The 144,179-nt window shown below is 39.4% G+C and overlaps 1 protein-coding gene across 1 annotated transcript; it reads right to left on the reverse strand.

Annotated features, from left to right (window-relative positions):
* Positions 1-585: 585 nt before the first annotated feature.
* Fam83b (family with sequence similarity 83 member B) lies at positions 586-73,857 on the reverse strand. Its single transcript, XM_003462299.4, has 5 exons — positions 73,718-73,857; positions 57,795-58,313; positions 13,214-13,378; positions 12,451-12,575; positions 586-3,999 (listed from the first exon to the last, which is right to left on the reverse strand). The coding sequence occupies exons 2-5, from the start codon at positions 58,242-58,244 to the stop codon at positions 1,698-1,700; spliced, it is 3,042 nt and encodes a 1,013-aa protein (XP_003462347.1). The 5' UTR covers positions 58,245-58,313; positions 73,718-73,857; the 3' UTR covers positions 586-1,697.
* Positions 73,858-144,179: the final 70,322 nt, after the last annotated feature.

Consider the following 144,179-nt stretch of genomic DNA (forward strand, 5'->3'; position numbering starts at 1 on the left):
ATTAAAGCTTTCCTCACTGATTGCTCTTGAGTCAGGATGCACAGCGTGATTGCCCTTTAATCCTAGCACTATGGGCAGGGTGGGCGCCCTCTGGGAGACTATGACAGGAGATTACAGCAATCTAGAGCCATGACATTAGTTATGCAGTGGGCACACTGTCTACCTGAGTCTTGAAGCTTCATCCATAAAAATGAGGACAATGTTACCCATAAAACTTCCTTTTGGCAACTTCAGTTCCTGGTTCATGACATTGCCTATTAGTTAAATGCTCAATAAATATTAAGCTGCTTTTTCCCACTATCACACTTTCTTCTCTCCTGCTTCTTTTCATGGTGTTTTAGTACTACAGGAAATTATTTTAATGGTACAGATACTGTAATGCCATTATTTTAATTATTTTAATAACATAGCTATTACTACTGGACTGCATCTTGCATTTTTACAATTTACTGCCACTCAAAGCAACTGAAAGACATTAAATGATGTATTTAAAGTGTTGTAAAAGCACTTGGTACTTCTCACGGGACCCTTTGCTCCTTGAATTGCTTAATTTGTGCATGAATCAAAGCAAAGTTAAAGTCTCTGTAATGTATATAAAATTTTTATTTCATTTCTGTGAGTAAGGCAAAGTATCTTCAAATTAGAGTATCTTCTAATTTGAATGTCATCAACAAATTAAGATCCAGGCAGCTGAAAAATGACCAGGTTATATTAAGTGTGGGAGCATTCTCTGCTCATTCTTTATCACCCTAGGCTTTGACACACTCTTTGGCTCAAATTGAAAAAGAACAAACCATTTTGCAAGTAAAACATCTCAGTATGTTAATTTACAATAAAAATTTAGACAGAAACTTATATCTCTTGCAGGTTTTGATATATTAGATACAAAGGCTAAAAATAACCCATGTGTTCCAAATTTCTGCTTCTTGTCAATTTGAAGAAGCAAATAATTGCAGAAGATGGACAGCTGCTGGGAGAGCACAGGTGGGCTTCTGGGCCCAGTCAGGAGAGAGGCGCTGCCTGAGACGCTTTGCAAGGATCTGAAGAGCGCTCTGTGCCTGTCACTGTGGGGACAGGGTGTGGGGAGGTGGGGATGACACTGTTTCACTTTGCTGGAGTGTTGAGCTAAAGTTTCAATGATACCCTTCTTGCCCACACAGGTACAAAATGCTCCATAGAAAACATTCATAAAATATTAAAAATATAACAAGTTATCCTGTAGAATTTAAAATTAGTTAAAAATTTAAAAAGCTTTGTCCTGTTTCTTATATTTTTTGAAAATTATGAAAACACCACAAACATGTATTATAAAGCATCACTTCAGAAATATGACACTTTTTTAAGAGGAAGGACTTTGGAATGAATGGTTAAAATCCATACACTATATTTTCACTAGAGTTTCTAATTAAACACTTAAGTCTCAGTATGAAGAAAATAGTTTAACCACATCTTTTTTTTTTCCTTTTTACCATTACCACTTAAAAAGTTTACAAGGAAAGTCCATCTCTGAGAAATTAAGTGTAACTAATTTTAGCACGTGAAATGGTCACTTTGCTGTACACTACACTATGCACTGGAGAACATGAACATTGTTCCACAGTCTGTACCTAAGAAGTCTGCTGGCACAGTACAAAACTTTCTGCAGCATTCCCTGGGCAAACATCAGTAGTCACATGGCTAACTGAGATCGTAGTATTTCATTTGTTTTTGTGTATGAAGTTCCCAAACTTTTGCATAAACCCTCGAAACTTGTTTTCGTTGGGTTGATATGCCTGATAAACACCAGCATTGTAATTAAGCATTGGGCTGGACCTGCCGTAACTGTTGCCTATAGATGTGCATTTTCTTTCTGGGTGGTTTAGACTGGCGTTTGGAACATTGCCTGCTGGCTGAAAGGCGCTCTCGATCTTACAAAATGGCTCAAAACGACTATAAACACGCTGGTTTGTGGAGTGAGACCTCAGCAGCTCGCTGGGCTTCGGCCTTGGGGAAGAGGTTAATCTTCTTTCAGGAGCGACAACCCCACGATTTTCCCTTGAATCCCGGTACTGGATCTGCTCAGTGTTAAATCGTGGGGTGGAGGCATCGGCTTCCTTCTCCAAGAACTTTCTCCCAGTTGGACTTGGAGAAGGTATTATTCTATTGCCTTCATCTGATGGAGAAGTGATGTCCTGAGATGGGCAGACTGTCGTTACATCTTCCTTACTCTTGTGGAGGCTGCCTTGCGAGTTTGATGAAGAAGAATGCTTCCTTCTGGGAGACAAATCAGCTTTGCGTTCTGATTTCTTTGGTTTTTGATTCTCTCCACCCTCGGACGCTAATGTGTCGGAGCTACTGCACATTCTGTAGAATGCAGATGTTTTATTTTTGGATAGATTTTCTTTCTTTTCTGGGGTAAGGCTAAGTAAGGACCTTAACTTCTGAGATCCCTTTTTCAAAAAACTCGGAGATCCCTTGACGTCTTTCTTTGAAGTGAGTTCCTTATTAGGGTCCTCTTTATTCACATCAAGTAAAGCAGCAATGGAAACGGACTTGGTAGCGGTGCTGCCAGCGGGGACCCTCCTGGCCGCCTCCTCCTCTACTAGGTTTTGGGCCACATTGTGCATACTTTTAGAGCTTTTCAGCAAATCCTCTTTGGGTTTTTCTGGTTGTCTAACTTGATTCCTTGTGAGTGTACTATATACATAATTCTTACTGTTTCCATGACCTAAATTGGATTTTGAGTGGTCAAAGGATGGAAAACTTCGTCTTTTAAGCAGATTTTCCTGTTGTTGACTCTTGAGTTTTTCTGTCTGCTTATCGACACTCAAGCCTGCATGCATATAGTGGTTTGCTTCTGTGTGGCTCTTTGCTGCTTGGTTTAAAACTACTGACTGGTGTTCAGGAACTGGCAGCATGAGGGGTTTTGGTGCCTCTGACTGTGTCAGGGTCTTGGGACCTGATTCGGGCTGAGGTTTCTGTGTCAAACGCTGTGCATCCTTAGGGGTGTCTGGGACCTTCTTAGGTGTGTCACTTCCCTGGGAACCAATGATGGTTGAATTTGAAGAGTCCGTCGTACAGCTGTTAACTTCTTGCTGCTCAGGTAAAGTTGGCTTAAATGCAAAAGAGGAACGAAGGCGAGAATGCGTGTAAGGGGTGCTGGTTTTCAGGTTCTCAGGACCCTCACAGCCTTCGCAGCGCTCGCCTAAGGCCGAACCATTTGAATCCAGCACAGCTTCTGACTTATCATTTAAGTAGGACTCAATCCTCCAGCTGCGCAGGAATGACTTGGTGGTGTGCTCCAGGGTTGGCATTCGTTGCTGCAAACAGCGAATGTGATTGTCTGTCCCATTGAAAGACCTGCGCACGTTAGAATTCCTTTCGGGGAGATTGACTGTCTTCCTCTGGGCGAGCCGGTCTGCAAAGCTCTGGGCAGGCGTGTTGTAGAGGCCTGCATAGCCCCCTCGCGAGGAAGACGCTACACTGAGGCTATCTGACGGCCTTTTCCAGCTCCCAGGTAGGTTATTGGCTCGATTCAGAGCCCGGTTAAGCAGCAGGTAGGGTGTTGTTTCCGGCTGCTCCCCAGCGTAACTATGCCTTTTCCAGTTTTCATTTTTCTGACTTGGTTGCAACTGACGCACTGTACTTGGAGCATTAAAGTTTGGCACGAAATGAGGTTTGTATCCGTGATTTCTGATGCTATACTTGTCATACTCATTGAGGGCATAGATCCCCCTGCCTTTGTAGTAACTAGAATCCAGGTTATGAATTTTGTCTTGTCTTCCAAAAAAGTTTCTCTGGCTGGAAATGGAAGCTAAGGAAGAAACCGAGCGCTGACACATGCCGTTCTCCCAGGGCACACTGCCTTGCCTGGACCTCGACAGCTCCTCCTGGGCAAATGGGCTGGGAACACAGGACCTGGCGTAGAGAGTTCTGAATTCCTCATCAAAGGACTCGACAAGCTGGCCCGTGATTACCTGAACCATGCTGAGGTGAGCTTTCTCAAAGGACCACATGTAGCTGAAAGAAAAAAGAGAAAATTTCACTTTTGCCAAGTTGAAAGACTGATCACAAACGATCCTCCTAAAAACGGCTCATTTAATAATGAGAAATTTGTGTTCCTGCCTATGATAATTTAGAGTACTTCTAACAATCACAAGTCCATAATTTGTGTGCCTTTGTATCCCCATGTTCATGAATTAAGTGACAAGGCAACCAAACTTCTGGCTATCGGCCCCTCAATTTCTTACACCACTCTTTAGAAGCTCAAAGAAACGGGGGCTATGCATTTTACATCTGCCCCTAATAAAAGTGGACAGAGTCAAAATCCTAACAGTGACACTGTGTTTCACATATCTGCTCCTGGCATTGTGCAGAAAAGTCAGCATTTGAGGAAGAGTTGGAAGTCTGGCTTCTGGAGAGCTACAGCCACATAAATGTGGGCTTCTCTTTCTCCATACAGTAAAGAAGGGCATGGATAGCATGAGGGGCACAATCACCCAGAGTTCCAACTTGCAACAATGCCAGGCAGATGTGTGCGAATACATGCATTTTAAGAGTCTCGGTGCCTCAGACTCTTGTTATCTCCAAGGTCTACACAGTGAGCATCACTTAGGCTCCAGACAGCTGTAAACAGAAGCCACAGGAGCCGCCCCATCACTTCTGGAAGACTTCACTGTACTCAGTGAACTCAGGGCTGCTCACTGGAGTCTCATAAACCTGCTCAAAATGCCAAGCAGGATCTTTCAACAAACATAATTTCTGGAAATTAAAGTTTGTAATGAGTTCACAGTACTTTGTGGAACTTTCAAGTCCTTCCCAAAAGTTTGGTGTTGACAGTCACCTTGCAGCTTCATATATAGTTCCAAGTATAATTTTGAAAAACCTATATGGTGGATTCGAAAGGAACAATGAGCTAGAAAGAATGCCCTTCAAAAACGGTATTCATCAAGCAGCACATATGATGCAATGAGAGTTAATGTAAGAGGAAAATGAGAGAGATGCTGTATAGCCAAGGAGCTCACTGTTTATGCAGGGGAAGTGGGAACACAAGCAAAGGTAAAGATTTTTAAATGTACAGAGTAACCATTCGAGATACCAAGAGTGTTACAAACTGAAACATACAGCTTAAGACTCTTCTTATTCTGGCAATGCCCAAAGTATGATCTGCTTCGGGAAAGCTCAGCCCAAGGGAAGTGTTCACAAGGGCTCTTTAGAGGAGGCAAACAGGAAACGGCGTGAGTATGGCTGAAGACTAAAAAACTTCAGCCTAGGCAAAGATACACATATAAAATGTTAGAACATCAAGTAACTGAATAAACACTCATTGTGCAAGTATGTGGGAATCCCAAGAGAAAGTGGGAGCTTGACAAAATTATGACTGTGGCTAGACACTGGATAGCTCCAACAGGAAAGACATGGAAAGACCACGGTATGGAAAAAGAAACACACAAAGCAAAGGAAGCCTTGAGAATTACGCTCTGGTGAAACACACGGAATAGACTGTGTTAGCCGAAGTAAATACTAGGCAAGGTTTTGTGAACTAGAAGGAGAAACCTTGAAATCAAAGCAGAAAGTTTGATTGCCTAGGGTTTTTCCCCAAATTTGAATACATTATAGTAGAAAGGGATGTGAGAAGAATTCCTTTTTTTCTAATAGTAAATTTTAGTTTTATAAACTTGAATGACAAAGAATTTTTTGAAAGAAGAAAAAGAATTGTTATTACAATTCTTATAACCATAGGAAATAAAACCATGTTATGAAATAAAAATAATCCCGGGTAGTAACCTTAGGAGACTGAGACAGTAAGGATACAGATGACTGTGTGGCAACTGGGGAAAAAAGTTACCTGCTTTGATAAATCCAAACATCGCAATAAAATTTCAGGTGACAAGAAGACATTCAATGTAATATGTTCCACAGGCAGATCTGAGGCTCTGGAGATGTGAGACAGGCATCAGGATGTCATCCTGAGTGGTTTGTTATGCTCCAGGAACTGTCAGCATGGTATCTGTGTTGTCATCTGTGACCTTTCACACCTCTCAGGGTTAATGTCTATCTCTACTTGTAATTTTAATGCCTCTCATAACCTAATACTCTGAAACATTGGTTGTCAAATATAATGTGTTCCAAATTTGTGTCCAAACACCCAAAAATTCAAGAACTGAAAGTATTTTTCCCATAAAAAATAATAGAACACCAAGGAATTTGAGGCCCCCAAATTACACAGAGAAATTCATCTTGTGAATTTCTGCAATGATTTCCTTCTTTCACTCTCCTGTGGTTCTCATAGTTTTCCTCCGAGCTTTACTCTGGTATGACTACCTTTGGAGCCACCCGGAAAGCAGGATGACCAGGGTTACGGTGAGGCCCAGCACTGCTGTCAGGGAAACTGTAAAACTGCAGGCCTCAGGGCTGCAAGGAGACGCCACCCTTGATTCCCTCTCTCGGGGTTTTGAAGTCAGGTTTTTCAGCTCAGTTTGGTTGGAACACGCAGCAAAGTCCTAAATGCTGAGCAGAGTTTTTCCAACTTCGTTGCTTGAGTGTGACAGGGTGACCTTGGAACCACCGGACAAGACACCCACTGTATCACTAGACCTCCCACCCACAAAGGCTGCACTCCTCATCCCCTCCCACTTCCTCCCTTGTTTTATTTACTTAAGTAGGTGGCTCAACCATCTTCCTAAGTGACACACACAAAAACAAAGTGTGGCTTCTCAACCCTCACTTTCCCTAAACCAGTGGGAAGCAGCAGGACCCGCTGCCTGACCCGCAAACCCCTAGCAAACTTCCACCCCGCTGCTAATCTGAGGCAGAAGCTGCAGCGACCCCCGGCCCTGTTTATTGCTGATTTTTCACTTAACAGAACAACAGAAGTGATCTTTTCCAAATGTAAATCAATTCATGCCACTACATAGAATTTTCCCTTTTATTTAAAATAGAACTCGAGCTCCTTACCCGGCCTAACACAGTGGCTCCCCTGCCCAATCGGGGGGACAGTAGGCAAGCACTCCCCTTGCCGAGGCTCTCCTGTGGCACTGGCCTGCCTGTCCCCCAGGGCCTTTGCAGTCTCTGTTCTCTCTAAAATACCTCCCTTCCCTCTGTCAGTCCCTGAATATGTCCTCCAGCATTCAAGTGTGGAAAACCGAACCCCCAAATCCTCTGTGCAGGGCCTTTGGGAGGTAATCAGGATTAGATGAGGTCCTGAGAACAACACCTTCCATCCCCCCATGGTGCAATCAGTGGTTTCTGAGAAAAGGAAGAGACCTGAGCTACCAAGATTCACCCCCATGTGGTGCCCTGCAGGGTCCTGAACCCTGCAGAAAATTTCCACCAGGGGGAAGCCCCTCACCTGCACAGTTTCCAGCACAGTGTCAGACTAGGGAAAGGGTAGGGGAAGGGAGATGCAGGACGGTGCGGAGAAGACTGAAATCATGCAGATTGTCTTTCTGAATTATAAGTGTGCAAAGAAAACTGAAAAACTCACATATACTTGTATTAACAACTCAATAACAAGTTTTAAACAACCAATGGGTCAAAGAGGAAGTCACCAGGAAGTTAGAAAGCACATGTGAAACACATAGAAATGGAAACACAAAACAACTACAGATTGAGACAGAGCACCGCTGAGAGAGCTCTAGGAAAGTATACTGAAAACAGCAGAAAGACTGCAAATAAATAACCCAATAAACAAACAAAAGAGAGACCGCTAATAGGAAAAAAGTGAGGTTCAAGAAACCAAGAAACAAAGAGTTATACGAAAAGATTGGCAATAATAATTATTGATACTTTTCTGCGCAACTTTAACTGGAAGGCAAAATCTTCCAAATCTGGAGGAAAAATGATTTGGCTTCAATGATTTCAAGTTAAGCTATATATGTAGAATTATAAATTTTGGTCTGAGAATGTACTTTTATATAGTTGGGGGAAAGAAAGAAAATATGCAAACAAAAACAAGAAAATGAGATTTTAAAAATCAGGAATATGGGATATACTAGAAATCTAGCTGTGACTGCAGCTTAGTTTAGACTGGACATTACAGGATGTTTGCAGTAACTGAGCATTTGGAAAAGTTACTCATATGCTACAAAATTAGTGTTATCAACCAGAAATAAAGCAGTTAATAAAAAACAGGAAGCATGATAACAAACTAGCTATTAAATTTGTTATGAGATTGAAATGTCACAAATCACTCCAAGCCTTATACATGATCAATGCTGACAATTAAAATATACTTGAATTTCTAATTAAGTGCAAAATTGAGATACAACTATGTTGGAAGCTGAATGATATGAAAGGAAAGTAGATGAGTAGAAAATATAATTCCTCAATTACCATTATGAAAAGCCAAGACACAATAATAACTGTAATTAATAAATTGAGAAGAGCAGCATAATCAGTTCATGTAAGACAATAAAATAAAGATCAGAAAAACAACTGGCTAAAAACAAGTGCATAGGAGCCACACACGTAACGATGAACACCTGTAATTCCAGCTACTCGGAGGCTGAGGCAGGAGGATTGTGAGTTTGAGAACAGTCTGTGCAGCAATAGGAGATTTCATTGTGGAAAAAAAAAAAAAAAGGAATTGAATAATTGCATCTAGATGTCAGGACCAAGAAAGGCTATAGACACAGCAGAAAAACTATTGTTTTATATTGCAAATCGTTCAGTGATGTTTAATTTCTTTATATGTAAATATATCTAGTGAGAAAAATATTCACACCTCCCCAAAAAACCACTCTGTCATATTAGTCATAAAGCTGTAGTGTGGTTTTGAACTCACATACTAAAACAGTGGCCTTAAAACCTCTGCCTGGCGATCAGATTTTAAGAAGCAAACCTGAGGGGTGCAAGCAGAGACCTGAAATGGGTTACCGCACCAGTCTCAAATGTGACAACCTGCCTATCTGACCTTAACTTAAAAAGAGTCTTTCGAAAACAACTTTTATAGAGATACAAATGTAAAACCTTTACAATTTTCTCAGTTCAATCTGTGGGAAAAGCTTGATGATGCTCCAGATTTTCACAAACAATATCAAATGAGGATATCAAATAAAACTTTTATACACACTAGTTAGCCAGTATGCAAGAGTCTCATCTCTTCAGTGTTAGTATCATATTATGGTAAAACTCCTATTGTATGTACTTGACAAAACTGTTTGTCATGGTTGATACACTGTGTCAACTTGGAAAGTTCAGAAGTTTAACTGAGAGACTCAGCAGGGAACCAGGGTTCTTACTTTGTAGATATGCTTATACTGCATAAAGGAGAGCAAGGAGATTTTGTGAGTGCTGCACCCACCCTGAAGTTGGGGGATGTGAGCGAGGGGGGGTGTTGCCTGTGTACAATATTAGCCAGGAGAAGAAGTTTGTTTGCTCTCCTTTTGCTCTGGCTGCTGCTTTGAACTGTTGCCTCAGTGCTATGCCACCCTGCCTTGAAGCCAGCTGATTATGGACTGAAACCTTCACAAGAGTGAGCTGAATAAACTTTCCCTTCCCTAATTTTGGGCATCAGGTATTTTGTCCCAACAACAAAAGAAAAGTAACTAAGACAGAATTTGGTACCAGAGGACTGGGTTCTTTGCTGTGACTGTTCCTGACCATGGGATTCAAGAGCCTTTGGAAATGGGTTGTGGGAAGAGTTTAGAAAGGTTCAGAGCTGTCACCTGAATGCATGGAGCTGGAACAGGTTAGGAGAGATTCTGGGTCAGAGCTCAGGAGACCAAAAGACTGATAGAAAGCCTGCCTGTAAAGACCAGGTCCAGGAAGATTCTGCTGGGAAGAAGGACTGAATTGGTTGTTAGACTTCACACAATGTGAGTTATGGCTTGGCAGAAAGTTTGTCTGCATTCTGCTCATGTCCAGAGACTTTGCCTGAGACTCAGATTAAGGGCAGCAGATTGATTAATCTGGCAGAAGAAATTTCAAGGCAGTTGAATGTTGAGATTGTGGCATGGCTATAGTTGAGGGCTTTTAGCCAGATTTATGTTGCAAATCAAGAGTAAAGAGCCCAGCAGGGTGATTTAAACTGTTGTGAGTTTGGCCAGAAAGGAAGCTCCAATAAAGCTGTGGACTACAAAGATAGAGCTGAGATCTCAATTGCTGTGAAGAAATACGAATAGAAAAGATGGCCTGAAGGCATCATAAAAAGCAGCCAGTGTTTAACCTTTGCAGCCTCCAAACTGCAAAAGTGGAAGACTCTGCTTAGAGGGGAAAGCTTCAGAGCACCATGATCCAAAATGGTGGTGGCGGCCACACCAGGTTCCAGAATGGAGACAGCACAGAGAATCTGCTTCTCAATCAGGTTCAGAGAGCCCAGTGATCCAGGCACTCCACCCCTAGAGCCAAGAGAGAGGGAAGCTTGGCTACTGCTCCAACTGGCAGCAGACCTCAGCAGCATCCACGTGGTGCCAGTTTTAGGTGCCTACAGAATACAAGGGATCTGAGTAGAGGTTCTGCTCCAATCTCAGAAGGAGGGGCCAGAACTGAACGAGAGCCCTCAGATCACACCCCAGCCCAGTGTCTGCCTCTTCTACCCAGTCCCCAACTGCCAAGAGCACTCAGCTGCCCAGCTCTGATGGACTCCCCCGTCCATGAGCCCAATGCACAAGCCCAGTCGCTGCCCAAAGCACTGTTTCAGAACACCTGAGCCTCTGGGAGATGGTCTGCACTGAAACATCTAATAAATGTCTGAATTCATGTCTTCATGCAAGAGTTCCTTCTTTATTTTCAAGACAGCTCTAAGCCAATTGTATTAAAACCTGAAACTATTTCAAAATGAACTTGAAATAACAAAGAACAGAGCTGGGAAAAGAGGAGTTACAGTGAACTGTGCAATAGAGATAGAAAGGAAAGACACAAATTTTTTTTTTTGTCCCTGTCAATCTGAAGTTGCTCAGCAACAGTCATGACATACTTAGCACTGATTAATACCTACTAGTGGCAAAACTAATTTGAGGTGAATACTATGAAAATATCTTAAGAGGCAAGTTAAGTAATACAAATAGAAATCATTGATTATGATGGGCTTAATAAGAAACACCATTCTATGTCAAATAAACTCAATTTTAATTACATTTTCAATGACAAATTCTCTAAAACTAGAATTAGAACAAATATAGACTCATATCTAAGACATTAAAAGGACTCACTAATTGTAAGCACTAGCTGCAAGTTCTCCTCTTAACAAGGCTCCACCTGGAATACTAACCAGTTTTTAAAAAATAAAAGGTTCCTGAGCTTAAAGGGACCATGAGGAGAAGCCCTGCCTCACAAATCCTAGCAATGCTCGGAGTTTGGGATGTGTTCACCTGTTTACTCCTCACAATAATGGTGACAGGTACGTTCTATGATTTTTCTCATTTTACAGCTGAGGAAGACAAAACAACTGGATTAAGGAACTTGCTCAAGGCTGTGCCTTCAATATGGGGCTCTTCTCCTCATGGACTGAAGCTATCTATTCAGGAGATAGAAGGGTCACCTCCCACCATCCCGTCACATCCAGCGTCCCTCCCCGAGACTTTTTGTACCTTTAAGAAGGTGCAGCACCGGTGACTGAGCAGTCAGTGCTGGCTGATGTCTTCACCTATGTGTTTATGCAGCCTTCCTCTGTGGATCACTCAGGACGGAGTCTAGGGACTTACGAGGGATGACCGGGCAGTATCCACACGCTGGACCACACTCACCTGGACTGCACTGCAGTCTTTGGTTTGATTCAGTTCTGAGTAATAAAACCTTGTGGCCTGTTTAAATGTCCCCCTAAAGCCTCATGCAGTCATGAAGGTGGCTGAATGTAGCATCTGTGATTGGTTTGTTGTCTAACACTGGGATTGGAGGTGTGGGTGCTGCCCCTGCCCAGGGACAGAGCCGGCATACATATACGGGAGGGAAGAAGGGGTGCTTTCCCTTTTTGCTCTTGTCATCTGTGCCCACCCTGAACAGCTGCCCCTTAAGCTGTACCACCCTGCCTTGGAGACAGATGAACATGGACTGACACTTTCAAAAACTGTAAGCTACATAAACCTTTCCTTCCTTCATTTTGGGGGTCAGGTAGTCTGTCTCAGTAATGAAAGAAAAGTAACTGAGACACGAAATGAGAAAAACCCATTTGATAAGCTCTTCAAAGAAGAAGACGGCTTTGATTTTTATGAGCTCACTGTTATTACAGCCACACTAGGCAGCATTTGCACAGAGAAAACCTCACTTACGGCACTGTAGAGCCAGGGGTGCTTTAGCTCTGAGTCAGCCCTTGTGTTCTGGGTGAAGAACTCAGAGCTTGGGAAGTGATGTGATTTGCCCAGAGTATTAATGTTGTTCTTCAGAGGCAGAGCCTAAAGCCCAGGCCTCCCAGCTTCATGCAAGAGTTCCTTCCTTATTTTCAAGACAGCTCTAAGCCAATTGTATTAAAACCCGAAACTAATAAATTATTTAAGTGGCTGATAATGCTAAACACAAACGCAATGTTCTTACCTGTAAGAACCGTATATGACTTTCTGACAGTCAACTAACAAAAATTTCTGCTCCATTTTTCCATGGAATTTTATTCCCAGTTTTGAAAGATAATCTTGGCCTCTCACAGTCCGAACTCGAATGTTCTAAAATTATATGTACATAGAAAGGAAAAATTATGGCGATTAAAGAATAATGGCAAAGGAGACATTTTGAAAAGTAAAAAGCATATCAATATAAACACTTACTATCAAAAATATTAACCTGAAATTAACTTTTAAAACACATAAAATTCATGGAAAACAATTTCAAAACTTATCTTTGAAACTCAATACTAAAGAAATATAATCATCTAAATAATACATTTTAACATAGTGGAAAGCAGGAGATAATACTTCATGCTGACACAAGATGTTTCATAAATATCTTGGATCTTTGGATCCTACTATGAGAAATCTTCATAGCTCTTAGTACATGATAACGAAATAGCTAAAATTAAAGTCTGTTCTTCTTTTCAAAAGGGAAATAGAACTGCAGGCCGATGCTTCTGCGCAGGACACCTGCTGAGTCACAGAGTCGCGAGGGTGCTGGTGGCCCTCACAGCAAGATTAACTCTGAAAAGCACATACGAAGGTGTGTATTTTCAGGAACCTTTGGTGATAAATCATTAACTCACTGTACACAGACATACTTTCGTTTCTACTTTTGGAAGAATCTTAACATGGCAGAAACTTAAGATGAAAATGATGCACAGAAGTACGTGAGAAAGAAAGAGAAATATTACCCGAAGACGTTGAATCTGACAGCCCTGTTTTTCAGTCATACTGAAAAAGTGATTAAAGTTGAACTCATCAAGTAAAATGTACACAGATACGCCTCGAGTTGACGCCTCCACTATTTCTTTGAAAATGTCCACGTCTGTAAATATATCCATAACTAACGCAATGACCTGTTAGAGATAAGAATAAGAAGCAATTAGGGTACTTTATTGGTACATTTTAGGTACACTCATTGATCACATTCATCACAGGGAATTTGTATGTGTACATGATATATCTTGGTTTTTCCTCCAATTTCCTCCTCTTGGTTTAACCCTTCGTCGCCCTCCCTATTTGCAAAAGCTTTGTTTCTATTTTTTATGCTTCTTTTTAAATTCTTTTCCCTCCTTCCTTCTTTTCCACATTTCCCCTTCCTAGTTTCCCAACTAAGCATTTTCTTCCTATTTCATAATACATATTAAACATTTTGGCTCTAATTTATGCTTTCTGTCTCTTACACCGGAGAAACAATATGGTATTTATACTAATGTGTCCAATTTATTTCACTTAAGAGTATGATCTCAAGGTGAATCCATTTACCTAGAAATGTCTCAAATATATTCTTCTTAATGGTTGGGTAGTACTCCTTTGTATTAAAAAAAAAAAACATCTGCTTTATTCACTCATTAGTTGATGGGCATTTGGTTTATTTCTAAGATTTGTCTATTACAAACTGCTGCTATAAACACGGGTCTCCATACACTTCTTAAACTGCTGTAATATGATGCTTTTAATTCTTTTAGGAAAATACCTAAAAAGGGGAAAAAGCTGGCTCAAATGGAACCTCTCCTCCTACAAAGCTACCTTGATAAAAGTGTGGTACTGGCAAAAAACAAACAAACAAAAAACAGATCCGAGGATCAATAGAACAGGTTAGAAAATGCAGAAACAACTCTAGACACACTAAGCCACCTTATTTTTGACAATTAAGGTACTTAATAGAAATAGATAAACAAATGTCATAGCTTCAATAGATACTAAACACAAGATGCTACGGGGAATTCTCATCCAGGTCGTTCACCACATTTGGCACTGTGTGACTTCCCGCTCTTCCCCAAAATAAAAATGGCCATTAAGGTTATAATTTGATTAAGAACATTCACAATCGAGGATTCCCTGCTGCAGACACAGGGGAGGATGATGGGATCAGGGAGGTGAAGGGGGAGGTTTACAAGGACTAATGGAAACATGTACTTCACTATAATTTTTGAATTTTTTTTAAATCGATACCAGGGATCAAACTCATGACCACGCACTTGCAAGGCAGGTGCTAATGCCGCTGAGCTAAATCCCCAGCCCCTAATTTTTGAAAATTTAAAAATTCCTCCTGATAAGACCAGGATGTCCACTGTCACCTCTGCTACTCAGTATAATCTGGAAACATTAGCCTGAGCAATCAAACCAGAAAGAAAAAATAAAAGGAATAAGGATAGGAAAGCAAGAAGTCAAATGTCATTATTCATAGATGACATGATGATAGAGAGGACCCCCAAAACTCCACCAAAAGACTGGATCTGATAACCAAATTCAGTACCAAAGCTGGATACAAAGTCAACATAGTCAAAGTCAATAGCATTCCTGTACACAGATCACAAACTCAATGAGAGAGAAGTTAGAGGAGCCACACCCTTCACAATAGCTTCCAAACTAATGAAATATTTGGGAATCAATCTAACAAAAGAAGTAAAGGATTTATATATTGAAAATCACAGCACTTTGTAAAAGGAGATCAAAGAGTGTATCAGAAAATAGAAAGACATCCCTTGCTCATGGATAGGAAGAACTAACATAGTGAAAATGACCATTCTCCCAAAACTATTAAATGGGTGTAATGCAATCCCAATCAAAATGCCATTAACATACCTCACAGAACTGGAGAAAACATTCTTAAAATTTATCTAGAAACAGATTAGACCTAGAATAGCCAAGGCAATCCTGGACAGGAGGCATCACAAACCCTGAATTGAAATTATACTTCAAAGGCACTATAATAAAATCAGCATGGTACTGGCAAAAAATCAAAGCTACCAGTGGAACAGATTAGAAGATGCAGACACAACTACAAACACACACAGCCACCTTATGTTTGACAAAGGGGCCAAACATATTCACTGGAAGGAAGATAGCATCTTCAATAAATGGTACGGCAAAAACTCTCTACATGCCGAAGACTTAAACTAGACCCATGCCTATCACCATGTACTAAACTAAAGTCTAAATGGGCCAAAGATCTAAAACAGAAACACTAAATCTACCAGAAGAGAAAGTAGGTAAAAATCTGAAGACATAGGGGTAGGCAGAGACTTCATGAACAAAACCCAAATGGTACAGGAAACACTTCAAAGCATCAACAACTAGGATCTCATTTTATTAAAAAGATTTTGCAAATCAAAAGAAATCACTAACAGACTGAAAAGATAACCTATGGAATAGGAAGAGATTTTAGCCAGCTGTCCCTCAGAGAAAGATCTTTTATCTAGAATTTTTATCATATAAAAATTGAAAAAAAAATCAGACACCTCAAATTCAAAGACCCAGTTCAAAAATGAGGATCTGAGATAAATACACAGTTCTCAGATGAAGAAATACAAATGGAATATAAATATATGAAAAACTGTTTGACATCATTGGTCATCCAAGAGATGCAAATTAAAAAAAAAAAAAAAAAAAGAATGAGATTCCATCTCACTCCACAAAGAAGGGCTATCAGCAAGAAATCAGCAAATGATGGAGGGCCTGTGGCAAAAAGAGGAAGACTTTTCCACTGCTGGTGGGAGTGTAGACTGGTGCACCCACTGTGGAAATCAGTGTGGAGATTCTCAAAATCCTAGGATTGCAGGTCCCATTCAACCCAGCTATTCCCCTTCTGCGTATTTTCCAGAAGAACTGAAAACATCATACGATAGTGATATATGTCCACCCATGTTTATAACAGTACAATTTGTAACAGCTAAATCCTGGAAGCAGTGCAAATGTCCATTAACTTAGGAATGGATAAAAAATATGTATTTTTATACAAAGGAGTACTACTTAGCTACAAAGAAGGATAAGCTTGAGACATTTATAGGTGAATGGATGCAACTTGAGACCATACTCATAAGTGCAATAAATCAGACTCACATGTGTGAACACTGTTCCACCTCCCTAGTGTAAGAAGCTGAAAAAAGTAAATGGGATTCAGTAAACAGATATTATGAAGTGGAACGAAGCTGTCCACAAGGAAAGAGAAACTGGGGTAAGAGAAAGGAGAGAACAACGAAAAGGAAATATACATATAAATAAATAAATATATATGCCTACATTGCCAATCAGTTTTTCATGCCTATAGCTTGTAACAGACGCCAAGTACTTTGAAAATAATACAAGATGCCTTAATCACTGTTACTCTCATGCAGTCTTATTTTGAAATTTTGTACCATTGTCTTTATTTTCTTTAAAATAAAATTAAAAAAAAATTCCCCCTGTTTTTCAATCACAAGCATGTGTAGCTTTGGACACTAATAAGTTTCACAGCAGTGAGTTAAAGGAAGTCTGCATTTCAGTAGGGTTTTGAGTGATGTATGAACCAAACTACAGATTGCATAGCGGAGATGAGGGAGTAATTGTTCTTGGGAGACATATCCAGGGACAGCCAGGTTTCCAGGACTAGATTCCCTTCAGCTTGTAGTTGTCATTAGTACGTGTTCACAGTGCATAAGCATTCCATGCCTCGTGTGGAGTGGCATATATGAGTAAAGGTCCCTTCTGTAGTGTCCTGGGGACTGTAAACTAGTGCAGGCACCTACGGAGATTCCCCAAAATTTAAAACTAGAAATTCCACTGAACCCAGCTATTCCCCTGCTAGGTATCTTCCCCAAAGGGCCAGAACCAGCATTTTGATGTTTGCTTGTTTGTGCTTTTGAGACAGGATCTCACCGTGTAGTGCAGGCTCACTTTGAACTATGTAGCTTAAACTACTGCAGATCCTCCTGACTCAGCCTCCAAAGTTCTAGATCACAGATGTTGCCACCACGCCCAGCTAGAACTAGTTTTTACAAGCTAATAACATAACCGGCTGATCAACTAGCATGTACCACACATCGCTTAAAATTTTACAGACATGAAGTCACAGTCCCTGCTCTCAGCCAACAGTTTCTCCAGGCAGAAGACACGATGTAAAAGTTAGGAGCAAACTAGGTAATAAGTTACAAGTTGATAGGCGATACGTGGGGAAAATCAAGGAATACAAAGGAGATTCTGGGTTCCAGGGACTGAGGAGGAGGACCATGGGTACGCAGGATGAATTCCGGGAGGGCTTCTGAGTTTGAAATCAGCCCGGGGATGTCAGGAGCAGGTCAGGCCAGGGCAGCAGCATCCTGTGAGGGCGCATTCTGGAAACAGGGAAGGACGACAGAAGGAAATGGGAGGCAGAGCGACCGCCAACCTCAAAGGCTTTCTCAGAACTCCAGTGTTTCTTTCTAAGTGAGACGGTGACACATTAGAGGGCGCTAAGCTACAGTGATGCTCTGATCAGACTGTGACTTAAAGGACTGTTCCGGCTTCGCACTGAGAACAGACCTGAGGAGTCACAGCATGCCTGGAACCAGGGAGGCCACTTGGAAGGAACCCCCAGTGAGCTCTGAGAGGGTGGGCAGCCGGCCTTGGTGTGGAGCAAGAGTGACCAAAAGCAGCAGCGGGTGGATAACAGATGTCCCGGCCAGGAGGGGAGGGAGCCTGGGCTGCAGGAACCCGAGTACAGCTGCAGTAGATTCTAGGTCCACATAAAGCAGGGCAGTTGAGCTTGCAGGGCCCAGGTACCCAGCTAGAATGCTGAGCATACGTGAACTGGGGGTCAGCGACACAGCCACGCTAAGTTCGACAAAGAGACCAAGTTAATAGAAACAGGAGGAAGCCCGACAGCCACGCAGACAGGGCACCAGGGACCGCAGCAGGACAGACTGGCTTTGCCCTGCCAAGCGACAGGGAGGCTAGTGAAGAACTAAGAGCAGAGGCTTTGTGGATACCAGATAGAAGACGTCAGTAACCCCAGCACTCCGCAAGACTGAGGCAAGAGGATCCCACATTCAAACCCAGGCTGGGGAATTTGGTGACCCAGTAAGACAAACAAGCAAATTGGCTAGGGACACAGCTCCGTATCAACCACCAGTACTGACATTTTTTAAATACCAAAAAAAAAATCCAGACTTAGACAACTATTTTGTGTAATCGGGCTACAACTGGAACCAAATAGGACAACAGCTGTAGGTAAAGTTGGGTAAAGATGAATTGTACTTCAGTTTTAGGGAAAGAGAAATAACAGCACGCGTGTCCTTATACTGGTGAAATGTCGCACTGTCAAGTGAAGACTGACAAACACAGGGTGGGAGGTGAGGTAGGTTTCTGGAGCAGTATCTTTCAGGGGCAGTACGAGCTAGAGCTCAGTACCAAAGTAAAGGAATTTCGGTACTGGGAGAAAGGACCAGTACGGAGTAACCTATGACAGAAAGCCCAGAGCCATGCGCCCAGGGCCACGAAGACGAGATGTGCAGCACGCAGCGGCAGTGCTGTGTTCTCGGTGGCTGCGGCTATGCACTGTTGACATCAAATATGCAGCAGTCTTCAAATCACATCCACAACCACTAACTTGATGCATATTCTACTCACTAATGAACGGTGAGATCACACATGGGCATTAACATAAGGAAGAGAAAGCATTCCCGCCACAAATTTATTTCACAAACTTTTTCCTAAAAATGCATTGATGGTTTAATCTAGCAGTAACTTTTTAACTAGAAAGGATAAATCTTTCTTAACTACAAAGCATAATTACTGTGCAACACAGTATTCTTTAACCTATATAGATAAGTATTCATTTTTAATTTATGAGTCTCATGTAATGAATCACTTTAGACTTTGAAAAGAAACAACACACACACACACACACACACACACACACACACACACACACACACCCCAACACGCAAAGAATTTGTTTGCAAAAAACAACTGAAGTCTCTCAGTCAGTGGATGATTCTATGGATGATTCTATCACTCTAAAGGTCAAACAGACAGCAGTCTTCCTCGCCTGACAGATAATACCAGAAGCCAGGATCCAAGAGAACAGCGTGCATCTCCAGTGAGCTTATCCGATGCCCACCAAGTCCCGCCGCTTCTCGGGACTGGTGTTTTCTTCGTGCTCACTGAATGTGCTGGTAAGTTCCACACTGTAGGAGGAGCTACAGGAGGTTTCAGTGGTGTCATGAAAAAATAAACTGTAGCTCTTTCTTATGGTGGTTTTATCCTGGGAAAAGAGTAATAATTAGAAATACTGTGTGCCAGGCCTGATCTGAGATAATTCCAGGGCAGTTAGTTATTTAAATCACACTCTGCTCTAGAGATTAGCACAATGACAATGAATCATCAAACAAAAAGTAGCCTCTGATTGGAATAAAGCCTTCAAAGAAGGACATTAACTGATTACACTTCAATACCAAAACCATTTAAAGGGCATTCATTAAACTATCATGATTTTATGATTTATGTTTTCCTCTTGATTTACATTATTTTATTCTTAAACATTTTTAAAAGTTAATAAATGTGTGGATTCACCAGCAATATCAGATTTGGAAAAATTTTAGACGGATTATCTTTGAGATTTAGATGGATCGTTTTGAGATCTCAATGAAACTTCATGCCTGCACAGTTTCAGAGGCCCTGACTCAAGGGTATCAATTATCACTTCTCTTTCTTACTGTGCAATGCCAAATGCTATCAAGTGGCTCAAACACAGCAGCTCACATGGAATTCAAGTGACATCACTGCTGTCTAGTAATACTGGCAAGGTCACATGCATAACACGACAGAAGGCCATTCAGAGATAAAAATGTATGTGCAAGGTTGCCAGGAACGGTCATACAATAGAATGAAACAGACAAAAAGGCTTCAAGGATAAACCTTAAATAAAGAGTAAACATTTATTCAGCTACTTAAGCTGCAAGGCTCATATAAAAAGACACAGAGGAAAGTAATATTTAACAGTAATATTTAACAAATGTTTAATGAAACAAACTAAATATAAACACAAAGATCATGGCTACGGGCATGAAATAAATGTAACCAAAATAAATTTATATGAATTGTGAAAGATTTACAAAATCTGATGCATGTCTGATGTTATCTGGAGAGCAATATAAATCCTGAAAAAGAGAGTATCAGATCAAAATCCTGATGGGAAAATGGTGATGTAGCATGCATAATCTATCATGATTTTATGTATTACTTATGTTTTCCTCTTGATTTACATTATTTTATTCTAAAACATTTTTAAAAGTTAATAAATGTGTGGATTCACCAGCAATATCAGATTTAGAAAAATTTTAGATTATCTTTGAGATTTAGATGGATCGTTTTGAGATCTGAAAATAATCTTTATGAAAATAATCTAATTCTGCTGAATGATATAACTGAAGATGAAGAATCCTTTATGACTCCTATAATACTGTAATATTCATACTTATAATAATGTTGACATACAAAAAATTAAACAAACCAGTGAAAATAAAAAGAAATGAAGCTTGATGGGTTTGATAGAAAAATATTCATTACAATTTTGACGATGAAACCATGCATTTCCAAAGAAATGTGCTGCACAACCGCCAGCTTTATTTTTGAATCTTCCATTGTTTTTCCCTTTGTAATCTATTAAGATACAAAGCTATTAGCAATACGCTTTTGTAAGACCGAGATATTTGATGCAACATAGATATCCTTTGCAACAAAAGGAAAACTACTACGGATTTCAAATGTTAAACAAAAGAGTAATGGATGCTGTAGTAACTGTACTTACAAGAAAACCTGAATACAGTTTTCAAAAACTTGGGTAACAGAAGCATGGTAAGAAGAAATGAGTACTTTAAGGGACATATATGTCAAAGAATATAAAAATATGCAAAAAGTAATATGCTAAATGGATTTTTAAAATGTAGAAAAGTAAGTCTCTTGGGCCCTAATATTCCTGAGGCCTAGGTAAGTTATAACTATGTATCAGTAATTCTGGCTGGCTATAAATTAAGAGATTTTGGGGTAGTCACAGAAAAGGCTCTGCATAATAAATCAATGAAACCAGAGGACATCATGCATGGGCCTGGTTCTAAAGTTCCATCTTGCAATGATTTTTCATTCCCTGTTCATTATAACTAATATAATAAGACTAGATGGAAACAGCTCTATCATAAACATATATTAGAGAATTTTATTTTTATACATAAAAAAACAAGAACTGAGTCACTCCAGGTATCTTACAAGCGTATTGCTTAAATTTAATCTGCCTATTACTATGGACATACGAGCAAGTCTTATACCTAAAACCCAAATTACCTAGGATATGTAAATAGCTATTTTTCACTGTTCTTCAGTAACTGGAAAACAAGATGCACTCACTGTACCTAGCTTTCAAAAACCTGCTCAAACACCTCTTGATGAAGCGGGGTGGAAATCTCGGATACTATAACAGAAGTCACTGAAGATGTAAAGAAAGTGTTAGCGCTGTTTCATAGCAGTCGCGGAAATTTACAGAATCAATACAAGGGTGCTCAAAATTGTTTAAATTATAAAAAATTCTGACACTAAAAGAAATGTTGGAAAAGCCCCCCCAAACATTCACCTTTGCTCTGAAAGGACTCATCCTGTCATTTCTGTCAAGAAACTCGGAAGCCCTTTTCCGTGAGCTTTGACTGAAGAAGGATAAACACTGCTGCCCAGAGACACGGGAGAAAGGGGCAGGCTCCAGAAGTGCACGAGAGCACCCTCATGCGCCTTCTTCACCGGGCTCGCCTCAGCTGGGATGGCTTGAGGTGCTGGCAGAACAGAGTAACCCTCACTCGGTGTATGTTCCACATCTATGGGGATCACAGCAGTTATAGGATTCAAACTAAAATGGATTGCAAACTTGTGTGTTTAGATCCAAAACAATAGAACTATCAGACGAAATCTGAGAGAAATACTTCTGAACAATGGAATGAGTAATACTTCTTTGGATAAAACCTCCAAAGTACAAGAAAACGGACAGACAAATGACACTGCATTGAACCAAAAGGCTGAGAACAAAGGACACTGTGAGGAGAGTGTATAGAGTGAGATAAAAGGTTTGCCATCCAGACATCTGAGGGACATGGGTTAACATGCAGAATACACAAGGAACCCTAAACACTCAGTAACCAAGATGATAACCTCATTTAACATGCACAGTAAAGGCAAACAATCATTCACAAAAGAAGACACAAGAATAGCCAGAGAAGCACAAAGAACTAAAATATCACCTCACCCCCGACAAAACTGCTATTAGAAAGACTAAAGATAACAAGTTCTGGGGAAGATGGAGAACAGTAGGGAAACTTTGCATACTATTCTGGGATGTAAGTTAGTACAGCCCCAACAGAAATCTGTACAGAGGATCCTCAAAATGTTAAAAATACAGCCACCTTACAAGCCAGCAATCCTTCCACTAGGTAGATATGCAAAGGAAGGGAAGGAAATCAATAGTGAAAGAGACACCTGCACCATTCTGTTCATTGCAGTGCTATTCAAAACAGGAAGGAAAGGGAACAACCTAAGATCGGACAAGGAAGGTGCAGAGATGCAGGCAACAATACAGACAAACAAGACATCACCCTCTTAAGTGAAATAAGCCAGTTTAGAAAGACAAATGGCCCGGCGTGGGGCTCAGAGAGGATCTGAAGGTGCTGATTCATGCAAGTCGGCACAGTGGGAGACAGGATGTGGAAGCTCCATAGGTGGGGACGAAGCCAGGGCTACAGAAGAGGAGGACTTTTTAGTTTGCTACGGCGTCATTAGATGGCCATGCATGGACTGTGCATTTCCAAAACTAGAAGAAAGCCTTTCCATATTGTTAGCATAATGAAACCATAGGTGTTGTAGGAGGTAAACATGTTTAATCTGGTTACACAACACACACACACAGTATAGCAAAACATCACACGGTACCCCACTAGTACGCACGTATTATGTGTTTCAGTAAAAGTACATTTAATAAAAAATAAAGATCGCTTCTATATCATTTTCTAAAAAAGACAGAGCTACGTTTTGAATTTTAGTACCATGTGAAAAAAAGACAGAGAAAAACTTGTATTTTCATTCTAAAGTTTACATAGACTTTACTAGGAATTCATGATACATTCATGATTTTTCAAATACACAGGACATGCTACTGTCCTTTAATATTTTGAGGAATATATAGGAATAATTTTAAGTGTCAAAATGTAGTATTCATGTATACCTCAACTTAATTTGTAGACGTTATAGAAATTGTAAATCAACAGTAAAGTTGAAAGAATAGTGCCAACCCCTACACCCCGTCATTCACCAACATTTTTACAGGGCTGACATTCTACTGTATTGAATTTTATAGATAGATGCTGTGTGAGTTGGGATCAGCATTGAGTGAAGACCAGGATGAATTTGATTATGGCTATGATTTTCAACCACGCTTAGGCAGTGGGCACAGAGCAGATAAGTCAACTTGCTAAAGCAGAAGACTTTAGACCAAAAGCCACTCATTAAAATAATGAATATTCCTTTAACTGATTACTTAATAGCTCACTGTTAACCTCTCAATTTTGCACTATCATTATATGTATAATTGGTTATTTTCAAAAGTGGTACTTAAAAGAAAATTTATTAATGGGAAAATGAATGTATTATAACTGTTATTTCAAACCACTGATTTGAACAAAGCAACCACCACTACTCAAAATTCTGACCAAGGAGGTGAAAATATAGAAAAGAGCAGGTTATTATTTCATTTTCTCTTTTTAATTTTCATGAATTATGTGTATAAACAACATTAAAATGAGAAACGATTAAGGAATTCATTCAAATATTACAAAAAGCCACTAAGAAAAGAATATTTGGATGTGGAAACCTCTTAAAAACCATTTTAGAATTATTGAAAACTTTCTACGTAAAACTTTCACATGAGATTAAATTATATCTGACCTTTCTAGATTTCTACTTTGCAGTTACTGAGTCACATCCTCCCACAGAGAGATTCACACACCTCAGGTATACTTACTTTGCTAGGCCTGGCTTCTCGGCAGGACACGTAGCAGATTTCAGGAATGCTTTGCTGGATGCACTGTTAAGCGCTTTCTGTTCTCAAGGGTACCTCGCTTTGTGAGATTTGTTCACTGAACGCTAAAGTAATACGATACTTATTGTCATAAAATTACAAACAAAGTACTCCACGGGAACAACTGCTTCTACAAATGACACGTTCTGGGTCCCTGGAGTGTGGCATCTCCAAGGCTATTATTCGAAACAAGGCTGCCTTTTGCACTAAACATCAATAGACAGTGGATCAGCAGTGGGATGCGCAGGCCCTCAGCAGAGACGATGGTGTATGCAACTAGGACCGCAGCGAGCATGGGTGCAGCACACACAAAGGCAGGTCCTTCAGCAGGACAGCGTGGTAGCTGGTCGGTCGCCCACACAAATGAAGCAGAATCATAGATTCTACACCCACTACCCGTGTTCATCTAAGCGCTACCCGGAAGAGAGAAGAGACGTATGCATGCAAAGATCTTTCTGTACCACAGGCCAGGCACAGTAACAGCATCTAAGCCAGAAGCATCTTCAGCATCACTGATGTCCTTGTTCTGATCCTGATGGCCTTTAGGTGTATTGGGGACCACTGTATCCACATTTCCATGAAGAGAAAAGGAAGCAGCCAAAGGACACGAGCCAGGTAGGCCATAGAGCCCATCCACGTGGGCCTGGAAAGGTCAGAAATCAGCGGTGCACAAGTGGCAGGTGATACTAATTCATGGATCAGGTTTTGAGTCCCAGGACTCAAATAGAAGTTAGAGCATGGGAACCTGAGCAGGGCACTCCTTTTTCCTGAGGCCCCTTGGGGGACAGCCTTTGCTTGGTGGAACCCATGTCTTCCTTGAGGTTCAGCGATATAAAGTGTCATCTGTTATGAAGAAAGCTCCATGCAGGCAAGGAGAGAAAGGCGGGGGGGGGGGGGGGGGGATCCAGGCTTCCCAGAAAGACCGCAAGGGGGCGGGCTGGGAGCAAAGTGGCACCAAAGCCTGTGCCAGGCTCTTTCAGGAAGTGGGATCCTGTGAGGGAGGAAGAGAAGGGAGGTTTGATCCAGGAAGATGTGATCCAGGCTGAAGATGTCTGGCAATGCCAGGCTAACTATGAATTTCATAATTAGATATATGGATGAGTACAAATAGCTACCACCCAGAAGAAGAAATGGGAAGGCACCATAAAACCCCAATGCGGATGAGGTATCATCAATAAAACAGGCCCCTGGTGGTAGAGGCCTGTAATCTCAGCACTTGGGAAGCTGAGGCAGGAGGCTCTCTTGAAGCTGGCATGGTGAGTTTATGGCCAATCTGGAATGCACAGTGAGATCTTCTCTCAAAAGAACAAAACAAACTAAACCTGCCACACATCCTAAATAAATAAGTAAATGAAAAAGAATAAAAGCATAGAAGTAAAGTTCAAAAAGATGATTTGACCAGACCCAGTCACTGGCTGCCTATGGAGGACAATAGAGAAAGAACGCACAGCGATTTCCAAGATCTGCATTATACATGGAATTACTGTGCTAGGAGGAGAAAACCTAAAATTTAAAATTAATGCTTTTTTTGTATATCAGGAAAGTCACCAGACGAGGTCAAAATGTGATAAAAAGTTGTATTTTTTTCTTTTCTATTTTGGTGCCAGGGATCAAACTCATGACCTCGCACTTGACAGGCAGGCGCTTGTGCCACTGAGCTAAACCTCTGGCCCCAATTTTTCCTTCTTTTCTACTTACCAATCCATCCCTCTAGACACCCACCCACCCATCTTTTATGTTTCTCTTTTAAGGGCTGAAACCTAAGAACTTTAGGCTCACTCAGAAGCTGGGTGCACAGCACTGGGTGAGGCGGGAAGGGACAGCGCTGGCCCCAGGTCTCAGCGGGGTCAGAGGGGGTGTGACACGACCAGCAAGGGAGAGGGCACTTTAGAATTAGCACAGACAAGGCTGAGGGGTGAGAGAGGAGGAAGAGCAGGAAAGCAAGCCTGCTGGTAGTGTCAGACGTGCAGAGGTCACAAGGGGTGGCAGGCGGAGGAGGGCACCGTCCTGGGCTGTCCTCGCCTCTGAGTGTGCCGTCCAGGCTGCTGCAGGCGCTGGGCCGCGCAGTGCAGCTACGAGTTCACAGGGCCAGCGCTGAGAGCCCCGCGGGCAGTCACTGTCCTGAAGCTCGCTTTCAACAGGTTCAGAGGCGTGGTCCTGGACACCTGAGAAGCTGGGCAGAGGGGGCGGCTGGTGAGGGTCTCCAGGCTGACCAAGAGGTGGGTTCGAAGCATCTGACCAGACCAACAGGTTGAGCAGGAGGACACAAAGGCCAGACTTCAGCATCCAGCAAAAGGAAAGCCCAGTGAGTCCCATGCAAGTGATCCTTAACGGTGGGACAACATAAGTGCTAGGCTCAAGATATAAACAAACAGGCTATTTTTACTACACTTTACAACTCGTGTTATATAAAATAAACCAAAAGTTCATCCTTTCCCTAGCAATGACACACACCGTAGGAATACACCTAACTTAACAGAACATCGCTAAAGTTAAGGTGAACACATCAGTTAGCTTCTTCCATTCAAAAGACACCAGAAAATGCTAAATATTCAGCCACTGTACTAAAGCAAAAGATACAAATGCCTGGAGATTAAAAGCCCAAGTTATATGAACCAAATGCAATAGAAGGAACTATTCTTGTTTAGACTTCAACAACATGATCTCAAAGAGATGTTTGTGCAACAATCAGGGAACTTTCAACCCTGACTCATTACTTGATGATGAATGGCTTGTTTGTTGTTGTTTAGGTTTGATTTACACAGGTGTTGTTTTGTAAAAGTTCCTTGTTTTCGAGGTCATCTTGAAACAGTTCAGATGACATAAAATGATCTGATGCATACAACTTGCTTTCAGCAAGGAGGATTCAGAGACAACAAAACTGCCAGGATAAAACTTTCCCATTTATAGTGACCTTAAAATTCTCCCAGCTACTAAAACAAAAAGTGAAACTATGTATTGTCACCCTAAGAAGATACGATATATCCTTCCCACAACAAGAACTGTTTCACTTTGATATCAACCAGGAAATGTTAATTAAGTTGGCATGAAAAATTCCAAAATACACCACATACGGTGAAAGGAGTTCTACTTATTCTAAAAGTTTTCATTTGAATAAAATCTTCAATAAGATATGCAATATTAAAGTAGTTTTCTATTTTATGTAAGCCCATTCATAGGTTTGTATCCAATAGTAAATTGCTACCTGACTAATCCTTCTCATCATTACACCCTGTGTCTCTTCTTTCCTCCTCTGGATTATTTTAACATCACTGGCTTTTTAAAATTTTGTATTATTTTTCCTTTTGCAGCTGTCATCACGGACAGACACAGGCGAACTGAGTCAGAAGAAAAGAATTTGGTTCTGAGACTGGCGAATTTTATAACTAAGTAGAAACTCTGGCTTTGGGCTCTGGGACTTGGCCTCCAGTTTCTCATCCACCTGTCAGATAAACTATCTGAAAACACTTTATAGACTCAAATGGAAACTGTACAACAGGAAACAACCTTACCCATTTCTTCAATTTTATACTCACTGCATAAGTATTCCATGCATTCTGCTCTGATGAGCATGCAGCTGCACAACAGTACACCTGCGTGGTTTCCGTCTACATCTCAGGCTCTCCTCACTAGGGAAGTCTGACTTATCTATCTTATGTGCCTGCTGCAAGCCTGCCTGCATCTGTGCATCAGAGGTGTTTACTCCATTCCACCGACGCTGCGTCCTCAGGGGAGACGAGCAGCTGGAGAGCAGGAGCAGGACGTGGCCACTTTATTTCCCATCCAGTTTACCAATGTGACCAACAAAATTGATTAAATTATCCTTATGATTTCTCCAAAGCATCAAGGGGCTGTTGTTTTCAAATATTGAAGTATCTGTGTGTGTGTGTGTGTGTGTGTGTGTGTGTGTGTGTGTATGTATTCTGCCAAACACACACACACACTTTTCAGGAAAAGTTGTCATTCAAGAAAAGATGCTTTTTCAGGGAATGGTGCTATTGTCATAAGAGGGACCCAAGAGGACGTCGTGTATCACAGAAAACCCAGCACACTGCCAGCCCTTGGAAAAGAGACTGCAAAGGCACAGGCAGCAATCTCAGTGACTGAGGTGATCCGGCAGCAGGAGGTCACTGTACTAACAAATGTCTGGGAGCTGACAGCCACCGCTTTGAGCACCTCTTGTAATTGAAGAGGCCAAAGGTAAGGTGTCCATCTCATGAGATCCCAATAAATTTAGTATTAAAACACTTACACAAGCTTTTCTTTCCTAAAGTGTGTATACATTTTTTAGCAGACTCTGTATGTATGTATGTATGTATGTATGTATGTTATGTATGTATGTGTAAATGTATATATGTATATGTATATATTTTTATCACTTAAAATTAGCAAATACTTACATTTCTTTTTGTTTTAATGTAATACAAATAGATGATAAGAAACTATTAAAAATCACTCCTCTGAAAAACACAAACTTTCATAGCACAATAATTAAGGGAATAACGGTAGTTATTTTCTCACTGTATACCATAATCTTAACAGCATGGCCAAAATGTTACTCAGAGACAATTCACAGGCCAAAAAAAGCTGTCTCTTAACAAAAAAGAAACAAATGGTAGCACACTTTCTTTTCAATACATAAGAGAAACTAGTAATAAATAAGAGAAACAAATTAGCATACATACCGAAATATGTTTGAAACAATGGGATAGAGAATTTGGGGAATTATTTTAACTTCTCCCTGTTTCCTGTTTCTTGATCTTTTACTTCTCTTTCTTTACATATGTTTATGTTTTGAGTTTCTCATATAAGAGCAATCATGCATTTCTTGTTTAAAGTCGCCAGAGTTCTAGTAATTTTTCTAAATGATGCCCTGTATCAGAAGTCTACCATGGAGTTTTCTGGGAAGGACTTGGGGAAGAACACATGGCGATGTTACCACTTGGGGTGCTGATCTCTGGTGTAGTCACACATGAACTCTATATGAAAAGGACAGAAGACCCCAAAAGTCATCTGGCTGACATTCCAAGGAAGCATATCCTGAATATATTCCAAATTTCACAATTCAGAACATATGAATCCTAGTTAACTGTGAGATAGTAACTCTTGAATAGCAGAAAGTATTTTAATAATCAAATTTCTCAAGATGGTCCTATGAGTTGGGTCAAACGCATAGTGTTATCTCTGTTTATACAGACCGCAACAAAACAGCAGTAACAAAAATTTCGAGATCATACAAAATAAAAGTTATTTAAAATCCCACAATGGGTGAAGAAGCCATGACTATACCAAGTTTGCTTCTGGTTCAGGATTCTGTATTAACTGTCTGCTGCCCGTTTTGGGAAATGCACACACTCCAGAGGGATGCAGGCTGTGGAGGTTACTTGTTTTATTACAATATCGACTGATTCCACTTTGTGGTTAATGCTTCATTAAAAATAAAGGGCAAAAAACAGTTGCACACAGAGCTCCATGCTTAGAATCAGCCTCTTCCTAACAGTTGGAGTCCTGATTCAGTGTGCAGCCAGCGTCCACGAATCCGTCATCAGGTGAAGCTAGGAGGAAACTGTACTTTTTTCTCTACAGTCCTGGGTGAGTTGTATCTAAACCAGGCAGAATTTTAGTCTGAAAGGATCAACTACAAATGCATTAAAATTCATTAGGGGCGGGGGAGGGCCCAGCCTAGTGACCCTAAGCAGCGGAACTTCAGAGGGCCACACAGTACAAGCTGAAGGCCTGCACAGCACACTCCACTTGGCTGTGCAGCCTTGGGACACCTTTAAGGTCCTGGTGTAGGGCCCTGTTTAGCCATGCCAGGGAGCCAGGGAGCTTTGGTACACCACTCTAGACCTGGTAGGGCCCCACCCAGTGACCCCAATTAGCTAGGAGCTGCTGTGCACCATGTGGAGCATGCTGAAGGTTTACCCAGTGTACTCCACCCATATGAGGAGCCTCTTAATTCTACTCAGGATCTGGTAAGACCAGTCTAACAACCACCACTCAGCTGGGGAAACCCCCTCCAGCATGGACAGCCATCCTGAACCCAGGAAACAACTGAGACTTTGCATTTGGCTGCCCCAGGGGACTACAGGAACAGGACAAATCAGAAGAGTAAAATGCAATCTCAAACATCCAGCCCATCCCCAAAAAACCTAGGAGACATGGACATAGAAGAAAGTATAAGTCACAGACGTGAAACTTCTGAAGTAAAGAAACAACTCCATGCAGATGAAAAGGAAATAAGAACAGAAATAATCTCCCAAGTAAAGAAAGAAATGATAAATGTGATGAAACAAATGCTGAACACATCTAAAGTAGACATAGTTTAAAAAAACTGAGGAGCACTGCAAAACGATGGAAACCCTGGGGGGACAATGTTAGAAAGCATTAGAATGCATGAAAAAGATTCAAGGAGATATCCAGGAAGTCAAAAATTCCATTGAAAGCTGGCAAAACCACCTGAAGGAGTATGAAGATAAACTTTCAGATATTGAATACAAGACTGCAGCTAGTAAACAGGAAAGGAAAGACCTTCTAAAAATAACAAGGAATTGGGAAGTAACAATTCAACAGTTGCAAGACAACGCAACGAAAAAACTATAGGTATAAGTGAAACAGGTGACAATTCAAATGATATAAGAAGAATATTTACAGAAATAATAGTATAAAATTTCCCAATCATGGGAAAAGAAACTGACACGCAGATAAATGAAGGATATAGAACTGCAATAATCCATAATCAAAATAAATCTATACCCAGACATATAATAATCAACATCCTAAAAATTCAACACAAGAACAGAATATTAAAAGCTGTTAGACAAAAGACACAGATCACCTATAAAGGAAAACCAATCAGAACCACAGCAGACTTCTCGACATAAACAATGAAGTCAAGAAGAGCATGCAGTGAATCTTAAAGGAAAATGACTTCCAACCCAGACTGCTATTCCCTACAAAGCTTTCTTCCAAAATCAGTGAAGAAATAAGATACTTCCACAACAAAGAACAGTGGAACTTTATGACCACCAATTCAACCCTACAAAGAATACTGAAAGATATTCTAGACATAAAAATAATTACAACTTCACGAACAGGGGCTGGGGATTTAGCTCAGCGGCATAAGCGCCTGCCTTGCTAGCAGGCAGTCGTGAGTTCGATCCCTGGTACTGATAAAAAGGAAAAAGACAAAAAGAAAAAAAAAAAAATGATTTACAACTTCACGAACAACAAAACAAACAAAAAACACCAAACAGGGCAAACAATTAAACAGAAGGGAAAGGAAAAGAACAAACAAAAGACAGATAACATGACAAAAATCAGCCAATATATCTCTTACAATGTAAACAGCCTCAATTCACCAATTAAGAGATTGGTACAATGGGTCAAGAAACAACATCTAAGCATATGATGTATACAGGAAACTCATCTAACCCAAGGGGAAATTCACAGACTGAAAGTCAAAGGATGGAAAGCAATATTTCATAACAAGAACCTCCAAAAATGCAGGGGTAGCTATTCTGTTTGTAAACAAGGTGAACTTCAAACTATGAATTATCAAAAGAGATAAAGAAGGTTATGACATACTGGTTAGGGAAAAATTTCAAGAGAGATAATATATATATATATATATATATATATATATATATATATATATGCATGCATGAAATATGGGAGCACCCAGCTATATAAAACAAATTTTAATAGAAACCAAAAGTCAAATAATCAGTAACACAATTATAATGGGAGACCTTAACACCCTATTGACACAAAGAGACAGATCAATCAGATAAAAAATCAGCAAAGAAATACCAGAACTAAATCAAACTTGTGAAGAAATGGACTTAGTAGACATGTACAGAGTGTTCCACCCAATAACATCAGAATACATATCCTTCTCAGCATCACATGGACATTCTCTAAAATAGACATACTTCCACCTAGAACATGCTTAAGTAAATGCAAAAGAATCAAAATTATCCCATGTACATTATCTGATCATAGTGCCATGAAACTGGAAATTGATTACAAAACTCCATAAAACACATGGAAATTAAAAAAAAAATCCTGAACAATCAATGAGTCACAGAGGAAATTAAGAAGTAATTAAACAATATCCACAAGCAAACAAAAATGCAAATACAATTTACCAGAACCTATGTGATGCAATGAAAGTAGTCCACAGAGGGAAATTTATTGCACTGACTTCCCACATCAGGAAAAAAGACTGAATACAAATGAACAATCTGATGCTACACCTCAAATATCCACAAAAAGGAGAACAAGTCCAGCCCAAAGCCAAAAGAAGCAAGGAAATTATAAAGATCAGAACAGAAATCAATGCAGTAGAGACTAAGAAAAGAATACAAAGAATTAACAAATCAAAGAGTTGGCTCTTTGAAAGAATAAATAAAATTAATAAGTCCCTGGCCAACCTTATTTAAAAAAGAAAAAAAAAAAAAAGCTCAAATTGAAGCAATAAGAAATCAAAAGGGTGAAACCACTACAGACCCTGTGGAAATACTGAAGATCATCAATAGCTACTTCAAAAACCTTTCCCTGGGGATGGGGATTTAGCTCAGTGGCATAAGTGCCTTCCTTGCAAGCACACAGTCATGAGTTTGATCCTCAGTACCAAACAGAAAAAGCAAAAACAAAAACAAAAAACCTTTACTCTCATAGGTCTGATAACACAACAGAAATGGACAGAGTCCTAGAAACATAATTACCAAAGCTGGATCAAGAAGATGTAAAACTGCTGAATAACCCAATTTCAATTAATGAAATTGAAAATGTATTAGAATTTTACCAACAAAGAAAAACACAGGTCCTGACAGATTCACAGCTGAATTCTACAAGAAATCCAAGGAAGATTTAATACCAACTCCTCTCAAACTCTTCAATGAAATTGAAAGAGAAGCAATTCTCCCCAATCATTCCTGGAAGCAAGTATTACCTTAAAACCAAAAGAGAAAAAAAACATCCAAAAAAGAGAACTACAGGCCAGTCTCCCTAATGAACATAGATGCAATAATGGCAAACAGATAAAAATACTGGTAATGAAACAATGAAATACTGGCAAACAGAACGCAGCAAGTCATCAATAAAATCATATACCATGACCAAGTGGGATTCATCCCAGGAAAGCAGGGATGGTTCAACACACACAAATCAACAAATGTATACACCATATCAACAGAGGCAATAAGAATCACATGATCATTTCAATAGATGCAGGAAAAGCTTTTTTATAAACTCCAACACTCATTCATGATAAGATCCCTATGGAAAATCAAAGTAGATGGTCTCCGCCTCAATCTGATAAAAGCCATCTATGACAAACCAACAGCTAGTATCATATTAAATGGTCAAAGACTGAAACTTTTCCCTCTAAAATCAGGACCAAGGCAAGGATGTCCACTATTATCATTCCTAGTCAATATGGTGCTGGAAACATTAACCAGAGCAATTGGACACGAGAGGGAAATAAAAGGAATAAGGATAGGAAAGGAAGAAATTAAAACACCATTATGTGCAGATGATATGATATTCTACATAGAAGATCCCCAATACTCCACTGCAAGATTTCTTGATGTAATAACCAAATTCAGTAAACCAGGTGGATTCAAAATGAACACTCAAAAATCAATAGCATTCCTCTACACAAACAATAAACTCACTGAGAGAGAAGTAAAGGAAACCACTCTCTTCACAATAGCATCCAAAAAAGTGAAATACCTACGAAACAATCTAACAAAGGATGCAAAAGATCTATGCAGTGAAAATTACAGTACACTGAAAATAGAAATCAAAGAGAATCTCAGAAAATGGAAAGACATTCCTTGGACAGGAAGAACAAATGTTGTCAAAATGACCATTCTCCCAAAATTATTATACATATTTAATGCAATTCCAATCAAAGTACCATATGCCTTACAGATTTAGAGAAATCATTACTAAGATTCATCTGGAACTAGAAGAGACCTAGAATAGCAAAATCAATTCTGGGCAACAAAGGCAAGGCAGGAAGCATCCCAATCCCTGACTTGAAGTTATACTCCAAAGCTACTGTGATGAAATCAGCAAGGTACTGGAATAAAAACAGACCTAAAGATCAGTGGAATAGATTAGAAGATAGAGTCACAACTGCAAACACACTCAAGCACCTTATCTTTGATAAAGGGGCCAAAAATGTTCACTGAAGAACGGCACTCTCTTTAATAAGTGGTGCCAGAAAAACTGTTTTTAGTTTTCTATGTGCTGAATACTAAAACTAGACCACGCCTATCACTATGCACTAAAGTTAAGATGGACCAAAGATCTAAATATTATAAGAAAAACACCAGGTCTGCTAGAAGACAAAGTAGATTGAAAGCTTGAAGACATGAGCACAGGCAGAAAGTTCATGAACAAAAACTGTATGGGGAATACTTCCCAGAATCAACAACTGTGATCTTACCATATTATGAAGTTTTTGCATGTCAAAAATCCCCAATAGAGTGACAGGAAAATCCATGAACTGGGAATAAATCTTAGCTAACTGTCCCTCAGACAAAAGACATCTTTCTAGAACATATAAAGAATTAAAAAGAATCAGGTCTCCAAAATTCAAAGACCCAATCCAAAACTGGGCACCCGAGATAAATACACACTTTTCAGCCAAAGAAATACAAATGGCAAATAAATATATGAAAAAATGTTAGTCATCATTAGTCACTAGAGAAATATAAATTCAAACCACACTGAGATTCCATCTCATTCCAGAAAGAATGGCCAAGATCAAGAAACCAACCAAAAGCAAATGCTGAAGAGGCTGTGGGGAAAAGGGACCTTTCTCCACTGTTGGTGGGAGTGTAGACTGGTGCAACCACTATGGAAATCAGGGTAGAGGTTCCTCAAAAAGCTGAGATTGGAGGTCCCAGTTTACCCAGCTATCCTACCTGTAGGCATATTCCTAAAAGAACTGAAAACATCATACCACAGTGATATATGTGCACCCATGTTTAAGCAGCAAAATTTGTAATAGCAAAATCTTGGAAACAACCCAAATGCCTACAAACTGAGGAATGGATTAAAAAGATGCGGGTGCTGGGGATTTAGCTCAGAGGCATGAGTGCCTGCCTTGCAAGCAGGCAGTCATGAGTTCGATCCCTGGTACTGATAAAAAAGAAAAAGAAAAAAAGATGTGGTATTTTTAAATACAGTAGAATACTACTCAGCTATAAAGAAGGGTAAACTTGAGGTTTTTATAGGTAAATGGATGTGACTTGAAACCATACTCATAAGTGAAATGAATCAGACTCATACGTGTAAATACCATATTGTCTCCCTAGCGTAAGAAACTGAAACAGCAATTCAGATCCAAAATCTCCAACAAATATTGTGAAAGGGTAAGAAACTGCTCATACAGAAAAAAACAACTTGGATACAGAAAAGGCAAAAAGAAGGAAGGTAAAAGAAAAAAGATGTAAATTTGTGTATATACACTTAAGATAGCTAAGATGATTGTACTACAAATTCTATTAGTTTTTGGAACAAAACAGTTAATACCCATAGGATGAGAACAATACTATGTGTCTAATCTGGTAATCTGGGTAACTCTTTTGAAGATAACTACACAAAGTAACAACCTTGGTTATGTTCCTACCACCTTGCTTTGAAAGCCTATATTGTTATTGTTTTGAGTATTTTATTATTGTTGTCTCTTTTTTTCCTATTTTTCTTGTATTTTTTGTTTTGTTTTTCCCTCTTTAAAATAAAATTTTAAGACATAAAATCCATCAGGGATGATTTTCAATGTACAAATAAATGATGCAAGGGATGAAAATTATGGTTGAGACTTTTTTCTCCAAAAAAGTATTGCTAATCTAAAGCAGGGAGCTAGCTCGTCTCACGATGGGAAGGGAGTCGAGTGGAGGGGAAGGAGGGGGGAGGGAGAGGGACGATGAAGGAACTGAAGTGCATTCTACACATGTGTGACTTCATCCAAGCAACAGAAACACGCTGTCCTGCAAACAGGGGCTAAGACAAAAGACAGCTAAAATAGTCCTTGAGGGTATCTCTTTCATTAATTCAAAAATTAAAAGTTTAATAATCCCAGGGTTGGGGACAGTGCCTGCCTGGCAAGTGTGAGGTCCTGAGTTAGATTCGGTAAGTCCTCCCCCTGCCAAAAAATTTAATAATCCCATGGTCCTCTGTGCTAAAATGCATGTAATATTCAAATGAGACATCTCAGAGAACTAAAGTAGCTTTTTCCTGGAGTGGAACCACCTCTCAGGAACCACATGAATAATGGAAGAATTATAATTTCAACAGTATAAACAGAACACTTCTTGAACTAAATTGATTAGTTTCTTAAAAAGAAATGGAGGAAGAATTAGAAGTTATTGTTTAGTATATAGAAGGCCCTGGGTTTGATGCCCAGCACCACAAAGGAATTCTTTTTAAATGTAGGTAAGAAGAGATAAGGAATTTCAGAGCCAATGAAATAACTAAACACAACTCCCATGAAAGAACATCCTGAGATATTGTGAGACTTTTTTCCCCATGATATCCCAGTAATGCAGAGATCTTCATTAGTTCAGTAAACAGGGTATTACTTTTTTCTTCCTTTAAATTCTGGCCAAGGAGAGCCTTAAAGACCTAGTGTTAACCTTGTTTTTGTTGGGTGGATTAGTTTTTACAGCCAGACTCCACACATCTGCCTTCTGCCATCTGGCAAAAGTTCATGGTGATTCACTCAAGCTAAATGCATGAACACAGTACAGGCAGCATTTAGAATGTTTTCCAGTTAGTGAGACATGCGGTGTAGACTTGTGTGCAAAGATCAAACCAGAGCAAAGGAAATAAAGAACTAAGTTAATCTCTATGAAATGTTGTAACTTTCATATTTCACTAATATTTATTAATGCTTTGTAGATTTGTTACTTTGCAGGGAAATATTTCCCAGCCATTGAGATCTGTAAATACCTTTAACACATTCTTCAATGCTATTTCACTGATAAGACTGTGATGGAAATAATCTTTAGCTTAAAATATAACAATACTAGATACTGGCTTTTCAATACTAAAGAAACAACAAAAATGGCTTACATCTATTTCTATTTACTTGTGGATTTTTTAATAGCTGACTGGCATGCGGGGTGCTTGGCACATACTGAAAACTAGGCTTTCACCATATTCCTGTAAGGAAATTTGAATTTTACAGTACTGTTCACAATAAACATATTAGAAGAGAATACAATGCAATAAACTTTAGGGTAATCAAGAAATAATAGCTAAGCAAAAATAATATATATTTACACATACACACACTGGACAAAAGAAACTAGGTATAAGACCTAAATGTGATTGTATGCTTCTGTATGTTGTTATTTAATCATAACATATTGCCAGGGATTAAATACCATTCTTTGCATTAACTGTGCTTATTAAATCATATTAAAAATCATGTATTGACTGAGGGGCTTATCTTGATATACTAAACTGCATTAAATTCAAAGGAAAATCAACTTTTTCTTAATTTTGATGATAAATCAGATAAAACAGATATTAAAACATCAAGCCCAAGCATGTTGCTTCTGTAGGACCATGTTAGAGCACTGGTACTTTTACCTGCCCCTTTTAATATAAATTATCTACTTTTTTCCTAACCTCTATCTACTGTGGTCCTTTTGAATATCCATTTAAACCCTTTAAATTCAGTCAGCTACTTAATGACGGTTAGGTAGGCAGCATTCAGACTGCAGTGCCTGGGATGGCTCCACGGGCCCCCTGGAAAGACATGGTCATGATCTGGTGACCACGGGCAGAGCCCGCTCTTCCAGACTTTTGCCTCTGGTTTCAACACAGTGATCACATGACTCAAAGGCCAGTCACCCCCCACCCCCAGACCCCAGGAGTGCAGCAGATGCTCAGTCTTGCTCTGCACATGAGCAGAGTGCACTCCCGTGCCAGTGCAGGTTTGGCAGGGAATTCCTGCCAGGGCCAGAGGATGCTCAGCAGGAGGACAGGATGAGGAAGCAGCCACAGACAGGCTCTCCTACACCAGACACCCGCCTCCCGTCCCACTAATTCTAAGGGGACACATGGAGAACCTATGCTGACTCTTTGGAATCCCATGACAGGGCAAAAATCTTGGCTAATCCCCCAAAAAGACAGGAGAATGGTTTCATTAGTCACTCCACGAAAGATCAACCTGAATAGGGGAGCAAAGAAGACATGTGTCAGTCAAGGAGTATAACAGAAAATCATCTTTGAGACTACAAATAAAGAACAATTCAGAGATTCTCCTTTTGCATTCAGGTCTATCTCTCTGTCCAAATCATTGTTTTAATTGATTGTGCTTGCACTATAACATCGATGTGCTTTGAATCTTAAGGCTGCCGACTAGAACAGCTCTATCTTTACGTCACTCTCCCTTGCCCAGGACTGCGCTGGCTGTGAACTGCCCCGCGACCCATCTACTGCTCTGTCAGAAGCCTGAGAGTTGTTGGCATCCGTTTCCTGCTGCCTCATTTGCTTACAAGTTCAGACAAAAATAAAAAGAGTGACTAACACATTCCATATTATAAGTTTGCCATATAAAAGGTTAAACACTGATGTGCCTTTGACAGAAAAGCTAATAGTTAGGTTTTTGCATTTCTATCTTTTGCCAGATATCTGGGGAATTTTTTGGATGGAGTTATTAGAATTTCCATGAAGCTCTAGGAAACTATCCCATGGCCCCTCTTCTACTATCTATTTCTAGGAATTAAATAGCATACAAGCAAATGCCGGGACTTCCAACCTCACGTAAGAATTTTCCTCTTTGTAACATTTAAACTACCCAGGACATGCAACGTGCAGACAGACTTACCAGCACGAAGTTTATGAACATTGCTGGCGACTAACCATGCTACCCAGGACACTCTTGCACCTGCAGTCTCCCCACTACCCAGATGGTATATTTTTCCTGTTAGGTTACATTGAGAGCTACTGCTGTACCAGGATGGTAGCAGGATTTGCTAGTGTACCTGCTCCAGAGGCTGCCGGAAAGCAGGAAGCAGTCTAAAGGGTTCCAGAGACAAGACTGGAAAGGATGCAACAGTGACAAGATAATAAAAAGAAGATTCTGGTGGAGGAACTACGGAGATAACCTCCCGATAAACACTTCCAGATTATGTCAAACCTATTTTCATACTATTTCGTATCCTCCGTACTTCAGTGTGACCTCTAAGAATCTAATTTGACAACATCCAGTTATGTTTTAATATTCAGCCAATGTACTTGATTTTTATCAAACAAGTTCCTTCCAAGAATTTCAACTTGAAAGTATAAATGCCAATGAGCTAAGTTTCCCTGACAGTTATAGAAATCTGTCTTGAAGTATGAAAATAATTCTGCCATCCTTAGTCTGTCAATATTAAATGGGAAAAAATACTTTTAAATATAGAATATTATTCCCTGCCTTCTCACAAACAGTATACAGAAATAATGTAAATTCAGCGCAATTTAAATTTGCCCTGGAAGTCAGTGACAATTCACAGACCCTTGGCGGGGATGGCCACTATACCCTCGGGCCTTCTCAACAAAAGGCATAAGCAGCAACCTGAAAGCAGTGAAACCCAGAAACACACACCGACACATCCAGCTGAAGATTCAAAAGGAGATGAATATACAACAGAAATATGCATATCTCGAGGAAGTAGAGGAAGCGTAACAGGACTCCACACAAAACTCACATGGGTAACGATCTGGAGGCGGTACTGCCTCTGCCCCTGCATGATTCCCAGAGCCCTGCTTCGCCAGCAAACCAGCCTTGTTCCTTCCAGGATCGCTAGCACCATTTTCTTTAATATTTCTTTGTAAAGTTCCTTATCACTGATGCAGGTTTGGGAGGTTATTGGTATTTTCCCACGTCCTTTCTGAGACACAGTCTACACTATTTTTAAAGGCTGTGGCCATAAACAAGCTAAAACCTAAGGTTCAGAGTCAGAGACTTGTATGCCAATCTTGGACCCACCTCACTGCCGACCCTAGTCAAAGCCCTTAACTTCAGGAAAGCTCATTTCTTTATCAGAATAATAATAATAATAATAATAATAATAATAATAATAATGATGATGATGTTTATAAGGACTGACCCAAACATTCTTGTGTGTGCACTGTTTCATAGCTAGTCTACAGTGACAGCTCCGTGGTGGGTTCAGCAGTCAAAGCTGGTCAGTCTGAATACAGGTCCGCGCTCATGCACACCCTACCTGCCACAGACGTCTGCACCTCCTTGAAGGATAATACTAGATTGGCGTCCACTTATTTTGTTTTTGTCAATTTTTATTTTTTACCAGTCCACGCTTGCAGCACCTAAGAATTACCTTTGTAGCAGGCAGTTCTCACATGTACGTAATACGCCTCAAGTTTTCTTCATCCATTTCTCTTCCCCTCCCTCTTCATTCCCCTTCCCATCGTCTGCCATTATTTTCCTAGTTAATGAAATCACTTTTTATAGGAATCCTAAATTGCAAGGCTGGTTACCTTTTCCACTGTGTCATCTACTTGACAGGAAGGCACAGGCTTTGTGCTCAATTCCAGTAAAAAACAAAAATGTTAAGTTAAACACCAGATGGCTGAGGCCAAACCCCTGTAGAGTTCTATTTCCTAGACTCCCTAAGATGATACACATTCTTCATTAAAATCTCTTCAAGTGTGTTCTCTCAAACACAGGCGAGATGAGACTGTGCCCGTGCACTTTCCCCAGCGTGTGCACGCACACCACACAGGCAGGCTAAGTCTCAGAAAGTGGACTGTATTTTCTCAGTTTACGCATGAGACTCTCACCTTCCCCAGAATCAAGAGAGTCATCAGAAGCCAAAGCCCTTCCATAATATTTGACCATAGTCTACCAGGGAAAAGGCTCTGAGGACTTTTAATAACAAGCACTCGGCAGAACTGTTGCTTCCTGAATGCAGACAAGGCACAGCCAAGAAAGCCAAGTTGCTAAGGCCGACCACCACCACAGAGGGCCAGAGGGACACAGCACAGGGGGGCAAACCGGAGAGACCCGACACCCAGCACCAGGCTTCTCTCTGCATCCCAAGTCTACTACGACAGTTGAGCAGAATCACGGACAGGAGTTTTAAAAAGAGCTGAATTCACGGACAGCACTGCTCTTTTCATGACCAACATAAACCACACTGATTGTTTAAAATGAGGTGAGAATAAATGAATTATATTTTGGTACTTACAGCACTTAAAGTCATCAAAAAGTCAGATACTTCAAAAATGAAGAGAAATAAAATGGCTACAATAAAATATGTACATATAAAATATACAGCACATGTACCTAGAACATATAAAATGATACATATATAAATATATAAAATATATTTTCTACAATGACATGAAGTATATAGAATATATGTATATTTATATATATTTACTAAATATATACATATAAAAATATAAAATATATAAAATAGAACACAGATATATCTGTAAATAAAATAATTTCAATGATTTGAATCCAGGTTATCAGCCCAGCTAAACAAGCACTCTACTCTTTAGCTACCTGCCCTCAGCCCCTAGTAATAAACTTTCAAGTCTCTCACACACACACGTGTGTGTGTGCTCAAAAGTACTTTCTACACTATGTATAAAATTTTATCAAAGGGGAACTCTGAGGTGCTAAACTTTAGAAGGCTCTTGCAAAACAATTATTTTCTTTTATTTCTTTGTCATGTATTTGACCTGAGATTTCATTTAGAAACTAACTGTGGTGTACCAGAACCAAAGCACTTTAATATGTTCACAAAAGAGACAATACAATCAAAAATGTAAAACTAGGTTGGTGAGAATATCTACCAAAAACCAGTAAGTACACATTTATACCTAGAAATCTCCTAGTATAGAAAATGCTAAGATAATAAATGTTACACATATTTTAAGGTCTTACATGTTTAAATGATTTGTTAAACATTTAGGCTTATAAAAATGTGTATAAATAAGTCAAATTATAAACTAACAAAAAACTCCTACAATATGAATAGATTTTAAAAAGCATTCCAGTGATATAAACCAAGAATTCTTATGAATAATCCAATCTCAAAGTAAAGATTAGACCTTCTGGAAAAGATACTGTCTTAGTCATCTTGTTGAATAACAAGTTATTCCTAACAGGCATTGGCTTGAAATGATGTCTTTTATTTCACAGCTCATGGGGTTTGGGAGTCTGAGTGAAGCTTAGTGGGCTGGTGCTACTTCCAAGGTGCCCAACGGTCAAGAGCGCAGTCGTCTGCAGTTGGTAGGGAGACAGACTCAAGATGCTTCCTCTGGGTCATTTCCCCACTACTGTGACCTCTGCATGTGCTGGTGGGTGATCTCCTGACAGCTCCTGGCTTCCTCCTGAGTGCCAGTCCCACTGGGAGCAGGGGAAACCATGATGTGTGTTCAGCCTAACCACACAGACACGACTCCTAATTGCACAACTGCCACTATGGAGATGTTGCCAGGCTCGATCCACACTTGGGGAAGGAAATCCACTCTTCATTTGGGAGGAAGATTGCTGAAAAGTTATGGATATATTAAAACCACCACATGTCACATTTAAACTTCTTGCTCAGAAATACAGTATACGTAGCATTATAAGGTAGACACAGAGAAGTGCATTTCTAGAAGAAGAAAGGCAAAGGAAAAGATTCAGAAGCAGAAAAAGGAGCCGGTCAGATTTAGAAAGCACATGTTGGACAGGGCCAGCAAGGCAGGAACGCAAAAATACAGAGGTTACAAAGGAGAAAAGCTGACAGAGTCACTGATCATTCAAACAAGACACTAGAGGAATACTGGAGAAATACTGCAAAAATCCAAGTTGCTATGTAGAAAGATGAGCTAAGAGGTCTAGGGCAACCAGTCATGGGAAATTCGAAGGCAACCAGAGGGTACGGGCAAGGAAGAGCCAGAACACAAGGTACACACAGTGGAACGTAAAAGTCAGCACAACACGATAACACTGGGGCATCAGGATGGCTGAATCACAGCGACTTCAAAGAATGGGGTGTAAGAATTCAGTGCTGCCCTCATCAGCAAGAGAAGACAGCAGAGAAAGTTCAGTGAGCTTCCTCAACTCCCAGATACTACTTTGGGCACGATGTGTTGGACAGGGCTCTAAGGGAAAATGCAGGGCTCTCCGGTAGAAGCACTAGCTGAGCTCCAGAAGACAAGCCATGCCTGGGCTGTAAACAGCGAGGGGGCTGCAGCCTGGCAGTAGAAAGTAGGAATAAAATGCAAGGAGAGAACAGACCTAAAGAGAAAATCCTGAAATGCTCACACTCAGGAGATCAGTGAATAAAAGAGAGGAAGCAGCAACGGCTGGAGAGATGGAAAAAGAACAAAGAGAAAAATGGAACAGAGAGAAACTGCAAGAGAACTAAACTTGAACACTGAGTTTAGAGAACTAAGTTAAACACCAGTTCAGGGAAGGGAAAGGCTGTGGGCTAAGAGGTGTGGAGCACAGCAGCCCAGGAGACTCCAGGTGAAGAGAGAAACGAAGGGAAACTCACACTCAAGTGGGGAGAAAGAAAAGTAGGGAGGGAGAGCCCTGGACAAACACTGCCTCTCAAAAGTGTGTGAGGACAGCAGTGTAACGGAAAGCGGGTGCCCAGATGCGGAGCGCTGGGACTCACTGCAGAGCTGTGTCCTTTGGGAAAAGGAACTCACATGCAAATCAAAGGCATCAAAATTAAAGTAACAGCATTGCAGAGGCTCCAGAACAGACTGCTCTCTTTCTCTGGAAAAAAAATTAGAAAAAAAAGGAGGAAATTTAAAGAATCCTACCCTGAAAGTCCCAATCAGGGAATGTCACAGATTCATGAAGGAAGAAAAATGCTAAGCCACATGATAGACACATTTACTTGTATAACTTTGTATACATTTATAATTTTTAAATAATTTTACAACTATACATTTATAATTTTAAACTGCACTGCACTTATCACAGTTTCTTCCTCTTTTTTGTTTCAGTTTTTCTGGTTTTATCTTTATACTTTTTTATTTTAAAAAGTAAAACAGAAAAAAAAAGAATAGAAATGATCCAATTTTATTTTATTTTATTTTATTTATTTATTTTTTTTTTTTGAGATGGGGTCTCACTATGTAGTTCAGGCTGGCTTTGAGCTCACTTTGTAGCCCAGGCTGGACTCGAACTCGCAAGGATCCTCCCACCTCACCCTCCTGAGTGCTGTCTGAGATTACCAGCATGAGCCATCACGCCCGGCTTGTGATCCAGAATTTCAAAAACAAAAATAAAAACAAATTACGGAATTAATACTAGTTAATACATTGCACATTCTTATCCCAGAACTGGTTGTTCAGGTTACAAAATCTAAATACAAAAGTGATCGATCCAATAATGACAGTATAAACTGTTCTTCTGATGAACTAAGAAAGATTAGTAGTATAATTATCTATCTAGTGTATGTATACATCAATTTATGTATGTTTACGAACATACATATCTTTTTCTTTCTTCCTTTTTTACTTTCCACTATCCCAAAAGTTCTGTCCTTTTAGCACATTTTCCCTTTATTACAATATCTATTGTACATTTTGATCTTATGCTCCTTCGGTTTATTATTTATTTTATACAATAGAGAGACAATACAGTATTTACAAATGTGAGTCTGAACAACATCAAGCCTCCCAAATTCAAAGACCCTTTCCAAAAATGGGCATCTGAGATGAACACACATTTCTCAGATGAAGATATACAAATGGCAAATGAAGAAATGCTCACTATCACTGGTTACTCAAGAAATGCAAATTAAAGCAGCACTGAGATTTCATCTCACTCCAGGAAGAATGGCTGCCATCAAGAAATCAACTGATACCAAATGTTGGCAGGGCTGTGGGGAAAAAGGAACACTGTTCCACCATTGATGGGAGTGTAGACTGGTACAGTCACTATGGGAATCAATATGGATATTCCTCAACAAACTAGGGTTAGAAGTTCCATTAAACCCAACTATTCTCCTCCAGGGTATTTTCCCAGAAAAAGTGAAAAGATCATGTCACAATAATATATGTGCACCTATGTTTATAGTGGCACAATTTGTGATAGCTAACTCTTGGAAACAACCCAAATGCCCATCAACCGTAGGAGAGATGAAAAAGATTGGTATTTTTACATAGTAGAATATTACTGAGCTATAAAAAAGGATGATCTTGAGGCTTTTATAGGTAAATGGAGGCAACTTGAGACTATACTCATAAGGGAAATAAATCAGATTCTGTTTCTTCTTTATTATAGAAAGCTAATGTATCAATCCACATATTATAGCAACCTAGCAATTTCTTTAACACTAGTCAGAAAAAAACAAAACAAAACAATTCACAATGTACTTTGTACGTCTAGATTTGAGAGGACAACTTTTCCATGTGGAACCAATACACACATGATTGGGTCATATTTTCTGCAGTGTTATGTCCAAATGATTGTTTGCTCTGTCAATTTCTTTGTTTTTTTTTTCCTAAAAAGTAAAATAGCATCATCATATGCATTACTATGAAACTAGTAATGGGAAATTGATCACGCTCCAGGGATTTTGCTGCAGTGAAACTATGTAAATAAAACTCTAAAAGCTCTATCTGCTAAATTAAAATTACCATACACATTCCCAAAAACATAGGAGGCAGCAGACAATCTTTTATTTTAGAATGAGCTGTATTCCCAAAATGATAATATCTTTTTAAAATCAGGCTATTAACAACAGAAAATAAACTATTTGAAAATATCTTAGCAAAAAGAGGTTAGGGTTCTTGGCTCAATAGATACCTTTATTGATTTCACATAATGAATGAGTTTGAAAAAAGATAAATGCATGTATACTCACAAATTTCAGCATTACTTTATAAGAGCTATATTTTGTAAAACAAAATTATTTTCCAACTAACTTAATGAATATGTTGCAATGAAATTCCCGTACAGTATTTGATTTCCTATATATCAAGACTTCACTACTGAATTATAGGTGATTTATGATGTTTATAATATCTTTTAAAAATATGGAAAAGAATGAACTTTTAAGACTTTAAAATCAGGATCACATAAAGCCTGCTGAGTGTTTACCAGAGTTAACACTGCAGATATGTACGAAAGAGTCTGAAGTTTCTTCAAGACTCTAAGAGCAAGGAACTAAATTCTGGATACTTATCAAAATACTTAAGCACACACACTGCCTTTATAGTGCAGGCTCTCAGTACGCTATTTCCACATGTATACCATTTTCTTTATAGCAGTGTTGTAAACTCAGAATCTTATCATGAATAGATGAAACTTTATCAGGACAATGTTTGGAATAAGTTTCATGATGGGCTCGGCACGGGAAAGGTTGATAAAGTAAGACACAGGAAGGATTAAGGAAATACAGGAAAGATTCTGTTCATAAAAAAATGTTGGAAATGCTCAAAATAAAAGTGAAACACAAATAGCCCTCACATGTTCAATGAATGAGTGATTTCACATATCACTACCAGAAATAAATTTAAGCAACTTTTTAAAATATTAAAATAGTGGCAGTTTACTATTATTTGTATGTTAAATTCCTTAATGCAAACCTAAAATGTGTAATTTTCCAATATTCACATGCAGATTTTGTAATATTTCACTACATGAATTAAGTCAAGATAAAAAGAATTTGTTGTTTCAGACTAATAGCTTGTGTTAAACCAACACCCCAGATAAAAACAATAAAGGCAGAAAAGACAATTTTAAAGAAATAAAGTCTATGAGGACTTGTGGTACCCAGATCATAAGGAAGGAAAATTCTTTTTCTTGTATTATTTTACCTCACAAATGTTCACATTTCCTAATTCAAAGAGCAAGACTATCAGGCCAAACAGTAAAATGTACTCCAAAGCTTTTATCAATCATAACAGCATTAGAAGTAGAAAAAAAGCCCAGAATCACCAAACCAAAAGTGATTTGTATTCAGAGAAAAAGCAACCGAAATAAAAAACCCTCAAGAATCTACACAGTTACTGCCCCATGGCATCTGCCAAATCCTAAATTGTTCCTTGAGCACAAGGTGAGAAACTAGAGGGAAGTCGCTCTGAGAGGGTAAAAAGCTTAACAAAACTTTAACAGTCCGTGGAAGAGACAAGGGTTTAGATTCTTCCTGGAAAGCAGCACCCCAAAAAACATTCTAGGTTTTTAAACGAGACCCCAGAAGGTTAGATAAACTAAAATGAGTGAAAAACCAGGACACAGACCACCATCCAAAGACAAAATCTACACCTCCCAAAATCTTAAATCCTGGCTGGGTTGGGTGATCTATTCTAACTTTCTACCAGTCCAAAAAAGAAAACTCAGATTCTCTCCCCATCCTCTAAATCTTCTCATAAATGTTCAGTACTTGTTCCAAACTTTCTAGACATGTGGGAGGACTGAACCAAATCCCTGAACACGGAGGAAACAAGTGTGGAGAGAGACAGCACCAGGGCGGGGAGGGCAGCTGCTGCTCCTCTGGCTTCCTGGTTCTAGGGCCCAGGATCTAGGATTGAGCCTCTTTTATGCTCAGCCTCCGAAGCAGGGAGCAGTGTGACACAGAGTCTTGGAACAGAAGTGGGGGAGCCTGAGTACTACAAGTCCTTATAGTTTCTCATCAGTTGGGGGATTATGAACTTCACAGTTTCCCACTTTCCCTCTGTCCATTTATAAAAAGACAAAGGTAAGATTTTTTTTAAGGAATTGCTCAAGAACTTCAGCCAGCTCAAACACGACTGCTATGACTCAGATACTGATTTTTTCATGATTATAGATTTTTCAGTAGCACATATTGGATTGATATTTACTCAAATGGCAATGCTTTTTCCCTTCACATTTATTTACTTATTTCAAATATTTCCTGTGTTTGAATTTGTTAGGGAAAATCAGAAAGTGATTATTAGTAAGAAATTAATATAACCTAAAGTAACATTTTGGCTTGCAAGAGAAAATACTGTATTTTTCTGCTTTCTTAAAGCTTTAAGTCAGTGAACTATTTTATAGCCAACGTTTATGCAGAAAGAGTTGGGGTTTTCTTCATTTCTGCAGAGCTGGCTCTTATCTTATCATATAAGTAAACCAAGGCGGGGCCCTGAGAGCCAGAGGGCGAGGCTGGGGAGCAGGGAGGAGCAGCACTGTGGCTGGCAGGGGGCCCCAGGGGCCACACAAGCAGGGTCCTCTGCTTGGCCTTGCTTCTGTTTCTCACAAGCCTGTGGGACAGGGACCCTCCTGGTTATCTGTCCTGCTTTATGACATCATATTTCACCGGGACAGGAAACCCACTGGTTTATTATAGGGAAAACTGAACATGGAAAAAGGAAGAGGCTGCTCAGTCTTCTAAAATGTACACACTGTGTGCAGGCCTCAGGTGCATGACTAATTAACTAGCACCCTCTCTGATAAGCCTTTCAAACAGGCACCCACCCAACCACCTGTGGATACCTCACTATCCCTATCAGGCAAGAGCATTTCTAACAGCTGCCGGAGGTTTATTTTCTGAACCTTCCCAGTATTTTCTCATGTCTTCCCCTAAGGAATATGAAGATCATTCCAAAAATCAAACTCTAAGTGTAAACACTTGTTGAATTACTAAGTTTCCCAGTAACTATTTTGGAGGTTTTTTATATGTATCATTCTTATTGTCAGGAAAACTCAAAAGTTTTCTATGATACTCTGATACCTCCTTCTCACCAGTAACAAGATGGAAAAAGTCCATACTCTTTATAGTACCTCGGTCAACTGAGTGGTATCCATATACGCTAGTGTTTCACCCACTTCTCCCACATGAAACTTTTACCAAACATCAGAATCTAAAGCACCTCAAGTATTTCTTCTCCCATGTGAATGATCTCATGGTGCTGTGCACAAGATTGGATTCAACAGGCATAGATGGAGTTAAACTCTGCACATACAGGTAAGTATTTGTATACAGGAATCATATTTAGATTTAAAATCAGGTATATCTGATTTTATCTTAAAATATCTTTAAATTTTTAAACAGAAACTTTTCTTAAAATAGAATTAAGGGGGCCAGGGATTTAGCTCAGTGGCATGGTTCCTACCTAGCAAGCATGAGATCTTGAGTTTGATTTCTGATACTTATCCCCAAAAAACAAAAGAAGCTATTTCTGCTACTGTGATAGTAGAGAAGACATGTTCTTCATTTTGTTTTATACTGAACTTTAGTTAACCGTAGTCTACTGTTAGCTTTTTGGGGACCACTGTCCCAATACTTGTTATAACCTGTTTTATATTTCTCTCTACCTTTTAACCTAGCCCATATAAAATATCAGTATGTCCAAGATTAGGTTCAATGATACCACCTTACTCAAAACCTTTCATAACTTCTCAGCATCTCCAGAGCTGCACTAAAACAATTTTTCTGAAATTTGTCTCCAATTTTCTACTTGCAGGAATGCTTACCAAACTCTACACCACGTAGTTAAATTCTTCTAAAAGTTTATACACCCAAGTGCACACAAAGCAAGTCCCAGGTCTGATCCCTAGCACAGCCAAATAATAATTTAAAAATTCACCCCAAATGTCATATTAAAAACCTGACTTGCCTGTGTCACAGCTGACTAGTTTCATATTCTGTGTCTTTCCCCACCCTGACCAGCATTGGTGAATTGCTTAATAACTGCCAAAAGTTGGTTTCAAAAGACCAGTTGTAGGGAGGTTCTGCTGCTCTGCAGGGTGTCAGGTGATCTGTTTCAGGAGATCCCCTCAGCATCTTGTGGGTCTGGTTCTTATCTCGCACTTGCTATTTACCTACACTTCCAACTCTGTCCCTCACTGGGGCCCTCAGGGTCAGGACTGTTCACCAAGCTAGCACTGTGATTGAGTTTTAATAAGAACACCAACTCTGCACCCAGCACCAGGAGCTCAGGTCACACCTTTCCAGGCTGTGGTAAAGGAGTAACTTTCTCCCCATCTCTGGTCTGCCTTTTTGAGCCTGCTCTCTGAACCATCCTGACAACTTCAATGAAAGGGCAACGATTCTAGATACACAGTCATCATCTTCCACTCAATTCAGTTCATCTTGGCATTTCAAACACCATCACTGCCACCATCCTAGGCCTCACCTCGTGCATAAATTACTTTAATAGCTCCTAATATCCTTACTCAAGTCTCTACACTTGTTTTTCAGTATCCAGCCAGAAGAATCCTTTAAAATACAGCCTACTTGAAACGGATCATACCTTTGTTCTGCCCAGAATTTCCCATTGCATCCCCAGCTTACTCCTAGGTTAAGCCAAATTCTTTATAACGGCCTACATGGATCTCCAAGGTCTGACCTCCCACTTATCTCTCTCATCTTATTTCTGCTTCTTTCTCCTTTGCTCTCTTGGCTCTAACAACAGGTCTCTCTGATGCTCATCTAACAAACATGAATCTATGTGCTGGCTTTAAAGCTTTTCCTTTGTCTGGTCTGTTCTCCGCATACATAAACACATGACACATCCCTCTGTCCTCAGACACTGGCTCACAGGTCACTTTCCTAAGGTCAACTCTGAGTACTCTGTTTATAATCACAAAGTAACTTCCTGCCCAACTACATTTGTGATTTCATTTGCTTTTTCTCCACAGCCCCTCTCAATTCTTGTATTTATTACTTGTCTTTTCACTTTTGTATGTAAGCTCCCTTCAAGAGCAGGCAAGGTTTCCTTAATAATTTATTCTGGTAATTAATTCCCAAACTTTAGAGTAGCACCTGATATACAGTGGGCACTAAATAATATTCAATGAATGAATGAAGGAATGGGCTGCTGTGTGAGAAGCTGTCAGTTTAACGAGACTGACTGATGGCTTCACAGTAAAACCCAAAGGCCAGGAAGCCAAAGGACAATTGCATTTTCTGGCTGCCTTTTCTCCTCTTTTCAGATTTCTGCTGCACATTATCCCATAAGGGGGCCTACATGCCTGCTCCCGCCTGCAAGGTAGGTAATGCACCTCACCTGTTTGTCATAACCTTTCGCCAGCTCCAGGTCAGTTAAGCTGATGTGTGGTAACACCTCAGTGCGTCTTTACATCTGGCTCATTAAGAAACCAAGACTTCCACAGTGCACCACGGGGCCTCAATGCTGCCCCCCTTTCCCCAACCAGGTCTCCTAACACCCCCACGCAGGAAAGTGCAAACACAGTCACTTTATTCTCTCTGGGTTACTACTGACCACCACAGAAAGCAGAGTATGGGCAAGCTGTGTTTGACAAAAGCATGCATTTCCCAAGGGCTCCTGAGAAGGTCGGGTAAGGTAATGTATGTAAACTGCATAGCCCGGGCCGATACCCATGTGCCTAAAAACACTACCTTCAATTGTCAGTAGCTTTCAATATAGAGCTTCCTTAACTCAAAATCAGAAGCCTGTTCCACTTTGGGTGATACAACTTACCAAACCTTTGAAACAGTGGCTAGTTAAAGGACTCCAATAATGGATATGAAAGCAAACGCCACGTGATGAATCTGTATTAACTGTAGATGAGCAGGAAGAACGTCTTAAATGTAACATACCAGCCCGGTGTCACAGCGTTCATGAGTCCAGTGGGGCTCCCCTAGCAAATTTCCATCACTTAGCTCTCACTAAGAGCAAACAAAAGCACAAGATGGCAAAATCCCCAGTCTCAAGAACATCAACTTTTGGTAAGATGCCTCCACATCTACTGAAGGCCCTTAGCTTATCGTTTCTATAATATTTTACAAGAATGTCAGGATAAGTCATGTGCTGTGCTCCTTTACTCTCTGCTGGAACATCTGTTCCCTCCCCATTGCAATATTATTATTATTATTTGGCTTAGCCCGGAAAGCATGTGACTTTGTAAAAATCCTATGAGATGGAGGTGCTGCTTAGGCATTTCAAAGGCTCAGCATTTACTGTAACATTTTACGGTGATTAGCTTTACCATCCTAGCAAACTTCCTCAGATCTGCCAACAGACCCACCACGATATGTCCCAACATGTAACGTGGGGTCTGATTCTTATTGAAAACCTGTGACAGGAGAAATGGCTAAACACACATAAGCTTTAACAAACACAGGCACCGTACTTCAGAGACCTCATTACGCACAGACCACATGTTGTACCACTGGGACAGCCCCTGCAGGGTCAGCACAAAGGCAGCAGACACAGGGTGCAGCCCCACAGGAAAGCTTTCTCATAGCTAAGTCTGCAGGAAAAGAGCATCTAAAAACCAAGAATGGTAACTGGTCTTCAAAACATTTTCCTCGATCACAGAAATCTCTATGCACTTCTAAATTACATGCTAAACAGTTACTCTGCAAATATTCATAGAACTGTGGCCAACAAAGGAAGTCTCTGCTAAACTTCCTGCCACCTGTAACGGTTTTCTTTGCACCGCTAAAGTCTTCTAATTTTTAAGCGAAAATCATATATCTTTAGAGTTTACCTGCTAGCTGTCTTACAAATATCTGAAATTCATAAGTTACTGAAAGTTTTGGTGTGCAACCAAATTCAAGACTGCAGACCATCAGTTATTTTCATGTTTTCATATGTTCCCAAGTACTGCAACACTAAAGCATAAAATAGCACCGTTAACACGAAAGCAGATCTTTTTAAAGAGAATTCAATAAGATATACCTCAAATAATATTATTTACTGTCTTTTGAATCATTTCAGAAATTTTCAGTAAGTAGTCATATGTTGTAAACTAAAAGGTGCTTAAATGAACTTTGGACACACAGGTCACAGGTCTGTAAGGCAGGTGGATGTTAGAAATTTACGAAAACTTTTTCTTCTTCATAAATACATGACCTTTGCATATCTTTTAAGTTTTAACATTTAAAAAATTCTAGATGATAATGGAATGATTTTTCCATACTCTGTAGAATATGCCCTTCTCTAACTTTCCATCAGATCTTCGATCTACAGGGAAGAATATGACTTAAACATATTTCTTAAACATCGTATTTCTAAAAAGAAAGTTTTATGCATACCCTGAATATAAAATACATATCTACACTGTCTTCACAGTGGTTGCTACTTTCAAATGTATTTATGTTAAACTGATCCTTTCCCAGTTTAGGACTACCAAGGCATGGCATGCGGTAAATACTGTGATACCCTTCCACTAATACAGTGTGCAGAATCACGATCCGCTAGACAAGCACTTCCATCTTGAGGATTATTCACTTGACAAACAGCCAGTAAGCCTAGCTGGTATTCCTAGGGCCACCCTGTGTTCTTAAATACTGGATTAAGTCGCCGGTTGTTCTCATTTTCAAAGAACAAATGCTAAGTCAGTAAGGCAAATACTAAGTCAATGCATTTTTTGACAGAATGGAGGGATAAGGAAATAGGCATAAAGAAGAAAGAGGAGGAGGAGTGAAGAGCAGCCAGCAGGAAGACCACAGGAGCAGCCACGTGCCCCGTCAGAAACCAGCTATCTTCATCCTCCAAGGGTCCTATCTGCATAGCATCTCCATGACACACCGGGAAATAATTCAAGGCTGCATTCTAACAACTAATCTAACAGGACGAACGGCTGGACCAGGTTTAAGAGGGCTCCAAGCCTCTGCACTTTTACCCCATTACCTCTTTACAGCATTATTGGAATTCAGGCAATTTTTAAAAAATACTTATGGTTTGTTTTGTCCATAAAAGTTATCAAGTCAGCCCAAGAAGCATAAAATTAAAATAATATTTTAAAAGTTCCTAAGCAAGGGCTGGGGGTTTAGCTCAGCGGCATAAGCACCTGCCTTGCAAGCAGGCGGTCGTGAGTTCGATCCCCGGTACCAATAAAAATGAAAAAGACAAAAAAAAAAAAAAAGTTCCTAAGCAGGACCTTTTTTGCCGGATCTATCTCCCTTAAGTAACTCCTTTAAAAGTAACAAACTGAATACAGAGCTGTCGCTGGTGAAGAGCAGGCAGTGACGGAGCCCAGGAGAACGTGGGACCTGTTCTAGCGGTCTGGTTTCAGCCTGCAGTCAGCGCAGCCGCAGCCCAGTCCTGCAGCCTCCTGCCCTCACCCCACCTCACTCCCATCTCTCTCTCTGTGTCCTCCCCTCTCTTTCTCTGCCCTTCTTCCCTCTGCCCACCTCTCTCACACACATACTCAAACAAAAATACGTATTCATGTACAGTAATCCCCTTTGTTCAGAGAAAAGACATTCAATTAAGTGTCATAATAATGCTATTAACCCTAAGTAAAAAATATTTCCTGGAACTATTTATGACCCAAATTCTAAGGATGAAAAGATTTTCAGTGAGAGTTGGGAAAAAAGGGCAAAGAAGAAATTCTTAATTAAAAACTGAGAACGGTAAGAAAGAGGTGACCCTAATCTAAGGAAGGCAGGAAAGAACTGGGTAGGAGGCAGTTACAAGGTGGAGTAGCTGGGAGGACCCGCAACACGAAAAGAATCATGACTACTACGAATTCATTCGGCTAGCAGTGTACTACTAGTTTAAGGACAATTACAAACTTAAATATGCACACCACATTTTAGAGATACCCAAAAGCTTTTGTTTTGTATCTTTTATTAAATAAGTCGATGAAGATACAACGATCTCTCAGATGTTCAGTGCCAACAGTAGTTAGTGTGGAACTCGGGGGCCAAGCCCCCAGTCTAATACTACCTTTAGGCTACAGGTTAGCTCCCCGGAGGACCCCCATTATGTGGTCACCTCCTCCTTTGCTTGCACAGGGCCAGCTACAGTAACAGGTCACACTGCTCCCAGTGACTAACAGCTCTGGGAGCCAAGCAGACACACCCAGGTAGGGTGACTCAGGGAGCAGCTAGGATCTGAGCTTGAGTGACGTGGATGGAACACCTTGGGACAACTGTGCATGATTCTCACTTTGCTCCCGCTGTGCATCTGCTTGATGCAGTACTTTGCAAGAGTAAGCATCATATTTCTCAGAAGAAGCTCTTCTAGAACTGGGGGACAGACAGGCAGAGGACATCCTGGGGAACTATCTCCATGCTCGTTGGTAGCAGAAGTCAAACTTTGTAAGTGGGTACCACTGAGTGACCAGAAAAAAATTACTTTAATGAAAGATGATTTTTTAAAGTAATTAAAGGGGATGTTTTCATAAAAGGAGTTCACAGTAATTAGAAACACATGCATATATCACCTTGGGAACATTCCTTGGGAGACAAGTAATTACTTGGGAAAAGTCTTGCTAGACACTATCAGACTTTATGAAGCAGACCAAAGTAATTATGTCAAACACACCGTAAAAAATAGAAAGGGTCTAAAAAAATTAAATAAATTATGTTCCTTTAGGGCACATGTAAGATAGTATCTATAACTGGCTTTTCCCAAAAGAAAATTCTCAAACAAAAAGAGAAAATATGCAAAAGAAAGAGGAGTAAAGCCTGGAGATAATGTCTGAAGGACAATTTCTAAAAAGTACAAACAATTAAAAGTATAGATTTTAAAAATACTATAAAAGTACCTTCTATTTCGGAAACAAAAATTATTCACAGACAGTAGAACCTAAGCTAGGAACAAGAGTGTAACCCTGATATGAAAAATATATTTCAGGGCTCAAGGGTGTAGCTCAGTGGTTGTACAGTTGACTGGCAAAAGTGGCCCTTTGTTCAATCACCAGCATGCACAAAACATTTTTACTTTTACTATTTCCGGTAAAGACAGATGAGAGATAGTATCATTTTTAACTCTCTTCCTGAGGTCCTCCAAGGCTAACTTGATGTTTTATGATCAGACTTTAATTATTTAGTCCTCAAAGCATACTACACTTGGATTCTTTTAATTAATTTAAGATTTATTTCCATGAATGCCTCATCTCAATTGTAAACAGAACAATGAAGAGATCCGTCTTTTTCTGAGATCACTTCTTGGTTTGTTTTTTTGCCAATTCGTATTCCTACTTGTTTGGCTTCATATTTGTGCAGTTTTACAATGTTGATTGCCAGAGGAATCTCCTGGAAGAATGGAGCCAGAAACTATTCGGCCCTCACAATTTATTCATCAAACACTCCGTGAGAAAAAGAGATGGTTCCCCTTATACAGACACACCCATTAAGTCAGCGCTAAGAAAAGGATCCTCTGAAAAAGATTCAAAACCTGAAAGTGTACCTTGCTTCTGCAGGACAGAACAGGACTTTCTGTTGAGTAAAGGACAATTGTGAAAACCAAGCCTCATCTTATAAAGCAATGTGTTCTGACAAGCTCTTATTTCGTAATAATATTTGCCCTTATTTTAAAATTGTTTTACAGGACTTTTTCTAGCTATTGGCTAAGTAATTTTATTTTTCTAATTGAGTCAATGATTTTTTTCCAGAGTATCTGATTCTTGAAAAATCTTTAAATAGATAAATGATAGATCTTTTACCAACTCCCAAAGTACTTGATAAATACAGCTTCCATGCATTAAATAGCTAATTAGCCCTCAATATTTATTACATTTGAGTAAAAACTAGCATATTCTTCAGTGTTTTTGAAAAGACCACAAGATTACCTGCAAAATTACTTGTTATGCTTTATATTCAGTTGTATTATACTCAATTAGATCAAATGTCTTTTTCAAATTCAGCTTAGATATGTATACATAACATTCTGTGTCTAACTTGATGTCATTTGATTTTACTGAAAAGAAGCAAAACATTACATTGGTCTAGAGGAAACTCTTCAATTTCCTCCACAGCATTTCAAACAGCATTTCCAGCAGACAAAAACCAGTGGAGGATATTATTTTTAGAGACTCAGTAAACACACAATGTACCTTCCAAAAAAACAAATTCAAAATTTTGTTGTATTCTCCATTGTCTTCCACAACACTGGATATATAATATAAAAACGGTCAGTGATTTTTATTGGTTGACCACAAGAATACTTCTGAACTTTTCTCTGAGCTCTAAAATAGGACTTCTGAGATTTATAAGGCATTAGAAATATTTGATACAAAGCACGAAGGCCCTAAAATGCTAAATACCTAGCATCGTTATCCAGAGTATTAAATTATCATGCTGCTTTTAATACTGCTTCCATTTAACTCATAAAACAAAAATAAAACTACAGTTTATGTAATCTCATAAACCAGAATGAGTCCTATGGAGAACAAAGAAAATTTCATCAGATCCACCAATATATTTCCCTTCAAAGAATAAAGAAAACTTTTAAGTGCTTTAAATTTAGGAACACATCAAATCACTATATTCCAAGTCCACACAGCTCAGCCTTCAGGGCTACAATATTAGGCCTCGGGTACATCATGAAAAGAGGGTTCTCTCCACCGCCAGCTGGAATGTACCGCCTCTCCCTTGGATACTTGTGACCCATGGGAAGTGCAAGCTTCTAATGAATTCATAGGTATCTTTCCTAAAAATAAAAGCCTGGCTCACACGTAGAGAGTTCTTTAATTAACATACACATCTGTTACTCTACATGTTTTAGTTCCCCACCTTTCAAAATAGAAATAGCATTACCTTTCTTGCTTCCTTGATCATCTTCCGAATAGTTTCCTTTATAGTTAGCAGCTGTGCTCTCGGTGGGTGGAAGAGGAGGTCTATGTGAGTGCCCCCTAGGAGTCCGGGCATCACATACGGCCAGCCCAAATCAAGATTGGGGGGCTCCACGTCCGATTCCAGGGGCCAGTACGTTACCGAAGATGAGTTGTCATCACTGGAACCATCAGTTCCAGCCCCATGTGCAGTGCTCTGTGTGGGCTTCTGGGCATTCTTCAGAATGTAATTAATTTCCTCCTCAGCTAGAAAGTCTGAGACTCGTTCTTTGGCAAGAAATTCTTGGTATGCTTCCAGCCCGTGTTCGATCAGAGTGTCCACAGCTAGTCGGTACCATTCCTTGTAGTGGGGCTCGATGTAGTTGTCAGACTTACACTCCTCATTTAGCGAGGAAAGCATCGAAGAGGTCTCCATGCTTGCGAGTGTCTGACTGTGGCACTTTCAAATGTCCATGGATGCAGGGTCGAGAGGAAACCTGGGTGTCTGCAAAGAAGCAAATCAAGGTCACCTACAATTCTGCATGCAAACGTTTCATGACACATACCAACTACTATTTTCCTATTTTCTCATTGGCATTACTTAAGCAGTTCAAAGGGACATGTAGCTTATACCCAAAATGTCAACTATGAAAGACCATTGTGTCTTTCACAAATCAGGTAAGCAGATTTCCTTTACAAACTGCTGCCTGATTTTCCTTTGTCAAGGCATCTTTCTCAGCTTGCTATCTAAGAAATCTCTCTTCTCTGACATCCTACAGCTCTGCCCCAGGCCTCATGAGTTTCTGGTCACTTGAAAACAGAATCAGAATATACTCAGTGCCTGGCCAGCCATTAATCTAAGTCTCCACTGAGACTCATTCTGCACATAATGATTATGCTGCATCAAATGTGAAGAGCACAAAGTATTTATCTTTCAGGGATTTTCTAATTAGTTGAAGTAGATGGCAAACCGTATATGCAAACTGTCATTACTTGGAACAAAGCTTTACACTGGTAAGGGTTGAAGTAAGTATGTGTTCATCCTTACTAGTTAGTTAATGGGTAAACTCACTCGCGCTTTAAGAATAAAAGCAAGTAGAGGTCACTAGAGAATGGGTTGTGGGTAGCTCTGGGCAGAAGGAAGGCTTCAGCTGAACTTGGGGCTGAACTTGACCAAGTGGTAGGAAAAATACTTTTTCATTGTAGGTAATACTAAAAACATACACAAAGGCACAGAACAGTAATGAGTGTCATTCAAGAATCGGGATAAAACAACTTTGTGTGCTGGAAAACAGGTTTGTTTTACTAGAAGATAAAGCCACATAGAAAACAGAGAGCCAGGTCTGAAAAGCCCAGGAGACTTCTGTGACTCTTCAAAATTTGTGCTTAGGACAATTTGTCTGGCCAGAGCTGGGGACTGAAAGACACACTTCAATACTTAGCTAAAGAGTCTTCCACTGTCCAAACACCCAATGAAGAAGTGACCCAAATATTCAACAGATGTTCACAGAAAAGAACTCCTAAGATTTGGTGACTTTATAGGATACAGGTGACAGGGAAGTGTCAGACATCAAAGGTAATCTAGAGACTTCTCTTAGGAACAGAAAGCTGCCTAACCATGCTCAGGCTTCGCACCTTACAACACACAGCAAGTTTTCCAGTCATTGGCTCAAGGTTCCCTGGGTGAAACACCAGCCTGGTCCTTTATCTCAAGCACTAAAAAGCTGATTTGACCTAAAACATCCTTGTCAGTAGCCTTGCCCTAATTCAGAATTTTCCATGTAACTAATCCTTTTCAGTACCAGGCCTATCTAAATTCAAATCTCATTAAGGAGGGCAAATCAGGAAGCTGTAATGATTTTCTAAGATCTTTTGCTCAATATGTGTAAGAAGAACCACTCCCTCATCCTACAGAGGACTTGAGAAGGACCTTGGACATAAAGAATTGAGAAGCAATGGACATTTTGCTGAAAAGCAAGGATCAGAAGAACAGCTAAAACTGTTCCTGATCCTGGCCAGCTCCAGGAAACCACATCTCATGCTACCATATGTGCCAAACACCTGTCTTGTCTGTTACTGGAAAAGCTAAGGTAGAAAGAGGAAATCTGTTTCTTTTATTATATAGTTTATATTAGTTTAACAGATTGGCATGCACCAGTACACATGCAGAAACGTGAGTGTCCTGGTCACTGTGGGAGGTGCTACCTTGTCCTCAGTCACATTTCACTGTAGTTCAGTGATTTTCAGCACGGGAGATGGGCCCTGAAGACACTATCGGGAGGTGGTGTTAAGGGTCACTGTCTGCAGGGAAGGGGGCCACTGATGTCCAATGGGTAGAGTGATCAGGGGCACTGCTAGACGCACTGAGATGCAGAGGGCAGACCCCTCAATAAAGAATCACTTGGCCCTTTAAAGGCCACGGTGCCAAGACCCATACAGCATTGCTTGCTGACTTCACATAGAAGTGCTGAGTTTCATGGATGGCTTGGCTGCAGAGTTTCTGTGCTGGAAGCCTGGTATCCAACGTAATAGTATGGCCAGCAGCTGGACACTGCCCTCAGGCCTCGATTGATGTCTTTCTCCAGAGACTGGCTCAGATCTTGAGACTGACACACGCATGGGAGTGAGTGAGGCCAGAGGACTCCCTCAGTTACGGTGAGAGGAGACTATTAAATCAGGGTCGTTCCACCCACCTGTCCAACACAGAAGTACACTTCCTGTGCACACTCATCTCCCCTTTCCACTTCTCTGCCATGAACTGACCCAGCACAAGGCCCTCACTAGAAGAAACGTGAGCTAAGTCAGCCTCTTTATAAATTACCCAATCTTGGGGAGTTTATGATAGTAAGAGGAAACCCACTAACACAACAGCAGAGCATTACAACCTTTCAACACCATTAAAGGTCTTGTTTGTACATTCTCTTTTTTCTCTTTTATTTTCTCTTCCTTTTTTTTTGAGATAAGAGTTTGGGTAATGGGGAGTTTTACTTTAGCTATTGAATTGTGTCCTCTCCTAAGACTTGTTGACCTATGAGTCCCACTTCACTGGGAGTGGGGTCTTTGTAGATATGACCAGTTCAGAGGAAGTCCTACTGATCAAGGTGGAATCTATTGCAAGTTGACCTTTACAAGCAGAGACCCAAGGAAGACCTTTGAGGAGAGCCCAATGTGAAGGCAGACTGGAATGCTAGGAATCCAGGAATTGCTGGCAGGGCCAGATAATGAAAAGACCTGGACTGCATTCTGCCCCAGAACATTTCAAAGACAGCAGCCACTGAGGTAGTCTTTATTATTAGCCAAGGCAATTTCAAACAAAAGAACTACAATTCATTTTAAGTATTTTTCTAGTTTATATGATAATATGAAACCAGTTCTGATTTAACTTCAATGCATATTTTGCAATCAGTAACATCTTTATTTCCTGGCAGCTGATTTGAAGATGTGTATCAAAATGTCTACTCATAGATTGGGAAAAATGGTTCCTAAGAAACTGTTTCAAAACATCTCTCCTTTTAAACAATACTCCATGGCCTATAAAAGTTGAAAATCATAGATCTCTTCAATCTTCAAATTTTAGTTGCCAAGATTCTGTTTGTCTTCAAATTTGATCACCAGAAATTTAAGGTGGCAGTTAAGGCATTAAAGGAGTTTTTATTAAACTAAAAATGTACTATGGCACTCAAGCTATCAAGTACAAATCGACATCCAATTTTGACATCAAAACCCATTAAGATTCTAAACTTACTTCACAAAAACATGAATGATAAAGTGGCCAACAGGTCATGGTCACCCAGAGTGTGATTTTTCAACAGGCTGAAAAGCATGCTCAGTGGTGGGGTAGAGGTGTAGACAGACACCTTGAGGAGCCACAGTAGAGTACTTCATCTTGGAAAGCGCATAAAAGGACAGACCTGAACACCTCTAGTTTATTCCAAGAATCCCAAAGGAAAATTCCATTTGCTCAATGCCTAATTATTTAATTTCCCTAATTTTTAGTTGGAAGGCAGTGTAGCAATATCACTTCCACAGCAATATTTTAGGGTTTGTTTATTTTGACTGTTAATTCATTCACCATCCCTACTCCAAATTACAGGAATTCCAGATACTGGGGAAAGGGCTCCCAGTAAATGTTACTGACATTAAATCATAATCACAATGGGCAGGGGATTTAGCTCAGCAGCATAAGCACCTCCCTTGCAAGTGCCCAGTCATGAGTTTGATCCCCAGTACAAAAAAGCACACACACACACACACACACACAACCAACATAATCACTGTCATTTAGAGGTATACTTTGGTAGTTCCCATGAATAAATCAATGAGAAAAAACAAGAAACCATTCATTTGCACTACATGATCAAATTACAGAGGATTTCTCTATATAAGAAAGTAACGTTTCTTTTACCCCCACATAAACTACTGTTGAGTACATCCCATCACCAGCTTGGCATCCCAGGAGTGGGAGAGGGCTGTCTTCAGGGGCCTGTATCCTGCACTGTGTCAAGTGCTCCTTTCTTGGTCTCACTCTGAGAGCGAGCGTCACACTGTCTGGATGAATAAATGAAGCACCTTGATACAATGTGCAGAACTGAACAGCAGCGTATTGGTTAAACACCAGAACAAATACTGAAAATGGTGTAAAAACAGTTGATAAACATTAAGAGCACTAAAATCTATGGCAATAAGTTTAGAGGTTTCAATTTCTGTGAGCTGAGAGACTGGGGCTACGGCTCAGCGACACAGCGCCTGCCTGGCAGATGTGAGCTCCTATGTTGAATTCCTGGTACAAAAAAAAAAAAAAAAAGAGCAGCTGGCTATACACATGCCGTAATGCACAGGATATAAGACCACTACGAAATCATGAAAACCAGTTCAAAAAATCACAATTTTTTAGTACAAAGGCGACACTTTTAGAGACAAATAACAGTGACCCTCAACTGCCATGAAGTAGGCAAACAGAATGATGGAAAGGCCACAGGACGAGTCACAGGGTGGCCAAGTGGTGGGGAGGGTGACAGAGCCCAGGGTCTGAATTCAGCTTCCATCTGGGCTGGAAGCCTCACGCTCCCTACTTGCCAGGAAAACGGGCAAAATGCCACGCATGGACCTCAAAGGGTGCCTCAGAGACTAATGAGATTAAATCCTCCACTTTATACCTGGCATAAAAAGCTCATGGAGAAATAGTAATAGGAGAAAACTGTACAGAGCTCAACAGGGCAGCCTCATGATTTTCCCACCATGCTGTTCCCTTTTGTGCGTAACCAAGCAGAGGGCTGTTGGGGTTTTCCTGGGCAGAGTCCTGGAAGAGAACAAGTTGGTCTCCTACAGCACTCTCTGCTTCACATGCCAAGACAGTCTGATCCTGCCTGCCATCACTAAATGGGGAGAAGCAAGGAATTAGAAAACACTTCCCACACAGGTGACAGGACACAGATTCTCCAGTCAGCTTTCTCTGTCCACTTTTCCTGCATTTTTAATTAAAAGTGCCTCTTAAAGAAAGATACATTAGATCAAAACCAGAAGAAAAAGTTCTTGCTGATATGTGCAAGTTCCTCATTTCAGACAAGGAAGAAGATTTCAGACAAGTCAGCCTGCAGACTAGACACAGAGGCCGTGCGGGCCAGCTGCTCCTGGTAAGGGCTCCTTCCCTCCCTCCCCTGTCCACTGGACTGAGGTGTGCAATGGGTCACCCAACTGTGGCTGTCTCCCACAGTGCCCCTCCTCCTGGGTTCCATGCTGTTCAGCTCCAGGGGAGCATACAGCCCAGGCAGACAGACCCACAACCCTCAAACCCACACCCCACACATGTTCCGGGCCTTCTGCTCCTGTGTCCTGGACACGTCACCTGGCATTCGTCACTCCCTTGATCACTTTGTGAATCTGCCAAACAGCCAGAAAGAAACCCAGAGGTCATATTTTTGGACAAGCCCTTTCATAACACCGCTTCTACACTGGGAAATTTTGATGCAACTTTGAGAAAGAAGTATTCATCTCTCACCCTATGAAACCCCCCCACCCATAACATGACCACTTGCTATAAACCAAGCCCTTAGGAAACTCTGCAGAATTCCAAGGACTAAGTGGGTGGCAAGTCCCAGCCTGGGAGGTCACTGCAAACACACGGCAAACTCACAGGCGCTTTACATCGTGGAACACTCACTTTCTTTAGGATTTAGTTTTGCATTTACATTTTACACCTCTGATTCATCTTCAACTACTTTTTGAACAGTATTTCCTGACTGAGGTGGTTTTTTTCATATGTACCACCCTTTGTTCTACAGCTCTTTACTGAAACAACACTGTAGTCCTCTAAAAAGCTTTCGTGCTTTTGCTGAAAATTACGTGACCACACAAATCTGTCTCAGGGTTGGTCCTTCTGTTATGTAGTCTCTTTGTTGATTCACATATCAGGATTACAGTTTTGATTACCACAGTCTCAAAGTCACACAGGGGAAGCGCTCTATTGTTTCAAGACTACACACGATATTCCAGACTCTTGGCAATTTCAGAAGCATTGTTAAAGTAGCATGACATTTTGTTTACTGGATTTTATTTATAAAAGACATGACAGAAACAGCTAAGTGGAAGAGGTGCATAGGGTGAGGTATTTGAGAAAAGGGAATTTCCATGTTTTCTCCAGGGAGATCGATCACTTGAAATACAATGATATGTTCAGCCATCTGGAATAGCCACCTTCTGCCTCTTTTTTGAGGGAGTGTTAGGGAATCAACTCAACAGTATCATACAGAACGCTGTTCAAAAAAAGAAAAAAAGAATGTGAAATCTGCACTAGTGATTTTAATAACATGTAGAAATGTTTCTATGATACTATGTAGGTAATAAGAAGCCTACAACAATAGAAAACTTATAATCAGAAAATTCAACCAAAATCAAAAGAAAAAAGATGTACCAAAAAATGAGGGTATTCTTTGAATGCTGGTTCAACAGAGGATTTTATTTTTTGACGCTTCTTTTCACTTCTCCATTTTTAACAAATGTTTATCAATGAACGTGTGCTATTTTACAAAGGAGAAATATTTTTAAAAAGAAGTATCTCACTGGTTATTTTTGGCCTTTCTAATATTATCTCTCTTCTCATTTATGTAGATGGTAACTGATAGCTTTAACCTACATTAAAAACTGTTAAGTAATTCTTACATAGCAATATACAAATAAGTACAAAATATTCAGATACTACAGCCATTTTGTATGGAAATCATAAATAAAACATTTAAAATAACCACATGCATCAGGAGCTGCAAGGCACATGCCCCCTCTTGCCAGGTGCTATTTAAATGCATTGTTCTCTACTCTGTCCACTGGGATAGGGAGCTCTGTAAGGGCAGTGTCATATCGAGTTAGAGTAATTCTTAATGCTCAGCACAAAGCTAACTAATGATCAGCTAAATATACCCTGCCTTAATAACTTGAGGGAACAGAATGAAAGTTGATTGAAGGATGACAAATCAGAAAATGCTGAAACAGGCATCAGTAAAAATTAAAGTGCACATGCAGAACTTTTTAAAATGCAAGCATTCACTGTACCTGTTTATGGTAAATAGAGGTTACTGATTTGGTAATATTGTGTATCACCCATTTATGAAAGGCATCTGAAGACTAATTAGAAACACAGTGATTAGATGAACCGATAGATTCTACTGGATAGACTTATCTCAGAAACACATTAATTTCAAATGAGACTTGCACTAGAAGAACAGAGATTTCAAGTGTGTTTGGGGGATTCTCTTGAAAATTTTTATTTTTCATTGCTAAGTTGTGTTAAAGCCATTCCACAGAGTTCCTGTATATTTAAATTAATTATAATGAACTAAGGTTTCAAGTCTCACATTTTTCAGTGATACAAATTAGCTACAAAACATGACTCACTTTACTTGTGTTTCTGGTATTGGTTTTATTTTTATATAAACATTTCAACATGAAGATTAATTGGTGTTCAAATTAATTTTGACTGTGAATGTTTGGTATGTCATTAAGGTGAAACTCGAGTAACTTACACAGCATTCCAGATCAGCTCCTGGAAGCTGACAAGACCACATTTTACAACCAGATAAAACATCAGTGTGAGGCTTTGGTTTGTTGGAAAAAATCCAGACATAAATCCAGATTCTGGATTCAAGAACATGTGTATCTCTCCGCTCTAAGAAGTAGCTAAACTTGCCACCAGACAACCATATCTTCTTGTTGAAAACACCCAGAAGAGCTGGGGTCATGGCTGTTAAACAGTGACTGTCCATTTGCACCAACAGAATATGAGGTCATTGCTGAGGAGTCCTGCAGGCTCCTTCCCTGGTAGCCTCCCTCAAATGTCACCACAGCCCCTAGTTTTCCTGTTCCAGGGCTGGGTGTTTCTCTCTGCGTTTCACTCTTCTTTCCAGAATGACTCACCAATCTCTAGACTTGCCTGTTCCCCTCTCTCCAGACTCACAGATGTGTCTAGTTAGACACCTACCCTGGGTGTCTAGCAGGGGTTTTCCGCTTCACATGGAAGATTCCCTGCTAATTCCCTCAGTCAGAGCTCTACATTGGTATGTCATTAAGGTGAAACTCCAGTACCTTACGCAGCAAGCTGACTGGCTGAGTCCCTCCCCGCAACTTTCCTTCCTTGCTTCCCTCAATTGCTCAGGTCACCTATTTATTTTAAAGAAATCCCCCTGCAACCTGCCATGCTTACTCCCATGACCCACTTCAATGAACTGGATTGTACTTGCTACGTGCAATAATGGTGTCTGCACATTTGCTGGCTGCTATTGCTACCTCACCGGAACACAAGCTCCTTGAAGGCTGTCATGTTTTGAGTTCTGGTTTATCAGGACCCTCTTGCAGCTGCCTTAGACAAGGGCCTACTTTCTTCCATGCCAAGCATTCAGTTCTGCCTTCACTGCAATATGGTTTGTGTCTAGCTGTCCCCCAAAGCCTCATGCAGTCACTGGGCCTTTTCAGAGGTAGTGTGTGACTCTGGGATCAAGGGTATGTGATTCCTAAATCAGCTGGAGTCCCAATACAGCCCACTGGATTGGCACCACCCTAGTCCCAGTAGACCAGACACAATATGAGGGACAAAAAGAGACTTGTTTCCTCCCCGTTGCTGCTTTTGTTGTCTTGTGGGCACTACAAACTCTTCTCTGTCAGGCCATCCTGCCTTGGAGCCAGCCGATGACCAACTGAAACCTCTGCAAACTGTAAGTGAAATAAACCTTTCCTCCTCTCACTCTGGGTGTCAGGTATTTTGTCTCAGCAACAAGAGAAAAGAAACTGAGACACTGTGTCATATGCAGACAAAATAACTGGAGGTCTCCCTGCCCAGCCCCCTCCTCCTCACTCTACAACACCCATCGCATACCCCCAAGGCCACAGAAGTAAGGTTAAAAATCTTTCAACTCCAGAACCTCAGCAAAATTCATAAGGAGGTTATATTTAGATAAAAAATCTGCAGGCAGCAAGGGCCCCACACAGGCAAACCTTCCACGTGCACACACCTGTCTTGCCGTGTGAGTCTGGGAAAATAAAAAAATCACTCTCTCAATGCACTGACATTTACAGGGCAAATGCTATGGGGAACTACCATAAATATATGGTTATGTATATTCAATGAAGTATTAAAAGACTTCTTAAATATGGCCAGCAAGAGCAGTGTACCTCATCTATGCAACAGCAAGAGCCTGCAAAGAATGTGTCTTAAGAAAACCAGTCTCAAGAGACAAAAATATATGTGGCTGTTTAAAAGCAATTTCAGACTGTTAAAAAGAAGTTTAGAAACAGGAAAAATTTTGTGAAAGTTGTATAAGTGTAGACAAATTTATTTAGAGTGCCAAAATTATTTATTATTTTATTATTATTATTTAGAGTGCCAATATTAAATGTTAATGATACAACTGGTATGGGAAGATTTATTTTAATCTAAGGAAAACAACACCATACATAATCAGAATTGCTAAAGTATTCTCAGTATCTACCAATTCTTTTTTAGTGATTTTCGTTTAGAATTCACTTTTAATCAAGCTTGCCGAGATAGCTTGTTTGTATTTGTAATAAAATGCCTATCCTTTTATTTTTTCCCAAGAAACTCCCAACTACAGTGAGACCTGCCATTCTTTTCCAAATAACTGTCTTCATTGGCTTTTTCCATTCATTGACAGAGCCCTCACACATAAATAAGGGACAAATCAATACACCCTCTAAATGTGTACACTGCTGGCTGGGTCCATACAGAGGGATTTGCAGGTCCTGTGGGGCACACTGGGCACCACGCTGGGGTTCCCATGGCTGGCTGAGAGGGGTGACTGTAATGTAAGCCACAACAGGACGGGTATTTATGGGCTGATCCCACACAAAGTGCACCTAGCAGGCCTCCATTTCACTCTCATTTATCCTTCAGGCCTGTGGCAGTGCGCCGGAGAGGAAGAAGACAACCACCAAAGCACATCTCACTGCAACTGCTCCCACTGTGTCTCCGTGACCAGCCTATCTGGGGGTGTGGATTTGTAGACAGGTAAAGAAATCCTGCTTTTTCTACTCCTCTGCAGCTTAAAGTGAAATGGATTTCAAAGACAAGTCCCTCTGTCTCTCAACATAGCTTTCTCCTAAGAGATACAGCTAGCACTTAGCAATCCCTACAACATCACGTGAGTAAACACATCTTGGCATGCATCCCATGTGCCACGCTTGATTATGCTCTCTGAAACAATCTGTTGACTTTAGTTTTAGCCACTTGTTATACAAATCAAGAAAATAATATCAGATGCACAAGAAATAGATTGAAGAAAGGCATCACTGTGTTGTTATATTTTTAAAAATGATTAATTTCGCTAACTCAAATAATCAATGACTTTGTCAAGTTGTTTAGGAGAGAGAGAGCCACACAGCCACTTAAGATGTTCCAAAAATCTGAGCTCAGCTTTCTGGAATCATATTTTGGATCCAATGACCTTGGAGAGATTTTACCCTCTTTTTCTCTAGCATTTCTTATTCTAAGTCATCTACACACAACATATAACATGCAACATAGAAGAAATTCAACTATATAAACAAAGATTTTCAAGTAGCTTGAAAATCCTATTTTTAATAATAGGACTCATTTATGGCTTTGATTATGAATTTAACTAGTGACAGTGATTCTCAGAGAATGGATTTCAACCTGAATGTATAAGAATTGGCCTTGTACAATACAAACTGGTGTTTTTTTGCAATAAGACATTTTTTTATCACTTTCCATGTAGAAGGATTGATGGTTTTATTCCATAGAGCAAAGACAGGAGTTGTAGAAATATTTTGCAATTTTAATTTTCTTCAGTTCTGTTTTCCTGCTGAGATTTTTTTAAAAAGAAAATTCAATTATGTGTACAAGTGACCTCCTACTTTTGATCTTTAAACAGCCTGGACTTTCCTACACAGTCCCTAAACTCTCAATATCATATTCTATGATAATTCCAGTCTTCAATCCATCAACTTCCAAATACTTCAACTGACGCCACACCCTCTTGGCAAATGGAAAAACTAAGGTCTTGATTTTAATAATGTTTATCTCATAAGCTGAATATAACTAACGCAAAAATGGAACTGAGAAGACCTACCAAAACAGGAAAGTTTTTAGCTTTAATTAGGTTTTCACTGAACACATATTCTATTGAGAAAGAAAGGAATAATTTTTTGTATATAAAATACTAGAAATGGTTGAATACTACATTTATCATTCAAAGCTAATGTATGATTATATTTCAGCCATTAAGAATAAAGTTTCTATAAAATGGAAAAAAGAAAACCAGGTAAAATTTTGGATGAGGAACTTAGCTCAGAGGTGTAAGTTCAGTCCCTAGTTCAAAAAAAAAAAAAAAATCCTAGTATGATATATGTTTATTATTTGACATGCATATAAATTTGATTTTAGATGCTTAGAAACGTACAATGTATTAGAGAACTCCACTGTAGAGATGACAGAAATAATAACAATAAATAAGTGAATGGATGAACAAATAGACAGATAGAAATAGGAAATAGAAGGAAAACTATGAATGGATACAAAAAGAAAAGAAAGAGGAGATAGAAAGAGGGAACATGTAGAAAAAACAAATGAGAAGAAAAGCATGCAAGAGGAAAGGAAGGAAAAGAAAAGGGTAGAAGGGTAAGAAGGGGCAAGAAAGACAAAAGAGTTGAGAGTGAAAAAGGAATCACAGGGCAGAGTCAGCTCTAAAAACATGTCGCACCCTTCTCCAGAAAATAATCATAAAGCTCCATTATTATTTGAGGAACACACAATTCTTTCAAAACGCCACAAAGCAAGGATGAGTGAGTCAGAGAAGACGAAGGAGCTGCAGCAATGTGCTATTAGGACTGAAAGGCGATGCTGCCCGTGCATGTTGTAAATGACAGCTCAGACAGAAGTCCCAGTGAATGACTAATCCAGCCATGGGGCGGGACACGCCACTCTTGCCTGCTCTGAAAACCTCCATTTCTTCCCCCAACTGAGTAATGCTTATACAGTCAGAAAAGCAACCTGTTTAAATGGACAACCCAAACCCTCTGAAATGAAAAGCTGACAACCCAAGTGGGAAGAATGAGATTGCCAGTAATACTGCGGGGAGACCTTACTTACCATTATTTTATGGTGCCCTCAATCAAAAGCAATTGCAGAGAATTTCAGAGCAGGGTGGGACGAGGGAGTGATCACATAATCCAAACCTTTCCTTGTGCTAGTGGGAAAACCCGAGAGATCAGCAGGATTCAAGTACTTTGTCCAAAATCTAGATATTCACATTCACAAATGACTAATGAACACATCCAGTATGTTCAAGGGCCTTTGGAGAATATAAAGAAAATTAATGAACCTGATACACTCATGTCTCTGTGCACTCACAATCATTTTTAGCCATGAGCTTCTGAAGTTTTGTTAGTCTTGTTTGCTGCACATAATGATTGCGTTCATTGCAGCGAGTTGGTGGTGACCGTAACATGTCTGGATTCTTCTGCCTTCCCTTCCCTTCCTTGCCTCCTGTCATCTCTAGATCTCTTTTCCATTTGCAAAAGATCTCTCTTCCTGTTATCTATCTTCTAAATTTGCTTTTCAAATTATATGGGAAACCATGTGATACTTGAGTTTATGGTTTCAAGGTGCAGGTACATGAACAGTATCTTGTTCAGAACATCATCGTGAATGTTTAGTGAGTGGGTAAAACAGCGTAAGTGATACCATTAGACCACACCATTACTGCAAAAGTTTCACCTAAGTAATTTAAAACAGGCCTCTGTCAGCAGCATAGTGATTACACCTGACCCAAAGCCAGAATTCAAGACAGGCTGACCATTACTGCTTTATCTACCCCAGCGATGTGTAGTCTACAAATTACTGGACACTTAGTTCAAAACATAAAGGCCCATTGCCCTTAGGAGATGTCTAACTCCACTTCTAAGGACAGGGTAAAACAACAAACTAGAAATTGGGGAGCAATTAGATGTCCCCAGAGGAAAACTTTCTTCATATCACCCATGATCATGTAACTGAAGAACTCTATAAGACAGCCATGTACAAAGACTGTGCTGCACCTAGGAATCATCTCCCCACCTCCACCCCAACTCACAGTCCCCAAAGCATCATAACCACTGAGAACAACCTTTAAGTATTTCCCCTCTTGTCCACCTCTCCTGCTGCACATGCTAGCCCTCTTGATTTCTTAATAATCTAATGTCAACCTGCTCCCCACAGCACCACACACACAACCCCACTCCCCAGGAACTCCCACAACGCCTACCTCCTGGCTGGGCTGACCTAGCACTCAGCCTGCCAATGACTGGCAGCACCCACCTTCCTGAAAAACCTGTTCCACCCCTGTGGGCTGGGCTGCATCAAGACAGTACCTGTGCCCACCAGCCCGCCCACCTTGAGGAAGGAATTCCCTTGGAGGGTTCTCATAGATTGTGTCAGAAAAATCAGTGGCCTTGATTGTTAAAGGTGCTTCAGTACTGTTTATTCAAAAGCCTACCAAAGGTACCCTTGGTGGCCACTGCTAATAATTCTGCATTCATGAGGAAGAGGGCTGTATTTTGATTTCCCAATGATGCACTCACCAGAAAAGTTTTACAGTGCAACCTATTTCCAGATTAGAAATCAAGTGAGCAAAAGTACACTTCAGAATTAACAGTAACACTGCACTGAACAGATCTGAATTGAGAAACATGCCTGGGACACTTACATTTTGCAAGTTACCAAGAAACAAACCTGCCAAGCTACCTAACTAGCTAAACAAGGACAACTTGTAATTTTATAAATAATTAGTCAAAGTAAGCTAACTGGGCCTCCTCCAACCAGATTTATGTTTCAGAAAACACCCACTTTACTGGGATCACAGCTTCACCACAAGATTCTGCAGACATAAATGTACAGCAGTGTTACACCTTAGAAACTCAGCACTGTTTGACATCACTGAAAGACATTCAAAAGGTGAGCTGCTGCAGAGTACCTGATAGTCGGAGAGCACTCAGTGGGTGAACCTCTACCTCAAACTGTAAGAGGCTGAGGTAACAGGAGGGGACATAATAGAAAGAGTAATAAAAATTAATTCACTCCCAAGTTTAGAAAGTTATAAACTATTAAACTGACAAGCACAATCACACCAGACATCACTGAGTCAGCAGCAGAGGTGTGGTGTGTCTCTATCTGTGCAATACCTTTCAGCAACTGCTCAACTGGAGAAGCTTCCCACAGTAAATCCTGGGCACCTGTGGTCTAGAGCCTGCCAATTTCCACCCACTCCCTCAGGGCAGGCTCTGCAGGGACCAGCCAGCAACCCAGGAGTGGGCACACGTGCACTCCAGCGCAACAGCAAGGGCGTGGAATCCATGGTCTGGAGGTGTGGGGCTTTCTCTCATGAGAACTAGGATGAAGACAGAGAAACAAAGCAAAGACCTAGTCCCTTGGAAAACTACAGGACCAGCTTTCCCCTCCATGTCCTCGCACTGTCTGCCCCACTTTCCCAGTGCTGGTCAGCACTGATTCAGCATCAGTCACAGTTCTCCTTTGGGCTGTGCCGCTTGTTGGGATGAGAGAGGCGGCAGGGCGGGGCCTGCCAAGAACCTGGCAAGGTTTTAGCAAGCGGCGTCAGGAAACCGGCTGCTGCACACCATCCTGGAGCTCTGACTGCTCGCCAGCAGCGCGCCCTTTTCCAGTGTTCCGCTCCGTGGAGTTCTCAGCTGCACTTTCCGTCCTGTGACAAGAACCCTCAGCGCCGGGAAGAGCACAGCTGCGCCCAACCTGCCAGGCTCTTCTTCCCAGTAACGCACTGTGGTCTCCACGCGCGGTGATCCCAGCGCCCCCACCCCCCACATACAGGCACATACATACACTCGCACACCCCTTGGCTGCCGCCTGGCCTTCCCCAAGTGAACACGGCTTACAACCCGCCTGAAGCCTCCGAGTCCCCGCCCGGGACAGACTGGGGTCACGCTGTCCGTAAGGTCACCGCACCCTAGAGCACTGGCTCTCAAGCCGAGTCACCCAGGAGCGAACCGCGAGCCGAGTCAGCCAGGCTGGCAGCAGCCTGCACAGCACAGGTCTCCACCACCTGCCCAGGCCAGGTTGGAGAGGCCGCCTCCTCCCTCACGTTCGGCTCCGACTCCAGATCTGCGGGCGCCCGAGGTGTCTCATCCGAGACACCCACTTTCCCCGGGAGCCCAGTCCTCCTCCCCAGGCTTCCCCTTCCTCCTCCTTCCCCAGGGAACCGAACCGGCGACCCCAAGAGCAGCGCCGTGCTCCCTCCCGGCATGCCTCGCCCGCGAGCAAACTTTGCAAACTTCCCGGCGCGCTTGCACCCCTAGGAGGCCTGGAGCGGGAGAGACCGGGAGCAGAGGGGGAGGCCGCGCGAACCCGACCCCGCACGCCGCGGACTGGCCCGCACTCACCGCCCGCGCAGGTCTGCTCCGGGAAGGGGCGGCGGGCGCCGCGCAGGGGGAGGAGCGGCGAGCAGCAGCGCGGCGGAGGGCGGGTCCCCTGCACACCGGCGGCGGCCCCGTAGCCGCGCGCGGCCAGCGCTGGAGCCTCCGAACTCTAAACCCCAGCCCGGCGTCCGCAGGCCAGACGAGCGCAGCCACTCTCCCTGCCCGCGCTGCCAACCGGTAGGTCCGCACCTGGCGGACGGCAGGGCGCACACCTGGGGGGCGGGGCGCACACCTGGGGGCGGGGCGGAAGCTGGCCCCGCCTCCCGGGCCCGCCCCCTCCAGGCTCCGCCCATACCTGCTCGCCGCCGGGCGCGGCCCTGGGAACTGGCGGAAGTTGGGGGAGGGACAGAGCACCTTGCACCACCTTTCCAGGGAAAAGAAGAATTTCACATATCATCAGAGATTTGGTTCCAACTTGAGAAGAAAGGATAAAAATGGGGATGGAAACGCGAAGCGCGGCTCACCCTGGTGGGATACAGGGACGCAATGTCACCAAAGTAGAAATATCTGAATTTTATTTTAGCAAAGACAGCCAACACCTTAGTAAATGGCGCGAGAGTTTGAACTTGTATAACTGTCTTCAGGGGACAGTCGTTTGTGGCAGATGTTAAAATGCAGCCTAGTTCGGAAAGAATGAAACTTGTGTCATAAAAGGCGTATTTTAAGCTTCTGGAGTGATATGTAAATGACCATAAAATGGAGTTGACTCTTGAAAGTGACTTTTATGAATATTTTGTGCTGAATAAAACACGCAGGGAAAATGTTAAACTGTTAAGATTTGAGTGAGCCCCTGGCTGATGAACTGATTCAGGCCTGAAAATGACATTTATTGAGTCTAGGAAAGAAATTTCCCAGCAAGACCAAAGACAAGAAAGTAAAAGTCGGTTCCCGGATACCGAATTCTAAGCTTCCAGCTCTTGATAGCTGTGATCAATAGTCCTTTTCAACAGAATGCAGTTTTCTGCCTTTACTTGTGTTTCCCTTCTGTTCCGAACCTTTTCATTTCCTCCATTTGCGTGGATCTTGCAGTTCTGTGCTACCCTCTGACGGGCTTGGCCCTTGTGTTCTCTGGTGTGCTTGTGTAGCCTTCAAAGATAATGCTGGGTGTTTCGGACGGGTATACTGTTTATGAGCACTTGAGGATGCATCTGGAACACTTAGTGTACTTTAAAAGCAGTGAGAACTTTTAAATCAAACAAAATAGAACCACAGGAAGTCCAATGTAATTATGATCAACAGCCGTGCCTAAGTCAACTGACATCACCGATAAAGGTGTCTGCTGCCTGTAAATTGTCAAAAACAAGTAGAGGAAAACCTAGTGGAGTGGGGAAACCACTTAGCCTTCCTGCACTAACTGCACCCCATCCTTGGAGCGCTGAGGACAGTGTAAAATGCGCTTCACGTCTAAGCAGCCTGCGAGGTAGGTGAGGAATCCTGAGTTCCTCAGAACCTGGGAATTCCAGTCTCTTCCTGAGGGGTGAGCACACCCTCTTGAAGGATGCAACTAGTATGTACTTAGTGAGGTGTTGGAAGAGCAGAGTCAGGACGAGCAGCAGGTGGGTAAACCAAGTTCTAGCACCTAACAGATCCATTCTCGGGTGGGCATAGCGTGATGGGCTGGAGGAAGACGCAGAAACACCTTTTGGCGTGTTTTCTCTCCACAGTGTGACTGGACGTCTCGGGTTGTTATGAGAACTATGGAAGTGGAGCTACTGTGTGTGAAACATCCCAGCTCCAGGTAGGTGGTAAGTCCCGGACACAGCTGTTCTCACTGTAATCAGAGTCAGGTTGCGGGGAGCCTGAGGGCCAGGGGCACAGAAGGGCACGGATGTGAGAAGAATCTGCTGTGGCAGTACTTTGGTGCACATTCCAAGGAGCCAGGAAGAGCCTTTAGGTTCTGCTGTGCTGCAACAATTATGGTAAAGGCAGGAGTAGTGCAAATGGAAGGAAGAGAACCACGTGAGAGTGCGTGAGATTAAAAGCTGGAAGCAGGTTCAGTGGGAAGGTTTAAGGGCGCGGAGGACCTCACTAAATCTTCATGCTGCCAAAAGCAGCAGCGGAAATACAATGGCTACCTGTGTGAATAGTAGGAAGAGGCAGGGGCAGAGTCCTACAAAAGGTTTCTTCTGAAAGCTGTTCTACATAGGTATTCAGGAAAAGAGAAAGACTTGGGAGGAGTGGACAGAAAGAACAGTGTGGAAAGCACAGCTCAGATGGGCTGGGAAGGAAGACGCAAAGCTTCAGCCTCTCTGTATGAAAACCGTGCCTAACAAATCCTCACTGAGTGATGTCCTTAAACTACACTATGTGGAAGACAGGAGTTTTATAATTGTATTGAAAAAATACCAGAAGCAAGACTGCATCCCCAATACAACGCTCCCAAGACAACATGTCTGATGAAAATTGTCAACTTTCTTTGCACATTTACTCCATTCTACAAATCGGCAGCCCAAGAACAAACTAGAAAATATACTAAGGATGAGTAGATCATTGTGTCCTATTTTGAGTTCAGATACACAAGGAGGTCAAAAGCAGTATTCAGAGATTTTTTTTGTTCTTGCCCTTAAAGTACTTACAAGTTAATTGGGGAGAAACACACACACACACACATATATTGTATATGGAAACCAATGAATCATAAAAATTGTGCAAAAATAAAGACAGAAATCATAAAAGAAAAGCATTAGATAAAATAAAAAATTTGCCCAGTACTACACCATAATTTTGAATAAAATATAATAATGTGTCTTTCACCTTTCTAAAAGAACTTAGTGACAAAAAGTACACTTATCTGGTTTGTTTATTTTGTCTTTCACAATCATGTATCCCTTTAAAATTTCTTAGAAAAATGATAAGCAATTATTACTGTTTGTTACCAGATTCCTTTGTCCACAAAAGTAATACCAATTCCATCACGAGCTTTAAAATACATGTATTTAAACATACCAAAGGCAACAACTGCCCTGAGAGGCAGATAAAGGCCCTGAAATAGAAAGTGTCACGCCTGACAATAAGAAAATGGGTGAGTGGGCTTATCAAAAATATTCTTTCAAGTATTTGGGGAAATTAATAATTGAAATTCCTATTAGTGTTGGCAAAGCCTAAAGGTGAATAAATCATCACATTAGTTTAATAGTCTTATGGCATTCGTGTAGGACTGCTGCAAAATTACTGAATGAATCATTTTATATACCTGCCACATATAAATTGTTATACAAGAACTTATGTAAGTCTTATTAAGTTAACACGTGCATGGCGAGTGTTTACCAGGGAAAGCAGTAAGCCCAGCAGTGGTTAAGGTGGAGGATGGAGAGATGAGCAGAGCAGAGCAGATGACAGCGTAACCAGGACGGTTCTTTCTAAGACACTGAGAACTTGTCTATCTGAGAACTCAGGAAAGGAAGGGAGAGGCTCAGTCGGCAAATGTGTGTCCATTGTGTGTCAACATGAAGCAACTTAAATATGATTTAAAGTTCTAAAAGCATTGGGAACAAACAGAATTAAAACAAATAGAATTAAGTAGATATATAGGTTAATAATTTTTTTCTGCTCTATCACTAAGTTCCTTTAGAAAGAAAAACCCTATTACACTTTTGGCTTCCTCCATTGCTCAAAACTATGGTGTAATAATGGGTAATTTTTAGTGGTTGTGGCGGTGGTTTTTTTTGTTTTGTTTTTGTTTTTTGTCTAACCATCTATAAAGATTTGGTGATTGTAACAAATAAATTTAAAGAATCAAGTAAAGAAGGATGAAACGACTTCATTAAAGCAGCTAAAAATCATAGTTGTTTAATAGCTCAGCTCATTATATTTCATAAATACATTTATTCTTTTTCTTTTGGAAGACTAAATACACAAAAAGTAAAACTGCTTACATTTTTTGATAATACCTATAAAGAACTAAAACTCTTGCCAATATTTAGCCAGAAAAATTAATAATAATGCAATGAGTCAGAGGACAGGCATAGAGTGGAAAAATAGGGGATATTTTATATGCAGAACTAATCATTTTAATTATTCAATTTTTAAAATATCCATTAGTCTCTTCATACTAGATTGGATGATATGAAAATTATCCCCTTTCCATATCTTTTAAAATACTGAATAACTTGTTTTTAATTGTATAAAAAGTCACTGATACAAGTCATTGTTCCAACTAAGTAAGAATACACATGTTCAAGGTATTTTAAACAGCAGTGAGATTCATCATCTCCAACACTCCTAGCATAATATTAGTTATTTGTGTAAAAATTCATCAGCAGTGATTACTCTTGCTATCCTTAGAATCACTTACTACCTGGACTGAATTTCAGGGAGATCAGCTGAGACCTGGGGTATAAATTCTATTTTAATAACATAATGAGAGAAAGAGAGACAGACAGACAGACAGTGGCAGAGAAAGCACACCGGGAGGGAAAGAGGTGGCCTCCTTCAGTGCCAGTCACTTTTCCCGAGAGGCCTAGCCTGCAACATCTCAGTTCTGTACCACTGACACCCAGGTACTGGGCGTTTATCAACACATCACAGTTCTGCCTCCCTTGCTGGGAGCATTTCCAGCTCTGAGCTCCTCTCAGCTCCCTGTCTTCAGTTCAGCTGAACTCAAAGGCACATTCCTCTTCCTGTTCTGTCTGATTCCAGCTTTAAATAGTCAGGTTTTGGCAATGCCTAAGACTTAATCCCTGCACGTCTTGATGTCTCGAGGTGTAATATCCCTTTCATTGTTTTCCTGGGCAGTTGCTGAAGGTATCTGGTACGGTCTACTCCTTCCAGTGTCTTGCCTTCCAATCAGGTCAGTGGTTCTCAGTGTGCCAGTCTATGGAGGATGTTAGGAAGGTAACACAGTGACTGAAGATTTGGCTCCTATTTGGAGGATGGAGGACAGTGTTCTTGACAATGGAAAATAGCCTGACATCTTAGACAAACAGCAGCCCTGCCATCCACAATGAATGTTATACCAGCTATTTATAATTAGATAAATGCAGAACTTCTGTTTTTGTTACAGTTCAGGTCTAGATGTCCCCCAAAGCTTCATGCAGTTACAGGTAGAGCTTTTCAGAGTGGCTGCTGAGATCAAGGATATGATGTTGGAATTTAATCATGTTGTGATACTGGGATGCAGGCTGCCCCACCCAGGGGTGAGTGCCCCCCAAGGGGTGAGTAGTCTGAATAGTGTGTAAGGAACAGGAACAGGCTTACTGTTTGTCACTTGTTGCTTGCTGCCTTCCTTGGTTTGCTGTGGACTGTTTCTCCTATGTGACGCCCCTCTGCCATGTGCCAACCTGTCTTGTAGCCAGCTGACTATGGACTGAAACCTCTACAAACTGTGAGCTAAATAAACCTTTCCTCCTTTAACTTCAGGTATCAGATATTTTCTCTCAGCAATGAGAAAAGTAGCTAATACAGGTTACAAACAAATATAAGAGAATTTTAGCCAAATTTTAACATACAATAAAGTGCAGGAAACCATTTACAACATATTTTCCTTACTTTAGGTATTTTCTAAGACTTTCTCATCATTTTGTAGAACATAGCATTAAGAAAATTGCTACAGTTACCAAAAAAGCTTATTAGTGTTACCCTATACCCAGAAGTCAGGTATGTGATGATCTCTTCATGTCTTCTAATACAATGTTTATATGCTGTGTGCATGTTTATATGCTCTGAAAAGTGGCATTTTTAATAAATAGCTTTTATTCCAATTACACTTATGACATAACATTTCTTTTTAAATTATGTGCATAAGTTTAATTATCAATAAATCACATTGTGTTTCTTTATAATACGAGAGTACTGGAAAAAACCTTGTCTAAAACCCAGAAGTGGCATTAGGTCTGAGAAATGAAAAACCAAAGAATAAGGTTACAGGCATTCATGGAAGAAAAGAACTGGAAAGGAGGGAAAACAAATGTGAATAACTAGGACCTATGGAGAATTTCCTTGTGCCAGAGCTGGCATTTTAATCCTGATATGCATCGCATACTTTGCAGGCCTGGACTGCTGATGATATGGAGTCATTAACTGATGAAAGAAAAAGTGGTTCAAAGGTATGAAACGCAGCTGAAACCAGCACTGCAGCTTCCGCTTGTGTGTGCTGTCTGCATCAGCCTGGACTGCTTCACTTCTCTCTCCTACCTCCCTTTCTGAGCTCCAACCACACCACCTCCTCTCGGTCCTCTCTCTCCACACCCTCACCAATCCTGACTCCTCAGGGCCACTGTCCATGGAGGTCCTTCACGCAATACATGCTCCTTCTTTTCACTACACCATACTTAGTGGAACCTCCCAGTCAGACGGAGCTCTGAGTGAGTCTCCTAAATAGGCGCACATTAACCCTGTGTGAGCATGCACCATACTGTGTATGCACGAGGGTCCCCTCCTGATTAGAACTTTATATTCAGGCTATTTTTCTGTTATTTAAAATACTCTAATAAATATCTATGCATTGAAGAGGAAAGATGTCCAATGCACCCTCATTCCTTCAGAATCCGGGGTAACTCTCCTTTGCACAGGCAAGCTTCCTGGATTACCAGACCAGGGCAGTTCTAAGTCTATAAATGTCCATGCACCTTTGCTTCCTAAAACTATAGTAATAATTATGATTGTAGGTTTATTTATGCAAAATATCAATTCCTAAGCTTCCCAAGGAACTTTCAAAGTACGCCTTTATTTTGTATCAGGAATTGAACTCAGGACCTCACACTTGCCAGGCAAATGCTGCACTACTGAGCTGTATCCCTGGCCCCCAGGTTGCTCTGCAGAGAGCAAGCCCCTGTCTCTGTTCCCCACTGTACCTACGCTGCACAGTAGATGCACAGTAGGGCTCAGTAAGCACCTAAAGAGTGAATGGGGAACGGGTGAAGTTAATAAACTCATAAAGGGCGTTCTCTTTTTAACTCTGCCAGTAACATTTACATACTCCCTTTCTCCTAGTGTCTTTGTCTTCTTGTTTTTTGTTTCTTAAGAATTCTTTTAGCTGACGTTTCTTTTCCTTTTTCATAATTGGGAATGGACATAGTCTGGAAGAGAATGTGAGCTCAGCAAAGAATTGAACATCTCTGGTCCTCAAGGTCAAACTTGTGTTTAGAAATGTATCTCCAAGTCAGTGTGTTAATCATTAAGATGAAATTATCATATTTAAAATAAAATAGCCACACTTTGGAGCACTGTTCTATTCTGCCTTAACGAATCCCACAAACCAAAATTACAGTTCTCTAGTGGTGATTAAATAAGAATCCTGCTAAACTAGTAAACTTTACTTAGATTATTTTTTAAAGTCTCAATGCTTCCTGAAAATATAGGCAAAATAAAATTCATAATTAGTATGATTACTAGTTAGAAAAAAAATTAATAGTGATTAACCAAAACAATTGCAAAACTTGTAAGATACTATCGGCATGGATAGTTGGATTATAGTTTGTTTTTACATAGAGAAAGGTTATTTAATTAAAAATCTACCTTGAAAAGTGGTTGAAATAGTAAAACATCTAGAATGGAAAAGAGAAGAAAATAGAAGTCCACATGGACTACAACCTGAAATCTGGTAACATTACTAAAGGACGGCCCAAGTACTCCTTTATTTTGTATCAGGAATTGAACTCAGGACCTCACACTTGCCAGGCAGATGCTGCACTACTGAGCTGTATCCCTGGCCCCCAGCATGCTCTGCAGAGAGCAAGCCCCTGTCTCTGTTCCCCACTGTACCTGCGCTGCACAGTAGATGCACAGTACGGCTCAGTAAGCACCTTGACTTTAATTCAAATTCTAGTTTTTCTGGATTAGTTATGACCCCTTAGCACAGCAATTTAAACTCTCTGTGTCTCTGTATTCATGCCTCCAAATCTAACATAATTGTAATAATGCCAACTTACCTCAGAGAGATGCTGGGTAACTCAGAAAACCTACAATTATCATACAAAAGTTCAATATTGTCATGGTTATCATTACTGCAGACATCCCACACATACTTCAGACTTCAAAGCCAAGACAAGCTCTGGGATGAATCAGGGTAGAAATCCAGACTTATTCTCTAGGTGGCAAATTCCACGTGGTGTCTTATCTTGAATGATGATGCTCTTAATATATTTTAGATATCCCCCTTCACTAAGTTCTAATGCAGTACACCCTATGATCTATAAGAAGGCATTTGTTTTAAAACAAAGCCAAATGGTTTTCTTCTAAGACTGTAGGGCCAGGTTCAGCATGTATCTGGAGCTATAAAATCAACCTTCAGAATGGCCATACTTAGTTGTGTAAATACTACAGTAAAGAAAACTTGTCTGTAAAAAAGCAAACATACTCAGAAGCCAAAATCCAAGTAGGGATAAAAGATGAAACTAAGTCCTGATTGCTCTGTAACTTCCAAGGTCCAGGTTCTGCTGGGGGTTTGCATGTGATCATGTCCTTGGGCTCAGAGATATGTGTACATCCTTATACCACATACACATCCTCCTAGCACGTTTCCTGTCCCTACATTTACAAACACGAGTCAATTGCTCTTACTTGTGATCTAAAGAATGCTATCTAACTACCATATCAGTGTGAAGCAGTGGGCTGATAACAGACCTTCAGAGAATGAGGGCTTGGCCACATCAGGCAAGGACCAGGTCCCAGGAAGACCCCTCTTCCACCGCAGAGGGAAATCACTCTTCCTCACCACACAGCAAAGAAGTACTTGACACAACTATTTGCTATTGGCTCTTGCAAATTACGTTGGGTGACTGCCAATGATCGGTCCTAATACTAGGGTGTGTAGCAAACCTGCCCATCTTCCCTACTCTCACCCCAACACTCTTAGACCAGTGCTTATCCAACATTTGTTTCCAATAGTCATGTTCTCTGCATGACATGGTCAAGCACCTCCAGCACTATCTTGCCAGGGCGAAGGGGCAGATGGGCTCATGCTAATAAAGGCTCCTTCTCCACTCCATCACTGTCTGACAGGATGAATTCAACCAAAAACAAAAAAGGAAGCCTTGAGCCGAGATAACAGCTCACCATCACAGGAAAATTTCATGGTACAATAGGGCCTGAGAGTCTTCACAGGTACTTTTTTCAGCAAATTGAAGCATCCAGAGTGAAATCAAAGCCAGCCCATGCATTTTAAGCTGACATGAAACACTAAGGAGCACTGATCCACAGTAGCAAGTTGCGGGGCAGGTTCAATGCCCCACAGGGTCATCTTCAGATCCAGGCTCAGACACCGAAAGAAAATAAAGTGGCATTTTCACTCACGTGTAAATGTGCAGACACACATTTCCACACATGGAGTAACCTTCTTCTTGCTCCTCTAGGGTGTGGTCTCCAGGGGCACTGGAAGAGAAAAAGATGGAAACATATCACATGAAGGGTGGACCCTTCTATCCACTGCCATTATTCATTGGCCTGATGCCCACAATCGAACATTAACCTTGTATATAGGTGGTGAGAATCTACACCTGGGCAAACTGAGAATGAATTAGATGAGGAGTGAGCTTCCCAGAGGGAAAAATTAATCTAGAGGAAAATAGCCTGGGGTTGTTTCTGTCTGCCAGACATTCCCTTTTTGGAAAGCTATGCTTTTCCTGTGCTTTCCAGCTAAATCAGGCCTAAATCAGGCCTGGGAGCTGATGTTCCCATTCCACCCATAGCCATGGCGTTAGCACGTGCATGGCTTCCACATTTTACCTGAAGAATGATGTAATGATGTAGCACCAAGATTCTCAAAGCATCCAACAGAGCCAAGCAGAAGTGGGCCCTATCATGCAAAACAACCCCAAACTATAACTAACTTTCTTTTTAACTTCTAAAATACCTTGCCATACTAAATAGATAAGAATATTATAACAGAGATACAGGCAGCTACCACTTAATTTAAGAAGCAAATTCTATCACCGGGAGTGGTGGCTCACACCTGTAATCCCAGCACTTAGGAGGCTGAGGCAAGAGGATCACTGTGAGTTCCTGGCCATCCTGGGCTACAAAGTGAGTTCAAGGCCAGCCTGAACTGCATAGTGAAGCCCTGGGAAAGAAGGAGGAGGAGGAGGAAGAAGAGGAAAAGAAAACCCTGTCAACAGCTCACATTCTACACATCCATCACAGCTCCTGTGACCCTACGGGGTGATGATGATTCTGTTTCCAGCTCCACGTTTATCCTCTCTTGTGTCCCAATATTTTGCTGTTCTATGTGTTTCCTTAAATGATATATAGGACAGTTCTTTAGGGTTTGAGACTATATTAATAAATCATACTGCAATTGCGGAAGTTAAAAAACATCTTTCTGCTAAGGTTTGTGGGATGGAGTGAGGTAGCCTACAATGCTGATCCTGTTGGTCCTAACTTCATAGAGTAATGGTGTTTAAAGGAGGAGGAAATGAGCCCAGTTTGCAAAAGAAAAACCCTGAGGAAAGCAGACTTACACTGAGGAAGGAGGAGAAGACAGAGGAGAGAAAAAAAATCTAAAATTGTGTGATTTTTTCTGGATACAGCCAAGTCTAAAACTGGCAACTTGATTTCTATCTTAAATTTAGTCAAGCATAAGTTAAGCTTAGTTTTTTAATATAATTTGTTTTGGTCTTCTGTTGGGGGATTGAAACCAGGACCTTACCAGTGCAAGAGCTATATCCAAGCTTTATAAATGGGCATTTTGAAAAGGAGCGTTGTAAGTCATGAAGCCACCAAATAAGAAATGATCTGCACCCCTCAGACACTGCAAGCAGCAGTGATCTTTGTGATCCTGGATGGGAACCTGGGACCCAAGAGCTCAGATCCTCTGTGTAACCACGGAGAACTGTTGGAACCTAACAGAAACAGGAGCCACCACAGGAAAATACTGCTCAGTAGCCTACAGAAAGACCCTAAAGAAAGGGCACTGCTTACTTTCTCAAGCTAAGCTGGGCTGGTAGTTCACACCTGTAATCCCAGCACTCTGGGAGGCTGGGTAAGAGGATCACATGTGTGAGTCCAGCCCTTCTCAAAATGAAAAAAATAGCTACTGATGGAGCTCACTACAAATACCTTGGGATCCATCCCCAGTACTGAAAAACAAAATCAAGTTGGTTAGCTAGATGGCGCTTAGCTTTGTTAATAAAGCACAGCACAGTACAGGGTTGTGAGATACCTGAGAGAAATTCAGTTACTTGCAAATAACAAGGTAAAATAAATTACTTCCTTTGAAGCAAAACAGCAAGCAAAAGCAGAGTCAAAATCAATTTAACCAAGAGTGTGACAGCCATGTACAATGAAAATTATGAAACACTCTCTAAAAGTTAAAAGTTGATCTCTTAGGTAAGGTCCAGCAATCCCACCACTGAGTGCCTATTAAAAAAGACACAGAATCCACACTCAGAGACAGCTGGCACAACTGAGTGTTTGGGAGCACCGCTTACAGCTGTCAAGCTGTGACATTAATCTAGGTGTCACAGTGGGTGACAGGTTGAGTATGGTATTAGTCATAAATAGTGAAACCCTGTCATTTGCAGAAAACGAGTGGAGTTAGAAGATATCATATTAAATGAAATAAATGGGGCACAGAAAAACAGACGTCACGTGTTCTCTCTCAGAGATTTGAACTGTCCGAAGTGTTCTGAAGTCTGATAGTGATTACCAGTGGCTTACGGCGAGAATGCACAGTGAAAGATCCGACAGCAGTTATAGAAACGCAGAGGTCCTGTGGCTCGGAGTGACCAGACTTCACCATGGCCTGTGGCATATTTTATGAATAAATAGAAGCAAGGAGAGAACACTTCAAACATAAAGTAATGATAAGGAGACAAAATGCTAATTAACTGATCTGCTTAGCATACACTACATGTTTGCTTTAAAACATCACACTATACTCCAAAAGATATATACAAGGATCGTGTGTTTATTAAAACTTTAAAAATTAAGCCAGGTGTGGGGATGCACAACCACTGGAGGCCAAGACAGGAGGTTGGCAAGTTTGAGCTGAGCCTGGTTTAACAAGATTCTGTCTTAAAATAAAATAAAATAAAATAAAAAGCATTGGAGGAGGAGCTGCGGTTCAGTACTTCCCTCGCATACAGGTGACATTGTAGAAGGTGGTACCCAGGGGTATTTTAAGCCCTGGATTTTAAACATTTCTCAGTATTCATCCCTAGACTGACAGAGGCAGTTCTCTCTCCAGACGGCACCACCATGCGAAATGCAGGAATCCAGGCCAGAGGCACACAGTCCTCCTATGACAGCAGGGGACTGGGGAAAATTAATGGTGGCCTTGAGACACCCACGATGTCCCAGGACAGTTACAGAAACAGCAGTGAAGGTTAGTATCGCTGCTCTTGATCCAAAGTTTATAGTGCTCACTATTATCCTGTGGAGGCTTCAGAAATAAATTAACAAGCAAAAGAGTGGATATTTGGGAATTTAATTATCAGAGAATCCTAGATTCTGGAAAACAGGGCTTTATTTCTGTTTAACCATTAGTTCAATATTCAGTCTATTATAACCACATCTACAGAAAACAGGTGGACCAAGCAATTACTGTTTTCCAGAAGAAAATCCTACCAAGTCCTCCTTTCAGACATGACATGGTGAGAAGTATACCCTAACTTCTAACAGAGAAGAAGGGCAGGCAAGTGACCTGAAATTTTCTCCACGGCTAAAGTGGCAATATTTTATAACCCTATGCAAGAATAGAGTTTATGCTAATGTTCAGGTAGGTGCTTATTGTTTTTTATTTTTTCAGAAATAGCAAGTTTACCACAGTTTTTCTCCCACTGACCCTTCTGGTGGACTACAGGTATTAGTATAAAGAACCAGGCCTGGAAATGCTCAAGGGTGGGGGTGGGGCGGTGCACGCAGCACTGTGCTCTCTGGAGATGACACCTATTCCACTGCTTTTCGGTGAGAGACTGAGCTGGTGGTATTTGTAAATATTATAGCATCTTAAATAAAGGCATCGACAAATATTGTAATGAGAATGCTGAAGAGCTGGGGTTGCAAGGGCTTGAAAAATACTGTTAGCCATTTGGCTTTTATAAAGCTATTTTTTTCCTGTTTGTGTGTTTTCAGGGAGAGTGTGTCCTTAACCCTGCCCACGTGTCCCAGACTCAGGAGCAAATGTGTGATGCAGACTTAGTAGGATTTCATTGTTCTTAAATACAGCTGGCCCAGGGTGGGCTGATAACTAATTCTGGACAAGGTGAATCCTTGTTCTTATGCATACATTACATAAGTTGGATATCTTAATGAAAGGAAAAATTGCACTGAGAAACAAAAGTAGGTTGTAGTAGATCTCTTTCCAGAGCTAATAATAATATTCTTTTCCTATAAAACTATCTCTAAGCATCACAAGGAAGAGGTGGCTGCCATCTTTAAATTATATACATTGCTTTGCAATGCCAAGAACACCAGAAGATAATGAGCGAATTTGGATGGGTCACACTTTCCTCTTCTGTCTAATTGGGATTTGGAGTTGGCTAGTGAGCTATGGCATGTGAGTGACTAAAGCTGAATCACCTAAATTCAGGGACTGTGACAATATCATCCATCTGCTGGATGAGCACCCGGAAATTCACTGTTCAGATGTGAAAAACTGTTGCAGATTTCCAGAAATACACAAGGAAATTGGAGAAGTAATTCTGATGGTCTTCCTGTTTCTAATTCCATTGTCTCCTGAGACCCAACAAGCACTGTCACCACCTGTCTGTAAACTCAGTGAAGGTTTAGTGTGTCTGTGCTATTACAAACTGGCTTCTGTTTATGCACAATTCAACATTTCAAAATGAAACAGCTGTGTAGTTATAATAATAATTTGCTGACACTAATAATGGCAATAATGTGAGCTAATAAATATTGAGTATTTTCCATAGCTTTGGAGAAAATATTTAATGTTTCCTGTCACCTCATGAGACAAGTGCCATATTTATTACCAATTTAAATATGATGGAACTGAATATTTACATATATTGTTATGTGTTTGTATTAGGTTTTCAGAGAAAATCTTGGGAATGTGTTTATATCAGTCAGTGCTTACTACTGAAAAAGATTTAATGTGAGATAATCAAATGTATAAGAATTTACAAGACCTGCTTACAATGGTTGCCCAGAGTTAGGGGCAGAAAAGTGAACTGCCTGTGTGCTGGAGATCCCAAAGGATCCAGCTGAAGGCCTGGAGCCCACTGTGGTGTTCTGAGCGAGTCCATAACAGGAGGCCAAAGGGTCTGCACTGAGAACCAGAAGACAGCATCAAAAACGCAGGCAAAAACTGGAGCTCCTCCAAAGAAGCAAAAACAAGCCTTCTTTCTTCATTTCCCTTTACACCATTCAGGAAATAAACCGCCCTAGGTGGTTCTTCTGTCTTCAGTAAGTCCCCTCAGCCACACCCAGGACAATGCTGATCCAATTTAGTTCAGTGTTTGTGACTCATGTTGACACAGTGAGCTAACTACCAACAAGGTTCACAGGGATAACAGTTAGTATACCTTGAGCAAACCATGTGGGGCCCAGGAAGAGAGAAGCCAGGTCGCCCTTCGCATGAGTCAGCAGAAGACATGCTGGATCTGTGATGAGTACAACAAGAAGCCAACTTGTCCTTCCTGTGTGCTGTGCAAACCGTGCATGGCCCAGGCAGAGAGAAGCCAGTCCGCCCTTCCCATGAACTGACTGGTGCATGGGCTGAGAATCAAGAAGCATCCCCCACCCCCACTCCCTATAAGCAACTGGCTGGTTTGGAGGACAGACTGAGTTGATAGCAACTGAAGTACAAAAACAAGTAAAGGCTTGTACTGTTGGATGACTTTGCAGGCCTAAGGCTGGTAGTCTGAGCAGCTGTTAGGGGGAAAACAATATGCAGTATAGCAAATATGGGGAATTTCCTTCTGTCTTGTTTTTGAAATTCAATATTGTCCTCACTGTTTGTTTTGTTCCAATGTATTGTTTTGTTTTATTTAATATTCCATTTTGATTGTGTTTGTTCTTTTTTATTTGATTTTACTATGTCTGATGGTATGAACAACTATTATGAAGATAACAAGATATATTATGGTAGCTATTGTTGATTTCCTGTTATCCTGTTGTGTACCACTTGCACTGTTTTGTTTTGATTGGCTTGATTCTTTTTTCTTTTGTTAGATTTTATTCTAGATAAAATTATTTTTTAAAAAAAACCAGGTAGTGCACCCTAGTATTCAGTTTTGTTTTCCCCTGATATTTTTCCTAGCCAAAGCTTTGACTTTGATTTCTAAATGAATGCTTACATGACTTAGATGATCTGATGTCATGTGAAAGAATAACTTTGCTCCTAGCTGAACAGAATTCCTGTGGTTACCTAAGGAAAAATCTGGAAAACATTAACCCCAGGGAATGTTACCTATGATATGACCCACCGCGATATAACTCAATAAATGGGCAAGAAGACTGAGTACAGTATCATTATTTCTGCTGTGCTTTATACACTGTTAAGCTCCACTGTGCTTGCTAGGTATTTCTGAGAAAATCAGTGTAAGGTGGATGTAATTTTGAACTGTATCCAGAGAAGGCTTGTACATGAACAAGAAAGCTTTCATTTCAACAAGTTTTCACTGACATAATTTCCTGTTAATGTTTCACAGACTACAGAAATGCATTTTCACTACATAGCCGTTTATTTACATGTTTATTCCCTCTGTTAGGCTGACTTCCTTCATATCTGTGGAAATGTCATCTTTATTCACCTCATTTTGAACAGCTGATAAAAACAGGTAAAGTTAAGCTGAAGTTTTTCAAAGTTTCAGGGCCCGTGTGGACCTAAGACAGTTCAATATGAAGGAGCATGTGAGGAGTTTGACCATGTACTCTCTTTCCTTCTTGCTGGTAAATTACTCCCTCTAATTCCTTGATTCTAGCACATGTTTAATTCCCTAGATCCGGGTGAGTGCAATAGGTCACCTTTCCAATATCCTGGTCACCAAGATTTTTGACTCTTATCCAGTCGTTTTAGCCTACAATATACACCAACTAGCCACTTCCAAGGTCACAGCCTATAATTGCTACAACCAATGATGACTTCTTCCTATAATATTAATTCTAAACCTTACCCTCTCTAATGACCACTTTGATTCTTTACAATTTATACCAACTGGACATTTAACATCTAAAACTTCAACCACAGTAGACCACAGATTCACTGACGCTGACACTCTCCCCTCCTCCATCTTTCTCTGTGTCTCCTTCTGCCTGGTTTAGAGTCCACATTATGCTCATTACTTTGTACGTCCTCTCAATCCCTTCACCCTCCTTTCCTTCCACTGCCTTATTTTGGCCAAGTTCCCAAGCCTGGGGAAACATAATCCTCTTCTACACCAGAGGGGGAACATCACTGCAGAAAAACTCACCATCCTGCTGACTGGTCCCAGTTCACATATATGATTAATCAGGAGCTTCCAGCAACCCTCAGGACAACTCTCCGCCTAGATATTACATTCTCTTACACAATTCACTCTTCCCTTCTTTTTACATTCCCTCTCAAACTTCCAACATGTCTTCCACTGTCCCATTTTTAACTCTTGATTTTGTTGATTGCTTTCCTGAAAAAACTAAGTAAACACCCCAATATTCCTACAAACAAATATCAATTATTTTAAAATCTCTCTCTATCCTTCGGGAGAACTCTCCTCAGTTTTGGGAAAGGCCAGCCCACCTATGTGAGTATGCTGTCTCCTGTCTCTCCTTCCCAGAGAGCACTTGACTCCTCTCCCACGGAATCACCTTTCTGAATGATCCCACTGTGAATCTCGCCATAACTGTAGCAACATTTTACAGTATTTACTATTCAAAAGAAAATGGAAAGAAAGTAGGTCCTCACCTCTGCTCCTCTGTATGACGAAGACACCAAGAAGAATTATTTCTACCAGGAGTGTTTGATGCATGTGATTTCCTTTCCACCCCAGTGATGCCTTTCTCAGTACTCAATAGCCCTTTATAAGGCTGCTTATGTCATTCCATTGGCAGGTGCAATGATTGATTCTTGAGTCTCCTTTAGCCAGGCCTATTAGCAGTGCTCTTCACATTCTTACATTCTTACATTCTCCCTGAAACCCTGCCCATGAGCCTCTGAATCCCGAGCTAATCCCTTTCTACTTCCTTTGCTGATCTGTCATGTTCTGGACTCATGCACCTCAGAGTGGCCCTCAGTTCCGTTTCTGAGCTTGTCTCTATCTTCTCTTACTTCCATGGTGCTCTCTGATGAGTGACCAGTTATATTGCATTGCTAGACCAGATATTTCTCTTGAACTACAGAAACATTTATAAATGTCCTCTCCTTTAGTTTGGACATATCCAAAATGAACTCTTAGACCCGCCCGCCCTTTAAAAACGAAACAACACACTGTCTCACCTGTAATCCTTCTCAACTCAGTAAATGGTAACTTCAGGGTTTTATTTTTTCTTTTATAAATTTCAGCTAAAAAATAGTTTTTACTCAGTTCTTCCATTACACTTAATCTTTATCTAATTGACCCAGAAATTCTCTGGGTCAGGACTCAGAATTGTCCTGTACAATATGTCTTAAGGGAGCTGGAGAGTTAGCTCAGTGTGCCTGCCTGGCAAATGTGAGTTCCCTGCATTCAACTCCTGATATGAAGTCTTGTCTTGAATCTCACAATTTACTGTGATTCCACTACTCCTTATTCCTGGCCACTTCTTGGACTGTTGCAGAAGTCTGACTAGTGACCCTACTTTCATTTTTGCTTCTGTGTTCTTTAGCTTAGGACCTACCATATTTAAATGGAACGTGCAGTAACAACCAAAAAAGGACAGAAAACTCCAGGGCAGCCATTGTCAACCATGACCGGGCTCCCTGTGGCACTGTCCCTTCACAGGCTACGTCCTCTGAGGCCTGGCTTTGCATTCTGAGGAACGAGAAGGACAAAGAGTGCAGACAAGGTATGGCTCCCACCTTCTACCTTGTATTTCTGGAAGCCTTTACAGAAAACTTATATTCATGTCTTATGAACCAGAAGTTTGTCACTTGACCAAGCCTAATATAGGTCAAGTGAAGCAGTATGGGAATCTTCTCATTAGTACATCAAGCTAAAAATGAGGGCACCATAGTAAGCTAAGAAGATGGGTGGCTTTGGGATATATGTAGCACTTTTCATCATGCAATAAGGTGCATTCTTCAGTTTTCTCACTTGTTAGCAGGAACAACCATCAACTTCCTAGTCCCTGAATGACTCAAAAGAGAATCCCACCTTCTTCCCACTGGAAGAAGAATCTCTTAGCTTGTCTCCCTGCTTTTGTCTATTTTCATAGACTAGCTTGAGCCAAACGTTGAAATATAGATGATCACAGCATTCCCTACTATAAAACCTTTCCTAGTAACTAACTTAAGTGATCTTCCATTAATTAACACTTGTATTAAAAACCATTCGTACCTTTGAAAAATCACGTTTCAGTGAGTAACCATGAACACAGGAAACTCCAGTTATATGTGAGTCCTGATAAAAGCAAAGAAAGAAAATTGGAGAGGTCCAGTACTGGCAAGGATGTGGAGAGAACGGGTGCTGTGGGCACTGCTGATGGGAATGTGTGGTGTGCATCTACCATGAACAAAAGCCTGGCTGTGGTGGTTCCTCAAAAAATCAAATGTGCAAGGACTGTATGATCAGAAATGGCATAATTTATTTTTATTATCCTGGGTATGTACCTAAAAGATTTAAAAGCAAGGACAAAAGCAGATATTTGTATATGATATTCATAGCAGTTCCATTGACAATAGCCAAAAAGAGGACATGATTCAAATATTGAGAGGTAACAACATGTAGGAAATGTATAGCATTCAATATTGTTCAATAGTTAAAGGAATGAAATTTTGGTACTTGTTAGGAAAGGGGTGGACCGTGAAAACACACTAACTGAAACACGGAAGGTCAAATATTGATATGATTCCACTTAAACAAGGTTCCCAGGATAACAGAGAGAGATTAGCGGTTGGCCAGGATTAGAGGGAAGGGGAATGCATAGTTACTGTTCCCTGGGTATCAATTTCAGTTTGAGAGGATGAAAGATTCTGAAAGTAGAAGTAGTGATTTTTGCTCTATAATGTGAATGTATTTCATGCTTCTGAACTATATATTTAAAATGATTAAGAAGACAGGCTTTATAAACATTGTGTCACATTTTAAGAGTTATGACATCATTTAGTACTTTTGTAGTTTAATTTTATAAATTTCAAAATTGGTTCCTTGACCAATTATAGGAACCTAGATAATTTTAAATAATGAAAGTTTATATGAAAACACTTATTTTCTCAGCTTTTTAAGAATGCATTGTTTGCTTGAGACAGAGCCTTCCTGCATTGCTCAGACTGGCTTCAAGTTTTTATTCTTGTGTCTAAACTTACTGGTATCACAGTTGTGCTCCATCAGGCCTTGTTTAATTACTGTTTTATACTAATCAATTTGTTCAACATTAAAATGTAATTTTTTAAAGGCTTGACAAACAATTCAATTTATTATGAAGGATTTCATGAGAGATATATTTAAATAAAAGGTAAAGTAAAATCCACTTTACCATCACTTAGAAAAAGGAGGATGACCACTTAGTCTCACTTTCTGCCAGGTACTCTATGTCAGGTAGTGCTCAATAGAAAAACAGATTTAACATAAGGAGGATGGGTACACAAGATAGGCTAACAAAAGCTTCCTGCAGGGTCAGGTGGGAAGAGTGCAGGCGGGCTAACCACACACTGGAGATTGGATGGATTAGGTGAAAGCTGAAGGCCTGGAGCTCAGTGTAAGTTCCTGTGGAAGAGCACATCAGCCAGCCAAAGGGTCTGTGCTGGAAGCCAGGAGACAGCTACCCAAGAGGATCACAAAGAATGGAGCTCCACCAAAGAAATAAGAGAAGTACTTCCTTTTACTTTATTTTTTATCCCATGCATGGTACAACTTTCTAATTGAACAAGTAGAAATAGGAGGTATAGAAAGAATTGGGACCAGGGCTGGAGATTTGGCTCGTGGCATGCATAGCTCAGGTTGTGAGTTTGGTCCCTGGTACAAAAAAAAAAAAAAAAAGAAAGAGAGAAAGAAAGAAAGAAAGAAAGAAAGAAAGAAAGAAAGAAAGAGAAAGAGAGAGGAAGAAAGAAAGAAAGAAAAATTGGGGCCAAAGCAAGCCCAATATCCAGCAGGACAAACATTAAATCCCATAACTTGCTGTTCACCACCCAGGGAAATCTGTACCAAAAAGTGAACTCCAAAAAGTTTGGGTGGCTCTGTGCCTATGGCACTGCCAGTGGTTGCAGACCTCGTGGCTTCTGTCTTAGGCTGGCCTCGCTCACCCCTGGCAGCTTTCCATGTTTCTGCCTTCTACACTCTTCTGGGTTCTCCCTTGTGCTTTAAGCGTCACACAGCTTAATGTACTATCCTTTCAGGGGCACACTGCCTGGCCCCCAAGGCCTTCTTCTGAAATTTGGGTAAAGCCTTTCTGAGCCGCCAACTCTTTTTTTTTTTTTTTTTTTTTTTGCTTTTTTTCGTTTTTATCAGTACCAGGGATCGAACTCACAACTGCCTGCTTTCAAGGCAGGTGCTTATACCGCTGAGCTAAATCCCCAGCCCTGAGCCCCCAACTCTTACATTCTATATGTGCCTGAAACCAGCAACACATGAATGATGCTAGTTTGCTGCCAGCTGAAGCAGGAGCCAGGCTTCCTTCTATCCTGACTGTACGGTGAAGTGCCTGGATTGCTAAACACTACGGAGCATCATCCTCTGAAACAAATCCCTAGGCCTCAGCCACTCTGGAACATGGTGCCTTCGGGCTGTCTTCTCAAAGCAGTCTTTCACCTTTTCAGTTTTGAGGCTGCAAAGGTTAGAGTTTTGCTGATTTTTGAGACTTCCTGAGATTATCTTTTCTACTCTCCTGTTGCAAAGTACTTGGTTTTTCAATGCTTAAACCCTTTCAGAAAGAAACACCAAGTGTTCCAAATTTTCATCTTTGCAGGAAGTAACTTCACTGGATCTTTCTTTGAAAACTTTTAAAATCATTCTTCTGGGCCATTTGCTCTTGATTCTTACAGCAGCCATACCACTGTCTGAAATTTGTTCCAGCAGATTAATTATTGTGCTGCCCTAAATATCAGTCTCCTGGAATATCTGTGGATAGGACCAAGAGGCAGACAAATTTTCAACCACAGAATAACACGCATGGCCGTGAGTCCAACAGCCAAGGCAGTCCTTCTTCCCAGCAGAAGCCTCCTGTCCTTGGTGTTTAATGGCTGCATTGTGGTCATCTCAGCTTTGACCAGAATCTCCCATCAAGCTTGGCTTAAAGCACTCTGGGCCTGCTTATCCAGCAGGCATCTCCCAACCCTTCCAAACTCCTATCAGCCTGTTTCAAAGGCTTCTGACCCACATGTCCAGATAACATCAAAATAATGACCCCACTTTTCCGATGCCAAAATTTGTCTTACATTTTCATTACTGGGACAAAATACTCAAAACCCAGCTGTTAAAGGAGAAAAGGCTTATTTTAGTTCACACCTTGTGAAAGTCTCAGCCCACAGTCAGCTGGCTCCAAGGCAGGGCAGCACAGCAGAAGGTCCTGGCAGAGGAAAGTGTTCATCGCGTGGCAGGGAGGAAGCAGAGAGCTCCCGGCAGGAGGGACAGATACCATTCCCCGCCATCCCCACCGTGACCTAACTCTTCCCACCAGGCTTCATCTCCCAGCATCACACTCAGCTACACACCCATCAGCGCACTGATCAATCCAGTGTTGCACACACATGGTCTGGTGTCACACGCCCATGGGTCTGGTCACCTCCCAAAAGTCCCACTTATGCATGAGGTTTTGGAGACACCTACATAAAACCATAACAAACTCTGAAATTTGAAGGAGAATATTTTTACTACCGTATAAAATAATCTGAGTCATCGTTTTCTATTGATTATCTCTTTCTTTAGAAAGTTTCTGTTTACTAATCTTTGTGCTATCATGTTCTTTATCAGTGACCATTATGTCTTTCTTAGATGAATTATCTGAAAATCAAATATAGAGTACATATTTTTGGGTTTTTTTTTTTTTTGTTTTTTCCTTTTAAAAAAGCAAAAAGCCAGAAAATTCGTTCTCTGGCGTGGGTCATTACCTATGATGACCACTGTTTTTATCCTCGGGAATATTCACTAACCTGTGTTCTTACACAACATCAATGCTCCTTTTAGCCAAGAACACTTTATTAAGAGTGGTTCACAAGAGCGTTTGGAAGATGCAACAGAGGGATAAATATGGAAACAGCCGAGCTAGTCAGGCAGCTACATCAGCGTTTCAAAAAATGTAAAAGTTATGTGCTGTAAGGTGGTAACCTAGAGGTGTTGAGAAATGATTGCATTTCACATATTTGAAGTTAGAGGCATTAGGATTTGCTGGTAGATGGGGTAAAACATGTCAGAGAAAGAGCGGAGTCAGGGATAAATCCAAGGCTTTACAGCAGTGATTTATTCAGGTTTGAAAGAAATGGAAGAGAAGCAGTGCACATTCTAGAATTTGATAAAAGGGCTCGTGGGTGGCTCGTGGAGCGGCTGGAATTGTTCCTGCATCACTGAGTTCCTCAAAACAGAGGGACATAGTGGAAGAGATCCCGCTGACACCTCTGTCTAACCAGAATGAAAGAAGGGTAGCACTGTGCCCGAGGAAACAGGAAGATGCCCATTTCTCTCTACGAGTGGCAGAGCTCACTCCTCTTTCCTGGCCTTTGCAGACAACGCTATCTTTTCTTCTATCGGATGTGCCTTTCTGTTTCCTATGGAATCGGTCAGGAATAAAAAAGAGGAGGGTTACTGTGACGTGCCACACAACTCCAGAAGACACACACGTGTTTGCCCCTCATAGATTACCCAGGTAGCATAATATGCAGTTCCCAGTCAACTCTCAGCTAGAGGAACTGACTTCTGGCTTCCAAGTTACTGTTTCCTTACCTTGAAAGAATTATTTAACTTCCCCACATCTCATCTGTAAAGCAAGGTTATTAATAGAACTTAATTCAAAGGATCAAAGTGAGAACCAAAAGACTATGAAAATTTAAATATTTGCGATGCTTCTTAAAGCAGCTTCTTAAAGCATCGTTTAATGCATTTGAATAGATTTTTCCCTTTCACTTTACAAATTTAAAAAATTAATGTAAATGAATCTTTACAACATTTTCTATAATACTCCTGGCACAAAGCAATTAGTATCTGTAGCAGGCAATAGTGGAAGTATCTTTTTAAAGACATTTAAAGAATTTGACATCTTGAAGGTTGTAAAGAGTAAGTGATGAACTCAAAGTCTAACAGAATGATGGTGTTAATAATGAGGAGACATACAGTTTTACATCAGCAAATTTCTTTGAAAATGTATTTTATTGAGCATTTTATTGGAAAATTATATGATATAAATTAAAATTAAAATTAAAAATGACTCTTCCTCTGCTGTAATTTACTTTTTTTTTTTTTTTTTTGTCTTTTTCCTTTTTATCGGTACGAGGGATTGAACTCACGACTGCCTGCTTGCAAGGCAGGCGCTTATGCCGCTGAGCTAAATCCCCAGCCCCTCTGTAATTTATCCTTAATATGGAGGCTTATTCTTAAAAACTTCAAGGAGCCCAGACTGGTGTGAGCACTATCAAACATCAATTTCTGCAGGGAGCCACTCACCTCACTGCTATTATAATGCTGTGCTTTCTTCTCAAAATGCCCCAAATAATTTCTCCTGACTTGTGATATTATTCTTGGTGACATAATTTCATGGTTTCATTCATTATATGTTTTCAAATAATTGTCAACCAAGAATATTTTTATCTTCATTAATGATAGGAAAAAAATAACTTTAGATATAAATGCTTTGACTTTTGACAATGTTGTCAAAAGAAAGGTCGAATTAAGAAATTAAGATGGGGGGCTGGGGATTTAGCTCAGTAGCATAAGTGCCTGCCTTGCAAGCAGGCAGTCGTGAGTTCGATCCCAGGTACCAATAAAAAGGAAAAAGACAAAAAAAAAAAAAAAAGTAATTAAAATGATACTTAGATATAGAGAAGGAAGCTAGAGGCTTGCTAGATCTTCTGTTTCCTGCTGCCTGTGTTTGTCTGAATAACCGCCTGTCCAATGGAACCCATCTCCTTACCCGGCCCCTGGTAATAGGCCACCTTATAAGAAAAACAAGCAGAAAGGTAACTAATGCAATGGAAGTTGTGAGGCATCTGGCTTTGGGACAGAAGTTTATTTTGCATTGTCTGAAGCAGAGGGACAACACAGTTCTAAGCATGCAGCAAAGTTTAAACACACAGAGGAGACTGAAAAGTTTAAAGAACCAACGCGTGAAGGATGAGAGTGGTCACGCTGGATTGGAAGACAGAAGGGCTGTGAACCTAGGAACGTGGACAGCCTCCGAGAGGAGCGCGCAGATTCTCCCCGGGAGCCTGCAGAAAAAATGTAGCCAAGCTGACATCTTGATTTTAGCCCACTGAACCCATTTTGGATTTCATTGCTACAGTAAGTTGTTCTTGCTTCTATCCACATCTGTACTGTGCTCTGTAATCATTAGGCTATACTTTGGCACTGTATCTCATTTACTATATAGCCTTACAGCAATATTATTTTTATATTAGAAAATATTATTAAAATGTTCTATTATTATAAGTATTATTAATTATTGCAGTAGAATATTAGTTCTTAAATTCGAGATTCACAGAGAAATACTTACAGACTTTTAGCCCAAGAGCAGAAGCAACCAAATTATGACTGAAAGGCAGGACATAATTGGTTAGTTAAAATGTATCTGTCAAAACCATGGTGACTCATGCTTGTTAATTCCAGCCCATGGGAGGCTGAGGCAGGAAAATCGCTGTGAGTTTGAGACCATCTGTGCTACATACTGAGTTCAAGGCCAGGCTGAACTGTATAGTGAGATCTTATCTCAAAAATAAATCAATAAAAAGAAAAAGAAAAAAGAAAAAAAAGGCAGAAGTGATTTAGCAGGTTAGAAAAACAATAAACTGTCCATTGGGGGGTAGCAGAATCTGGGGCAATGTTTGCCTTATTTTTCTCTTGTGTGTTTATCAGCATTTTAGTTCCTATTTTATGCTATGTGGCATTACAAATAGAATCAATAATATCTCAAATCCTGAAATGGATGGGATATGATCAAGAGAGGCTAATCTGTGCTTTACTCGAGGCAGTCGGACCTGTTTATCTCTGGAACATTTCTATCAAGGTCTATCATACAGAGAAAAGTAATTTTTAGCCTTTGTATCCTGATTCATTTTAGCTTACCTATTACATGGAAAGCTCTTACCATAGATAACGCATGGGCTGTGTACAGCAATTGAACCTTCATCTAAATACTTCTGCTAATTAATTTAAAAGACTGCTAGGGATTGCACAGAGCCACTCCTGACTGAATTGCCAATTAAATCAGTGAGCCTTGTCTCTGACATACATGTGGTGCAAATACTCAATAGCAGTGAGAGACCGGTGGTTAATTATTGTACTAATCTCTGTGCATTTGTATATATGTATGTAACTTCTAAATTAAGGACAGTCTCCCCCAGCACCTTTGGTAGGAAAAAAAATCTCAAAAACCATCTCCAGTCCATTTCAGACAACTAACAGTGTGGTACCCACTGGCAAATTGAATTCTAAAATTTACGTGCTGTGAATTAATCGCTCTATGTTACTTTTACATGTATGTCAAACTCAATAGAAACCAGTTTTAAAGTAAAAGTTGAACTTGTCCATGATTGGTCAAAATAATTAAAATGAACTATCTAGTATCATTCTTTGTATGGCCATATTTTTAGTGTAACATATATTATTTTTCTCCAGCATATCTTACTCAGAATAGGACTTGTTTCTTGCCTAATTACTCTGCCTATGGATTTCTGTACTTTGCCCAATATAAGTAGCAAAAATAGGCACATTTGCCTTATTATTGTAGTTGAAAATCTACTAGGCACCAATGTGGGCACTATCAATTCCAGCTGCTTGGTAGATTGATTAGCAGATTGAAAGATCAAGAGTTCAAATCCCAATCTGGGCAACTTTTCTAAATAAACAAATAAATAAGAAAATGTTTTACTATTGAGCATAATGTTCACTGTGGGAGTGTCATACTTGTTTTCATTAGGTTAAGGCAACTTTCTTGTGTTCCTACTATGTTTATTTTAATCATGAAATGGTGATCAATTTTGTCAATGTTTTTTTCTGCATATACTGAGATTATCACATGGTTTTTATTTCTTATTCCATTAATATTATATATTGCCCTAATTTATTTTTCACATTAAATTATCCTTGTGTGCCAGAAATAAATCCACTTGAATATAGTGTATGATTTTTTAAAGTGCTGCTTAATTCATGACTTTAAATGTAGAGAATTCTAAAGATGCATTAAAAATAACTTAAAAGTCATTCATGATGGCACATGCTTGGAGTTCAATTGCTTGAGAAGATACAGGCAAGAGGATAAAATAAATCCATGAGCTCAAGACCAACCTGGGCAACATAATAAGAATCTGCTACAAAAACAAAGTTGTTGATGTAAATGAATTCTGGGAAAATTGCAGAATACAAATAACACACAAGTGAATAGAAATTTTATACATTAACAGAAAACTATGTGAAATATACATTAATAATTACAAATATAAGAGCATCAAAAAGAATACAATTCTTAAAAATAGATTGAACTAAAAAGGGTAAAATATGTCTGCTCTAAAAATTACAAAATAGTGATGAGGAAATTTAAAAGATACAAATAAATGGAAAGAAATAATTTTTCATATCCGGGGATACTTTATAATTACCAAATGTGTTTTACAGATTTCATGCAATTCTTACAAAAATTCCAATGGCATTTAAAGTAGAAGAAACAATTCTACAATCATATAAAATTACAAGCTCTATGAGCAGCCAAATCAATTTTGAGAGGGAAGAACAATGGTAAAGACTTCAGAATTTCTGATTTCAAAATATTTTACAAATGTGTTATAATTGAAACATTATGTTACTGGCATAAAGACAGGCATAAGGAAAGAATGATCTGAATAGAGACCAGAAATACACTCATAAGTATACATTTAGAAGGTTTTAAATAAAAGTGTCAATAATATACACAGAGAAAGATTAGTTTTTTCAGCAACTGGTATTCAGGAAATAGGCTATCTACTTCCAAAACAATGACATTGAATCATTATCTTAAATATTCCATGGGTTACAGACTTGATCATAGATCCTGAAATTATAAAACTCCTAGAAGAAAATCAAGGAAAATGGTTCATGACATTGGTCTTGGAAATAATTTCTTGGATATAACTAAAAATATAGTCTACAACAGCAAAAATGGAAAAGTGAAATTATACTAAACTACTTCTATGTAGCAAAGATAGAAATGAACAGAACGAAAAAGAAACCAATAGAATGAGAGGAAACATTTGTGAAATATGCATCTGATGAAGGGTTGATACCAATACATAAGGAACTCCTTTAACTCCATAGCTCACTTACACACCCTCTCCATAATTCTAACAATGTGAAAAAGAACTGAATAGAATCTCCTCATAGAAGTCATACAAATGGTTACCATACACAAAAGAAGATGAACAACATCATCGGGGAAATGCAAATTCTAAGCACAATGAGATCGCACTTCCTGCCTATAAGATGGTGACCGTGAAGAGAGAAAAACTGGCAAGTGCAGTTGAGGTAAATCTGTTCAGTAACTGCAACTGTGTGCACTTCTAGGCAGGAATGCCAAGCATGGCTGCTGTTATGAAAAACAACCAAATCAGTCACGGAAGTATTTAACCTCTGAATTTCACTTCTGGTTACTTATCGAAAAGAATTGAAGTCTAAATCTCAAAGAGGTATTTGAGATTTAAAGTTTGTTATTGTCTTATACAACAATAGCCAAATTGGGAAACAACCTAAATATTCATTGATGAACAAATAAAATGCAGCAGCAAATGCATGTAATAGAATATTATTTAGCCTTCAACAGGAAGAAATTCTATTATACAGAGCAACACTAATGTACCTGGTAAGTGAGATAAGCCAGTAACCAAAAGACAAGTACTGCATTGATACTAATACAGGATATCCATCTGCTGCGGAATACAGAAAAGCACGGAGTGGAATGGCAGTTGGCAGTGACGGGGGAAAAGAAATATGGAGCTTTTATTCAACAAGTATAGAATTTTAACTCTAACAAATGAGCAGGGTCTAGAGATCCCCTGCATGGCATTGCATCTGCACCCAACCATGTTGCATTGTACATTTACAACCTTGTTAAGAAAGGGGATCTCATGTTAAGTATTTTAACTACAATAAAAACGGTGTTTCAGGTTTTGGGGTTATCTCAGTCAAGATTAAGGCAGCTGAAGTTACTTTCATTAGTCACAACTGTACTTGTGGTTCTTCTCTCCTAGGTTCATGTTTCACGTTGGGGACTCCATTCTTGAGTCCCTATGTGCAGTCACAATGCACACATAGGGTCCCAAGGCACAGACACCCACACAGCTGGGCTTACTTTTTTATTTTCATTTTTAAATGCCTTGATGAATATGAAGTATGTTGAAAATAACTTTTTCAGGTCTCATGGTCTTTCTCAGAGCGTTCATCCTGGACATTATCCCATATCGCTGAAAGTTTCCCCTTCTTTTCTCCTTTCCCAAAGACACCCCTCAGTGCTAAATGCATAGTTGCCATGCTTGTCTCCTGCTGGACACCCAAAGATCATAAAGAGTTACCATCATGCTTTCAGTATACACTTGCAACTTCTTTCCTGTGCTAAAATACAAAAGCCTTGTTTTTGTTTTCCCCTAACATTCTTATGCACCAATAGCAACAATAATTGACTCCCCTCTTCAGAACTAGAGAATGGCTCATTCCTCTTTATTCCTCCTTATTGGGCAAACAGTAATGAAAAATAAAGGAAGCTAATTTTTCAATGATTATTAGTTCAAATTGCTGTGTTAAATTCTCAATAATTACTGTATTGGAGGTCTTAAAATGTCTGTTACCTCTTGATATCTTATAATGGCAAGTTGTTTTCAAGTATTATTTCTCCAGGGCATAAATTGCCTAGCCAAGGGGAGATGAAATGGTCTTTCACACCACTTGCTAATTGTCCCTCATTATAAAGCACAACTTAGTTCAAAGGTACAGAGAGTTTCAGCATGAATGGATGCCCGACAGCAGCTGGATTATTTTGGAGAAACTTGTTCATAATGGCTGGTTCTTGGAAAAAGTCCATTAAAAATATAAATATAAGGCTCTGGAAAGAAAATCTAACATACACCAAACTGAAGAAGTGGCACAAAAGAATTACATAGGACTTCTGGAAGACGGATGTGGGGTAGGTATGCCTGTAGAGGAAATTTTCTATAAAGGGAGAGTACTAGAGATTAATAACACAATATATTCTGTATACAGCAATTTTACTCTATGTATACAAGTCTCTGCATAAGGGCACATTAATAAACATGCAATATACTGGATCTTCTGCTTTATAACAGTTAAATTCTTGGTCCCACCATTTATGGTCCCTCAGTTATTCTTGGGTATAGCCAGAGGATTGCTTGTGCTCAACTCAGCTATTTTCATGCAATATTTTTTCTTTTATTAACAAGATTCTATTTTAACAAACTGGCTAACAAAAATTGATATGCACATCTCTGTCTACAAATGTCAGGATTTAGGTATTCAGAGTGGGCAATCAGATAACCACAGTCTCTCGTGGAAACCTGTCCTAGTGAACCTTGTTTTTATATAGATTTCATATTTTTAAGTATGACCTGTCAACATCTGTTTTGTAAATACCTGTCAACATCTGTTTTGTAAATAGTTCCCTATACAGGAATATATTTTACTTTTAAGCTTTCAAGACATTTTGGTAATTCGCTTTCATAAACACTTCTTGAGTAACTTCCAGATCTAAAACTTTAGTACTAAGTAAATCCACTTCTGGACAAACCTACGATCTAATGCTAAACAAGTACTGAAAATAATAGAAAAACACAATATATGAAAAATCCTACTTGAGAGGCATAAATACAAGCAAATACTTGATAGTTCAGGCAAGAAAAATGTTAGCACCTTTGAGGGTATCCCAACAAAGCTTCAGAAAGAAAGTGGTTACAAGGTGACCCTTGAAACAGTGTTTGAGGTGATGACATGTTTAATCTGTTGTAAATATTATGCAATATATACATGTATTGAAACACTGCATAAAAGGTCATTATTATGTATGTATCTTTTTGTATCAACTGAAATATAAAAAGCATTGCTGCATTAATATTGTGTTTTAAAATATACTTTTATAAACAGTTTGTAAATACAATTGTCTTTACAATTTCTTTAAAATTAAAAAATAAATGTGAGATACTAAAAAATACAGTCACTCATGCTGTCAGTTAATACTTTATAATTGCATAGAATTAAATTAATGTCCCAAATTTTTAAAATCTCTCCTACATTTCCATTATGTGTATCATGTAGCTTAGATTTTCTTCCATGAAGAGTTCCTGGATTTTGATTTTAGGATTATTGTCTAACCTGATTCATGTGAAATTAGCTAATGTGATACTACAAGTAGCTTAAAAGATACTTGTGCCATTATTGTGAAAAAATAAACAGACTAGACTGCTGGTCCAAAGAGTGTAAAATAATCCAGGTCTTTCAAAGACCTGGATTATTATACTTTAGATCTAACAGTGCTCCCCCAAAGCTTCATGTACTGAGACGTGGGGGCCTTGTAGGAGAGTGGCTTACTAACACCCTGTTGTTAGGGGAAGAAGGATCTGGTCAGAACAGGCAGATCACTCTAAACTTGCCCTGTCATTACACATCTCCCTCTCTGGCTCAATCATGCTCTCTCTGCTTCCTTTCTGCTATGCTGCTTCTGCCTTGGAGCCAGCTGCCCAAGGACAAAAAGCATGAACCAAAATAAACTTTTCTTCCTCGAAATTATAGCTGTCTGATTTTGTATCTTGGCAAAGATGAAAGTCACTAAGACAGATTTTGATACTGAGAATAGGCGGTTTCTGTGGTTATATGACCACGTGACTCAGTGGTCTTTGGAACTGGGTTGAGAGTAGTTTGGAAAGGTTTGGAGATACTGGCAAAAGAAGTTCTAGATTATTACAGGCAGAGTAAACAAAGATTGATGAGAGATTCTTGTCAAAGCTCTAAGATCAAAACAGTCATAGGAATGAAGACAAGAAAGAACAGGCTTGGTTGATTTCAGCTGGATTTGGCAACATATGTTATGCTCTGACAGAAAATTTGTGTGTATATTCCTCATGTTCTGAGATTTAGAGTGGCAGACAAATTAATCTGGTGAAGGAAATGTAAAAGCAGTCCAATGTTTCAGCTGTAACATGGGTGCTGTGCGCATCTTTAAGCCAGACTTACAATGAGAATCAGGTACAAAAGGCCAGTTTAAAAACATGTCATTTTTCAGTACAAAAAGTGAGTGGATTGAAAAGTTTGTCAAAAGAATAAACAAACTATAAAAACTCTTATTTTACATAAGAAAGGAAAGAAAAGGCCCATATCACAATTGGAATTAAGATATAAAAACTCATCTTTTTTTATTTAAAAGGGAAAAAAAAACAAAACAGTATAAGGGTACAAGTAATACAGAATTACAAAAAAATGGTAAGAAATCACTAGTTAATAGATTACATATTGTCATTTTAGAAGATTCTAAAGGAAAATGATTTCCAACCTAGACTGATGTACTCTGAAAGACTCTCATTCAAAATCGATGGTGAAATAAGATACTTCCATGACAAAGAACAGCTGAAGAACTTAATGATCACTAAGCCAACCCTGCAAAAAATATTGAAAGACAATTTAGATACACAAAGGAAAAAAACCACTAAGCAAAGCAGATAATTAAATAGAATAGAAAGATAAAAATGCAACAGCAGAAAGATAACATGTCAACAAAAAACTAATCTAATAACAGACAATGAAATTGATATAATAATTAAAAACCTGGCATCCAAGAAAAGTCTATGTTCCAAAGTATTCACCACTGAATTTTACCAGAACTTCAGTGATGATCTAATACACCTCAAGTGCTTTAATAATATTAAAAGGGAATGTGTACCCCCAAATTCATTCCTGGAAGGTAGTATTAACTTCATTTTAAAGTGAAACAAAGACTCAACTAAAAATAAAACTATTGAAAATCTCTTTAATGAACATAGATACCAAAATCCCCAAGTTATGTGCAGACAGAAAGCAATGAATAATTGAAAGAATCATAATGAAGTAGGTTTCATTCCATGGATGTAAGGATGATTCAAAATAAGTGAATCAATCAATACATTACATAGCCTGAGGCAACTACATGATCATCTCAATAGATACAGAAAGAATCTACCATCCATACTTGATAATAAATCATACAGAAAAAATAAATAGAAAGACTTAGTCTCAATCAGATAAAAGCCACTTATGACAAATCTACTGAAAGTGTACATTAAATGGAGAAAAACTGAAAACTTTTCAGTTACTATACTATTTGTTATAGATTAAAAACTGTTGGTCAACTTAACACCAGCTGGATTACATCAGCATGCTACTGAGCATAGATGTTCCACCTGAGGAAAGTTGCCAGCATAAGTAGAGACATGGAGAAGGAGAAACTAAGCATTGAGGTACTGTGGGTTCTCCTACGTGTTGCTGTTTGAGCTGTTGATTCTCCTGGAGAAGCTCTGGTCCTCACATCAAGCATTGCTTCCTGGCTTCAGAGGGAAAGGCATGTGCCGCTTGGTATCCAGGATGGGCTCGTCATGCTGGCTTCCTGGCATGTACTCGACTTTTTTTGTCTTGAGAGCTGCTTGGGGCCTCCATGTCTCTGAGGATGGCTGTGGTGCTTTTCATGGCAGCCCTGGTCTTTGTTTTGAGCATGATTTCTCAGCTCCACCATAGAACACTCAACCTACCAGCATAGCTCCTTCACCCTACTGGCACAGATTTTCCACCACTGACCTTTGGGCCTTCCCAACATGGATCTGTAAAAAAGACTGATATGAGTCCTTCTTGTGGGCTCTAGACCTCTAGTTGGACTCCTGGAGGCATTGTCATGAGCTCTAGGTCTTCTTCTGGACTCATGTGGGACATTGCTGTGGGATTTAAGTCCCTGACTACATATTCTATGTCTTTAGTGTTCTGGATAGATTTCCTGCATTTTCTTTTGTTGACTCTGGGTGACAATCATAAAACAATGTTATAAACTGACTCTAATTGTTCTCCTCACAACCCCTGACTACAACATGGTTCAATATAATATTCGAACTTTAGCCAGAGCAATCAGTTTCTGTCATACAATGATTTCTCTTAAAGAGGCATAAATATAATGATTTCTGTCCATACAAAGTATAAATTACTCATTTATGTATTTATTATTGTTAGTATAAATAATTTAAAGAGAAAAAAAGCAGACAATTGGAAACAAAGAGATATCAAATGAGGAGGAGACCAAGAAATGGAAAAAGTGGGGAGGGACAAAATGGGAAGGGAAACAAAACAAAATTAAGATGTGTTATGTGCATGTACTAACTCAGTATGATGAAGCTAATCACTTTGCACTGCAAAGATTATAAGTAAAAATTTAAAAAATAAATTTAAAAGACAGGATCTCAGTTAGGCCAGAAATCAAGCTCTTGAAAAGTTGGAGTAGAGGAGAACATTGCTGTCAAAAATAATTAGCAAGCCAAAGTCTTTGTGTCAGCACATTAGGGAAAATGCCTTCAGTATATCTCAGGAACCAGCATACCTTACCCTTCACAGGTTCAAAATCCATAAAAGTGCAAGCTGGATATGGTGATGCACTCCCGTACCCTCAGCAACTAAGCAGCTGAGGCGGGAGGATTGCTGTTAGAAGCCAGCCTGAGCTATGTAGTGACATCAAAGCTAGTTTTAACTACATAGTGTACTCCTGTCTCAGCCCTGCCTTCCCACTAAAAAGGGACCAAAAGTGAGACTTTGTGTTGCTGTATGAAACCATGGTGGCATAGAGAAAGAATGATTACTTGGAGACAAAATTTGATTCAGTCACTAAGGGGGTCCAAAGAGGCTATCTCAACCTTAGGGAGACTCCGAGGAGAAGCCCAGAAGCAGCAAACTTTAGCATCTTGGTGTAAGTGAAAAATGAAAGAAAAGAAGTTTGGACAACGAGTCATCTCAGGCTGAGAAGATTTTTTTGCTGGGAAAGGGAAGGAAAATGGCCAGACATAACATGCTGAGCAATGTAAACATCTTGCTTAACCACTGACTCCTCACAGAAGCATAGTGTTTCTGCTCTACAGTTTAAACGTTCACTCCTCAGCAAGTCCTCCACAACTTGGTTTTCTGAAAACAGAGTCTAAGGAACTGGTTCTGTGGAATTTGACTCACAGTGCTCAGCCACTGAGACAGTCAGAGGCCTCTGCATCCTTGATCCAAGGGGCCTTGCCCGGCTACTGCTCAAGGTGAGGTCAGTACTTGGCATTGTCCTCCTACTGCTTGTTTCACAGGCATGTAGCATGTAAGAATCATGGTTTCAAGGATGCTTCCACCCAGATCTTAGAGAAAGTCCTGGGAGGCCAGGGAGTATGCCCCTGAGAGGGCAGGCATGAGGCTGTGACAGTAAAGCCAAAATGACCTTGGCAATCCCAGGAGCCTAGCGATGCCAGGAATGTGCTTTATTCCTGTTGAGAAAGGTTGCAGGCTGTAAGCAAAGCCAGTGAAGACAGAGGTCCTGAGGGTTGCAATGGCACTGTCACAGGGGTGGGGCTCCTGGCCCGTCAGGGTCACATTTCTCCACATCTTGCCCAGGTGACAGACATGGAGCTGGGGCACCTAATATTTACCCCAGGGTGTTTCAGTCTTGCTTTGCTCCACTTTCTTTCTATTTTTCTATTTCTTTATTTTGCAATGGGAATATCTATTCTATGTCATTGTACATTGCGGGTGTTTAACTTTCTTTTTGAAATTTATTGGAGCTCACAGCTATGAGTTTGCCTTGAGTGAAATATTGCAAACCCTAAAAGAAGCAACCTCCAACCAGACTGATATAAACTGCAAAATTACTTTTCAGAATTGATGAGAAAATAAAATACTTTCGTGACAAAGAACATCTAAAGAAATTCATTACCACCAAACTGGAAGTCTAGAATGTTCTGAAGGATAGTCTAGAAAGAGATAACAAAGACAAAAACTCCATGATTGAAAGTCAAAGGATGGGAAACAATTCTCCTGTGACAGGAACCCAGAAAAAAGCAGCAATTGTATTTGCAGAGAAAAAAGGCAGCTCTTGTATTTTCAAAGAACATGAACTTCAAGCCAAGAGGGATCAAGAGAAATGATGAAATTTACTACATACATGTTAAGGGAACAATAAAAAAGGAACATATAATAATCACAAATATACATGTACAAATACCAGCATAACCAACAAATATTAATGATCATGAAAAATCATATAAGCACCAATACAATTGTAATGGAAGAACTTGATATGCCACTCTCAAAAATAGATCGATTAGAGAAAAATAAAGAAATATCAGAACTAAACAAACTTTTAAACAAAAGGTTTAGATGTCTATTCAGTATTCCAGCCCACAACATGGGAATAAATACTTTTCTGCATATGAGATGTGTTAGAAAATGGCACATTAGCTCAAAGAACATACTTAGCAAACCACAGGACAATGAAATTGGAAATAATTGGCAAAATTAACCACAAGGACTGCATAAACACAGGGAAATAAAGTAACAATCTCCTCAACAACCCTGGGATAAAATTAAAAAAGACATTAGAAGATTTATACAATTAAATGATAATGCCGATAAAACACACCAGAATTTATGGGATGTGATGAAATCAGTCCTCCAAAAGAAATTTATAGCAGTGAATTCCAAATTCAGAAAAAGAGTGAACTCAAACAAGCTAATAATCAACCTTAAGACTGTAAAAAAAAAGAGCAAGTGAAGCCCAAAGCTCACCGAGAAGAAACTATAAAGACCAAAACAGAAAATAATACAATTGATACTGAAAAAACAATACAAAGAATTAATGAATCAGATTCAGTTCTTCAAAAGATTAAATAAATTTCACAAGCCCTTAGCCAAACTTACTAAAAAAAGGAAAGAAGATATTCAAATCCATGCAATTAGAGTGAAAACAGTGAAATCACAATGAATCCGGCAGAAATTGAGAAAATCATCAATATTTTGTGAAACTGTGCTCTAGTAAGATGGAGAACACAGAAAACATAGATTCCTAGATTCCTATGAATTGCCAGAACTGAATCAAGAAGATATAAAAATTATAAATAACCCAGTATTAGTCAACGAATTTGAAGATGTAATTAAAAACCTGTCAACAAAGAAAAGTTCAAGTCATGATGCATTCATTGCTGAATTCTGCAAGAACTTTAAAAGACCTAATGCCTTTACTCCTCAAACTCTTTAATGAAATTGAAAGGAAACCAATACCTCCCAAATCATTCCTATAAGCAAATAATATCCTGATACCAAAACCTGAGAAGGATCTAGTGAAAAAAGAGAACTACAGGCCAATTTCCCAAATTAACATAGATGCGAAAATCTTAATAAGATACGCAAACAGAATGCAGGAAATCATCAAGAAGATTATACACTGTGACCAAGTAGGATTCATCCCAGGGATCTGGAGTTGGTTCAACATACATTAATCAGAAAATGAAATATCCAACATGAAGAGAACAAAGGATGAAAACTACATGATTGTCTCAATAGATGCAGAAAAAGCATTTGACAAAGTCCAACACTCACTCATGATTAAAAAAAAAAAAGACCTCTACAGAAAAAAATTGAAATTCATGATCTTTGTCTCAATCTGATAAAAGCCATCTATGACAAACCAATAGCAAACAACATACCAGATGGTCAAAACTGAAAGCTTTTACTCTAAGATCAGAAACAAAATAAGAATCTTATTATCACAGAAATTCAATGTAGTCTAGAAACATTAGCCAACACAGTTAAACATGAGAAAGAAATAAAAGGAATTAGAATAGAGAAGGAAGAAATTAAATTATTGTTTATGGATGACATCATACCCTACATTGAAGAGCCCCAAAAATACCACCAAATGACTTTAAATTCAATAACAAAATTCAGCAGTGTAACTGGATACAAAGATAACACTCAAAACTCAATAGCATTCCTGTATACAAACAACAAACAGAGAGAAATTAGGCAAGCAACACCTTTTATAATACCATAAAAAATAGGAATAAATTCAGTGAAGGATGTAAAAGACCTTTGCATTGAAACCACAGTACTCTGAAGGAGAAACCTGAAGACAACATTGTAAAATGGAAAAATAACATTTTGGAGGGTAAGAAGAACCAATATAGTGAAAATGGCCATACTTTCCAAATTGTTATACAGATGTAATGCAATCCTGTTGAAAATACCAAAGAATGTCTTACTGAATTAGAGAAAACAATCTAAAAATTTATTTTGAACCAGAAGAGTTCCAGAATAGCAAAAGCAATTTTGGGAAGGGAAAGTGGGGACATCACAAAATCAGGCTTAAAATTATATTAGAAAGCTATCATGATTTTAAAAAAAGACAGTGTGGTACTCTCACAAAGTCAGACATGAGGATTAGTGGAAATGTCTAGAAAATGCAGAAATAATTCCAAACACACTCAACCACCTTACTTTTGACAGAAGGGTCAAATACCTTCACTGGAAGAAAGATAGGCTCTTTTATAATTGGTGCTGGAAAAACTGGCTTTGCATATGCTTAAAATTAAAACTAGACTTATGCTTCTCACCATGCATTTAACTAAAATTGAAATGGATCAAAGATCTAAATGTTAAAACAAAAATATTAAATCTCCGGGATATAATAGGTAGAACTCTTGAAGACATAGCTGTAGGTAAAGTATTTATGAACCAAACCTGCATGGCACTGAAGATAATACAAAGCATCAATAGCTAGGAGCTCATCTCATTAAAAAAGGTTTTGCCCAATAAAAGAAACCACCATCAGAGCGAACAACCAAGAGTAGAAAAAATTTGGCCAGCTCTTCCTCTGAAAAGTATTTAAAGTGCATCTAGAATACATAAAGAACAAAAACAAAAACCCCCACAGAAACCATCAGACCCACTTTTAAAGTTCTCATCTAAAACTTGGAAACTGAAATGCATAGACACTTCTCAGGTGAAGAAGTAGAAATGACAAATACATTAAAAAGATTAACTGGTCACTTGTTAGATGCAAATTAAAACAATGCTGAGATTCTATTTTATCCCAGAAAGAATGACCAGCACCAAGAAATCAACCAGTAATAAATGCCAGCAGGGATGTGGGGAGAAAAGAATCCTTCTCCACTATTAGTGGGAGTCTACGCTGCTTCAACTTAATCCACTAAAATTAATGGTTCCATCTGACCTAGTTATTCCCTTTCTCAATACCTCTCTGAAAGAATTAGAAGCACCACACCACAACGATATATGTACACTCACGTATACAGTGGCACACTTGGTAATAGGCAAATTTTGCAAGCAGTCCAAAGGTTCATCAACCAATAAATAAAGAAGATGTGGGTTTTCTATACCATGTAGCACTAGTCTGCCATTAGGAGGGATATATTTAAGACACTTCTAGGTAAATGGAGCACCTCAAGACCATACTCTTATATGAAATAAAGCAGACACATGTTTAAATATCACTTTATTAGAAAGAGAAAAGGGGAATGGCAGGGAGAGGACAAGTCAGCATCTCCTGAGAGTCAGCCATGCTGGAACTTGGGGGACCGACCGAGAAAGCAAGGAGCCAGCCTTCCTGGTAAGCGGCACTGTGGGTGCACCAGGGAGAGGATAAGTCAGTGTCTCTCAGGAGCCTACCACGCAGCAGCCTGAGAATCAAAGTCCTCTGTCTTCCCGCCAACCATGCCCTGTTAGCAACTGGCTGGTTGTGAGGTCAGCCAGAATTGATAGTAACTAAGGCACGTAAAGCAACTAAACCCTTGTATTGTTTGGCTGATTAGGGTTAGGCTAACCTGGGGCCAGAGGTCTGAGCCTCTCTTGGGAGGATGACAGTATGCAATAAAGCAAATATTGGAGATTTCCTTATATCTTCTCTTTGAAGGACAATATTGTTTTCACTGTTTGCTTTGTTCTGAGTAATTGTTTTGCTCTACCCAATATTCTGTTTTGATTGGTTTTATTGTATTTGTTTTTGTTTAATTTTATTATACTTGATGGAATGGACAACTATTGTGAAGATAACAACATATATTACTGTTATTATTGTTATCTTGGTATCCTGCTGTGAAGTTCTGTACCAACTTCACTGCATTGTCTTGATTGGCTTTGTTCTGCTGTATTTTACTATCTTTAAAATAAAAAAAAATCAAAAATAGAAAAAAAAGTAAAAGAATCGAATTGTTTGTTGGGTTTGAGAATTTGAAAAGGTAAATACAGACCAAAATGTGTGATAGATATTGTGAAATTGGAAGAAAACGTTCAAATGGGAAGGGGAACAAGGGAGAGGGAGAAAGAAAAAGAAGGGAAAAGAAAAAGATAGGAAAAGAGAGGAAAAGGGGCTGTGGGGAGGGGAGAGGATTGGGGTGAAAAGAATAGTCAAGGTCTATTACTTACAGATAAAAATTCCCTGTGATGAATCTGATCATTATGCACAAGATGTACCCATAAAATTAATTTAAAAAATTATTCACTATGATAATCCAGTGACATATTCATAGTGTGCAGCAGTTTACAGAATCTTTTCATGTAATATCCAAAATAAGTCTATAAAGTGAGAACTGAGATATTAAATTTTAGAAATGAGGAAACAAAATCTTAAATACCTTGTCAAAGACCACACAGCTATTAAAGACAATACATTGAGATTTAGATTAGAGCTAGGGCTTCTGACACAGGTTACAACATATTATATTGCTCTTTTAGGTAGTAATTATAAATTATTAATTTCAATAACTATATTTAACATAATTTATTCAATGATATATAATAACAATAGCTCCTAAGTTATAAATTATTAAAATTTAAAGTTATTTCTAGAAATGCTATTGATATTTGACTGGTGTTATTTCATTTCCCATTACTGTCTTGCTATTATACCTTAATTTAAGAAGATACTCAGTATCTCTTAGTAATGAGTATATGCCTTTACTACTTAACATGTTCTCTCAAATTACATAGTTCATTAGTGTGGAGGAAAACTCCTTTATGACCGAGCTCTCAAGGGGCGTCCAGGAAGTGTGGTGGCCCACTTTGTGTCACTTTCAAGACCCTCTTTGTGATCCACAGACAAGTGTAAGTCAGGAGTTTCTGGTAATCACCCCAGTGAGTTTTTGCTGTCCCTGTGTCTCTCTCCAACACTGTGGTAGCATTGTAGTAATGACAACTTCTATATTCCCACATAATCCGTAAAAGACTTCCTCTCATAAACTATCCTGTTTGCTTCCAATGTGCTCTTCAGCTGAGACCTCGTATTGGATTGCCAGCCATCTCATTCCTTCAAATCGTACCCCGGGGAGGAGAGGAGGCATTGATGTGACACATGCACAGCAGTACAACGGGAAGTGGTCCGTAGGGTAAAGCAGGGCCGTTCACAGCAGTGAGAGCACAGTCTTGCCACCCCGTTACTTTATCATGATTAACCATCCTGCTGGGCTGTCTGTACTTTATCTCATTTTAAAATTTTAAACATTACAACATGTTTGTACTACAGAATGATTACATTCATTGTGAGGAATCAATAAATGCATGGAGCACGTCTTAACTGAATTGTCATCCCGTCCCCCTCTCTAGCCTCCCTTCTCCCTCCTTTGTTTGGTCCTGTTACCATTTCTGAAAGGTTTATCTCATTGTTCTCTATTTATCTTTTGTTTCCTAATGTGTTTCTACTAAACTATGATACTTATTAAGAGGAACTGTAGTATTTATATTTACATGTCTGATTTATTTCACATAACATTATGATCTCAAGGTGCATCCATGTTCCTTAAAATGACTCAAATTAATCCTTCTGTAGAACAGAGGAGTACTTTATTGTTTATAGTTTTCTATTGTTGATAAGTACCATATTTTCCTTTTCCATTTATCAGTCAATGCACATATCGGGTGCTTCCAAACTTTAGCTGTTATTGTTTGTGCTGCTATAAACACGACTAGGCAGGTATCACTGTAATATAATGTCTTCAGCTCTTTGGGAAAGATACCTAGAAGAGGAATAACTGGGTTGAGTGGAGCTGACATTTTTAGTGTTTTGAGGCATCTCCATCCCAACTTCTATAGTGGTTGTATTAGTTTACATATTCAACAGCAATGTAAAAGTGAATGCACTTTTTCCTCCACAGCCTATTCAGTCAATTTATTGATGCTAGTTGGTTTTTCTGGAGTGAGATGCAATTGCAGTATTGTTTAAATTTGAATTTCTCTAAACATCATAAATGTTGACTGTTTCATATATTTATTGGCTATGTCTACTTCTTCTAAGAAATATCTGTTCTTTCAATTGTCCACTTCTTGATTGAGTATTTTTTAGTTAAGGGGTAATTTTTTGAGTTCTTTATATATTAGTTCTCTGTCAAAGGTGTGGCTTGTTTTTAATCATTCTTTTGGCCATGAGCATGAAGTGTCGGCTTGACTGGCTTTTTCCTGCCCAGCGACTGGTGGAACACACAGGAGGGTGTGTCTGAGGTGCCCTGTCCATGTTGGCCTTCTTCCTTTGCTACCTTTCAGGAAACCAAGCTTGGAGCAGTTTTGCTTCTTTCATGATGTTTTTCCAGTGCAGCCAGCTGATCATGGGATGAAACTACCAGAAAATGAAGCCACTTCTTCTCCAGGCTGTAGGTGTGGAGGCCTGTGTCTATGCCAAAGGGAGCTGGTTAATCTGCTCACTGATACTCTCTCCTATAAGGAATATTACTCAAGTTCCCATTGTGGAGGCAAAATACCCAGCTCCCATAAGTAGAAGGAGGAGAGGGGGCTCCTGCTTCACAGCTGCAGAAGGTTCAATCCTCAGCTGAATGGAGCCAAGCCACAAATGGCACGGTAGAGGGGTATGGCTAAGGAGAGATGCTTGATCCATGGTAGCCAGAAAGATGGAAAAGAATAAAAAAAAAAGAGAAGGAAGGGAGAGAAGTGGGGGAATGGAGAGACAAAGACAGAGATATACCCTTCCATTTCACATCGCCAGTGAGCAGACTCTTCTCACCAAGCCTCACCTCCTGACAGCTCAAACAGCTGTGTACCCATCAGCCCCCTGAGGCATCCAGTGCCCCATGACCCAAGCACCTCTCACAAGGCCCTGTCTGACCTCCTGAGATTGAAGTGGGGGTCATTTTAGGTGTAGTTATGACGTAGGCAGCTCAAAATAGGAATATTCTGAAAATGTATCAAACATACTTTACAAAGAGTCAAGCATTATAATTTTGGACTTAGGGTTCATAAATTCAGCAAATAAAATGTAGGCTTCCACTCAGTGTTGTGATGCATTTCTGTAATCCCAGTGCTGGGATAAACTGAGGCAGAAGGATCACAAGTTTGTGCCTAGCCTGGGCGAGTTAGCAATTTAGTAAACCCTGTCTCAAAATTAAATAAAAACTTAAATAGGGTGGCATACAACTCATTGCGAAGGCTCTGAGTACCACACAGAAAGGATTCATAGTTCAATGTGAATTTCAGATAAGCAATGAATGATGTTTAATAAAAACATGTTCCAAATATTCCACAAGAATACTATAACTTTTTTAAAAATGTGCTTATTTTAAGTTTGCACTTAGCCGGGTTTTTAGTATTTGTCTAGCATCCCCACTCCGCCTTAGGTTCTCAGTTGGCCGAGTACAACCTGAGTATTTCTGAGTGTTGACGGAATGCCTGATGGACTGAATGAGTTGATTTAAAGCCACCTCCCAGGAGGTAGGAGCCTATTTGTCTCAATCACCATCTCCCTGTGGGTGGGCAAGGATCTCCTTCACAGAGAAGGGGAGAGCACAGGGGATAACACAGATCTCAGCTTATCCCCCTTTTTCTTGGGAAGTGAAGCCAGGCTCCTGGCCCCCTTAGGCCAGCAGGGACATCTTCTGTTACTTGTTTGGAGCTAAGAAGAAGACAGTGATGCCTGTGCCAACAGCCGGAGGCAATTTGGAAAAATCTAGCTTTTAAAGCTTCATTTTGCAGCCCTGGTTACACAGTTCCAGGGTCCCATTTTGCCCCTGGCACCTGCACTGTCTCTATGCAAATGGCAGGTGCTGAAAAGAAGCGTGGGATGAACAGAGTGAATGAACTATGTTTCTTCCATGTGCGTAGATCTCGAGTTTAGGTGTCTGGCCCTGATCGTTCCTAAAAGCTTCTGAATACATACACTCCAAACACATGCAGGATATATTTAAATAAATGTACCGCCATTTCTGCCAATTGAAAATGTCAGTTAACTTTGGAGTTCTACGAGTGTTTTTGGAGTTTTTTGAGAAAACAATTTTTGATTTTTCTTTAATCTCTTTCTTTCTTGAGCTCAAGGAAAATAATAAACTTCCTTTGAGACCAAGCACAGTGACTGAAATCACAGCAGCCTGAAACGATTTAAAGTCTTCGTAGAATCTTGAGGAAGTATCTGTGGTGAGAACATAGGTGTATGGGATAGGGATCGGGGATGGAGTGGGTCCCATGCTCATGGGATTGAACATGGGCTGGAATAATACTTCAAATTTTCATTGATATTTATTACAATTTATAATAACCTTTTCCCCAGATTACAAAGGTGTTGCCGATGCATGGAGGAAGTCTCCGTTTCCTGGTGACTGGGCTCCAGCAGCCCCTCCCTAGTCTCAGGGGCTTACCCCTGATGGCCCTCATCCCCTTGCTGCAGGGATTCTCTGTGCCTCTCTTCTGCTTAGTGTTTCAGGTAAGGTAGAAGCTGTGGGACAAACTATGTGCAATACGTTTTCTTTAGCCGTGTCACTCATGGTCACGGTGCTTGATAAAACTACCACTGCCCATAGATTTTACCACACCTGGGGCTGCTGAACTGATGTGAGGTAGGACCTGGGTGCTATGGCAACTTTGAAAAACCTTCAAGTGATATTAATGTGCAAATCATCTGAAAATCACTGAATAAATCAACTGAGAGCACCTCACAAACCATTAACCATCTTAATGGTCAAGTTAAGCTATTTTTCAGTTAATTCTGTAAGATATTTTCAAAAAACTATCTCCATAAGCAAAGATAAAATTGTCTTTTTCTTTCTATTGCAGAACTTTTTCTACCCTATGTCATTTAAAAAATGTTTATACTTTTCCATATCATGGTCTGTTAATTGCTTGAACACTTGCTAATGTAGATTCCTGAGTATTTACTTCCTCAAGATTAATCTATAGAATTGAAGAGAAAAAAACTTACCTTTTGCTATGACTTTAGCTCATCTCTTTTTGCACATTGAGTCTGTTAAATTCCAGGCTCAGAAAAATTTACACTTACAAATGCCTTACATTCCTGAATGACATAGTTTACAAACAAGTTCAGATAGCTTTGGGTCTTGTTAAAAGCCAGAAAACTCCTCTTCCTTGTTATCAAACACAGGAACACCTGCTCTACATCAAAGAAACTGAAATGTTATCCCACTGGAATTTTTTACTTTAAGTATTTGATGTAGAAATAGAGTAGAAGTAATATACTGCACTGTAAGCTACAGTAGATATAATGTACAGTAATTTGCTATTATAGCATACATACAAATTATTCTCTGTTTTGGAATGCTTGGTATTCCAATACTTGAATTCTGTCATAATATGCTGTATATAATCATCAGAGAAAACCAAGTCTTCAGGTAGCTATTAAACATATCTGAAAGTTTTCTTTGACGATGCCCACCCTTTCCTCTAACCTTTAGGTGACAAATTTTCTACTCCAGTAATTACATGTTGCATGTTTTGTGGACATGCCTCCTGTTTCAGGATGAAGTACTCAGTGAATGAGACCCCCAATTCTGTGGCTGAGGGAAAGTGTCTGACTAGTTACGGAGGAGAGGTCTTTGATAATCTGTTAAAAATTCCAGGACTGAGAACAGCCTGGTGACTATGACCACAACTCTCCTCTGGTTGACACAGGCTTGTTAATCATAATCCAGCCCCATGCCAACTATCTACAGGGAGGAAAAAAAAAAAAAAAAACCCTATAGACGGACAGATTACCTACGACCTATGATCAGATCCCAGTTTTCCCTTCCCCCTTTAATACCCTGTCTCCTGACGCCGACAGGACGTGGCTGCACGCATACCCTTCATTTCCATGGAAGGAGGAAGCCTCCTGTGCCTGCGGAATCCTCTCTGCATACACAGTGCACTCTCCCTGTGGACGCCAGCGCAGGCCTGGTCCTTCCCCGTGTCTCTGCCCCAAGGGCTAAAGGTCACAGAAACTTCCCTAGATACCTGCTACTTTATTTTCTGTCCCACTAGCAGTAATAGAAAAACAATATGAAACTAATAGCGGTTGCCCTTTTACTGAATGCTCTAGCAGGCTTATTTTGCTTCCTTTATAGATGAGAAACTGGAGTTCAGTTGTGGTCATCTGTTTGCCCAATACGACAAAGCCAGTGAGTAGCCTAGATAGCTTGGCTGGCTCCACCGGGTCCGCCAGGTCACTTTATCTCTGTGACCTGCTTGACCTTGAGTGCATCCACTTTGTAGTTATTTAACTTTTGAGGTGCTGGATTTGGTTAAATTTAATTGATAAAATAGCAATTTAGCAATCTGTTTTGTGTTAACAAAAATTAAATTTAACAATATAAAACTCAAGATTATTTAGAAAACCAAACCGTAAGGACACTGAGACGTTGGCTATCTAAAGTAAACTTACACCTATTCTTGTTCAACTGTTTTCTCATTTTCTTTGCTGGAATTTAATCACATGCTTTTAAATTGAGGGATTGTTCTACACCCTTGGGAAATAAGAATTTGACACAGATAGGTGGTGTGCCAGTTGGCATAATTCTCCTGGTGCATCCCTAAACTCTCTCTCTAGCGCCCTCTCTGGAGGGTGAGAGTATAGTCACCAGGACTCTTCCTGCGGTCCATTCTGCATCCGTGGGCCTCTTTTCCGAGTGGTGCTCTGTGACCAGACCATCCTCTTGTAACTCTTCTGTGTCACACGCACACACGCACGCGGGGCTCTTTTCTTCAAAGCTGTGGTTAAAATGCAAGGTCTCTCCGCAGGCCTCTCATCTGCACCAAGATTTCTTGGATGCATTTTATTAGAAGCCGGGCGGAAAGAGGGCCCAAGCCAACGGGGTGACTCGGACACTGCCATTTCTGGCACTGTAAAAGGGTTCCAGTATCAGAATACGGCTGTTAAATCAAACTGCGTCTCTAGCCCCTACTGGGGATTTTCCACAGAGACTCACATCTACAGCTCTTGATAACAGACAGAGAGGGAGAAAAAAGCACATCTTGGCAGGACTGGAGGCCCACTAAAGGAGCAGAGTGCCACCAACGTCAGGTTTGGCTTCAGCGTTACAGTTTTCCTCTCAGTATGATGCAAACTAAAGAGCCGAGTTAACTAGCTCCCCTTCAATCTCCTGTCAAATAAGGCAAGATGAAGATACTGATCAGTGTTTATGTGTAAATATTACATGCAAATATATCGAGCTAGCAGCTCTTACGTATTTTCTGGCATATGCTAAGGTCATAACTTCTTTTGATTAAAATTTTATGTGTATTTTGAGATAAGTAGTTTCCGAATCCTCAAGAATTACTGTTAGACAGTGCTCTACCTATTATCAACATCATTTTACAAAAGATAGACTTATTTGACTTATTCTTCAGACCTATAGAAAAACCATAAATTACAGTAGAATTAGAAGCGTGATGTAATATTTTTATTAATATTTTTGCTTATGGTGTTTTTGTTGAATAAACAGCAGATCTAAATTTGTCGGCCATTAGCTCCTAGAAAGGATTTGTTCTATGTATAGAAGACCAAGGAAGCACTTAAAAAGTTAAGTGTTAACTATTACAAGTTCCTGTAACAACTCACTGATATTCTCTTCAGAATAACATCTTTCTAGAATAGAACTGAGACATTCTCACTCTATTTAACCTTTACTCTTTGTAATCCAGGCTTACATCCATTGTCTATAATTTAAAGAAAGGGTGTCAATTTTGGGGCACTAATATTATTGTTTTAACTTAATGCATACATTTAAGGGCAAAATCACGACAAAAGTCAACCCCTCAATACTAATAAACTATTGATTAATGTAAGCTCCTCTTAAAAATATAGGCTATGTCCAAGGTGGTATTTAAACACAATTGAGTATCACGCTGCTATCAAGAAAGATAAACTTAAAGAATTCTTGGTAAATGGATGCAACTTGAGAACAATATATTATGTGAAGTAAGTCAAATACACAAGTTTAAATATTGCAATGGATTCTCATAAATAAGAAACACAAACTATATATAAGCAAAGAAATAAAGAGCAAAAAGTAAGAGAGCTAAATAGGAAGCCGACAGAATTTCATATAATTCCCCAAATTACTTACTCTGTTGTTTCAAACGTGTTTTAATATATAAGCTAATTTGTTTCATTTACACTACTAGTTTATTTTAGTTCGAGGAAAAAATTTTGTGTTATTATCTGTTTCTTCTTCGTAAGAATCTTTTGTGGCGATGTGTTATATTCTGAGTAACTATTTTGAAGATAATGATACCTAGCAATAATGATTGTTATTCTCATTATTTTGTCATTAAATTTTGCTTTATTTTCATAGAGTGCTTTAATACAGTGAACTTATTAATGTGAATGATATACGATACATATGAAAACGTGCATTCAGAAACATCTCCCATGAGGAAAGAAATATCTTGAGTGAATGACTCATAAATAGACCTTCCAGCTTGGTTACTACGGATCATTAGTCTGAATCATTAGTATCTAAGCTCAGTTATAGGTACATGACATCATATCACACAGCTGTCATGGCTGCGGGCTTCATAAACTGTAATGTCATCACTGGCTCATTCAGGATAAGATGCTTCAGCTATAAGTGATTGCAGGGCTCTCAGAAAACAACCTGAATATACATGAAATATTTTATTAATGGTAAGAGTGTAGTGAGTGCAGACTGTGTAAGAAATAATTCAATGCTGAAGGGACTTTCACTTTACCGTTAAGATACGAAGATGATGATAATACTGTGATCTTTTTAGCCTGTATGCTTCTGTTTCACATTGGTTGGCATTCCAAGAGATGGTTATATTCTAGTAACTTTCCATTCAGAAAATTTTGATAGCTCTAATGATGCCAGTAGACATAGAGGGCTTTACATTTTTTCCTACATCATATGTACTGTACAAACATTTCAGTTGATTGATTAATTGATGTGCGTGGGGAGACAATTAGCATATTTTCTCACTGAGTTGAATGCATTAGACTGACAGATTAGGCAATTCCTTTGATTATGACTTTGGATCTTCTAGAAATGCAGATTTTTTGAATGATATGTAAATTAATATTTTAATAATTAATTAAAATAATATTTTAATAATTAATATTTTAACTCATATTTTATTACAGTTGGCTTTTTGTCTGTCTCCTCCTTCCTCAATCATTTTGATTGATTCTCTGTTCCAAAGAATGAAAGTGATGATATGTATAATCTGAAACAAGAGGTAATTCTTGAATATATGTTTATATATTAGTGATTAACTCTGAAATGGAAGAATGGCCTGATTCATACTGTGCTCCACTGTAAATATTCTGGGCATAAAATATCTCCTTGGGCCACATTTCTGTATATAACTCAATGTCTGGCATTCAGCAGATACTTAAATATACAGAGAACCAGAAATAAAAATTCCTCATAACTGTTAAAAGCCATACTAACAAGGTCTTTGTAGGAAAGTTGTTCATTCTACATTATTCAGCTACTAGAGTCTCTGCAGCTCCTAACATATTACAGAGCAGTAAGAACCAGAGATTCATTGCTGTTGTTATCGGTATCATTTTGTTGTCTTACTTTAAATTTGCAACCCAAGATGAGAAAAATATCAGTCAGCTCCTACATTCATATTGTCTTCCCAGTTCATTGCACTTCGTAGGATTAAAGCTCCCCCTTAGTTATACAACAATTTTCTTAGAACAATTTTAGTTTAAATATTTTGCACTTTGATTCACAGTTCCTTACTTTAGAAGCTCTACTACTTACTGTACTTATCTGTGAATCTAAGTATCATTCACAGTCAGTTCCTAAAGACAAAAAGAAATGACTTCTTGATTCTGATAATGAACTCCTGAGCACCTCACCAGGCACCTCACCAGAGTCATGTCTTCCTTTCCTGTCTGTCTCGTCAGGTGTACTTAAAGCACTCAGAAGTTCAATCTAACATGATGTTCTAGGTGCAGTCAATGAGCAGGAAGCAAAAGCATCATAAGACATGCTGTGTAATTGTATGAATACCTCACCCACTAAGAAATCAAACTCCTTAGTGACTTTATTGGTTCATAGTGCTGCTATGTTTTGATCATCCTCTAGATTATTTCTTTTGCATCTCTGTCAAACCTAGAGAAATCCTTTCTTCCAGCTAGCAAACAAGGAACCCATGACCTGATACTCATATATTTGGTGGAGACAGAAGTAGCAGTTTGCGTTTACAGGCTCCATTTCTTTCTAGTCAGCAGCTGTACCCTCCAAGTAGAAGGCCTGTGGGTATCAATGGATTGATGAGTATTCATACTTCATTTCCATAAATAAGGTAGGTTGAGAAGAACAAAGGCTAGAAGATAAGAAAGTAAAGTTGCATTCATATATAATCCAGTAATAAAAATCAAATGAACAAATACATGTGACAAACTAGTGGCTGCTCAAAATCGCTGGTGGTTAATTGTGTGTTCTAAAAAATTGATGCTACAAAATTAATGATGTAAATTCTTTAAGTTGGATCTGTCAAACTTTGACTCAGGCTAAGTAAGCTTTACTGTCCAGATGGTAATGAAATAAAATAAAATAATAATCTAGAAAATGAAGATGTATTGAACTTTGGTTTCATTATTAAAACATGAAGCCAGGGGAGATGTATGTATGCTAATGTGAAGGGAATTGTCTAATAAAGGAATAAGGGAAAATAAAGAATCAGATCCAAAGCAAGACCAAAACCCCACAGGATAAAGAGTCAGTCCTATGCTGGCATCCAAGGAAGTGTTGGAGAATGTCCATTCCAAAGGGCTTGAGCACACCACTCAAGCCTTGTCAGTTGAGCCACGGTATTGGCTTGGCTTCCTTCATGGTCTGTAGTATTTGAAAGCAGGTTAGAAACCTTGCTGACTCTATAATTCTTATATTCTGAATGCCAGTAAACCCAGCATTACATAACAAAACCAAGGTCATCTGCCATTTTTAGTAGTCAGGTCCTTGACCTTACGATAGTTAGTGTCTTGCTCATTCCTGAGATGCCCTCAATTCATCTTTCTTTTTTTTTTTTCCTTCTGCAAAGAGATTGGTTGCATTTAAATGGTGCTAATATACTTAGCAGTCACGCTTCCTTTGTTCCAAATTTATGTAGATCCTTCTGACCCAAGATTTAAGCTTTTAATAATTTTTCTTCTGCCTTTACCCTTAATTCTCATGAAATACGAATACAATCAACCAGCAGTATCCATGCCACAGCCTAAGTATTAGGCTGTTTTGAAATGTCTTCAGCTGGATTAATTAATCAATCCATAGTCTTTAATACCTGTCTTCTGCTAAGTCTCAGGACATAAGCAAAATGGAGAAAATTCTTCTGCAGAGCATAATTTACAGGGGACTCTTGACCACCTGCTAGGGCCGTCCATGTTTTAAACTGAAACCTCTTAAGCCTGACCTTTACATTCCACATTTCTATCCACGTTCCGGTCTCCTGGCTCCAGTCAGAATTGCCAGTGCGGCTCTGTATACAGCATTCTAGTAATTCTCTAATTTGCAACTCCAAACCTTTCCAACCTGCTTTGTAAATGTGTTTCAAAGGCTTTGGTACCATGGTCAGGTATAGGCATACCTCTTCTCTGGTACCGATTTTATCTGTTAGTCATTTTCCATCTCTGAGGTACCATACCCAATAGCCAAAACTTACAGAAGGAGAGGTATAATTTGTTCATGGTTTAGTTTATGATTGACTGACTCCTAGGCAGAGACATCACAGCTGAAGCATATGGCAGATCACAGCTGCTTAGTACAAGGCACTAGAAGCAGAGTAGGGAAACAGTGCTAGAGCACCAGATGTGATGGGTCAGAAGCAGACACAGGGCCAACCTCCTTGATCCACCCAGTCACACCAAGGAGTGCGCTTCCCCATATCCCACAGTGGATCCCAAAGCCAATCAAATTGAAACTCTATCCTAACCACCAAAGGAGACTTGAAAAAGCAGAAGGTCTGGGGAATCATTGTGATGACTTCAATAAAAAAATTCCAACTCATCTGTGAAGTAATTGCACAGGCATGGAAAGTGCCCATGTGAAGTTCAGTCACTCAGTTTTGCACTTGTCCAGGGGCTACAGTAGAAGCAGACGCAACAGACTTTGGGATGACCCAGAGGTGGCATTGCCATGATTCGGATTGACAGGACTGACCTGAGAGGCATGAAGGAGGTGACCTGAATTATCAGGAAGATATCGCTAAGGGCTATTCAGGACTGTATGGGGTGGGGGTGAGGGAGGAAGTGCAAATGCTGGGGCTTCTGATTGGTCACAAGGCTAATCCAAAGCTACCTTAGTACTGCCACTCCCCTGTTAGATACAAAAAATGGCTAACTTATCTCCTGAGTATAATAAAATCAGGTTTATTAGAGCTTCTTCCTGCCTTCATTCAAATGCGTGGCACTATAATATTAAACCCTTATATGCAAAGATCACAAACAAAATATGTAACAAAACTCTGGTGCATCGTAGTGTCCAGGAGAAATCTATCTGATGTCTGTGAGGCAGGAATAGACAGTGTAGGCATAAATACTGATGGAACACTATGCAACACCTAAGACATATTACTCTTGAGGGATTAATTCCAGACAAGAGTTTATTGCATGAAAATATTAGGGACTTATCATTCTAAATTAGGCACATGATAAATTGCTGTAGGATGTGAAAGAGATAACACTCAACCAGTTTGACTTTTCACAGATTTCGTGAATGTATGTTTTCTTCTCAGGAACGTGAAAAATTTTCAGCAAATTGTTAACTTGAAATGATTACAGGAGTCATATGTCACTGGAGCACATTGCTTGAAAGCTGCTCTTTTCCTGGTGACAATTACCCTGAAGGCTTCCTATTTGTATGTGAAAATAAGCTTGTACTTGATTACACAATAATGGCAAATATTCTCTAGTAAGCATCATTATCATAAATAAGTATTTAAGTGGATACATGTGGTTGCTATTCTAGAATATTAACTTCGAACTTCAGTCCATTTGAGGAAATGAGAGAATTAATTGGGTTCTGATATTAGTTGACTGTTGATACATTAATAAACACATTAAAGGTAATCAGAGTCAATACAACATCAGTTGTATTCAAGTACTTTTATATTTTTAAAATAAATGAAAATTGTGAGGGCTTACTTTCTTCAAATTTACCTGCAGAGTTTTCATTGTTCTTTCTGGGGCTAGTGTCATGAGAAAACTTCCACTTGGACCCACATTTATCTGGATTCAGTTCTGATAACTACAAGCTGGTCTAAATTTGGACAAGTTGTTTCCAGCTTTTCTGCTATAATTTCTTCACTGTCAAAGTAACTAAAATAGTGTTTCCACCACTTACTACATGCGGATATTTGGAGTATCACATATGGTAATGGAAAGAAAAACCCTCAAGTATGCTCTTACTTTGCAGTATTATCAATGAAAAAGAAATGAAGAAAAAACCCTGGTAAGAATGTATTTCTCCAATGAGTCAATATAAATATAGTGATTTCTATTACAAGGAAAATGTCTCATAAATGAACTGCCCAAGGAACATGAAAGCTACAGGAATACATTTTTTATAGACTAATTTATAGTTCCAGAGCAAGAATAACAATAATACTATATAGAGCCTAGTAGTTTTAGTGGAAAAATATTTATGTAATTCTCTTGCAGAGGCCAGCAGAGTCAGGCCTACTGAAGTGTTGAGTGATCTTTTTTTTTTTTTTAATTTAAAGAAAGAAATGAAACAGAACAGAAAAAGGGTAGAAATAATGCAGAACTTCAAAAAAATATTAACACTAAGAAAGCATTAGTTGATAAATTACATATTGTCATCTTAGAAATAGTTGTTCAAGTTACAAAATCAAAGCATAAATGTAGATAAGACTATCATACAATGACAGTGCAAACCATTCTGTTCAATGATCCAATGAAAATTTAGTAATATGGTCATCTATCTTACACACTTAAACATACATACAGTTATATCCTTTAGAGCACTTTCCTTCCCTTTCTTTACAAAATGTATTATACATTTTGCTCTTTCAGTTTTTATTATTTTTTACACTAGAGAGACAATGTGATATTTACAAATGTGAGTCTCATTTATTTCACTAATGAGGATGGCCTCAAGTTGCCTCCATTTGTGGGAAGCCGCCTATGATGGCGCCCATTTCCTGCTTCCGGGTTCTTCCCGGCCTGAACAAGCCCGCCAAATTGTCATGTCTGCCCAGTTACCCGTGACGCTAGCCTATCAGCTTGTTAGGCGCGCTTCTCTGTGATTGGATACTGCTTCCCCTTATAAGAGGCTGTTCCTGCCCCCAACGGGCGGAAGAGGAACCAACGTTGAGGGTGGCGGACCTTGTTAGGTCCGGTTCGCTGTACGCAATAAAGTTTGAGAGCTGATCCTGCTCGAGTTTGGTCTCCTGTCTCCCGCGGCTCCGGTCATCCATTTACCTATAAAAGCCTCAAAATCTTTGTTTTTTTATAGATTGAGTGTTATGGATTAAGAACTGGTGGTCAACTTAACGCCAGCTGGATTACATCAGCATGGCATTGGGCAAAGATGCTCCACCTGAGGAAAGTTGCCAGGATAAATAGGTGGAGAAGAAGGGAGGTGTGGAGGGTTGAGGCGTTAAGGAGGCAATGTGGGTTCTTCTACGAGTTGCTGTCTGAGCTGTTGGTTCTCCTGGAGAAGCTTTGGTCCTCACGTTGAGCATTGCTTCCTGGCTCTGGAATGGAAGACATGTGCTGCTTGGTCTCCAGGATGAACTCAGCACACTGCTTCCTGGCACGTACTCGACTGTGCTTGTCATCGGAAGAGCTCGGGGCCTCCGTGTTGCTGAGGACAGCTGTGGTGCCTTTCAGGATAGCCCTGGTCTTTGTTGTGAGTGTGACTTCTTGGCTCCAGCGTAGAACCCTCGTCCCACTAGCACAGCTCCTTCATCCTGCTGGCATAGACTTTCTGGTTTCCACCGCTGACCCTTGCGTCTTCCCGGCACGGATCCGTAAAAGAGACTGGCATGAGTCCTTCCTGTGGGTTCTGGACTTCCAGTTGGACTCGTGGAGGCATTATCCTGAACTCTGGTTTTTTATCTGGACTCATGTGGGACATTACTGTGGGGTTTAGGCTCTTGACTAAATAATCTACATCTTTGGTGTTGCAGATAAATTTCCTGCATTTTCCTGTGTTAACTCCTGGTGACCATTATAAAAATATTATAAACTCCATGTCTTGATCCTGATTGTTCTCTGTGTAGAACCCCTGACTACAACCCTGAGTAATATTCCATTGTATAAAACATCACATCTTTCATCCACTTTGTGGTTGATGGGCATTTTGGTTGTTTCCAAGATTTAGTTATTATAAATTGTGCTGCTATGAACATGGGTGCACATATATCACTGTGACATGACTTTTTCAGTTTTTTTCTGGGAAAATATCCAGGAGGAGAATAGCCGGATTGAATGGAACTTCCAATCCTAGTCTCCTGAGAATTCTCCATACTAATTTCCATAATGGCTGCACCAGTCTACACTCCCACCAACAGTGAAGAAGAGTTCCTTTTTCCCCCACAGCCTCACCAACATTATCAGTTGATTTCTTAATGGCAGCTGTTCTTTCCAGAGTGAGATGAAATCACAATGCTGTTTTAATTTGCATTTCTCAAATGAACAGTGATGGTGAACATTTTTTCATGTATTTATTTTCCATTTGTATATCTTCATTTGAGAACTCTGTATTCATCTCAGATGCCCAGTTTTGGAGAAGGTTTTTGAATTTGGGGTTTTGAAGTTTTTCAGTTCTTTATATGCTCTGGATATAAGTCCTTTGTCTGACAGATTGCTGGCTAAAATTCTTTTCCATTCTGTAGGTTTTCTTTTCACTTTGTTGGTGATTTCTTTTGAAGTTCAAAATCTTTTTAATAAGGTGAGATCCCAATTGTTAATTCTTTGAAGTGGTTCCCATGTGGTTTGTGTTTTGTTCATGAATTTTCTGCCTATCCCTAATCTGTCCCCAAGAACTCTATTTACTTACCTTCCAGTAGATTTAGTGCTTCTGTTTTAATACTTAGATCTTTGATCCATTTTGACTTTAGTTTAGTGCATGGTGATAGGGATGGGTCTAGTTTTAGTCTTTGGCATGTGGAAAGCCAGTTTTTCCAACACCATTTATTAAAGAAGCTATTCTTTTTTCCAGTGGACATGTTTAGCCCCTTTGTCAAATATAAGCTGGCTGAGTGTCTTTGTAGTTGTGTTTGCACCTTCTACTCTGTTCCATTGATCCTCAGGTCTGTTTCTTTGCCAGTACCATGCTGATTTTAACACTGTGGCTTTGTAGTATATTTTAAAGTGAGGAATTGAGATGCCTCCTTCCTTGGCTTTGCTATTCTAGATCTCTTCTGTTTCCAAATGAATTTTAGGAGTGTTTTCTCTAGATCTGTAAGGTCTGTTAATGGTATTTTGATTGGTATTGTATTAAATCTGTATAACAGTTTTGGGAGTATGGCCATTTTCACAATGTTGGTTCTTCCTAGCCAAAGCAAGGAATATCCTTCCATTTTCTAATACTCTCTTCAATCTCCACTTTTAGAGTAATATAATTTTCAGCATGTAGGTCTTTTACATTCATTGTTAGGTTGGTTCACAGGTATTTAATTTTTTTAAGATGCTATTGTGAAAGGTGATGTTTCTATAATTTCTCTCTCAGTGAGTTTTACATTTGCGTACAAGAATGTTATTGATTTTTGACTCTTGACTTTGTATTCAGCTACACTGTTGAATTTTTTATTACCTCTAATAATCTTTTAATGGAATTTTTTGGGTCTTCTATATAAAGTATCATGTCATCTGCAAATAATGTTAATTTAGCTTCCTCTTTTCCTATCTTTAATCCTTTTATTTCTCTCTTGTCTGATTGTTCTGGCTAGTATTTCCAGAACTATATTGAGTAGGAATGGTGATAGTGGAATCCTTGTCTTGTTCCTGATTTTAGAGTGAAGGCTTTCAGATTTTGTTCATTTAGTATAATGTTGGCTGCTGGTTTGTCATAGATGGCCTTTATGAGATTGAGGGAGATACTTTCTATTCTGAGCTTCTGCAGATTTTTATCAAAAACAAGTGTTGGACTTTATGAAAAACTTTTCCTGCATCTATTGAGATGAGCATGTGGTTTTTGCTTTTGTCTCTGTTGATGTGGTGTATTACATTTATTGATTCGTGTATATTAAACCATCCCTGCATTCCTGGAACAAATCTCACTTGATCATGACGTATAATCTTCTTGATGATTTGCTGCATTCTATTTCCTAGTATTTTATTGAGAATCTTTGCATCAATGTTCATTAGTGAGATTGGCCTATAGTTTTCCTTTTTGGTTGGGTTTTTCTCTGGTTTTGATATCAGAGTGATACTTGCCTCCAGGAATGAGTTAGGGAGGATTGTCTCTTTCACTTTCATTGAAGAGTTTAAGGAGTATTGGCATCCAATCTTCTCTAAACTTTTTGTACAATTCAGTCGTGAATCCATCAGGACCTGGGCTTTTCTCTGTTGGTGCATAACCACGTTTGCAATTTCAGTAGCTGATACTGGGTTATTTAAGATTGTTATATCTTCTTGATTGAACTTTGGTAGTTCATATGTTTCTAGAAGTCTGTCCATTTCCTCTGTGTTTTTCACCCTATGTGAGTAGAGATTTTCAAAGCAAGTATTTATGATCTTTTGAAATTTCCATGGGAGCTGCAGTAATTTCTTTCTTTTCAGTCCTTATTGTGTGAATTTGAGTGTTTTCCTTCTTTTTCTTGATAAGATTGGCTAGACGTTTATCCATTTTGTTTATTCTCTCAAAAACCCAGCTTTTTGATTCATTAATTCCTTATATATTTTTTGGTTTCAATTGCATTAATTTCTGCTCTGATCTTTACAGTTTCCTCTCTTCTATGAGATTTGGTTTTAACTTGCTCTTCCATTTCCAGGAGCTTGAGATGTAACATTAGGTTGGTCATTTGTGCTCATTCTGTTTTCTTAATGTGACAATTTATTGCTACATATTTCAGTCTTAAGACCTCTTTCATTGCGTCCCATAGGTATGTTTTGTCTACATTTTCATTAAATTCTAGGTATGGCTTTATTTCTTCTTTAATTTCACCTGTAACCCATTGGTTTTTCAGAATGTTGTTATTTAATTGACATGTGTTTATGCAGGTTTTGCTAATTCTTTTGCATTAATTTCCAATTTCATTGCACTGTGTTCAGATATTATGCATGGGATAATTTCAATCCCTTTGCATTTACTTAAGAATATTTTATGAGGGGCTGGGGATTTAGCTCAGCGGCATAAGCACCTGCCTTGCAAGCAGGCAGTCGTGAGTTCAATCCCTGGTACCGATAAAATGAAAAAAGACAAAAAAAAAAAAAAAAAAAAAAAAGAATATTTTATGGGTTTATATGGTCCGTTTTGGAAAATGTCCCTTGTGTAGCTGAGAAGAATGTATATTCTGATGTGGTTGGGTGGAACACTCCGTAAACATCGACTAAGTCCATTTGCTCACAGATATGATTCAGTTCTATGATTTCTTTGCTAACTTTTTGTCTAGTTGATCTATCTCTTTGTGACAATGGGATATTAAGGTCACCTATTACAATTATGTTCTTGTGTATTTGATTATTCATGTCTATTAGTATGTCTTATATAGTTGTATGCTCCTGTATTTGGTGTATATATATTTTTAATTGTTAGTTCTTCTATTTGAAGTTTTCCACTAACAAGTATTAGTGACCTTATTTATCTCTTTTAACCATTTTGGGTTTGAAGTTCACACTGTCTGCAAACAGAATAGCTACACTTACTTTTTGGGGGTTTCCTGTTGCATGGGATACTGTTTTCCATTTTTTGACTTTTAACCTATGAGTTTCCTTTAGTGTCAGAAGTGTTTCTTGTATACAGCATATTGTAGGATCCTGTTTCTTGATCCATTTTGTCAACCTATTTCTTTTGATAGATGAATTGAGGTCATTTACGTTTATGGATATAACTGATATGTACTGGCTCAACTTTGTCATGTTATGGTAGATTTTTAAAATTATTATTTCATTGCTTATTATTGAATTTTAAGGGTTTTATCTTCTTCTTGGCTTAATTTTAGTCATCTCACTGTATCTGGGAATCTCTTCATTTCTCCTGAGTTCTTCAGTTTATTGCTGTACAGATTTATGAAGTATTTGCTAGTGATTTTATGAATTGGTGTCCAATGTGACTTCCCCCTTTTCATTTATAATTGCATTGATTTGTGTCTTTTCTCTTTGTTGACTATGGGATTATCTATTTTGTTTATTCCTTCTAAGAACTACCTCTTCAATTTGCTGATTTTTCCTTACATTGTTTTTTAAATCTCTATTTTCTCACTTTCTTCTCTGATCTTTCTAATTTGTTTCTTTTTCATTCTGGATTTGGATTATTCTTGGTTTTACAGGATACTCTGTTTTTCTGATGTGAGTCTTCTCAACTATAAACTTCCCCTTTGGCAATGCTTTTCTTGTGTTCCAAAACTTCTGGTAGGTTGAATTGTCATTATCATTTAATTCTATGAAATGTTTTCTTTCTTCCTTGATTTTTTTCTGTGATCCATTGGTGATTTTTTTCTGTGATCCATTACTTTCAATGCATTTGCACAATTTCTGTGATTTCTTTTGCCATTTATTTCTAGTTTGATTGTACCAGTGTGTAATAATATACATGGTACAATTTCAGTTCTTTTGGATTTATTTAAGTATGCTTGATTAGTTAGTATGTGGTTTATGTTGTAGAAGGCTTCAGGTGGTGCTGAAAAGAATGTTGTTCTATCATTGTGTGGAATACTATGTGTCTATTAAATCCATCTGGTTAATGGTTTGATTGACTCTGAATTTTTTGTTTAGTTGATCTATTTATGGTATTGGGTTATTGAAATTCCCCTGCATAATTTTATTTATATTTATCTGATTTGTTATGTCTAGTAGTATTTGTTTTATGAAGTTGGTTGAGCCATTGTTTAATGCATATGTGTTTATAATTATTACATCTTTCTATTGAACTGTTCCTTTAATGAATATGTGGGGTCCTCCTGATTAGCTTTGTTTTAAAGTCCACTTTATGAAAATAGTTGCTATTCCTCCACATTTTTGCATTCCCGCAGAATATTGTTTTCCATTCTTTGATTTTTAGTTTATTAATTTCTTTCTGGTTAATGTATTGACTGAGTACAGCATACTATTAAATTTTGTTTCTTGATCCACTCTGCTAAGCCATGTATTTGACTGGCAAATTGAGACCATTCTTAGAGGTAATTATAACTGGTAGAAATTGACTTATCTTGTCCTTATGTTATTTTCCTGTTCCTGATTTCCTTTCTTTCTCTTTCACTTAATTGTTTGTCCTACAAATATAGTCTATCAAAAGTTTTGAAATTGTTAATTTAATTGTCTCTTTCTGGAATATCTTTGAGAATTTTTAGAGTGCTAGTTTTAGTGTTTGTGAATTTCCTTAAATGTTTTTGTCATGGAAATATCTTATATCTCCATCAACTTTGAGCCACAATTTTTCAGGATATGTTTGCAGAAATTTGTTTTCTTTTAGAGCTTGAAACATCTCAAGATCTACTTTCCTTTGTATTAAAAGTCTTATGTAATTCTGATGTTTTTTTCTTTATTTGTTGCTTTTCTCTAACAGCTTTAAGATTCTACTGTTGTGTTGAATTTCTGGTATATTTAACTATGATGTGCCGTGGAGTATTATTTTATTATGGCTATTGGAGTTTATAAGCCACAGCTAACATGCTAAGTTCTTTTTACGGATTTACAAAGATTTCTGCTATTGTTTCTGTAAACAAGTTTTCCCCCCCTTCATGCTGTCTTCTAATTTTTTCAGCAATTTCATTTATTCTTACATTAGTCTTCTTTGTGTCATCAACCAGTGGTTGGAGCCATTTTTCATGTTTCTTAAGGTGTATCCTATTAATTTATTTCTAACCACTGTCCTGTCTTTTGGATTTGACAATCTGTCCTCCTGTTGGTTACTTCTGTGGCCCATACTTTCAATAAAAATTTTAATCTGCTAAATTTATTCTCCTAGATTTAATCTCTCTAAGACTCTTTTATGGACTTAAGTTCTTGTCTGTGCTGGGAATTCATGTTTTGCTTCTCTTTATTTAGCAACACAAGATTGTTTTTAGTGTTCTGTAGAATTGCTGAATATTTGTCTCTTTAGGATCATTATTTGTTTAGTTACATCCCTGATTTCACCAAGCACCACATTGATCTGTGTTATTATCAGATATTTCAGCTGTGTGAGTTTTTGTATCCACCTCTTATACCTCCTGGATTAAATCTGAGAGAGTTGGGAGTTTTCAAAGACATTGTGTTGTCTTGTCTTCTCATGTTTCTACTTTTTGTTTGTTTTCTCTGTTAAGGTTTGCAGGGTGATGATAGTGGGTGGTTTTGTTGCTACTAGGGAGACATCCTTATTTAATGTATGCTTTTCAGAGCATACATGTCTCCTGAGTGTGACCAACTGTTAGCCTTTGCCCCTGACCCAGAGTGTGGCCACTTCCATTTATTTGGGAGAGAGTCTGAAGTTGGACCTTGACCCAGTAGATACTCTTCTGGAATGGGCCACAGTGTCCTTTATGAGCCCAAGTCAATGCAGACATTGGCATACTGAGAAAACCAGTTGACAGCAACACCTAGGTCACCTTGGTTACAGAAGTAAAATAAATAGCAACAACTGTTTAAAAACCAAACTGGATATTGACAGACCCTGAGAACAAATAATGCACCACGTTGAACCATAAAAAGAGATCTGTACTTACAGTGTAAACACTAAGAAAAACCAGGTGTTGACCTAGAATAAATATGTAATTGAACAACTGTCTCTGTGATAATAATGGAAGAGTTTTCAACTATCGTAACGTTCAGTTAACTATTTGTAGCTCCTAAAAGCATAATGGTAATAGTGTGTAATAAGGATAGAGGTTTTGGGAACTGGGATCATGAAAAATTAAAATTTGAAAAATTAAGGATGGAAGATGAGAAGTTGATAAAGTGAAACAATGGATTCCATTAAGGAATAAAAGGAGATTCATGGTATTAGATAAAGTTCACAAAAAAGCAAAAGGGAAAATAAGAAACAGAGGTAAAACTAAAGGAGAAAATCAGGTATCAAATTAAAGGATAGAGAAAGGAAATATACAAAAAATAAAAGAGAGCCAAATCAAACAAATAAAGATGATAGTAGGAAGGAAAAGAAGCAGGAGGAGTAAGATCAGCTAAAATTCCAGATGCCACCAAGTGGGGAGGGAGGGAGAGAGAGATAGAGAGACCGAGAGAGACTGAGAGAGAGACAGAGGAAGAGGAAGAGGAAAAGAGAATTTCCTCTATACTAAAAAAAAAAAAAAAAAAAAAAAACCTGGTTTCCAAATAACAGGACCTACAGTCTAAGGACAGTCCTGCAAGCCATTTTCCTCTTCACCCCAAAGTACAACTGTTTGTATGCTCTGCTCAAGAGCTCCCTGCTCCATAAACACACTTTGGCAATTGGCCAGGATAAAATGCTTTCCTGCTCATGCTAAAAAGCCCACTGGGCTCTGCTGGATGTAGCCAGTGGGGCAAGGACTCAGGGCCATGACCTTCACATCCAGTAACCTCTGGCACCTGGCCTCCCAGCACAAAATACAGGGCCCTTGTTCCTCCTGGCTTGTGATTTATCATTTCATCTCGGGAAACCTCAGAGGACCTGTGTTTACTCGGCCTTCACATAAGTAAAGTGACGTGAAAGGCACCTGATTTTGACTCAAATGATACAAATGTTGTTAGCTTTGTTTTATAATCTGAGTTTTAGCAAACTTTTAAGTGATCAAGATATCCTTCAACAGTTGAGTTGGTAAACAACTGTGATAAATTCATAAAATAAAACAGTATTCTGCAATTATGGTGAACTGTTGAACCATGGGTAGGCATGGAGAAATCATAAATGCATCTTGGTAATTGGGAGAAATCCATCTGGAAAGGTTATATGCTGTATGATATCAAATACATGAGAGTGAGGACAGGCAAAAATATGGACACAGTAAAATCATCTGTAGTTCTCAAAGTTTTGGGAGAAAGGAGGTATTGGCAGATAAAACACAGAGGAATTTTAAAGCAGAAGAATTATTCCCTATAGTTAGTGGTGGTACATATATGTCATACATTTGCCAAAAGCCATGAGTGTGCAGAACAAAAGGCCAACTCTAATACTAACTGCAGATTTTATTACATAATCATCTACCAGTAATAACTTGCACTGTACCAAGAATATTTACATAATGTTCAGTGTTGATAAGGTGAAGTACACATCAGGGAAGAGCTCTAAGGGTGCACAGGAGGAACTATCACACAGTTTGCATAAAGACTATATTAATGTACATTTCTCGTGACAGAGACAAAGGCTTTTCTTCTTACCACATCCTTAGCAGTGTTTATTTTTCCATTTTTTATAGCAAAAATCCATTACAGATTGTATCTGAATATTCTCCTGACACCTCATGCAATCACAAGAGGGACTGAATGGAAGGCACTTGGATTATTGTGCAGGTGATTTGCTGTAGGGATCTGGCTTTGGTTTGAGGAGATGGGTCACTAAACATGTGCCTGGAAGGGTTGATGTCCCTCCCAGTTCCTCCTTTCATGGTCTCACTTCTTATTGTCTGCCTTGCCATGGGCAGCTCTCTGCTAGTCCACTCTACCCTGACAGCCTGCCTCAGAGCCAGTGACTATGGACTGAAACTTCCACAAACTATGAGCCTAAATTAACCTCTCTTCCTTTAAGGTGTAGATCTTGCATAGTATGTCTCATTGAAAGTAATGAAGACAGTATCTCATCAGGTGTACAGTGATAGCTCACTGTGATTTTAATTTGTATTTTCCTGTTGAGCATTGATAATGAACACTTTTTCATATATCTTTTGTTCAAGTGGTCAAAAAATACACTGAATATTTTTAGGAATTGTAAAGATTATTGTAATGATAGATATGTTGTAACTCACTCCTTTTGAATACTCTCTCTTCTTTAAACACTTTTATCCCACCAAAACTTACTAGCTGCTCTGAAAGTATTATTTTTCAAAGTGTGATTAACAGATAGGGTGAATGCAAGGGCCATCTAATAGAAAGGCTGGCTCATAAAAACATCACGGTGTGTCCTCATCACTTTATTAGCGGGATCTGGCACTGGGCACCTTCTGGCTCTTCCCCAGAATCAAAATGACTGTGAGAGATAAACACTGAGCTAGTCCAGGACAGCGAGGCAGCCACAACAGGGCCACTTAGGACACTGACAAAATAAGGCTTCCTTAAATGCTTCAGAAGGAGCAAGAATGCTGGATAGTGTGTTTGGACTGAGAAGGGGCATTTTGAAGGGACACGATTGCAATGTAACTTTTACTGCAATACATTTTAAAAAAATATAAGTATGTACTTTATTTGTATTTTTTAATCATATCTCGTCTTCCTTTGGGAAATATCTCTCCAAGTCTTTTCCCACTTATAATAGCTTATTTGTTTACTTGCTATTGAGTTATATATGCACATGTATATAAAACTATGAATATATAATTTTTGTTTTGTTTTTTGTTATCAGGGATTGAACTCAGGACCTTGTGATTGCCAGGCAGATGCTTACACGGCTGACCTACAACCTTGATCCAAGTTGCTTATATATTTTGAATATTAACCCCTTATCAAGCATATGGCTGCCAAATACTTTTCCTAATTTGAGAATTTTCCAGTTATGCACAGAAGCTCTGTATTTTGCTGTAAATGCATTTATCTGTTTTAGTTTTTGTTGCCTGGGTCACACTGAGCAGTGACATGGAATTTCTCCCTGTTCCCCTATGACAGTTTTGTGTTTTCAGGGCTTACAGTAAGTCTTTAACCTAATTTCAGTTGATTTTTTTAATGTTGTATAAGAAAACATCTAATTCCTTGCATCTATTCTGAATAGATGGATGGAAGTGATGGAATCTATTCCATCACTTATGGAAAGATTTTCTTTTCTCTATTGTGCATTTGAAATCAAGTATGCCTCTAGCCTTGCTCTTTTTGATTTCTTTATCTATTGGGGTCCTTCGTGATCCCATATGAATTGTAGCTGTTAGATGGCTGTTATTGGTAATGTCATTTTAGAGTTAAGAATCTATCTTTTAAAGGGATAAGAATCTTTACCAAGTCCACACAACTGTAAGCAACACCTGTGTGGCTTGACTGAATGTTTAAACTCATGCCTTTTTGTCCATTAAATCAGCACATGATTGGTTAAATTTGATTTGCTACTGGCTTGAGGCTTAATTTCTAAAACCAAAGTAACAAGTACATTAACAGTAATATTTCTACATATGCTGTAAGAGTTCTAATGTATACAAAATGTTTAAATGCCTTACTCTGAGATGATAATACTCATTTTCCTCGTTCACCAAAGTCGCAAAGACATGCTACCTGAGAGGAGCAGTAAGTTGGGCTGTCGTTACAGTAACTCATGTCACAGACCCGTGTAATAGATGTGCTATGCAGCAGAAACAAGAAGGTTATGCACTTGGGAAGGAGTAATAGTCAGCACCAACTGGGGCATTCCTGCTCCTCCCAATCCAGCCTAAGGGAAAAAGCAAGGCTGTGTGATCAGTCAGCAGCGTAGTCTTGCAAGTGAATAATTAAGGTTACTGTTTCCACATCAGTACCTTAAACAAATGGCATAAAATTTCCACTGAATAACAAAGTAGCTGGCAATCATGAGCCCATGCATGGTATGGCTTTATTTAGTATTTCTGTATTTATTTGTATTTATTATTAGTTGTTAAATTTACTTTTTTTTTGAGAGATAATCATTCTATGTAGTTTCTGATGGTCTTCGACTCACTGTGGTAGTCCTTGTGGCCCTGAACTTGCTCCTGCCCACCTACTTCGGCCTTCCAGGTGCTGGGGTTACAAGCATGCACCACATGCTCACTAAATGCCACTGACAGATACTGTTTCATTGCTCACACTGGTCACTCGTATCTGTTGGAAATGAGACTCTAAAGTTCCCATTGTATTTTTACTATTGTAAAAAAAAATGTTTCTGGAATGTTAATGTCATGTTTCTGTGTTGTCAGAATTCTTCATATCTATATGGACAAAGAAATGGAATGGATGAAATTTCTTTAGTAAACTGTCATAATAAGAACAAGGATAGCATTATATTTTTTGTTTTAGTTTACTTATTATTAATGTGCTTACAAAATACTTATTTTTCTAGGCACAATGTAGAAAATATAGTAACTATATATTACCTATCTTAAACTCTACAAAAGAAGAGAGAAAACATCAATAATGTAGCCAGATTGATCACTTTTTTATAGATACATCTCTAAGGGATCCATTGGAAATTTTAAAAAATTGTTAAATATATTTAGACACTATGTATAACTTGTACAAATAAAAAATATTTCAATATGGCATAAAATTTAATGTTAGGAATTATTTTAGCTCATGTTTATTTTAGTTTGAGATAACTATGCAACATTCATTAACCTTCTTGGGTTTAAAAATTTGATTTCAAAATTCTACAGCTCATTACTAAGTAGATTTAGAATTGAGTTTAGAAATATGCTCAAGTTTATGTTTGTTGTGCAAAACAACCATATTTAATCATGTTGATCAAATCAACAGAAAATAATTTGGTCTTTGATAGTGATATTTTTCTTGGATTATCTTTCTGTAATCAACAGAGTACTTATTATTACACAATGTATTCATTTAAGGTTAATTTTTGTGGTATCCCTGGAAGAGCTTAAGTCATGATTGAGACATTTTTAGAGAGCTATGCTAATACTACTGCATGCAGCATGCACATAATTAAGTTTCAGTGAAACAGAAAGATGAATAATTTCAAGGGCAGACACTTTTCAGCCCAAACTGCATCTTTATTTCATATTTATGAGGCACAATAAACACAGTAGTAATCGTGTTAAGAAACTTCACTAAGCTCACACTCTGGATGAGCACTGGTGCAAAGGGAATCTTGAGCTTGGTCCAAGCTCCACAGTTCTGGTATTGCTTTCCTGAATGTTTTCCGGTAAGCATATGGAAATCTACATTTTTCCTATTCATGTTTTTAACAATTTGACATAATGGATTCCTGAAAATGGCGGCTGGCTAGGGGATCGAGCGAAGAGTCTCTCCGGAGAACTCACACTAGAAGCTAAAAAAAGACAACACGGAGAGGGCCAGACAAATCGATAGCGATTCTTATTAACCAAGAAAGTACAGCTGGAGGATTTAAAGTCGTGCTGAGACCTTGAACGCTGATAACGGGAGGCTGCAAATCCCGCGCCTTTAAATCAACAAGCTGATCCGTGGACCCAGCAGGAAAAGCTGAGTTGCATTTGGGGACTGCGGGAAACTGAGACCTGGGCCAGGACTCCAAGTAGCAGCCAAGTCTGCACCACTGCACCAGAGCGGATGTACAAAGCTTGGGCATTTCAAATTTAAACGGTGCACAGATATCTGACTGGTCAGCGCTGTGCCGGGAGCGCACGCTGTGCACCACCCGGCGCTGTCCCGGGAGTGCGGGAAAGGTGGGCAGCTTGGTGTGCGGTGGTCCCGGAATGAGGACTTGCACCGGACTCTGGTGAGTACCGGGAACCCCGCGGCTGCTGTGGTTGGCCAAAGAACAGCTGGCCCGCCACCACGGGGAAATCAATAACATAGAGTCTGGTACAGACATATTAGCCTGGCGGCAGAAACTGCAGCGTGGTGACATCACCAGGTCCCCCTGAGGGGAGGGTTGGTGGAAGACATCTTGAATCCTGGCAGAGCCTGATTACTTGCTGGCTTCAGCTCCACACAGAAAACTTAGTGGGAGACATCTTAGTTTTGGGCGGATCTGCTATTCTGGTGCTCCTGTCACAGAGAGGTTTGGAAGAGAACGGCTGGGATTTGGGCAGAAACCTGTGCCATAGTGACATTACTCAGCTGCTTCTGGTACAAAGAGAATTGGCAGGAGCTACTGGGGCTAAACCAAGCCTCTGCTTGGGACCCAATAAGCGGACACAAAATAGCCACAACTCAGTGACAACCAGAAAGTACAGCCTAATTTATGAACTAACTGACAAAGAGGCTAGAGACTAGCCTGTACCGCCCCTGCATCCCAGCCTACCCCAGATAACAGTAAATTGGGAAGGACAGCAAAAACTCAAGCCAGCACGCTTCTGAAAGGCCCTAAGCAATTTGGAGAGGGCCAGAGAACTCCAGGACAGTCTGAAAGAAACCAGAAACATGACAAGAGATAAAAATAAAAAAAATCTTCAGCTGCTCAACAGGAGAAAACAAGCCCAGGAGAACTAAACACTGAAGACAACAAGCACAGTAATCATCCTCTACTCGACACAGCATCAGGTGAAATTAAAAAGAACCTACATGATCTCATAGAGGAATTTAAAGCTGTACTCCTGATCCAAGTAAGGCAAGATATAAAGAGATTAATTAAAGAAATGACAAGCCCCGCCCAAGAGAACACAGATGGAAGAACTGAGGAAATCAGAAAAGAAAGAGAAGCATCTGAAGAAGAATTTAAGCATAACTTAGAATACATGAAACAGATCCAAAGAGAATATCAGGAAACTAAAAATTCCAATGAATATTGGCAAAATGCCTTGACAGAAACTAAAGACAGCCTTCTGAAACTTGAAGAGAGATTTAGGGCATATGAACGTGAAAGAAAAAGCCTCTTAAAAATAACAAGGAACCAGAAAGAAGCAATTCTACAACTGGAAGATGACAAGAAGATACATAACCTAAGAATAAAGAATGTGAGTGAAGAAGCAGGAACATCCAAAAATGAAATACAAAAAATATTCACAGATATATTAAAGCAAAATTTCCCATGTATAGCAAAAAGAAATGGTATCCAGATAAAAGAAGCATACAGAACGCCAGCTACCTACAACCAAAACAGATCTACACCTAGACATATAATAATCGAGATCCCAGAAATCCACCAAAAAAAACAGAATATTAAAAGCAGCCAGAGAAAAGATGCAGGTTACCTATAATGGAAAATCTATCAAAATAACAGCAGACTTATCAACACAAACTCTTAAGTCAAGAAGGGAGTGGGGAGAAATATTCCAAGTCCTGAAGGAAAAAAATGTGCAACCAAAGTTCATATATCCGTCAAAACTCTCTCTAAAAATTAATGAAGAAATAAGATACTTTCAAGACAAGGAGGAACTATGGGAGTTCGTGGCCACCAATCCAACCCTACAGAGAGCGCTGAAGGACATTACAGAGAAAGAGAGAAAGAGATATCAGGATTCCAGCTACAGTGGCAGAGAGGCCTCAGTGAACGGGGCAGACAATGGAATGAGGGAATAAGGTGGACAAATTATAGCAGAAAAGTGGAGTAGCAGACATGAGGCAGAGACGGTAAGCTAGTCTTTAGTATAGACAGCTCTGAAACTATATTTAAAAAAAAGCAGAGGTCATTGCTAATGCTGTATAATGATTTAAAAGACACAGTAGTCCTAGTGCCATATTTAGATTGAATTTAATTTGTTCTGGTCTGTCCACTCATGTCAGATTTGAAGACACAGACCTCTAGAACCAAAAATAGCAGGTTATATCATGGTAACTATCCTTACTTTCCTATTGACTTAGGCTGAAATCCTGTATTACTTACATTGTCTTACTATGACTGATCTTAATTGTATCTGAATCATAAGACTATTGGTTGGCCTTGAATGATTCTATTTGAAATTGGTATGCTTGTTAGAATCAACCCTAAAAGTAGAGGAAACTACTCTGAGCAAGACAAGATGTAAAGGATATCCATACTGGTATGAATCAGTAACAGCTCTCAAATACTACAATGCAGTCAAAGTTGAGTTTTTATAAAAATAGGTGATAGTATGTTTAACTATAATAAGCCAGTGTTGTGGACAAATCTATTGAAAATAACAAGAGAAAACATAGTAGCTACGGAAGATCATGTATATTGCAGTTTTATATGTCTTATCCATTGCATGTTTTTCTAGGAAATTGTTTTGCTGTCTAGTTATGACTTGGGTTTCCCTATAATACAGAGAGGATAGATATATAGGTAGAAATTCACACATGTGTTTTTTTTTTTTCTTAAATTATTTACGGGAACAGATTATATAATACAAGATGTAAGGAACAAATACTCTGAGGAAGAGGCGCTGAGAAACCCGAGGCTTATTTTGTAGCATTATAATATAAATTCTAGCAATCTATTGTTTGCTGATTAGAATGACATTAGTCTGGTTTCTTCATTTCAACTTCAGCATATGCAGAGATGGGGATGGCTATCACAAAGAGAATGAAAGATGCGATGGTAGTTGCTATTGTCTTCCCTAATTTGGAACTTGAGGACCTAAAAAGACTTCATCATCCTGTAATGATTTGATTAGTTCTATAATATGCAATAAGTATATAAAGTGGGTGAAGATAGGGACAACTATTTGTAAGAAGCTAGAGACAGTTAGATAATGAAGATCTCCAGTGGACTTGCTTTGAAACCTGTATTTTTTTAAATTGTTTTTTATTTTTATTTTTTTAAATGTTCTATTCTGTTTTGATATGGTTAATCTTACCCTCTTTGAGATGTAAAACAAATGTGTAGGACTGATAATCATATTACGGAGCTTTTGTTCGATCATAGAGCAGAATGGTCTGTAGGGTCACTTTTTTGAATGTCATTCTAAATACTTTAATTCTACAACCTGAACAGCTATTTCGAAGATGACAACTTGTAACTTATCAACCGGCAGTTTCTTACCTTTTGTTTATCTGTAATTTTGTATTATTTCTAATCTTTTTTTTAAAAAAAAAACAATTTGACATAATGAAGGAATGGTGCCCATTTTTCAGAAGGAATTCAGGACTGTACTCTAGACTGCCAGGGAAATATTTGATAAGGCACAAATACTGCAATAAATAACATCTTAGAAGCCCAAAGATCTTATTA

This window comes from Cavia porcellus, unplaced genomic scaffold (genome assembly GCF_034190915.1).
Source record: "Cavia porcellus strain 051 isolate PalLab524CR breed Dunkin Hartley unplaced genomic scaffold, mCavPor4.1 scaffold_7, whole genome shotgun sequence".
NCBI lineage: Eukaryota > Metazoa > Chordata > Mammalia > Rodentia > Caviidae > Cavia > Cavia porcellus.

Excerpts from the sequence above, each read along its gene's own strand:
- Fam83b (XM_003462299.4), bottom strand. The coding sequence starts at position 58,244 with ATGGAGACCTCTTCGATGCTTTCCTCGCTAAATGAGGAGTGTAAGTCT. Across the intron at positions 13,379-57,794 it reads TGATCAAGGAAGCAAGAAAG|GTCATTGCGTTAGTTATGGA; the intron begins GTAATGCTATTT and ends TATCTCTAACAG. Across the intron at positions 4,000-12,450 it reads GTCATATACGGTTCTTACAG|CTACATGTGGTCCTTTGAGA; the intron begins GTAAGAACATTG and ends TTTTTCTTTCAG.